At 45.0% G+C, this 144,179-nt stretch overlaps 3 protein-coding genes across 4 annotated transcripts; all 3 read right to left on the bottom strand.

The window, feature by feature from the left end:
* Positions 1 to 31,956: 31,956 nt before the first annotated feature.
* ACTA1 (actin alpha 1, skeletal muscle) lies at positions 31,957 to 33,566 on the bottom strand (the record flags this gene model as incomplete). 2 transcript variants are annotated; one of them, XM_079701492.1, is made up of 6 exons in its annotated part: positions 31,957 to 32,100; positions 32,200 to 32,381; positions 32,468 to 32,659; positions 32,761 to 32,922; positions 33,008 to 33,332; positions 33,438 to 33,566. In XM_079701492.1, the coding sequence occupies 6 exons, from the start codon at positions 33,564 to 33,566 to the stop codon at positions 31,957 to 31,959; spliced, it is 1,134 nt and encodes a 377-aa protein (XP_079557618.1). The 2 variants fall into 2 exon arrangements, with proteins under 2 accessions (XP_079557618.1, XP_079557619.1); XM_079701493.1 differs by having other exon boundaries at positions 33,008 to 33,203.
* A 7,848-nt stretch (positions 33,567 to 41,414) lies between these two features.
* NUP133 (nucleoporin 133) lies at positions 41,415 to 99,809 on the bottom strand (the record flags this gene model as incomplete). Its single annotated transcript, XM_079696657.1, has 26 exons — positions 41,415 to 42,072; positions 45,926 to 46,014; positions 47,309 to 47,373; positions 48,121 to 48,201; positions 49,741 to 49,859; positions 51,434 to 51,569; positions 64,403 to 64,561; positions 66,886 to 67,019; positions 67,659 to 67,910; positions 68,478 to 68,577; positions 69,150 to 69,272; positions 72,681 to 72,905; positions 75,309 to 75,403; positions 76,455 to 76,618; positions 80,858 to 80,949; positions 82,359 to 82,516; positions 83,595 to 83,742; positions 85,198 to 85,345; positions 88,830 to 88,900; positions 89,196 to 89,351; positions 90,921 to 91,091; positions 91,690 to 91,824; positions 93,516 to 93,623; positions 94,969 to 95,072; positions 97,859 to 97,977; positions 99,628 to 99,809. The coding sequence occupies 26 exons, from the start codon at positions 99,807 to 99,809 to the stop codon at positions 41,936 to 41,938; spliced, it is 3,471 nt and encodes a 1,156-aa protein (XP_079552783.1). The 3' UTR covers positions 41,415 to 41,935.
* A 7,229-nt stretch (positions 99,810 to 107,038) lies between these two features.
* Positions 107,039 to 139,928, bottom strand: ABCB10 (ATP binding cassette subfamily B member 10; the record flags this gene model as incomplete). The annotated part of the gene is made up of 14 exons (XM_079706418.1): positions 107,039 to 107,301; positions 108,451 to 108,696; positions 109,163 to 109,197; positions 110,972 to 111,015; positions 113,561 to 113,741; positions 115,132 to 115,211; positions 117,081 to 117,290; positions 118,500 to 118,595; positions 124,585 to 124,720; positions 125,718 to 125,864; positions 126,624 to 126,758; positions 130,451 to 130,653; positions 131,412 to 131,612; positions 139,433 to 139,928. The coding sequence occupies 13 exons, from the start codon at positions 139,926 to 139,928 to the stop codon at positions 108,465 to 108,467; spliced, it is 2,196 nt and encodes a 731-aa protein (XP_079562544.1). The 3' UTR covers positions 107,039 to 107,301; positions 108,451 to 108,464.
* Between the last annotated feature and the right edge of the window lie 4,251 nt (positions 139,929 to 144,179).

The following is a 144,179-nucleotide window of genomic DNA, read 5'->3' as shown; positions in this document are numbered from 1 at the left end:
GTAGCATAAAAAGGAAAGTGCAGGTTGATTTTGCTTTTCATTCCACACTCGTTTATTTGTGATGGAACACACATGTCCACTGGCATCACCTTACACCCTAAGGTCTAAGTTTGTTTGGCTGAGACCCATCCCCAACCCAACTATCAATCTTGGGGCCCATCAGAATAGAAGCCCCCAATGTCTGTGACCCCATTACCCTCCCCCACCCAGCCTCTGAGCATTTGGTGAATTCATCAGTAAAGTGTATTTTCTGAAGATTGGGGATAATGCAGAGGGCTCATTTTTTTCACTGGTCCCTTTCCCTCTATCTCTCCCTAGCCATCCCCATTCCGCCACCAAGCAAAGCAAGTACCTCTGGTCTTGTATCAGTTTGGGAATCACCTTCTGCGGTTTCATTATACCCTTGGGATTTCATTCTGTGGACACATGCTTCCAAAGAGAACTTTCCCTAAGAGAACTTTCAATGAATAACATCTCCTCCACCTGTGGCATTGGATAGCCTGTCTTGTTAAGTCTAAAGCTAGGATAAGATGACCCGAAATAGATCTTCACTTATTTCTCAGACTAAAAAGAAGATTCACTGACCAAGTCTAATTCTTCCTCACCACCTCTGTCCTCCCACCTTAAACACTAGGTTTCTGATAGGGAATCGGGACTAGAAGAAGAAAAAGTGCGAGTACAGGCTCCAGTGGGCCCCCAGCTGAGGCTGTTCTGTGGCCTTAAGGACAGATCCCAAGGTAGCCAAATGGACCTCTGGCCCTAGGGCCTTCCCAGACTCTGGCTACTGCTACCTGGGGCCATTTTTGTGGACATAGGTGTCTCTCGAAGTCACATCCAAAATGCACTAGACCAGGACCTTTGTGTGGAGGAGGAGGGCCTAGGAACACACTTTACCCCTCCTTCATCTATGCCCTAAAAGAGTGGTGGAGCCTGGAAACGGAGGCCGCCCTCCCCCACCCCAGCCTGCCAGCCACAGTGAGCACCAAGTAGATGCAAGCCTGCAGTCAGGGATGCACAAGGGTGTGGAAGACAAGGCTAGGGGACCAGGAATTCTCGGGCGGTGTTTGGCTTTCTCTAAAATAATATGGTGTATTCTTCCTCTGCAGGGAAACTCTGGAAGCAATTTTTTGCAAATGAATTCGAGGAAAAGAGCTTGACGGAGCACAGTTAGGCCTTCCACTTAGGATGACTTGCAAGGAAATAGGCCACCCACAATCTGTATCCATTAATAGCCCTCCATTTTCTTGGCCACAGAAGGAAGGCGCTCCCACGCGATGCGATACCATCATAACTTCCGGGAAGCATCTTTCTTTTTCAGCCCGGAATATTTGTTTTTTCCATTCTGGTTCGATTCTCTGCGGGGAATTCTGAAATGCACGAGACACACACACCGAGAACAACAAAGCCTGTGGAAAAAAAGGAGTTTCTGCATCTCAGGCAACACTTTCTCAACCTCCTTGTGGAGAATAGACACACCCTTCCCCCATGGAGAATAGACACACCCTTCCCCCAACACTTATCAACGTTTATGCCCCATCGCACACCCCCGCCCCAGTGCTTTAAAGGACGGCTCAAAAGCAGAGTGTTGACAGCCCTGAGCGACCCCTGCCCTGTGGCAAGCAGTTGGAACCTTGAGTCAGATGAATCTGGATCAGGGAGACATCTGACGACCAGCTCCCCGAGGGTGGGACTGGAAGGGGACTCATCTTGCATCCGTTGGAGTGAGATGCTCCCATAGTCTTTTTCTATCCCGACGTGTCCCACTGCCCTGTCTGCACCTCTGGGTTACTCACGCACAGGAGGGGAGAACGCTGGCCACCCTGGCTCCCGCGCGTGCCCGGAAAGCTCGAGCAAAGCGTAGGTGGTGCCCGCGAGGGGCCAAGGAGAGGATGCGCTCCGCTCCGAGGACGGAAACCGCGGGGAAGGGGCGGCAGGGAGCGCCGGCCGGCCAGGTGGGGGACACGATCGAAGGCGGGAGGCTGTGTGACCAGGGTGGGGCTGGGGGAGATGCCAGGAGCATCTCTGATTCAGCCTCCAGGTGTGCCAGGACCAGGCTAATCCCCAGCCCTCCTGGCTGTAACTTCAGCCCAAGTAAGAATGACCTTGGTAATTTTAACTGTTTATACACCCGCTCAATCACTTACCACCAGATTTTTTTTACTATTAGGACAACAAATTACACGCAACCCGCCTACAGGACATGCTGCCCGGGCCGGGTGCAGGGAAGTTCTGCCCCCTCCCCCTGCACCCAGGGATGGACAGATGGACAAGTGCTGAGGAGGTGGACGGTGACGTGGGTGGCTGGAAGGCTCAGATGAGGAGAGGGGAGGAGGATGGAGAGAGGCAACAAGAATCAAGTTTTGCCTCCAGCAGGGCTCAGAAATGTGTATCTGCAGAACTGGGACAAGCCACCTGGGGATGAAAGAGCAGGATGAAGCATCAATTACAGCCTCCCTTTGCACTGCCTGCTGACATGTGACAGAGGCCTGGGATTGTACTGCGCACTGGCCTCTAGCAGGATGCTGCCGCTCCCACTGTGGAGGGCTAGGAAGAGGGCCTGGAGAGGACCCCAAACCCCGGGCACCCTCTGGCGCTGGCCAGCCTCTGCATCTCTTCCCTGGTATATGAGTGGGGTGGGCTCAGTATTCTCTGAGACCATTCTAGCTTTAAAATTCTGTGATTCTGGGTCTAAGAGATTTAGTATCAATTGATGATTCACACTCAAAGCCTAGAGTTAATTGTAGGCTAGGTGATTCCTCCTAAAGAATCAAAGTGGCAGGTAAGTAAAACAATTCTTTACCCTCAAAGTTCAGCATTAGGCAACATTGCTAGCGGAAAATATTGTTTAAAGAAATCTGTCTCTGCAAAGCCAAATCAGATCAGAAGGGAATGAGAAGACAGTTGCCTCATCAGAGGGAGAGCAGCATGATGGGATGAAGGCCAGCCAGGCAGGACCCCGCCAGCCCCTGCCTTGCCAGTTTCTGGCTTGTGATAAATGCTCCATCAGTGTTTGTTGAATTAAATTGACATAAATGAAACATGCCAAGAGATTTTGCTAGTGCTTGTTAGAGATTGATAGTTATCCCCTTAAATCATTCCCCTTTCTTACATCTTTATAGAACTGCCACTTTTTTGAGTACATGGCCACTCAGAATAAAAATTACTTTGCTGTGTCACTCTTAAAGCAATACATTTTGACCAAGATTCGCCCAAGGAAATGTAAATAGCCGTATCACATGGCCGCCTCCAGGAGCTTTCCACAGAAGACAGCTAGGCATGTCTTTTGTTTTCCTCCTTCCCACTAGCCAGAATATGGGTGTGATGACTGGATCTGGGCAGCCACGTTAGACCAGGAAGTGATTATGTGAAATGAGACCATACACGGCAAGAGAAGAGTCCTGAGTACATGAGGACCTTGTGGAGTTGTGAAGCCACAACTCCAGTCCTGGACTGTCTATTCCCAGAATTTTATAAGAAAGAGAAATACTTTTCTATCTCATTCAAGTCACTGATATTTTGTCTCTCATGACAAACTGATGCATGATGCCTTTGGTGCCTAGAAGTCCCCAGTCGTGTTTACTGAATGAATAAATGCCACAGCAATAATGTTCACTATAGAAAATTAATAAAAATGAGGAAATATAGTCAAACTATTTTCCTATACGGATAAAAGAGAAAATTTAAGACACATTTGAGTCCTGCCTACAGCTAATAACCAATAATTGGATATTAGTTGGAGTGAAACAACTATTTTACTAAACACCAAAATACCTTACGCCGAGCTTCCCTAGGATCTGTGAGCTCAACCATGATAAAATGAAACACTATTTTTCCATGATCATGTTTACTTCTGTCTTGAGCCCCTATCTTCTCCCAAGAGCAAAAATAATCTTGGTATTTCCAGACAAACTCTATTAATGACTATGGAGCCATTTCAGGATTTAAGTTCAGATGTTTCTCCCCTGCTCTGCCCTAGGGATGGGTCAAGGCTCTGGGGGGCCCAGGTAAGTGCTGAAGTTGTGAGGAGACGGTGCTGGCCTCAGTCCATCTCTGCCCACCTAGCCCCTCTGGGTCCTCATTCCCACACCTCTGCATCCCCCGCAGCCTTGCTATGGTCCTGGATGCCAGATCCCCAGTTCTGTAAGTAGCTACACCCCCTCACCAGAACCACGAGGCTCCCCCAGCTCTCTCAGCACTTCTGGGACCTCCTGGAGTCTCAGGACCTTCCCCTGATCTACCCTGAGAACCATAGCCTTGGCCACGCACAGATCCTACTTAGATGATGCTCTGAGCCCTGGTCTACACTGGCCATTTCTTAGGGCACAGATCCCAGTGCTCAGGGGTCCTGCCAACTTATCAAGGGGTCATTATCATGGCTCATTCAGCCTGGGCGTGCCTGACACAGAGTTCCTTCTTGGAGACTCTCAGCATCAGTAGCCTTCCCTGCTATCCTACCCTCTGAAATTTGGAGAAACTCTCCTCCCTGTAGCCCAGAAAGGGCCTTCCTCCCCTTGCTCTGTGGTGGAGAGAATGGGCTGGTAGGTGTTCTTCCAGTTGTCATTTCCAGGTAAACATCATACACTCAGCTCTTCACTGTGATCTTTTTGATCCTCCCCCAAAGGCCAGGTTCTTGTCAGTTGAAATCCTTAGTTTTCAAGCCATTACCTTTGCTATGGTTTTCACAAGTCTATTTTATTTAGAGTCAAGGCTAAGATTTTGACTCCATTTTTTTTGTCTCTGGACTTAGCCTCTAATATTAAAAAGAAAGGCCACAGGGTAGACAGGAATACAAAAAGTAAAAATGATCAGTTAATATGTCAAAATATTTTCTTATGGGCTTCCCTGGTGGCGCAGTGGTTGAGAGTCCACCTGCCGATGCAGGGGATACGGGTTCGTGCCCCGGTCCGGGAAGATCCCACATGCCGCAGAGCGGCTGGGCCCATGAGCCATGGCCGCTGAGCCTGCGCGTCCGGAGCCTGTGCTCTGCAACGGGAGAGGCCACGACAGTGAGAGGCCCGCGTACCACAAAAAAAAAAAAAAAAAAAAATTTCTTACTACATTAAGATAAACAGATCTACTGTGTCTCAGAAAGTGTTCAGTGGGGAAGCAAAAAGAAAATAAAAACAAAAAAACAAAAAAAAAAACCCAAAGAATCACAAAGAAACCAAGCTCTCCTGGAGCTGTAAATTCTGTGGAACTGCCCTACCTGTGAACTTTTGGTGTCTATTCCTCTTTCAGTCAGTTTTCTATCACTTGCTGCTGAAAGTGTCCTAGCTAATACCAAGGCATTCTGTTGTGGATTTGCCTTTGAGGCTTTGTTTACACCATGGCACAATGTCCTCTTTAAGAGGACTCACAGGAGATAATTACCTCTGGCCTCACTTTTATGAATAATTGTGCTTCTGAGCAACTGGCTTGTTTTTCTCCTTGGATGTCATGAAGCACTATTGTAGCATGTGCCAGGGATTTGTTTTACTCAGGTATGGTAAGACATGCAGACATGGAAATATCTGTCATGAAGGAAAAAATTTTGTGTATCCACAAGTCCCTAGAAATAAGAGGCACGACCATACAGGGAAGTACCAGGGTCAGCCAGAAGACAGAGGGAGTAGGGAAAATTCAGCCAGGAGCCTTTATTCTGGTTTCGGCAAGCAAGGCAAGAAGAGGCAAGGGAAGCAGGTGTAATATTGGCTAATTTGATTTTGAGTAACTGAGTGAATAATCTCAGTGGGCTTTGGGGCATAGGAGCTGTCCCTAGGTGTCTGCTACCTGACCCTGGGTGATTAGGGCAGGGGGATGTGGCCCAGAGTGAGAGACCCATAGAGGAGGTAGTTGGGGTGTGGCATTGGTTGGTTTGCATTTGGAAGGTGCTTGAAGGCCAGCTGTTTACTACCTCCAGGAATTAGCCAGCCCTTGTAGGGGAGGCGGGGAGGGTCTTCACAAGGTCATCAAGACCCCAAGATGTCAAAGCATCAGAATAAAAAGGCATGATTACATCGTAAAGCAATTATACTCCAATAAAGATGTTAAAAAAAAAGGCACGAAAAACACAAACATATACCTTCTTGTATTTCCCTCTCTGTGTAAACTGCTACTAAGCTCAGAATTAAATTTATGGTTTATTTATACCTGCCTATAAATCTTACTCCTAGATTTATCTTAGCTTTCCACCCTCCATGGTCCAATTTCTCCACTTATTTGTTTTTATTTTATCTTTTATAATCTTGTATAAATTATCATAAACCTTTTCTGGAACAAGAAAGTGTACAAAAACAAACATAAAAACAATAAGAAAGCAAACAAACAGCATTTCAGCCTCCTGCAAGGATTTGCATACAAATCACTATGTGAATGAAAGCCTACAGCAATTTCACAAAAAGCAATCAGAACTCTACAAAACAATGCCCTGCAGCTCTTAAAAGAGGCTCTGCAGCTGGATGACAAACATGACCTACTACTGTCCTGGCCATGATAGGTATTTATTACACACTTAATTAAAACACCTCTGCCTTGGAATTTAGCATAAAGTTTGGGGTAAAGGAGGATTTCCTTTCTTGAAGAGCTCTCTGGAGAAATGGGAATGTGTTCCTTTCCTCTGGATACATTTCCCTTTTATAAGCAAGTAGAGGTCTTCGGGTTAATCCAGTTACACTTAAAACTGCCTCAAAAATAAGAACATTCTTTCCAAAGGAAAGCTCTTCTTTGGAGCACCTAACAGCTGGAGGCCTTGAAAGGACCCAGTCATAATGATTGGCAGGTGTTGGAAGCTTTCTTACCCGTTATCACCTGGACATGACCAACAGGCTCTTTAACAGCGACCGGGGCCACCTCGCACCTGAGGAAACAGGCTGGGGCGTCAGAGCCCTGCACCTGGAGAGGTGGAACCAGGATCAGAACCCAGGCATCTGTGCCTTTAACCACTAGGTAGCTGCCTGGGTACAAGGGACAGCTAGGACTGTTTTAGTTGAAAATGACAGAAGCCCAAATCAAACAAAGGTGGGAAGGAAGTAAATTCCCATTACTCAAGCAATGGGAATGGACGCGGGCATGACTGGGTCCTCAGACCCGATCCGAGCACCTCCACCTGTCTCTCTGTCTCCCAGCTCCCTCCCCGGGCGGGGTCCTAGCCGCACAGCACCGCCACCCCCATATGGCACGCCCCGGCCCCGCAGAAGCAGCCCCCACCCCCATCTCTGCACTCCACAGACCAATCTGGGCGACGACTGGACCATTTGGATTACGGGCTCATCCAGGACCAAATGTTGCTTCCAGCTGACCCCGGGTCAGGTGCCCGGTTCCGATTTGGCGGCGGGGTGGGGGTGGGGGTGCACCACAATGTGATTGACAGTGCAGGGCAGCATCGAGGGCCAGTCCCCAGGAGGACAGAAGGGTGTGGACAGACAGCTACCAGAAAGCACCCGCCAGTCTCAGCACCCGTCCTGCGCCTGCGCGGCGCGCGCAGCACTTCCGCCAGGTTTGCGCGCAGCAGTTCTTCTCCCCACAGAAAGGTCCACGCGGGGGATTGTCAGCGCTCAGGTCCTCTCACTGAGGCCGAACAGCAGGGACGGGACAGGTGCTCTGCTAGTGACCCCCTGCTATGGTAAGAAGACTTCAGTTACCGTGTAACGCAGGCGTGATACAGGCAGCTGCCACAGGACCATGGGGACCCTTAGAACCCCGGAGCTTTGACATTGAGCTAGAGACACACTGATGGGACGGCCCTCCCTCCGTCAGAGCTGACATGCCGCCTGCAGAGCTTCCTCTAGTGAGGGCAGCCTCCCGGGTCCAGGAGCCCCGATGGAAAGCAGACACACAGGTGGGGCGAGCACAGCCCTGGATTTGCAGGGCAGAGGTGGTTTCAGACACGTTGTGGCTGGTCCAGGGATCAGGCCATGGATCTCCATGTTTCTTTCCAAATACATGGATGCCTACAAATGGCCCTAGGTGATGGGGACTTGGTTCAAAGGTCACCAAACTCCTCCAGCAACATCTTGCCCACCTGCAGTCCCAGGGCTAACACTCTCTCAAGGAGATGAAGCTGAGCGCTGTCAATTGCATGGAATACACAGTGGGCTGAGAGAGGCAGCCCCGTGGAGTTTCCAGGCTTCCAGTGTGGCCGTTGCTGTCCCTTGAGCCTTGATGCCAGTTTCACCGTGAAGGAGGGTGCCAGCCCTGGGATGGAGCCATGGGAAAGCGGGCACTGGGGCTCTGGGGCCCCTTAGATGTTCCACATGGCTCTACAAAGAGCGACATGTATGGCTTTTCAAAACTGTGAGATCAAATTCATTGAGTCTGTCAAGGCAAGGTTCAGAGGCAAAAGTATTTCAGGATGAAAAAAATTTTTTTATTTGCAAAAAGGGCAAGGAAGCCAGACTTCAATAAGACCAGCTCATCCAATAAAAAAATCCAACAAGTATCTAATGTTATAAAACCGCACAAGATTGCATGTTTACATCTGTCTGTTCATGGTGGGAAAGGATCAGCTCCTCACACCCTGATGTTGTGCTACTGTCTCAGACATTAACCCCAAAGCCAGGATGACGTGGTCCCTGATGAGAGGCCAGGCTTACAGGAAATGCTCGAGATTTTGTTCTTTGGTGAGACCAAAACTAGACAGAGTGGCTGTATTATTTTTATTTTGTATGAAGGTACAAAGTGTTTTTTCTCCCTGACTGTGGGAAATGCGCTGCACACACAGTGGTAACAGGGCTGAATCAATTGCCGGTTTCCACACGATGAATCATTTGTTTACGTTTTTATCCGTTTTTCTCCTTATTACGGTATCATCAGTTGTAATCAAGATTACAAAGATGTAATCAAAGATGTAATCAGGGGCTTCCCTGGTGGCGCAGTGGTTGAGAATCTGCCTGCCAATGCAGGGGACACGGGTTCAAGCCCTGATCTGGGAGGATCCCACATGCCGCGGAGCAACTGGGCCCGTGAGCCACAACTACTGAGCCTGCGCTCCGCAACAAGAGAGGCCGCGATAGTGAGAGGCCCGCGCACCACGATGAAGAGTGGCCCCTGCTTGCCACAACTAGAGAAAGCCCTCACACAGAAACAAAGACCCAACATAGCCATAAATAAATAAATAAATAAAATTTTAAAAAGATGTAATCAAAGATGTAATCTTCAAAGATGTAATCAAAATCAGTATCACTCTTAAGAGTGATCAAGAAGTCCCTAGCTCCATGAGGAAAAGTGGCTTAAACAAACATGACAAGTGCCATGTCACATTGAAGAAGTTAGGAGACAAAGTAGGGCCAAGGTTGCTTAATTTTATTTCTTTCCTCTGTTTGCTTATTCCCTGAACATGCTCTGAGACACATGAATCATTACATCTGTTGATGTTGATGAAGCAGAATATCTTGAAATGTCATTATTCTCCGTACTTCCTCTCTATCCTGTGACTCTTTCATTATTAAAGAAGCTGCCGTTTGTTGCATCAGGAGAGGCCGAGTATCCTTGGCTTTGACTTCTAAGCTCAGATTTTTGGTTTTCTGTTTTTGTTTTTTTTGGCATATAGTTTTTTTTAAATTAATTTTTACTGGAGTATGGTTGATTTACAATGTTTTGTTAGCCTCTGCTGTACAGCAAAGTGAATCAGTTATACATACACATCTATCCACTCTTTTTAAGATTCTTTTCCCATATAGTCATTACAGAATATTGAGTAGAGTTCCCTGTGCTGTATGGTAGGTCCTTATTAGTTATCAGTTTTATATATAGTCGTGTGTATGTGTCAATCCCAATCTCCCAATTCATCCCTTCCCCCCTTTCCCTCTTGCTAATCACAAGATTGTTTTCTACATCTGTAACTCTATTTCTGTTTTGTAAATAAGTTCATTTGTACCACTTTTTTTATTTTTTATTTTTTTTCCCTTTGCTGCACGCGGGCCTCTCACCGCTGCGGCCTCTCCCACCGCGGAGCACAGGTTCCGGACATGCAGGCTCAGCGGCCATGGCTCCCGGGCCCAGCCGCTCCGCGGCACGCGGGATCCTCCCGGACTGGGGCACGAACCCACGTCCCCTGCACCGGCAGGCGGGCCCTCAACCACTGCGCCACCAGGGAAGCCCTGTACCACTTTTTTTAGATTCCACATATAAGTGATATCCTACACGATATTTGCCCCTATCTGTCTGACTTACTTCACTCAATATGACAATCTCTTGGTCCATCCATGTTGCTGCAGATGGCATTATTTCATTCTTTTTTATGGCTGAGTAATATTCCATTGTATATATGTAGCACATCTTCTGTATCCATTCATCTGTCGATGGACATCTAGGTTGCTTCCATGCCCTGGCTATTGTAAATAGTGCTGCAATGTACATGGGGATGCATGTATCTTTTTGAATTATAGTTTTCTCCAGATATATGCCCATGAGTGGGATTGCTGGATCACATGGTAACTCTATTTTTAGTTTTTTAAGGAACCTCCATACTGTTTTTCACAGTGGTTGCACAAATTTACATTCCTGCCAACAGTGTAGGAGGGTTCCCTTTTCTCCACACCCTCTCCAGCAGAAATTGCAGCTCTTGCCAAGATCTCACTGCAAGTCAGGAGGCCTCTGTCCCACTATCTACAGTCTGCATCATTATTCTCCCTGTCACGCCATGATTGTCTGCCATTCCTCTTCCCTCACCCAAGAGCAAGGGTGTCACAGACCTCTCCGGGCCCACAAAGCACTCTCAGCCCCACTCTACCAGACTCTAGAGGGAAGGAAATTTATCATCCCCAGTGACATGAGTTTTTCTTGCACATGAAATTCAAAACCAGACTCCAACCATAGATGTGTGACACACGCTGAGAATGTGTAAATACCTGCAAATCCACCACAGCTGCTCAAATTGAGGAGCCGCAAAATATGCTCAAAACTTGTAAACCCGCCCAGAAGCTGGAGTGTAGAGTCCTTACCAACTAATCAGAAAATCGGATGTGCTTTTCAGGCCCGTCACAAAAGGCCAAGTTTGCCCAGTGAGCATATGCCACACACGCTTCACAAAAAACAAACTTCAATTCACTAGTGAACAAAGAAAAACAAATGAAGTCAACAACCAAGGCCTTTTCTTCCCCATCAAACTTCTAAAGGAAAAATTGATGCTCCCCAGGGTCTGCTGTCCCCACACATCTCCCCTCCCCTTCCCTTCACTTTTTTATTAATTTCTTCTTTTTTTCTCCCCACAGCTTGCAGTTGGCACCTACCTATTTTGAGTCCTCATTTTCTTCCAGTCACAGAAATCACTTACTTGATTATAAAAATTATAAATGTGTGTGGTGATGGATGTTAACTAGACTTTTGTGGTGATCATTCTGTAATATATACAGTATCAAAACAGTATGTTGTACACCTGAAACGAATATGTTATATGTCAATTATATCTCAATTTTTAAAAAAAGAAGACACAGAACTTGGAAAAAAGTTTTTAATTTTGATGAAGTCTAATTTACCTATTTCTTTTGTGACTTGTGCCTTTGGTATGATATCTAAGAAACCATCACCTATTCCAAGGACACAAAAATTGATTGCCATGTTTCTTCTAAGATTTTTATAATTTTGACTTTTGCATTTAGATTTATGATTGATTTTGAGTTAATTTTGTGTAGGTATAAGGTAGGGGTCCAACTTCATTCTCTTGCATGTGGATATCCAGTAGTCTTGGCACTTCTGTTGAAAATCACTTGAGCATCCATCAATCAAGAAGTATACATGACGCAAGCTAATCCAGGTTGAGTTATAGGCTCCAGGGTGAGGCAAGTGATGCATCAACAAATACCTGCCTCACCACCACACTAGGCAAGGAGCCCAGCACCTAGACAGCCCAGACTTGCCATATTTCAAGTCTCAGAGACAAAGAAGCAGCTCTCAATTGTAAAATGAGAATAGGTTTAAGATGCTATATGACGTGCAGGTGCTGCTTTCTGAGCGCCGTCGTGAATGGCAGGGCGTGGGACGCGAACTCTGCTGGTTTCCATGTGGCGCATCTGTGACATGACTGGGGACCTCCATTTATGAAGGGTTCTGTCTGCAGGGAGCCCTCCCCAAAGGGACATATTTCTGGTTCAGCCTTAAACCAGCTACAAAGCACAGAGACTAGAGTGGGGTTGTTGCTTTAAGTCTTCCTCAATCTCATGGAAGTTTTAGTTCGTCTATTTCTGGAGAGGTTTAGAGAAAGAACATGGCACCCACATCCTCACAGACACATGTGCACAGAAATGTCACCCACCGTTCTGTGTGCCTGGCTCCGCGAAGCTGCCTTTCCCTTGAGACACTTTGTAATTTAGAAGGGAAAAGCAACGTGTGAAAATAAATCCTCGGGTGGCAGAGGGTCTATCTGTGGGGTATTGTTGTCATCCTGATATCCAGGAAATGAAGAGGCTCTAAATAGCAAAGGCACATAATTACTGCCTTCCAAAGAGAAGTCAGCAAGAACTTTAGAGAACGGAAAGCAAGTTTGCTGCCATCCGAGTAAGGTGGATGCATATAATAAATGTGCTTTTGATGTGGAGGCGGTGGGAACCCAACATAAACGTCAAGTCAAGTACCTAATACAGACCCCAAAGAAATCATCCCCCTTTACAACATGGTCTCCATCGCTTCTGTACAACCTGTGGTCCAGGCCAAGCAGGAAGTTAGCCCTAGAAAGGGCCATTTTTCATAAGACAGTTAGCTGTATTAGTTTCCTACCACTGCTGTAACAAATAACCCAAACCTAGTGGTTTAAACAGTACAAACTTACTGTCTGACATTTCTGGAGGCCAGAAGTCTGAAACGGGTGTCAGCAGGGCTGCATTCCTTCTGGAGGCCCTGGGGAGAGTGCGTTTCCTTGGAGGCTGCCTGTATTCCTTGGCTTCTGGTCCCCTTCTGCAACTGCATCACTGCCCCCATCACTTCTCCTTCCCTGACTCTGAATCTCTGCCTCCCTCCTATAAGGACTCCTGTGATTCCACTGGGCCCAGCCACATAATCCAGGATAAGCTTCCCATCTCTAGGTCCTTATCTTAGTCATATCTGTGATCTCTTTGGACATATAAGGTACCAGGGTCACAGGTTCTGGGGATTAGCACATGAACATCTCTGGGGGCTATTTATCCTCTGTACCACACCACTGTAGCCTTTTCTGCTTCTAAGGGAACTGGTAAGAGGTCCAGTTTGCCTGGCCTGCTCCTGTTTGAGGCAGGAGCAGAAGGGCACAGGGTCGTGCTCAGGTTCTTACTGGAGGGGATGCCTGTCTGACATGGGCAGGGCAGTGCTTTGGGGCATGTGCCCTCCCTTCCACGCCTGGCTGTGCCTCTCTGAAGGTGTCCTGAGAGCTTGCAGAGAGAGCAGCCTTGGACTTGGTCTGCAGGAAGCCCAGTCGTAACTGGCAGAATCACAGAGGTGTCACCGGCCAGCATCCCTATTAACAGGGTGGTTTCCTGTGCATCTTACTTTCTTCAGGAGACAGGAGAGATCCTCTTCGGGCAGGACAGATGTCTCCTCTTCCCTGCTGTCTCTCCCAGTGGCCAGTAGAGTGCTCGGTACATGGTGGGAGCCCAATAAATGCCTGTTACCTTGCCTTACGTGCCTCAGTCTTAAATCCTGCTTCTCTCCCCAGAGAGCACACGGTTCCCTGTGCGATCAGCACTGATGAGGCCCCAGGCCTGGCGAGCCCTCCGCAGGGCGCCCCTGCATGAGGTCTGAAGCAGAAGGCAGAGTTACGGTACTTCTCTGTTTTACTACAGTCACGTCTCTTAAGATGCTTGGTGCTTCCAGCCAAGATTCCTTTCCCTTTATTTTGGAAGCTTCCGAGATCTCTGAGCCCCCCGTGTCCCTCAGATGTGCCCTCTGCCCGGACTTAAAGAGCGAGACCTCAGGCCCAAGCTGTGCGAACTTTTTGTGCCCACACAGAGGAGGGGGCTGGCGACAAACCGGTCGTGTGGCTGGCGGCCGGTCACTGCCGACGTCCCCAAAGGTGAAGGCAGAGCTCAGCCGTGATGGCAAAGCCGGCCACCTTCAGACGGCCAGGCTTGTGCTGGGCAGGGGCCTGGCTGGGCTCCTTCTGCAGGAGTGAAGACCCTGTTTCTCAGGATCCTGTGGCCAAGGCAGCACCTTGTGGGCCCCTCCCCTTGGGCTCTAAAGACCCAGCCTACTGGGATTTATGGAGGCTCTCGTGATCCATCATTAACTCCGCTTTCAGTCCTTCTCCTTCCCAAAACAATGGAAGGCGGATCTGAAAATTCCAAGCGTCTCATCCTGCTGGGTCTTGCTGGTGACCAGCCCTCAGGAGCCACGCAGAGTCACCTAATTAGAACAGAAGACCGTCCTATCGCCCAGGAAATCACAAGGGTTTCAGGAGCCCTGTGTCAGGAACCAGGGGCAGAGACCAATATATATATTTTCTACCATCTTATGCAACCCGTAAGAGCTTCAGGTGTCAAATTCAGAAGGATATGAGTGACCAAATAAATAATATAGCCCTGGATTATAACCCAAAGTATAAAATAACTCTATTTATAAACCCATACTGATGAAAATTATGATTGAAGAAGTAAATAAATGGGTGAGAAGTGGCAGCTCATCCTTACAGAGGTTTCCAAACAATATATGGAGATACTCCCTCCTCCAGGGGGTGGGGCTTAATCCCCCTCCTTTAGGCTCTAAGCCTGGGCTCCAAAGCATACTGTAGGGAAAGTGAAATAGTCACTCAGATTGGAGAAACCTGGCAGACACCCCCTCAGCCACGTGCCCTCACATCAGCAGGGGGGTCATGCGGGTCCCCTCATGTGATATGAGGAGACGGGCACTTTACCTCTTAGTATTCTTTCCAAAAACCCAGAATCCCAGTCTGATCATGAGAAGAACACCAGGGAAACCCAAAATGAGGGACCTTCTACCAAATACCGGACCGGAACTCCTCAAAACTGTCAAAGTCACAAAAAACCAGCTAAGACTGAGAAACTCTCACAGACCAGAGGAGGCGAGCAGGATAGCCTAGTGCAACGTGGCTTCCGTGGGGCCCTGGAGCAGAAACAGGGCACCAGCGGGAGAACAGGAGAAACCCAGAGAAAGCCCGGAGTGCGGGTAACAGCCTCGCTCCAAGGCTGGCTCCCAAGGGTGACAACCCTCCCGGTTAACAGAAGGTCTACCAGTGGGGCAACTGGGGACGTGATGTATGGGAGTCTACATGCTCCCACGGCAACTTTTCTGCAAATCTAAAAATGTTCCAAAATAAAAGTTTGTTTCTGAAAAATCTCTAACTGAGGTTTTAAATAATATATCCTTAATGCATTCAACAAACACATGTATTGTGCTTACCCCATTCAGGACACTGTTCTCAGGGCAGCAGAAATATCAGCCTCTCCCTCTGACACAGTGGTGACCCCAGTGGTGAGCGTGGTGGCCCCAGCCGGCAGGCAGAAGGCAGAGGACACAAGAAGGTCCACGGCCTGGGCGCTGCAAGCCGGGGGACCAGAGCTCCTCCCCAAGGGTGGAGGGTCCACCAGCACTGCCACAGCCAAGAGGGCCTTCAGGAGCCCACCACGTCCTGATCTTGGAATGGAAGTGCAGGCAGGACTTCAGGGCTGGGGCAGAGAGAGCCCCTGGAGGTGACCGCAATGCCCCTTGTTTACAGATGCGGAAGATAAGGCCCGGAGGCACTGAGTCATGAGTGAGTGGGGAGAGCTCAGATGCCCTGGGGGCTCTGCCCACCTCTGCAGAGGAGGCTCCCCAGTGTGAGGTAGGACCTCTGTCCCCAGGAAGCGGGGCACCCAGGGCTGTGAGAGCACAGGTGAGATCGGCCTGCCAGGCTGCCCGCCTGGGAGGAGCTCCCTGTGAAGAAAGGCTGCAGCCCTTACCCTGAGCCGCCCACTGGGAAGGGGGTGTGGCCGAGGGTTCGGGCAAGGGGTCAGGGTGTGGCGCCCTCCACTTGGCCTGGCTTCTCCTGCAGCTCCTGCCTCAGGCCCGGCCTCCTGGCATCAGCCCCTCACCTGTGCACTCCAACCAGGGTCAGGAGTGATGGTGAGGGTCCAGAGCCCGCGGAGAATTCTGATGAGGCTTCTAAGAACCAGGCAAACTGAATTGAGTCAACATCTGAAGAAGATAAAACTTGAAGACGTTACTAGGAGCTGCCAGTCTATGTTATGGCTGCTTTTAAACATTTTGTTCGTGGATGTGATAAAATCAGATCTCTGAGAGTTTTAAGCCCAAGCCCCCCGGACACTGCATCTCTTTTCAGCCTTTGCTTAAACAATTCATTCTCTGCAGCTCAATGAGCTGAAGAAGCCTGGGAATAACGTTTGAAACAAAGGTTAATGAAGTTCTTTACCTGTAAAAAAATTATTTCATAATAATAATAGTCCAATCAAACCAGACCTGCTCACTAGGCTTGGCCTTGGCTCTGAGCCCCCAAGGCGGAGGGCAGGCGCCGAAGGCAGAGAGTGAGGGGCCTGTCACTCCCGTGCCCTCGGTGGCAAAGCTGCACAGCTTCTCCCCTTTCACAGTCATTGTCAAATAGTGTCTGGGCATTCCTCCTGCCTGGGGGTCGGGGGGCTCTGTGCCCTGGATGGGGACACCCCCCTCACCTTCAGGGCAGTGTGGTCCCAATCCCCCAAATTAACCCTCCTTGTAGAATCGTGGCATTAACCGCCCTAGTAAACACTCCCCCCATGTCACCAGGGAGAGAAAGCAGCGAAGCTCCGTCAGCCATGAACTAGGTTATAGAACAGAAAGGAGCCCCAGGGGTCGTGGGTGAGGGAAAGTGCAGGAGGGGACTGCCAAGCATCGTGGGCTCAAGGGCAGTTGGAAGGACAGCAAGGAAAGGCACTGAGGCACCTTTCCATTTTGCCAGCAGGAGCTGGCAGGCCTGCCATCTCAAGCAGGCCAAGGATCCCCAAACATAGTTCAAGTTCAGGAGCCAGTTCCCTTCACAGACTGGCTTGGGGCCCACTCTCTGAGGCTCACCCAGGGCTGCAGGAGTCCTGGGACCTAATAATACACACAAATCAGAATGCAGGCTGTAGGCCCTGACCATGCAAGGACAGGGGGAAAGCTGACGCCCCAGCCCGGCCCGCTGGCCTTGCCCTGAAGCAGCAGAGTGTCCAGCCCTGGAGCCAGGGCCCTGGCTGTGCCAGCAGCCCCTATATCCAGAGGATGAGCGTGCTGGGGGGAATGGCAGGCATGCGGCCCAGCTGTCACTGTGAGTCCAGCCCAGGAAGGCTGCTCTCCCCCCACTCCCTTCTTCCTGTCCCCAGGCTGCAGTCCAGACCCAGCGCTGGGAGCTCAGTCTGGACGATAATGAACCCGTGAGATGGCAAACCAGGTGCATAGGACGAGGGGAGGCCACTTAGAAGAGAGAAAAATAAAACACCTGCGAAGGGAGGTGGAGGGCTTTGTCCTCAAGGTGGATTCTGACCGAGGGGACGGGGGAGGGTCGTGCCCCCTGGGTCTTTCCCCAGGAAGGAGCCTAACTCCGTGTTTCCAGGGCTACCAAGGGTTCGCCCACCATCCCCCCCACGTCATTGCCCCGGGCATCCCGGGACGTGGGAGAAATAACCAGCTTCCTGACGCAACAGCAGCCTGGGATTTTATAATCACCTCTCAGCCTTGTCTTTCCAATCTGCAAAATGGGAAAACTTCTAGCTTCCCCTGGGGCCAGCTGCTCCTTGGCACAGGGCACCGTGGGGAAACCCCTGACCCCAGGTCGCGACAGGCAGAGACTCGCTGCTGGACCAGCGGCCCCACCAAGCTAGCCCCCGTGGGAGGAAAGACGTGGCTTTGGTGGCCACTTTACTGGGGAGCTTGGCCACCGCCCTCAAGGAGCACCTGAGATTAACAAGACCGAGGCCTGACACTTGAAGCCCTGGGAGAGGGTCCCAGCAGCTCAAGGCCCGCTGCCTTTCCCCTGGGGCCACGCCTTGCCCACTGCCCAGGTCCACAGACAGGCCAAGCATTCCAGATACCCGACAGGGAGACGGGACACACAGTGTGAGGGGAGCTGGGCGCCTGGTGCTCAGAGACGTGGGGAAGGGGGGATGCGGGGCAGGGCGGAGAGGACACTTGTGCGTCAGCCTGGGCCGCCCCGTGTGCGTCCCTCACGGGGTCTGGACACCCTTGTCTCCCCCTCGGGGCCCACCACGGCCGCTCTTGACTTTGAAGTTTGAGTGTACAGCTGAGCTTACTCACCCAGGGAGAAAGGGAGAAAACCACACTGGCCACTTGTCGCTGTCCCTCTGCTTCCTTCTAGGGTCAGGTGGAGTGTGTGAAGGCGAAGACAGATGCCTGCTCCGGAGTCCCCAAAAGGAGAGGCTGTGCCAGTGGTCGGGTGTCTGTTCCATGGGCGTGACCCTAGGGGCTCTGAGCTGCATGGGGTCAGGCTCAGCCTGGCCTGCCCCAGCCTGAGGGCACAGGCAGGCCCGGGCCCTGGGCCACCAGGCTCTCGCTTGGAATGTCAGAGGACAGACCAGAGAGACTCATGGCTCTCCTCCACCAGGCCCGGGAGCTGGGGGGGGTCTGCGGGGGGTGGGGAGGGCAGCACCCACCCCTCAGAGCAGGCAAGAAGGGTGTGTTGCTCCCAGCCCATCCCCTTCCTCCCAGCAAGGGTCAACCCTGACTCCCTCTTCTGGGAATCTAAATCCCCAGGATGGACACAGTCAACATTCACCCTGTGATGCAAACAAGGTGAATTCAGGAGCGGGGACCCAACATCAGCCTCTGATTCCATGCACCAAACAGCCAGGTGGTTGAAGGTACAGCAGCAGCTCAGAGGAGCAATGTTCTCTTGGAGATGACCTTGCTCGACATGCGGGCTGAGGCCCAGAGGGGCCCAAAGGCGCGGGGCAGAGCACCTCTGGCCCTTGACCCTGCCGGTGACCTCAGGAAGGCTCCTGCACCCTTCACAGACCAAGGGAGGGGGTGTATGCCGAGCTCCCCTCAAGACACAGCGAGAGGAAGAAGTAGCCCCGCTCTCGGCACTGCGGACACCAGTACCGAGCGTCTGAGATCCTGCAGCCCCGCAGGGCTGGGCTCGCTACCCCCTCGCACAGGGGGGAATTATGCTCAGAGACGCCGAGGGTTTGCAGGACGCGGCACCGCCGGGAGGAAGGCGGCTCCTCCGGCATCTGACTGCCCCGCCCGGGCTCCGGCCCGGGGTTCTGAGCGTCTGCTACCCGCCCGGTCGCGTGTCGCTGGGCCCATCGCGCCGCGGGGTGGCGCGTTTCACTGCCTATTAGCACAGCTTCCAGCCGCCCCGCAGCCACCCACGCCTTGCGCTCGCTGCCCAACCCAGGCTGTTGTCCTGGTGACTCCCGGCTCCGTCCCCAAGAGCCCTGACAGCCTGGCAGCTGTCACGGCCCGGGCACAGCAGCTCAGGGGAAAGGCGAAGATCTCCTCGCAGGAGAGACTAATTCCTGCCGAGACGACATGCTTCCCCGGCCCTCGCCCGCCGCCAGAGTCCCTCCGCCACTGGGAGGCCGATTCAACCAGCCAGCTGCCAGCGGCGCTGATGTAAAAATAGAGGTAGGCGGTGGGGGCTGGCACCCGACTCCCCGTGTGACCGGAAGGCCGGCAGACAGCTGCGGCTCCTCCCCTCCCCCTCCCCTCCCCCTCCTCCCCTCCCCCTCTCCATCCCGTCTCCTCCTCCCCTCCCCCTCCCTCCCCCTCCTCCCCTCTCCCTCCCTTCCCTGCCTTCCCTCTCCCTCCCCATCCCTTCCCCTCAGATGGGAGGGAAATAGCACAAACCTTCATTCTCCCGTGGTCTTTCTGGATTTTCTATAGAGAACATTCCAGTACCCGGCCAGCTCCAAGGTGGGAATGGAATGAGAGGAAGTGAGAGGCTGCAGCCCATGTCACACTACCGCCTCAGAGCCCAGGCTGCACCCCCTCAGGGCCAGGACTGCCCTGCCCCTCTCCTGCCTGGGACCACCAATCTGCCTGGTTGCCACACCAGCCGCAGCTCCCAAGCTCTGGATGCCCATTTCAGTGAGCATCCGCAGGTGAGTCAGAGACCTGAGAGGCATCCTGGAACCCCCTCCTGCCCCAGCAGGCAGCTTCACTCTCTCTCTCTCTGCTTAGAACAGTTCCATGGCTTTCCACCACTCTTAGAATAAAGAAAAAATATACACTCAGTGGTGAAGGGTCTTCAGGCTGGGTCTGCCTCCCCCTGCATCCTCTCTGCCCACCACCCTCCCCCATCCCCACCCCACCACACCCACCTTTCCACGGGCCACGAACCTCCAGCCTCCTCACTTCACCTGCTGCTGCCTACTCACCTGCAAAGTACCTCGACCGCCCTGGCTCAGGAGCCCACCCTCTTGGCTTCTTCTATACTGTCACACCCCACGCCTCTCTTGCAGCCCATGCTAAATGGACAGGCTTGCACTGTCGTTTGATGAATTCTGTTTCCCACTCTGCACTGAGGGCTCCCTGAGGCTGAGACCTGGACTCTTCGGCTGGCCTCCTTGTCTCCCAGCACAGTGCCTGAACATAGTAGGTGCCCAGTAAAAGTTTGTTGAGTAAATCAGCAAACTTATAGCTGCAGGTGTGCCAACGAGCAGGGCAAGAGTGACAGAGTTCTGGGTGCTTTTGGAAAATGAGTTAAAGGATAATCAAGACTAGGGACTTCCCTGGTGGCGCAGTGGTTAAGAAGCCACCTGCCAGTGCAGGAGACATGGGTTTGATCCCTGGTCCAAGAAGATCCCACATGCCGCGGAGCAACTAAGCCTGTGCGCCACAACTACAGAGCCTGCGCTCTAGAGCCCGCGAGCCACAACTACTGAAGCCTGCACCCTAGAGCCCGTGCTCTGCAACAAGAGAACCTACCGCAACGAGAAGCCGGCGCATCGCAACGAAGAGTAGCCCCCGCTTGCCGCAACTAGAGAAAAGGCCGCGCACAGCAACGAAGACCCAACGCAGCCAAAAAAAAAAAAAAAAAGCCTACACACTCCCAACGCAGGGGACCCAGGTTCGATCCCTGGTCAGGGAACTAGATCCCACATGCATGCCTCAACTGAGTTCGCATGCCGTGACTAAGGAGCCTGTGAGCTGCAACTAAGAACTGGTGCAACCAAATAAATAAATAAATATTTGTTTAAAAAAAAGAATAATCAAGACTAGATGTTGGATGTCTTGGCTTCTCCAGCTGAGGGAAGGTCGGCCCCACACCTGCGTCCCTGGATAACCAGGAAGACAGTGGAGAAAAAGGACATCTCCCTGGCTGTGAACCACAACCCTGTGTTCTCGTGTGGCTGGGAACAAATCTGTGCTTCAAATTGCCTGGATTGCCCTTTGGAAAAAATATGACCACCCAGTGCAAGGCTTGGACTGGGGTGCAGCAAGGGAAGTGCCCAGGGGAGCAGAGGCTTGAGGAAGGGCTGCTTGTGAGGGCTCCACCCTGTCCAGGCTGGACCACTGCGCTCGCTCTCATGTCAGTGAGAGACGCCCTGTAATTTCAGAGGTGCTGAGATCCCCAGCTTTCAAACTCCTGGCTTCCACCGCCAGGGCAGCGTAGGAAGAAATCACTACACAGCGTCTCCCAAGGGAGGCTCTGGGCATCCCTGGTGATCCCAGCACGCGGGCCTCCTGGAGCCTGGTTCTCCACCAGCCTGCTCTGTACCGGCACTAGAGGCCGGAGACAAAACTCAGAGGAAAACCTAGATTCCAGAGAACCTTCCAAAGACAGAGGGTAAGCATAGTAGCCATCCTTTTTAAGCATTTACTGGAGAAGTTCAAGTGCAGTCTAGTAATTCCATGTAGTGCCTCTTGTGTCTACAATAGAAGAGACGCTCGGTAAATGAGTGCTGATGAATGGACTGGGCGGGAGGGGGAGAGGAGGCAGAACTGTGGACACTCTGGCTTAGGAAGGGCAAAGTGTAAACAGAGCCTTCTCAGAGCTTCAGAGGGAACCTGGATGTGGAGAAACTCTTTAGAGCACTGGAGCCTCCCCTTCTCTTTGCTCATCCCCTTGTCCAGCATCCTGAGGGGCTTCACAACAGCCTCCCCTTCCTCTCCCAGGGGTCCTGAGCAGGAGAAGTGGGGGTGGGGGCGGGATCACAGACTGTCAGAGGAACAGGGACCACCTAGAGCAGGGCTTCCCCCGCCTGTTACCGATGGAAACCAACGTCCTCTGGGGAGCCAGGGCTGGAACCCAGAGATGCTCTCCCCAGTGCCATCTGCCCAGCTCACTCAGGATGCCTGTGGAGCTCAGACGGGAGAAATGAAAGGAGTTTAGTCCTTTCAGCGGGGGCCACCTTGGGATCACACTTGACACAGCCGTTCTCCGAACCTCCTCTCCATGTCCCCACCTCCCACCACCCGCGTGGCTGCAAATGGATCTGCCCAAGCTCATCTCTGCTGCTGGAAATACCATTCAGGGCTGAGGGCCTAGAGGGGCCTTTTCTTCTCTGTTTATTTATTTTTTCATTTTTCACTTAAGTATTTTAAATATTAACATAACACTTATATCTTGAAAATAATAAAGTTGAAAAGAATAATGAAGTATAAAAAAGGCAGAAAAAATCACCCATCATCCCCCCATACAGAAACCATCGTGGTGATTTATCACTTTGACCGAGTTGCTTTGTCTTTTTGCCCTTCATTTTTTCCCTGGTCCAATGGGTCCCTACTGACACAGGGCACATTAACATTGGGCTGAAGGGCTCCAGGAAGCTCTGTCTCCCAGCTGGTGCCCTGTTATCCTGGGGAATTTTCAGACCCAGTGTATTTTTAGGCCCAGGGAAAATATAACAGATTTAAAATAAGGCAACAGAATTTGGGGCAAAATTCCTTAAGCCCATTTATGAGATTTGAGCTGTGTTTCAAGCGTGGCTAAAGCCAGGCCTGCACCGTGAAAGATGTTGAGTTCTATTTTTAGGGAATATGACAGGCTGAGTTCTTGGAACAACATTCCTGTGGAAAACAACTAAAAAGCCAGGTCAAGTATTTTGAACATCTTACAAGCACCGAAGAGTTGACAAGATAGTAAAGAATTACCAGCAGGACAGTGATTCTAGAAACAGCTCTTGCCCTGAGAGTGTTTGTTTATCTCACTTACCTTGCACTTGGGGTTTAAAAGCTTTGCAAAGCTTGATGCCTCCCTCGTGAAGCTGGGACACTGAGGGTTACACCACGGGGAAGCGTGAAGGAAGCGTGAAGGAGTGAGCCAGGGGTAAGCCCTGCCCCACACCGACACTTGAGGATCAGACAGGCGAGTGGCCCTGGTACCAAGTGCATGGTAGTGGCATGGGGTGCAGATTACTGGGAAATTGTAAACTCAGGCTGAGTTCTCACATGCATTTGCAGTCCACCTCATCTGGGGGGACCAAGAGACCTCAAGCTGTGGATTTAGTTTACCATCATCTCAGATTAGTGGTATCCCAGGTGATCCCTGGCAGAAACAAATACAAGTCCTTTCCTGAGAGAGTCACCTTTATTCTGGGTTTCCAAGTGTCCCAGAAATAATTCTTCAAAGACAGTGAACGCGACACTGTCAAGTACACATGGAAAAAGGTAGTGTGAGTATGAACCGGAACAATAGGTAATAGAAAGAAACTCCAAGACTTTAGCCACTAGGATTAATAGATTCATTTTATTAAAAAACTACGCTTGCTCTTTTAAAGAAGTAAGAGACAAGCTAACGAATATCCACAGGAAGCAGAAAACTATAAAAATATGATCTAGTTAATTTGAAAATAAAATAATTTCTAAAATTTTCTAAAAGTTAAAAATTCAATACCAGAAATTTAAAACTGAGCAAAAGGGTTTAAAATAGATTAAGTAATTTAAAGAGAGAATTAGTAAATTGGAAGATCAATTGGAGGAGATTACCCACAATGCAATTCAGATAAACCCCCTAAAATGAAAAAAAAATTTTTTTTAATTTAAAAATTAAAAGAAAACTTTTTTAATGTAGAGGGTATCAGAAGTTCTGACATCTTATTTTTTTGCCTGCAATTTTTTCTTTTGATTAAAATGTATACAAAATGAAATGCACAAATATTAATTGTACAGTCACTGAATCTGACCTTTGTAACCCAATCCTATATCAAGATACAGAACATTTCCGTAATTCCAAAAAGTTCCCTCACGCCACTTCTCAGTATCCATCCCACTCCCAGAGACAACCATTGTTCGTATCTTTTTCTATACCATAGACTAGTTTTGCCTGTTCTAGAATATCATATAAATGGAATCTTACTGTATATATGTGTAAATTTTCTTTCACTCAGGGTATTTTTGAGATCCATTAAGTTGTATGTGCATTTGAAGTCTGTTCCTCTTTATTGCTGAATTGTATTCCATTATACAGCTGTACACAGTTTGGTTATCCATTTTTCTGCTGATGGACACCTGACCTGTTTCCAGTTTTTACTATTATCAATAAAGTTGCTATCAGAATTCTTGCATAAGTCCTTTTGTGACTATGTCTTTAATCTTAGTGGGTAAATTCCTAGGAATAAAATTATCAGGTATTAGAGCAGGTATATGTTTAGTTTTATAGGAAAATGTCAAATGTTTTCCAAAGTGGTTGTACCATTTTACATTCCTACTAAGAATATGAAAGTTCCAGTTGCTCCACATACTTGCCAATATTTGGTGTCAATCTTTTTAATTTTAGCCATAATAGTGGGTATATAATAGTATAAGATTGTTCTTTTATTTTGCATCTATCTGATGACTAAAAACTTTGAGCACTTTTTTCATGTGCTTGTTTTTTTTTTTTTCGATTGTGGTAAAAAAAATACATAACATTAAATTTAGCATTTTAAACATCTGTAAGTCTACAGTTCTATTGCATTATGTATATTTACATTGTTGTGCAACGATCACCACCATCCATCCACAGAAACTTTTCATCCCCCCAAACTGAAATTCAGTTCCCATTAAAAGCTAACTCCCCATCCCCGCCTCCTCCCAGCCCCTGACAATCACCCTTCTAGTTTTTCACTATGAATTTGACTCCTGTGAGTACCTCATATATGTGGAATCATACAGTATTTGTCCTTTTGTGACTGGCTTATTTCACTTAATATAATGTCTTCAGACTCATCCATGTTGTAGCATGGGTCAGAATCTCCTTCCTTTTTAAGAGTGAATAATATTCCATTGTACATATACACCACATTTTATCTATTCCTCCATTAATGGACACTTGGGCTGCTTCCACCTTTTGCCTATTGGGATAATCCTGCTATGAACATGGGTATGCAAATACCTCTTTGAGTCCCTGCTTTTATTTCTTTGGGGTATATACTCAGAAGTAGAATTGCCACATCATATGGTAATTCTACTTTTTAGGAATTGCTATAACATTTTTCCATAGTGGCTATACCATTTTACATTCTCACCAGCAATGCACAAGTGTTCTGGTTTCTCCATACTCTTGCCAATACTTGTTATTTTGTTTGTTTGTTTTTGACAAGAGCCATTGATTACATTGAGTATGATTGTATGCTTATTTTATTGGCCATTTATATATTCTTTTGTGAAGTGTCTATTCAAAATATTTTGCCCATTTTATTGCATTTTTGTCTGTTATTGAATTTTATAGGTTATTTTTATATAGGCTGGATACCAACCCTTTGTCAGATACATGTTTTGCAAATATTTTCTCTCAGTATGTGGCCTGATTATTCATTTTATTAGTGGTGTTCTTTGATGAGCAACTATTTTAAGCTTGGTGAAGCCCAATTTGTCAATTCCTCAGAATGAGAGGAGAGAAAAAATAGGATTGAAGGCAACGTTGGAAGAAACAAGGGCTGGTAATTTCCCAAATCTGTTGAAAGACAGCAATCCACATGTTCAAAAGCTTGTAAATCCCAAATGAGATAAGTAAAAAGAAACCTACAATTAGGTATGACATAGAGAAACTGCAGAATATCAAAGACAAAGAGAAAAAAAATTTTTTAAGCTGAAATGTGGGGAAATGGAAATGCAGATTTCCTCAAAGAAGGACTAGACTGACTGCTGACTTTTCAACAGCGACAATAGCACTTAGAGGGCAGAGAAATGCCATCTTCAATATGCCAAAAGAAATAACTGTTATCCAGGAATTCTTTATGAGAAAAAAGTGTCTTTCAAGAATTAGGGAGAAATAAGCACATAAGCAAACAAAAACTGAAAGATTTTGCAACCAGCAAACCATCACGAAAGGAAATTCTAAAGACTGTGCTTCAGGCATAAGGGAATAATCTCCCTTGGAAGGGACCCATAGGGAAGAAGAAATGAGCAGAGAAAATTGTTAATATACAAGAAAATCTAAGCTCTATAAGACAATTACAGTATTTTGAGGAGGTTAAAACCATGACTGATGTATGATAAATAGTAATATGTAGGGGTTTATAAAGATAGAATGAAAATATGTGATGAGTCAGGAGGAAAATAAATGGATTTTAACCCAAATATGCCAGTAATCACATTGAATATAAACGGACAAAGTGTCTCAATTAAAAGACAAAATTGTCAGGCTGGGAAAACTATTCAGCCTTATGCTGTTTACAAGAAATGTATATAAAATATAAGGGTACATCAAAATTGAAAATAAAAGAATAGAGTCAAGAGTTACAAGTTAAAGTCTTTCCTCTGCCACTTTTACTAATTTATAAACTAAGTTTATAAACTTAGGCAAGTCACTCAGTCTTGAGGCCTCACCATTATCATTTATGAAAGTAGAGTAATAATCCCTCTCCTAGCTACCTTATAAGATAAAATGAGCTAATGTATGTGAAAGTTCTTCATATAACATAAGACACAATATTAACATAAGAGATGCATGGACTATTAAAATGAATTGTTACTAATGGCCTCTTAGTTACTATAGTGGGTTAAATGTTGTCCCTATTGTGGGCTGAATTGTGTCACCACCAACCCAAATCATAGGTTGAAGTCCTAACCCCCAGGACCTCAGAAAGTGACTGTATTTGGAGACAGGGCCTTTACAGGAGTAATTAGAACAAAGTCTTTAGGGAGGGCCTTAATCCAACATGACTGTTGTCCTATAAGGAGGAATTTGGGCACAGACATGAAGAGAGGGAAGAGGACGTGCAGACACAGGGACAAGATGGCATCTGCAAGCCAAGGAGAGAGGCCTCAAGTGATGACAACCCTGCCTTGATTTTGGAGTTCTAGCCCCCAAAACTGTGGGAAAAAAAATTCCTGTTGTTTTAAGCCACCCAGTCTGTGGTAATTTGTTACAGGAACTTAATACAGGTCCCATGAAGGAAACTAGGAAAGATGGGTGAACAAGGATCCAGGGGTGCTACGGCCACCCTTGGCCCATGATGTAGAGAGACTTCTATTCCCGAGTCCATCTCCAGTGACCAGAACTCTCCACGTGGTGATAAGGTTTAGGAAACCCCAATGACTGTCACAGGAAAGGCAATCCTGATTTTACGGAAGCTCTGAGAACCACCAACATCACCTTTGCACATTTCAGTCTTTCACTCAATCACCACCCTCAGAAACTGTTCAGCATCAGTGCTACTGAACTCAGGTCCGGCTGCTCATCACTCGAAAGCTAATATTTGAGAGGTAAGTGTTGGTAGAAAGGAAAGTTTGCTTTATTCTGGAGGCTGGCAACCTGGGGAGAAGGTGGACTCATGTCCAAAGGTCAATTATCCCCTGCCAATCAAAGGGCAAGAGCTTTTAAAGGGGAGTTTCAGGGGTGAATAGGCAGAGGGAGGGGGCTACATGCAGCAACAGCACAGCCAGCTCTGACTGTCATCTTGAAATTGGTCATGGGGTGGTCTGATCAGTGTCAGCTTGATTGTTTTCAGTAGAGTGAGCCTTCAGTTCCAGGGTCAGTTTTTTCCCCTTTCTTTGAGGCCAGTTCTGGGAATTGTGGCAGCTTATGTCATGGCTACAATCTGGTCATCATGTAGTTAACTTCTTCCACCTGGTGGGAGTTTCAATACCTACAAGGTAGCTCACAGGATATGGCTCAGAATATTATCTATAACCCTTGGGGAGGAACTAAAATCCTTGACTTTGTTTAATGACTAAATAATTGTTATTTTTGTTTGATTGCTTTTCTTTGCTTCTGCATTTTCTCACTTCTCTGAATAAATTTATTCGTTGGCTAAAGTTTTTCTACAGACAACAGGCAGGCAGAGGACACAGAGGGGGGCGTTTCTGTTCTATGAAGACCCCTTAGGGTCCTGCTCCATTCCATCAGGATAAGCCATTAAGAAACTGACAAGCAGGGGCAGGGTCAATCAGAAGGCTCAGGGCTCCTGCACCCAGTGAAAGGGCCACCATTAACGAGGGGCCCCCATTCCTCATTCACGTCAGCTAACCTCCAGCTGCCTTTGCCGTCTGTGCCCCTTCTGGAAGGTGCAGCCCATGGCCTTCTGGGGGGAGTGGCTCTGGCTGTGGGTGACAAGGACGCAGGTGGACCCGGAGCCGTGGGACCCGCCATGCTGCCCACCTCACCAGTGCGCCATCACACCAGGTCTTCTCGGCTTCTCTCTGAGCTGAGGTCAGACACGGCACATCAGCTTGTGGGAGCTCCCCAAAAGGACTGTGACATAGTGACAGTGCAAAAGGGGGTGACTTCCAAGGACAGTGCGGGGCAGAGAGGAAATGTAAGCGACAGAAACGAGGCAAGAAGGAAAGGGAGGAAGGCAGGCAGGTGGGCTGGCCACATGAGTGCCCTCAGGGGCAGGGCTGGTCTGTGGCCCGAGCCCTTTCTGACTCCTGTTCTCAGGGCAGAGGCACTGCCAGGTGAGAGGCAGCAGTAGTCTGTGTCCCCAAGGCCAGGGGCGGGCAGGCCTTCTCCAGCACAATGATGGATGTTTCCCTGTAAGAATCTATTTCTGGAACCGTCCAGCCTCGTCAGAAGACAATGCTGTGCGGGAGGGAAGCCAGCCTGATGGTGGCGAGTGCAAAGCATCCATATACCCACAGCATCCGATATCCCAGCCAGCTCCTCCAACAGGCTTTGCGGTGATCGGAGTCAAGGCATAAGTGCCTGGTGATGGCGGGGGTCATGACAGTGAACTCCCAGGATGGGACCACATCTTAGCCTTCTCCGTACCCCTGGCACATAGTAGATGGGCAATAAAATATTTCATTAACCCCTTAGGGTTCTGCCAAATCTGGGGTGACAGTTCAGGGGACTAAACAGCTGGGAGGTACTCTGGTATTCCATGGTCTAATTCTAACTCCCAAAGGTTTAAATTATAAAGTCTAGGCTGTACCCCAATCCCAGATCCTTTTATTTTTCCCACTCAGCCTACTCCTTCTTTTTCATCCTGACACATCCTCTCTTCCCATTTTCTTGTTTGTCCCTTCTTCCATCAACTGGGCACTAGCAATATAGATTTGGTGTGAAAAAAAATTACGGCTATTTAATGAGCTTTTGAGACAATGAAATAACTGCAGTTAGATCCCTGATAAGACCTATGAGGTCTAAGGAAACACACCATAAGTGTTTGGTGGGGAAATTTTTTTTGTTGCTTTCAATTCTCTCACAGCTCCAAAAATTGACTCTCTGAGATGGCTTTTCAGTGGGAAATTAGCCATAACATTATTTCCTCTAGCGCCAAGTACACTGCTGTCACACAGGAGCTTCTCGCTTCTTCATACTGCAAACACACTTAGAGCTGCTGCGTGCTGTGCTCACCCAGCACAAACATGTGTATATCTCTATACACACTATATACACTCTATACACATGTGTGTGTGTGTTTATATATACACATAAAATTATATGTAATTATATAAAAATGTATATAATTATATACACATATAATTATACATTAATTATATATGCATATAATTATACATTAATTATATATACATAATATATAATATATATGTTATATATATATAATCTTTACTACAGCACACCAAAAATCTTCTTTCAGGCCTAATATAGGTAACACAATTTACCAAATACCTATAATCACAAGGAGAGCAGGAAAGATACAGAACACCAATGAAATGTGTGATGCTTGTTTCTTTTTAGAGAAGAACCAGAAAAGAAAAGGTCATCTGGAACACTTCCAGCGAAACCACACAATTCCTAATTTTTGCACATGTTTTCAGTAGAAGAACAACGTCAAAGCTGGGGCAGAAGGAAATGCTACAGATTATATTGAAAACTTTCCTCAGGCATTTGATGATTGTGACCACAGGAGAAATTGGTCATTACCTCCTTAAATATCTTACTTAAATCCTAATTAAGAGATCTGGGGTTTTGGTTAAAAAAGATTTAACATGCTGGTTAGCTGACTCATGTAATTCTGACATTTTTTTCCAGCTGTTGGCTACACGAATTATTCAGGCTGTGTGTGTGTTGTTTGCTCAAATATGCCTGTGTAAATGTACTATTATCCATAAAAGCTGGGTACCTCTGAAAGGCTAGAATTTAGCCCCTTTTTTTTTTTTGCGGTATGCGGGCCTCTCACTGTTGTGGCCTCTCCCTTTGCGGAGCACAGGCTCCGGACGCGCAGGCTCAGCGGCCATGGCTCACGGGCCCAGCCGCTCCACGGCATGTGGAATCTTCCCGGACCGGGGCACGAACCCATGTTCCCTGCATCGGCAGGTGGACTCTCAACCACTGCGCCACCAGGGAAGCCCTGGCCCATTTTAAACCTTTATCCATCCTGGGTGGATGGATAAATGCATGGTTTTCAGCGGATTTGGTATCGTATACTTGTTTTATTAAAATCTTAAGTTCTACTGAATGGTGATTCTCTTCATATCTGGATTTGGCAGTATTCCTACCTTGGAGGCTTCAATGATTTCAGAAGCTTCTCAATAGGCCATAACAGGAGGGAATAAACATATGGCAAAGTGGCATATAACACAGCTATGTTGTTAATTCTACTTATAAACTTATTTCTGAATGAGTGTATTACCTTCTTTGAGTCAGAATCTATTTCATTTAGGGACCACTTTTCCCGAAAGTCTTGACTGGGAAACACTAGGCTACTTTAAAATATGTAGATGCAGTGTTCTCTCATAGAAATGCAAACTGTTACTATGTTTTGTGCCTTTCAGGCACTGCGGGAGTGCAGTGGGGTTGCTCCTTCTCTCTTGCTTATCTCCTCTTCTTCAGCACCATCGGGGCTCCCTTCCCTGCAGGCATTTCCTTGCTGGCCGGCCCCCAGGGCCCTTCCCCGCCTAGGATGCGCTGTCCTTCTTTTGGAGCGTTCACTTGGTCCTTCCTCGCCCTCCTCCCACCTCAGCGCCGCTCCTCCCCCGCCCCACCCTGGAAAGGGCGCTCCTTTATGCCACCATTACCTGGTACGAAGCAAAGGACTTCCCAATCGGGAAGAGAAGTGGTGATCTTCCCTTACAAATGAACACAGCCCTTTCAGTTAGATCCCAGATTCCGGAGGGAACCCGGATTCTGTAAGGCCACGCCCACCGCGGGCGGAGCGGAAGTGCGCGCTGCGGGGAGGCCCCTGGGCCCAGCACCACGGTCAGCGCCCTGCCTGCGGCGTCCCTTGGCCACCCGCGCGCGGCCCCAGCGCCGCCGCCGACCCGAACGCAGCGCAGAGCCGGACACGCCCGAAGGTCGAGTGGGGCCCCGGCGCGCCTGCCAGTCTGGGGAACGGATCTGAGCCAGAGGGGAGAGCCGTGAGCAGGGGCAGACTTAACTTACGGTCTTGAAAGGCGTGCACTCGTTCGGAGTATTGTGCAAAGTGATGGAGGAAGATGGGGTCCCTCTTCCTCCCCGACCCCGGCCGCTCCCCGCCCCCGCAAATAAACACGACAGACAACTTTACGCAGCATAACAGAACGGCTGAGTTTAATGCTTCAAGTTTTCCATTTCCTTCCACAGGTCTTCGTTTTACAAATAACAAAATGAGGTAAATAAGTTAATGTATGTACACGTTATAAACAGTGTCGGTTTGCGGCGGCAGCAGCGCAGGTGATTGGAGGGCAGTTGCCGCGCGGTGGCTCGAGGTCAGCCGCCTGCGCCGCGAGCGGATTCGTCGTCCTGGGGAGAAGTCGCGGCTGTCGGTGAGGCGTCTAGAAGCATTTGCGGTGGACGATGGAGGGGCCGGCCTCGTCGTACTCCTGCTTGGTGATCCACATCTGCTGGAAGGTGGACAGCGAGGCCAGGATGGAGCCGCCGATCCACACGGAGTACTTGCGCTCGGGCGGGGCGATGATCTGCAAGACAGTGACAGTGACAGTCCGTCAGGGACGCGGCCGCGGCCCGGAGCCCCTCGCGGGCCGGGGAAGCGGGGCGTGTGGGGGGGCGCTGCCCACCTTGATCTTCATGGTGCTGGGGGCCAGCGCGGTGATCTCCTTCTGCATGCGGTCGGCGATGCCCGGGTACATGGTGGTGCCGCCCGACATGACGTTGTTGGCATACAGGTCCTTCCTGATGTCGATGTCGCACTTCATGATGCTGTTGTAGGTGGTCTCGTGAATGCCCGCCGACTCCATGCCTGGGGGCCACGGGGTGGAGCGTGAGCGGGCGGGCGGGGGACCCGGGGGGCGGGCGGGGGCCGAGGGGCGGGCGCTCGGGGCTCACCGATGAAAGAGGGCTGGAAGAGCGTCTCCGGGCAGCGGAAGCGCTCGTTGCCGATGGTGATGACCTGGCCGTCGGGCAGCTCGTAGCTCTTCTCCAAGGAGGAGGAGGAGGCGGCCGTGGCCATCTCGTTCTCGAAGTCCAGGGCCACGTAGCACAGCTTCTCCTTGATGTCGCGCACGATCTCGCGCTCGGCTGCGGGGGGCGGGGCGGGAGAGGAGCCCTCAGCGCGGAGCCCGGGGACCCGCGCGCCGCCCGCCTGCCCGCCCGCCCGGGGCGCCCGGGGCGCAGCGCACCTGTGGTCACGAAAGAGTAGCCGCGCTCGGTGAGGATCTTCATCAGGTAGTCGGTGAGGTCGCGGCCGGCCAGGTCCAGGCGCATGATGGCGTGCGGCAGCGCGTAGCCCTCATAGATGGGCACGTTGTGGGTGACGCCGTCGCCCGAGTCCAGCACGATGCCTGCGCGGGGGCGGGGCCGGGGGTGAGCGGCGGCTCAGTGCCCGGCGCTCGGGAAGGGGGGTGGGGGTGGCTCCCCGGCACTCACCGGTGGTACGGCCGGAGGCGTAGAGGGACAACACGGCCTGGATGGCCACGTACATGGCCGGCACGTTGAAGGTCTCAAACATGATCTGGGTCATCTTCTCGCGGTTGGCCTTGGGGTTGAGGGGGGCCTCGGTGAGCAGGGTGGGGTGCTCCTCGGGGGCCACGCGGAGCTCATTGTAGAAGGTGTGGTGCCAGATCTTCTCCATGTCGTCCCAGTTGGTGATGATGCCGTGCTCAATGGGGTACTTGAGGGTCAGGATACCCCTCTTGCTCTGCGCCTCGTCGCCCACGTAGGAGTCTTTCTGCCCCATACCCACCATAACGCCCTGCGGAGCGGAGACACCACACGCTCGTTACCGCGGCTCCGGGTGGCGCGGGGCTGGGCTGCGCGGGGACCCGGCCCGGCTCCCTCCGCGGACTGGCAGCCTGACCTGGTGGCGAGGGCGGCCCACGATGGACGGGAACACGGCCCTAGGGGCGTCGTCGCCGGCGAAGCCGGCTTTCACCAGGCCGGAACCATTGTCGCACACGAGGGCGGTGGTCTCGTCTTCGTCACACATGGTGTCTGGTTTCTGCAAGGTCGGGAAGGCCGTGGAGACGCTCGGCGTGTCAGGCGGAAGGCCCCGCCATCCTGAGCGCCCTCCCTCCCCCGGGGCCTATGGACACACTCAGCCCCCAGCCCGGCGCCGTCCCGAAGGGGAAGCAATCACCCGGGCCCGAACTTCGCTGCCGGGCCCTGCGCTGGGGGGAGACCACACCGAGCGTTTCTCCATCCGGGAACCCAGGGCACACTGTCCCCGAGGGTTCTCTTCCTTGGCTGCAGGCGCCGCCCTCTCTACACCTCCGGGGTCTCACCTAGGGGGTCAAGGTCCGCGAACCCTGCCCGTTGGGCGACTGTGAGGGTGAAAGGAGACGCCGTGGGAAGGGCTTGGGCGCTCCACCCGGGGACGAATGGCCTATTCCGGACCCCCACGACACACCAGACTCACAACCGAGGCGCCCTCGGGCCTCGGGCCGGGGAGTAGTGGCCCTTGCTGTCCTTTGGCTCGGTTGGGACGGAACTGCCCTGGGGACGACTAGAGCAAAACCTTTCATCTACTTGGGCACAAACTAAGTGTCAGGGAGAGCAGCCCGCGGGGCTGGGCATAAATTTGGAGAAGTTTCCAAAGGACGAAGGTTTCCTGTCTCTTCTTTAAAGCGCACGTGGCTCTGGGGTCGGAGGCGCCGCACTGAGGACGCACGGCTGGGACTGATATAGTGAGTCGGCCGGGCCCTACCCGGAGTTCTCCGGACTCCTTTCGGTGGTGCCCCGTCCCCCTGTCCCCACCCCGACCCCGCCTACCTCGGCGGGTGGCTACACCTGCTGCTCTCCGGCTCGGGCGCTGCGGTGGCCGCTCATCTCCCAGCTCAGGTTTTATATAGCCCTCGGGCGCTCCCCCCGCGCCGCCCCGCAGGAATGTCGCTTCCCTTCTCGAGCCATATTTGGGTGTCGGGCATTAGAGCCCCCTCCCCCAGCCGGTTCGCGGCCTGGGTCCCCGCCCGGGTCCCCCGCGCTGACCAAAGAAGGAGCGGCCTGGCCCAAGCCCAGGTAACGCGGGCCGGGCCGTATATGGAGCGTCTCCCCTCTGGTCGGTCCCTCCCGACCCCGCCCAGCTGCCCAGCGGGGGGCCTGGGGTGCGGCGAGGGTCACTTAGTGCGCGGCGTGCGCCAGCGCGCCTGCGCCCCGGGCTGCACCTGTCCGCCGCCGCCGCCGCCCTGCCCCGCCCCCCGGCCGCTGGGCGCGCACTGGGCCTCGGGGAGGTGCGCCCCGCCTTTCACCCCTTCTTCGGGTTCTTTGTTCAGACCCCCGAACCTCAAGTGCGGCTCCAGGGAGGAGGGAGCCGTGTTCAAGTGGTGGGCCCGAGAGGACCGGGGGAGCAGTCACACCCGTGTCCCGGGCAGGGGAGGCAGGGGACCCCTCCTGCCGGCTCCCCAGCGAACCTGGTCTCTCCCCCCACCCCGAGCTCCCCGAATCCAGAGGGCTGACCCGTCGGCCCCCACCCCCACCGGAGAGGGTCACCAGCGGCGGGCGGGCGCGCAGCTGTCGTGGCGCAGACAGCTAGCGGCGGGAGGCAAGGGCGGAGCGCCGGGGAGGAGGCGCGGGGCTCCGGCGGCTGTGGCAGCGCCGGGCGCAAAGCCAGGGCCCCTGGACCTGCCCGCCTCGGGGACGCGCGGCGCGCTCGGGGGCTTGTGAAGGCAGTGAATTTCAGGGCGTGACTGGCGCGCTCCGGGGTGCGGCGGGCCGCGCGGAGCGCCCTACCCCCCGCATCCTTGGCGGAGCTCACTGAGGGCCCCGCTCCTGGGGCCCAAAGGCAAAGGCCACAGCCCACGACCTGGAGGTGGGAACGGTGCGGTGTTCTTACTGGATGAAGCCGCGCCCGTCTCTCCTCCCGGTAAAGAGGACAAGGACGTCGCGCTCTAGGATGGGCAAAACGTTTTCCTTCTGCAAAGGCTCAACAAACTCATCGTTATATTTAGAGGGTGATGCCCAGCCAAGGCCGGCCGCTTCCCAATCCACCTTGTAGAGTCACCGGTCCAACAGAGCCTGCTGAAGCGGTTCTATTTATACCGCTGATATATGGGGATATGCCTAATTTTCTAGAAGGATTTGGACCTATCTACTTATGGTAAGGTGGAGTGGGGGTCAGAGGAGGTTACCCAGTTGGCGCTTCTCACCCCCACCCCCCCACCCCCCCACCCCCCGCTCCCGGATGAGAACAGTTCTAACCTTGCTGTGGAGGGCACAGGGAGAAACAATTTTCTGTGATGAACTCAGTGACATGCTTTAAGGGGTGCATCAGGGATGCGGTGTGAGCCAGGATGGAACCACTCATTTTTCTGATGCGTTGAAGTGTTCCCAAAATAGCCACCATTCACATTTGGTGGTGGCACTCAGCAGCCGGGACAGGTGTGGGTCCTCTTGAGGAGGGATATAGAAGTGTATGAAACCCTGCTCCGCAGCCCACATCATGGCAGCCCTTCCCCAAAATGGCCAAAGTCAATGACAAAATAAGGAGTTTGGTTGGTATGGGGCCTCGGTAGTGAGTATAATGCCACTGTGGCTTCATATTGTTTCTGAAATTACAGAATGAATGAATAATGGACAGAGCTACATTTCATTTTAGATACCGTGTGTCCTGCTGTGGCAGTGTGAAGTGGCGACACTAGAAAAAAAAAAAAGACAACAAAACTGGCAAATGCACTCTATGTACAGTGTAAGGGGAATAGCTTAAATTTTGGTCTTGAAGGTAGGAAGAAGTATGCTGTCATTTACTGAATACCTAAGAATTTGGTTGACATCCTAAAGGGGAAGGAGGTTGTATTTGCCAGAACTGTTGCTCAGTGCAACTCCTCTCCTATAGCGAGCTTTTCTAAGCTCAGGGTCTATTAGATTCAGACACACATGAAAAGCTATGAATCAAGCACTCACAAGCTAGAGGAAATCTGCTGGTACAGCAAACCTTGGGGAGGTGGGCTTGGGAACGCCAGCTGGGACGCCTGCGCGGGTTGAAATAGTACCCGAGGGCTACCACAGGGCGGCCGCAGGCCCATCCTGGTCCTGCTGAGCTCTCATTGGTTCATAAATGGCCTTGAGGAGCAGGTGGAAGGCCGTCTCCATACATGTACACTCTGGGGATCACCCCAGCACCCCACGCCTGAGTAAGTGGGTCACTGCCTACACAGCCTTTTGAGAGACACCCTGAGGAAAGGTCAGCCATGCAGGGTATGCTCGACATAGAGCTCCTGCTTCTAAGTTTTCGGGGGCAGCCTTAGCTCAATCCTCTGACAGGCCCTTCTGCTAGGGCCCAGCCACTGTGCTCACACCCAATCCAGCCGCATCCCCTCAGCTCCTCACATATCTGTGGTCCCCAATCTCAAGCAGTCTAAGCCTTCTACTGTGTTTCCTACCTATTTAGACACGAATCTGTAAAGTGCTTCACATGTTTTTGTGTTGTTCCATTAATCCTGTAACTGCCTGGAGGTACATGAGGCAGGTACTATTTGCACTAGCTTGAAAAAGAAGCAAACCAAGGCTCCATGAGCCAGACAGCACGTCCTGGGAAACACAGGGGCTTGAGAGACCCACCCTTCCCTAGGAGTGCTTGGGGCTGCTTTCTATGTCCCTTTAACCTCCTCCAACACTTGGTATGTTCTGGAACATAACAGATCCTCGAGGGATCTCTTCCAGTGAAGGGCCAAAGACATCTTAAATGAAGCCATGGCTCCATGTGCAGCCATCCTCTGTCATCTCAAAAAGAACAGGGAGGGGGGCTGCCTGGCAAGGCACAGTCAGAAGTGTTCCAGTGAGCAGGAAGGTAAAGGAAAAAACCAACTCACTGCCCTCCCAAGCCACACATCCAAAAATGTCCAGCTGACCGTGGCAGGCAGGAAGAGAGGACTTCGATCTTCTACTGGTTTTCTCAGACTGGGACTCACTCTGCTTTGGCATCTCTAAGGGACTAATGATTCCATCCCAGGCTGCCTTTGGCCTCCTCCCCCTCTCCTCCCCCTCCGCTCCCCTCGTCCCCACCCCAGCCCACCAGGCCAGCCATAATGAACTAGTTAAAAACGCCTGCACTTCGGTAAAGCACATCTGGGTGTACCCGCCCCTCTGATGGGCTATGTGGCCTGGGGCCGGTGGCTTCCAGAGACACTCAGCTGAGGATACCACCTACTCCTTAAGACTGATTTGAAGTTTGAAACTAGGTAAGTGCCTGGAACACAAGAAACAATAAATGGTACAGTACCTTTCTTCTAAGTGTTTGGAGGAGGTCAGAGGAGGGAGGTGAGCAAAGGACACTAAAAATCATTAGAACGGTTCACTGACCGCTTATCAACGTCATCACTAACTGAACAGGAAGAGTCGGTGTCATTTGAAATGTATCTGGAATGAACAAAGATTTTTGTACAAAGATTTATTCCAGTATTACGGTAAGAAAAAAAAACAAAGACAAAACCCCAACCCAACCCAACCCCAAACCATTAACCCAACTGTTTTTAAGACTGTTAAGAAGAGAGAGAGACCTGTTAAATTATGATCCAGCCATATGGTAAAGTGTCAGGGAGTCATTGAAAAAAATTGTACCTTGAAGAATACTGAAGACATGCATTCTTTTTTTTTTTTTTTTTTTTTTTTTTTTTGCGGTATGCGGGCCTCTCACTGCTGTGGCCTCTCCCGTTGCGGAGCACAGGCTCGGGACGCGCAGGCTCAGCAGCCATGGCTCACGGGCCCAGCCGCTCCGCGGCATGTGGGATCCTCCCGGACCGGGGCACGAACCCGTGTTCCCTGCATCGGCAGGCGGACTCTCAACCACTGTGCCACCAGGGAAGCCCGACATGCATTCTTGAAGGGGGAAAAGTTGGTTCTTAGGGGGTTAAAAAAAATCTTAGATATTACAATGATGCGTGGCTCTAAAGGCTGTGGTACATAAAAAGATATACAATATATTTGTGGTATTAAACTTTCAGAGGGGGTGAAGGGAGCAGAGTGATTAAAGAAAATTGTCTTAAGAAGTCTCCTTAGGGCTTCACTGGTGGCACAGTGGTTGAGAGTCCGCCTGCCGATGCAGGGGACACGGGTTCGTGCCCCGGTCCGGGAGGATCCCACATGCCGCAGAGCGGCTGGGCCCGTGAGCCATGGGCGCTGAGCCTGCGCATCCGGAGCCTGTGCTCCGCAATGGGAGAGGCTACAGCAGTAAGAGGTGCACGTACCGCCAAAAAAAAAAAAAAAAAAAAAAAAAAGAAGTCTCCTTAGGAGGAGTGATAATGAAAAGGAAGGTTGACAGATGAATGGATAAAGAAGATGTGGCACATATATACAATGGAATATTACTCAGCCATAAAAAGAAACAAAATTGAGTTATTTGTAGTGAGGTGGATGGACCTAGAGTCTGTCATACAGAGTGAGGTTAAGTCAAAGAGAAAAACAAATACCGTATGCTAACACATACATATGGAATCTAAGAAAAAAAAAAGGTTATAAAGAACCTAGGGACAGGACGGGAATAAAGATGCAGACCTACTAGAGAATGGACTTGAGGACACAGGGAGGGGGAAGGGTAAGCTGGGACGAAGTGAGAGAGTGGCGTGGACATATATATACGCTATCAAACGTAAAATAGATAGCTAGTGGGAAGCAGCTGCATAGCACAGGGAGATCAGCTCGGCGCTTTGTGACCACCTAGAGGGGTGGGATAGGGAGGGTGGGAGGCAGATGCAAGAGGGAAGAGATATGGGGACATATGTATATGTATAGCTGATTCACTTTGTTATACAGCAGAAACTAACACACCGTTGTAAAGCAATTATACTCCAATAAAGATGTTAAAAAAAAAGGTTGAGAAATACCAGATTAAAGATACAGAGAAATGCTCAAAATACCTCACATCAAAATAAGCAGGTTACAAAATGTAACACATGCACAGTCCAAATACTGATGCATGCACAATCTAGGATATATTTCAAAATGGTAACTGAAGTTATTTCTGGCTGTTGGGATTGCAGGGGCTTATTTTCCTCCACGCACTTCTTTTTTCTTAATAGGTTTCACATTTTCTACAGTACTTTTAAAATTTTAGAATTATACAAGATTATATCTAAAACATATACTTGGTATTTAATGAGTGAATTTTATGTAGGAATATAGAAAGCTGTTTTCTTTAGAAGCGTTCCTTGAATAAAGTCTACAGAAACAGGTAGGTGGGCTACACTAATACTTCCGTAGTTATTAGCCTCAAAATGCACACGTGCGTGGGGAGCGAGGCTGTGGTCACTTTGGCGTGGCTCTCCTTCAGGCCCAGTCACCTCGAGGAGTGTGCTTCACACCGATTCCCAACAGCCCCCTACACCTGGAGGGTGAAGCTGTGAGAAAAACACGATTCAGACCTCAAAGTAAAAAAAGCAGCACAACCCGATTTCTAAAAAGTTTTCTTCAGAAATGAAATCCCTAAAACAGAGGGCATCAGTCGCCTTCCACCTCACCAAGAATTCCAGCACTGTCTCTTGCTGTGATTCTCAAATTCTGTCTTAATCCTCAACACATCCACAAGTTCCTAAGACACAGCCACACACAAAGCCTGTTGCTCACGATCAAACCCCCAACCTTCCTGTTTGATTTAATTGGGGCCACAAGCTGTGACTTTTCAAGCAGCGTTCAAAGACAGGAGTGAAGAAAACCTTTTCCAAGTCAGTACACCTTCTCTTTCCTAGTAAACATGCTCACCTTTACAGCACCTTTACACTTTGTCATCGTCAACTACTCAGTTTATATAAAAATCAGTCATTCTTTAATGAAGAAGACCTCGTTGTGCAGTAAATTTTTTAAATTTAGAAGAAAAAATTACTCAATATCTTAGGCCTTAATTTCACTATTACTGTTAAAATAATATTTAAGAAACCCAACCATTTTGGAGCTACGGCTACCATCTCTAACAGGGATAGAAGAGAGCGCCTTTTTCTCCCTCAAAATGAGACAACTATCCATCCTGCTGTGAGAGCGGCAGCTTCACATCCTCGTGGTCCACGGGCCGGGGTCATCGTCAGACTGGCTTTCGCCACACGGGGATAACTGGCTTTGTGGCAGCACACGAAGGTGGCAGGGTCCTGTGTCCCTGTCACAGTATCACCTGACAGGATCCCACAGGTGAGAACCGTAGGGCCCTGTAAAACCAAAGTCTTCTAACACAAGAATTCAACCACTTCTTATGCCGTCTGACAAGTTCCTCTACCTAACTTCCCCTAGTGCCCTTCAGGATATCCCTAACTGCGACACACGCTGTCCCAACACTCGTGCTGCAGACAGAGGTGGGGCTGCCCATTTCCTTGCTTTAGTGGCTGCTGAGAGCAGCTCCTCCGTGAACCCATCCATCCACACATGCTCAGAGGCAGGGTCTGGAGCCTGCAGGGGAGAGCGCGCGAGAGCTGCACTTTGTGAAGCCGGGAACCGGACTCTCTTCACCATATTTAACTCCTGACCTTTTCAGCTGTTGGAGCAAGTTGTTTAGTGAGGATTCAACTGGACCAAAGCCTGAATATGCCAGCAACTCCGTCTTTATTTAAAGCCCGATAAAAACTCAGTGACAACACTGGTCAGGACAAACCTTTGAGAACAACTACTTTTCAGTTAAATCAGTTGCCACATTAAGAAAACCTATAAAGGTTTCTAGCATTACACACACCTTAGATTAGCTAGACAGACTGTGGTAAAGATGGAATTCAGTGTAAATCATCCTGAAAATGCATAAACCTGACTGAATCCCCATACTGACAGGTTATAACCTATTATATGGTAACCTATAGATTAGAAAGCCACATAAATATGTTTTATTCACCAAAATACTTTTATTAATACTCTTATTTATGTAGAAAAGTCTGACATTTTTCATGAATTAGGCCCACTTTGTCTTTTAGTTTCATAATAAGTTAGCAAGTTTTGACATTTATCCCACTAGATATTTTCCCCCAGACCTAACCAAAATAGATACCAAATATTCCAGACACTGTCCAGTACATAACATCCAGAGTCACAGAAATTTCAGAGACAACTTAGTGCAATCTTGCCATTTTTAGAGTTATAGAAGCTGAAGCCTAGAAGTGATCCATGCATACATGTAGCCAGAACCAGGACCCTGGATGGAGTGAGATAAAAAGGAAGGGTAGCAAGTATGAAAACCACAAACTTCAGATGGAAAAGAGGAAGAAAAAATGATCATGTAACCAAAAACTAAAACCACAGTCATACAACTATTTTGTAGTAGCTTCCAAATAAAGTATAAAAAATTCAGAAATACATGTTATAAAACTGTACAAACTTCTAGATGTTTAAGGTCTAAAATTTTTATAAGGACACACTCATACAAATTTTCAGGAACAATGACCATTTTTAGCAAAATCACATTTGTCCCTGGACATAGTATTCATAATTAGCTTTCAAAACAAACTCAAAGTAAGGATTGGACTTCAAACTTCCCAACTGGTCTGATTGCAGCAGGTCCTTCACCTCTGGCAGGTACTCACTGAGCTGAATGCCTATAAACACAAACACAGAACGTTTTTTTTTTTACATAACTCTCAAACGAATTGAGATGACTGATGATAAAAACACCTGTGCTTCTATTTAAAATATAACGTCACTCTGCTATTGGGAAATACTCTGTTCTAAATTCCTTCCCATCTGCCAAGCATACTCGCAGGCCTGAGAATATGACATTCCTTACTTAGCAGGGGCTGCGTGACTGTTCTTCACCCTAGTGGTCAAAACAGCCACTCTATTTAGTCTTTAATACAATCTGAAATACTTTCATTTTCTCCACAGCTTAAGCCATTCCTTCAGTGTGGAAGTTTTAAACTAATTATCACTTGAAAATAAGTATTTCAAGCCCAAGGAAACAGCTTTCTAAGCAGCTATATAGTGAGAGGTAGAAGGTATCAGTGAAAGATTGCTTATAATCCAGCTGTAAATTTTGAAAGACAGGAATCTGAATTATCAAGGAAGACAAGTTATACCATATCTTCTTAAAAGACTTTCAGACATTTATCTGTCCCCCAGATCAGAGATCCACTGTTTTGCTTGGATGAGTGGTATTCCCACACTCTAGAAATTCTTCACTGCAGAGGTGCTTATTTGAGAACCGTTTTTTAATGTTTTTTTCCTGGGGTGATTGGTCTGCTTAATTTTTTAAAAATTATTTTCTAGAGTCAACTTTGGTAATATGTATTTTCCTTGAAGTTTATCAACTTTATTTTGTATTTCAAGTTTATTTGTTTAAAAATTTTTTAAAAAAGAGAAGAAAAGTATTTCAAACAATATTCTCCTATTCAGGAAAATACTTTAGTAGAAACACTGCCGTGAAAGCTATCTACAGTGTCGCCAAACGTATTACAGTTTCTCTCTATGACTGGAGAGGGGGAAGAACCATGTCTTCGTCAGTCCTCTATTGAGCTGGAAAGCCAATGAGCATCTGTGTAGTCACAAAACAGTATGTACGATTTTTCTCATTTGACAAATAAAGAGAACTGGAGCAAACATTTTAAATTAATAAGGCAATATTTTATAGTTTGTTACATTATCGTAAGGTTCTCAAAATCAGATACTGTTTATTTTTAATACCATCTAAGTGCCTAGCACCATTTTTGATACTTAATTATTATATAATAAAAAATCTCATAATAAGTGTTATGAGACTAAATCTGCAATATTTATATATCAGTTATTACAAGTAACACACTTTCAATAGAGACTTTTTCTCTGTAAAACAGCATTACACTTGTGAAAATATCACATTAATTTCCTAAAGATTACTTCTTAAAAAAACCCATCTTATTTAACTTCTATTTTTATAATACATGCCTTCTGTTAGACATAATATTTGATGGTTTATTTTTCTTTAGAGCAGGAGTCAAAAAAACTCAAATGCCTGCAAAGCCCTGGCAGGTACCATGAGGAAGATGGCCTAGGGGTTTTGGTAAACTTAGGACCAGCGTCTCATTCAAAGTGGGCAGTGCACATCAGCTCCAGCTGACAGCTGCCAGGTAAATATTTCAGTCTGGTGTAGGCAAATCTTTTGATTTTTAAGACAAGTCAGAAAACAAGACTTTTGTAAGAACTCTTCTCAACTATTAAATGCCAGCGACTAATTAGGAAAAATGTTATACTCCATGCAATGACATGCATTCTTTTCTGTATGTATAATGTACTTTAATAACATGTAAAAACTGAAAAGCTCCAGGTGGGTAATTTAAATATATCTGCAGGCTGAATTCATTCCACAGGCTGAAGTAATTGTTGGGCTGCCCAAGTCTATGAAATACAATGTGAAGCTATCTATATCTACCTTCAGAATCTGCCCTTTAAAAACATTTACTCTTGTACATGGAAGCCATATTATTAAAAAGCTTCCAAAAATAAATGTCTTTGGCTTGGTTTTATAATATATATATAATATTATAAATGTATGTTATTATATATGTATTATATATTATATCATTACATATTATAATTTATATATAATAGTTTCCACTTGTTTTTGTCCTTTGGTCAAAATTTAATAATTCTTTTTGTAAAATTATAGGTTTCTATTTCTGTTTTCCATCTATGATTTATAATCTAAAAATAGCAAAAACTGAAAAGTGAACTTTAAATAGCACCAAATACTTAATTAGCCACAGTTCGGTTCAGTGGCACCTTTACAAGAGCTAACTTCATGGAAAGCATCAGATTTGGGTCCGAATGAATCTCTTCAACAGCACAGAGAAATCAACCATATCCAGTTATTTCTTCAATTCCAAATCTACAAAAGAGAAAGCCTAGTAGATATATTTTAACTCTGTCAGAATTTCAAGTATTTTTAAGCAAAAGATATTTTCTTTTGCTATACCCCTTCATTATTTTTTAATTTTTATTTTTTTGACAATGAAAAGGCTTAATTGCCTTTGTGTTATTTATTCATCTTTGAAAATAAAAGCATTCAGTAAATCTACTGTCAATGTGGGGTAGTCAAGTATTCATTTTTCATAAGTAAACATCCAGGTCAATGCTGAGGTCGACAGCTCTATCCAGAGTGAACTTCTGGCATGTAAACACCGAGAGTTCACTGCTCTTTTCACCTCAGCATATTGGTTGGTATGGTGAGCTCCACAGTGCTTCTGAGGCCCCTGTCATTTCGGTTAAACCAGTGATTCTCAAGCAGAGGACTGCAGAGTGGAATCTATTACAGAAGAACTGGGGCTATGAATCTGTAAAATAATTCCAGGCATTCAAAGAACAAATGTTTGTTGGGTGACTACTATGTACAAGGCACGCCGGGCATGTCTTATGTAGATTAAATAATGTGTCTTGCAGATATATGTACAGAAATTTCCGTATGTGTGTAAATGTCAGCATCATGAATAAAATCCACATCCATTTAGAAGGGCTGCTGAATTTACTGTGTTTTTTTGTCATTGTGTACTTTTTTCCAGCTGGTATTAAAGACAGTGTCTTTAAATCTGAAAAGATTGGTAAACACTAGGTTAGCCTATTTTGCACACTGCCTGGATTATCATCATATATTTTGATTTAATAATTCTACAACAAAAGAGCCACACTTGTCTTTATGTATAAAATGTGGAAAATTTCTCACCTCTAGTCTTTCTCCATGTATTAAGCTCCAGTTATATGAAAGTAAAAGTTAAGTACCCTCTAATTCATCTTCTCCCTTCATAATAAACATTTAACCATAAACGCTTCTTTACTTACTTGCACCTCGATCAGCAAATGGAATTTTGCTCACTTGTCTTAGGTACAAAACATATACAAAACATACTCCCTTCCTGTCTCCTTTTATTTTGTTCTTTTTTTGACGTGGACCATTCTTAAAGTCTTTATTGAATTTGTAACAATATTGCTTCTGTTTTATGTTTTGGTTTCTTGGCCCTGAAGCATGTGGGATATTAGCTCCCCAACCAGGGGTCGAACCCGCACCCCCTGCATTGGAAGACGAAGTCTTAATCACTGGACCGCCAGGGAAGCCCCTCATTTTATTCTTAAAACTAATTTTATAGTATTAATGTCCAAAATGGATTGATAAAACATTTTGTAGTTTGCTCTCAGGCGTGGTATGGCCAGTTCAGTACGGGATATACCAAAAAAAGTCATATTTTAGGTTTTCAATCTTCACAAGAGTTAAGTGGCCAAGCAGACGGCAACTCCACCATGACACAGCTCCCCAATGTGCAGGGGAGGAAAGAGCCCTCCCTTTATTTTAAACAAATTTCTCTAATTCTAAGTATGATACCGTTTAATTTTAACCCCCTGGCATTTGACACCTAGGCAAATTCCCATTATTATAAGATTCTAAACCTGACGAGTGACACTAATTTCCAACATGAACAAACCACTTACCATCTTTTAAAAGTTTCTGTAAGATTTTCACAAATATACTGTCTTTAGATACTTCAATTGGATCATCTTTACCATCTGAACTGGACCAGCTAGAAAACAAAATCACTGTGAGGAGAAAATGAAACTGTGGCCATAATCTGAAACAAATGACTTGTTTGCTATGGTGGATTTGTTTTGATGTTTGTAGGGGGTGAAGAATCTTGAGTTTTGTGATACTGTTGAAAACTATTTAAATAAAGGAGCTTTAAATGTTGGATATACCCAGAGTCTCTCTATTAGATATGAGATGCTATACTCAGGTAGCTATTCACCCAATATAACCAGCATGTATTTGATGTCAAAACCAAGTAGTGAGGTATCTTTCCCAAGAAAATTCTGTATGTAACAACCTAGTAACAACCCTAAAGTATGACCCTTCAGAGCACAGGCGATAGTTTAAAAATGTTGTATTCTGTTTCTCATAAAAGTAAAATGGCAACCAGTGTCTGGTGTAACCTAAAAAGTTTTCTTTATCTAGTTGAGATTATCTACTACTGAAATACAAATCCACAGAACCACTGCTTTGTAGTAATCAATGGCTATACCCCTCATGATACCTTGAAGTGTTTAATCAGGAAGCCAAGACAAGGTATTGCAGTCAAATGACACAATACATTTTTTATCACTGGGAAGGAGAATCCAACAGGTAGAGCTAGATGCTTCGGAGGATGACCTCCAAGACCAAATTTGACAACAATTTTAACTATCTGGGAGTGATTAGAGGAAGAAATGCTTTAGTAAAAATAGTTCCACTGCAATTTCTCAAAGCCACAGGAAAAAGGAAAACTGAGTAGAGAAGGCTTTTAGTACTCAAGTCATGCTCTCTTTAAAATTCTTTCCCTGGGAAAAATCCATCTCTACAGCTGATCATTCTGTCTCTCTTTGCCACTGAATCTTAATACCACAGTTCCAGTGGACAGAAATCCTCCTGTGCAGGGAGATTACAGTGAAAAAGACGTCGCAATAACTTAGAAGAGGGTACTGATTCTCAAACTGTACTAACTTCTTATTTAAAAAAAAAAAAATTTGTAGCCTCAAGTCTTTCTTGGCAGAACTGGCCCAACTTCTGTGAAAATAAGGAACATACACAATTCTGTGCAAACTGACAGTGTAAAATTTAAAATCAAAAGTAGAGAATTATTATACCAGTGGTCCCAAGTCCTTAAGCTATTCCTTAATTATTGAATTTAAAAAATTAGGATTGCTAATGAAACCATTAACATTTTTATAATGTACGTTACAATACAATTAGGTTACAAAACGATTTGATGTGTATGGTATCATAATCTTCCTAAAGAGTCCTTTTCCAAAACCATGTCTTATATTCACACTATGGGAACTTACTTATCTCTCTGAAGAGCTTTGCAAAGGATTTCCAGTTTTAGATCATTTATATTTACATCTTCCTCCTTCACAGCAAAACAAAAAAATCCTCATTAAGTCCTGATTTAAAAAAATACATGCTTAAATTTGAGTTATGTCAACTCCTAATTCTGCGTAAATATTATGCTTTAATTTATAATTTAAAAAAATTTCCCTTTCTTTGAGACGTTAATACTACTCAGAAGAGTAAAACTCTTAAGAACTTTGTGTGAATTTGTTTCCGATTATTCTGAGACAATCTGATTTTATCAAGAAGCTTGAGAGAGTCAAGATTTTAAACAGAGTACCATAAAAGCCAACATATTATTGTCTTTATAATCTACCAAATTACTTTCAATTGCAGGGCCGACTACTCACCCTATAGAATTATCATTATAATCTTTTTTTTCTAAGAAGGCTGAGAAACAGCTTCTCTTAGGGTGAATACTATGAAGAATAAATTGACAAGCAGCATATCAGTTTGAGAAACTAACAACGACTCAATAAATGAAAGAGAAAAAATACGTCAGGACCTTGAAAAGCAACATTTTTTATTTGTGCAGGGAAAAAGACACCTGGAAATGTGTGAGAATTATCAAGAGGTGAGACCTCTTGGCCGCTTTTCTAAAGAGCTGTATGTATTCCAACAGTTACGGGTAGCTGAACCAGAGTCTTTTATTTTATTTTTTTGAGAGTCTTTTAAAATTAAGACATTTTCAAGATGTACTCAATTCTACAGAAAACCATACACAAATTGTGATCCTTGCCTGAGATCATCAAGTGATTTTACTCACCTCATCAATATATTCAAGCAAGTCCAAAGCTTTCTTGAAATCATACTCGTTAGCTCTTCTGTTTTCTTCACAGATATATAGCTATGGCAAGTTAAAATAAGGTAGAGAATTATTTTAACTCTTCATATAACCAAGACTGGAGAGATTTACAGAGAAGTCATCACGTCTATAGGTATCTTTATAGCAAAGAACAGCAAAACGTTTGGAAATTATACTCCATCTACCTCACAGCAAACTGTCTTTTAAAACACACCTATGTTCATTCACAGTAACTAACTTGTATAACTTGGTATATATACTTTTAAAATGCCAGTAAATTTATATTCATAAGTTCAAGATAGTATACATTTCAGTACTCTTTCGAGCATACTCTGTAATAAACAGCTGCCCTTGCATTTTTAAAGCTGGCTATAATGCTTTTGAAATGTTGCCCTTTTAACAGTTTTAAAAATTGAGACCTATGAGAAAGCATGCAGTTGGTCTACAGTTTACTTAAGAGATAACAAAACACACCAATATGTTACCAATGGTTATCCCTGGTTGGTTAGATCACAGCTGACTATATGATCATAAATGTCCCATAATTTTATAGTCAGAAAAATGCTTGCCTTATTAACAGTATCAATTTGAATTTTTCCTATCTTCTTTTTCCAAAAACTACTTATAACATAAATTTCATTTAAAAATACTGCACATAATCCTTTAACAGCAAAGACAATACTCAAACCATTTCAGAAGAAAAGCTATCTACTTGTTGTCATTGTCTTACAACACTTGAAAACAATAGTTTATTTCACTGTTTCTGAACCTTTTTTCCCCACAATGTTAACATCCCTGAAATTGGAATGTAGTATTAAAATTGATTCAGTATCAAGGTGAAGTTGGACAACTTTTTCCTTCTTACCAATACATAAAATAATGGTGAGTCTTAGAGGCAACAGCCCCTTAGATTTTTAAATTAAATGTGCTCTATCAGGAGAGGCTGCTCTGAGCTCAATGATAGGAAATCTGTTACTAATAATGACTAAAATACTGAAGTTTTTGAATTGTCTGCTTTCTTAGTAACATAATTAGGGCAATTCAAGGTGATCCTTGACACTGCTTTTGCATGTGAAATGCTTTCTTGAAAGGAAAAGAGAGAAGCAGAATTAAGGCTATTAAGTGTGCACAGCAACAAAATTACCTTATCTGGGTTGCAGCCCCTAATCTAGCTATGTCCTCAGGAATGTGCTATGTTGCAGAGGAAAATGGTAACGATGGCACTTAGAGGCTATGCAAATTCAGTTCCTAAAACCATTTTTTTTGAAGAGCCTGAACTATGTCTCATGGTACATATCTGTCCTGTACTAGAAAAGCACAATGGAAGTAATTTCTTCTGGTCCCTGGATAAGCGTCTTGAGGAACAGGCAGAGAGCTATGGGGGCCAGAGGCTGACCCACTGCTTTCTGCTAACTGGCACCCTGCTCCTAAGCAGCTTCTGACACCTGACTCCAGGGGAAAGTGACCAGGAAAATAAGAAATGGAAAGATGACTACTCTGAGGAACTGTACTACGTGGTCCAGGAAACACTGAGGTTGTTTTGAGACTAAGAAATGGTGCAGGGATTTGAAAAGCACATACGCCAATGAGCTGTGGTGCAGTCAGCACCGGCATTGCACTGAGACGCAGCTGCTTCTCGCCCAGGAGCTGTTCAGGCAGGGTCTCCTGGTGCAGCAGAAAGCGCTCCTGCTCAGCCATTTCTAGGAGGCAACACAGAAGGAGGGGTGAACATTCACGTTTGCTCTGTCATAAACAAATCTGAATTTAAAAAGAAAAGGAACAGCTCTAAAGGTAATCCCATCACTATTTCAGTGATCCTAGAATGTTATTAATTCTGCTTATTCTTGATTCCTAATTATGTTACAAATATTCAGGGTTTGATCCAAGTCATATGGATTATCACAGGAACCAGAAATATTAGGAGGGGAGAGAAGAGCTAAGAAAACAAACCTACTGATTGAAGCAACTGTTGAGCAGATGGATTTCAGAAGCACAAGTCCCCCAAATCTGAGGTCTCTCAGTCCATTTTAAGGTTACTCTGTAAAGTACTACTTTTTACTTTACCAGAGTTTCTAGTATAATTTCATTCACTAAGGGAAGTGATCTACTTAAAAGCCACCACAAGTATATGCCAGCAAAAACACAAGCCAGAGGACTGTGCACCAGACCTATTACCCAGCAATGGTTATTTATCGCCATATGATAGGGTGACAGGGGCTTTTGATTTACATAAACTATCATTACCTGGCTTCACACACGAGAATGAGCTGGGCTGCAGGAAAAAAGGACAGAGAACTGTTTGCTAACAGCAGTTACAGCAAAATGGAGTGACTAAATCACAGATATGCTCATTCAAATACTGGCATCATTCCACGTGATCCCAAGCTTGTAAAAATTAAACAAAACTGTTTTGTGCAATTTCTATACCTAAGAAAACAGACTGGGAGGATTAAAAAAGTATTATCTCTAGGGCAGTGGGATTATAGACAATTTATTTTTTTGTTGTTGTTTTTTTCTATACTTTACTAATTTCCATAATTAAATTTGTATAACCAATAGAATGTTATCTCTTAAAAATCTACTCCCTTCAATTAGATACACTGTGATAATAGTCTGTAGGAAATTATTGAGACCTGAAAATATTCTCATTGTGCTAAGAAAGCAAAAGCTAAGAAGTGATCAAAATGCAAAGTGATGACCAGAAGTTGGGGGGGAACCAGAAATAATAAAGCCTTGTGTTAAGATATTTTGATTAACATGATCTAACTCTGGTGGCCAGGTTAAAATACAGCTCCCCTTTCAGACTACCAGCCAGCCTTGCAGAACATATACACACTTCTCTAGAACAAAAGGCACTATTAGCGTTTAAAAATAAAAGAATGAGGAAGAATCTCCCAAACCACCACCTACAGCAGACCACCACTACAGAATTACCACCACCTACAGCAAACCCACTGAGTAAACGTCAAGTTTCTTTGCAGTTTGTTCTTAGCATATGAGTCACTAGGGGTGTAATCAGAGTACTCTGTTCAAATCATTTGAATTTACTCTTTAGGAATTCTTATTTAAGGCACAAATTACTTTTCCATAAAAAGAGAATCCTAATTATGTAACTGAGTAATTGCCTGAGGACACTGAATAGAAAGCACTCCTCTCAAAGGAGATGGCTCCTGTTTCTAATGGACCCCATTAAATGATAACAAGAGCACATTCTAAGAATACATTGACAGTATGACTGATTTGTATGTCTTCTTGTTCAAATATTGCATTTTACCTTCAATTTTTCCTTGCAGTGTATCTTCTGAAAAGCCTGAAGCTAATGCAGCCAATTTACTCAAGCCAAGAAGGGTTTTTTTCTTTGCAAAGTAACGAGTTTCCATATTTGCCAAACCTAGAAGTGTTGCATGAGCCTACAATAAACAAAATATGAAAACTATGATAAAATCCTGGATACTAATTCAAGTTGCAATAAAGATTAAGTAAAACCCAAACTTGGTTCCCCCCCCCCAAGCTGTATCAATGAAATATCAGGTCACTGTTAGCAAGCCTAAATACAGATCAGTACCATACTTTGAGAGTAATTACACATAAAATATCAGCCACCCACACTAATTACTGGGAAAAGAGACATGTATAAAACATTTGCTCTCAGAAGCAAGAAGAACTACAATTCTGCAGCTCGCAGAATGAAAACCACATCCACAGAAAGATAGAGAAAATGAAAAGACAGAGGACTATGTCCCAGATGAAGCAACAAGATAAAACCCCAGAAAAACAACTAAATGAAGTGGAGATAGGCAACCTTCCAGAAAAAGAATTCAGAATAATGATAGTGAAGATGATCCAGGACCTTGGAAAAAGAATGGAGGCAAGGATCAAGAAGATGAGAGAAGTGTTTAACAAAGAACTAGAAGAGTTAAAGAACAAAAACAGAGATAAATACTACAATAACTGAAATGAAAAATACACTAGAAGGAATCAATAGCAGAGTAACTGAGGCAGCAGAACGGATAAGTGACCTGGAAGACAGAATGGTGGGAATCATTGCCATGGAACAGAATAAAGAAAAAAGAATGAAAAGAAATGAAGACAGCCTAACAGACCTCTGTGACAACATTAAACACACCGGGCTTCCCTGGTGGCGCAGTCGTTGAGAGTCCGCCTGCCAATGCAGGGGACACGGGTTTGTGCCCTGGTCCGGGAAGATTCCACATGCCGTGGAGTGGCTAGGCCCGTGAGCCATGGCCGCTGAGCCTGCACGTCTGGAGCCTGTGCTCCACAATGGGAGAGGCCACAACAGTGAGAGGCCAGTGTACTCCAACAAACAAACAAACAAACAAAAACATTAAACACACCAACATTCGCATTATAGGGGTCCCAGAAGAAGAGAGAGAAAAAGGACCAGAGAAAATATATGAAGAGATTATAGTCAAAAACTTCCCTAACAGGGGAAAGGAAATAGCCACCCAAGTCCAAGAAGTGCAGAGAGTCCCAGGCAGGATAAATCCAAGGAGAAACATACCGAGACACAGTAATCAAACTAACAAAAACTAAAGACAAAGAAAAATTATTAAAAGCAACAATGGAAAAATGACAAATAACATACAAGGGAACTCCCATAAGGCTAACAGCTGACTACTCAGCAGAAACTCTGCAAGCCAGAAGGGAGTGGTATGATATATTTAAAGTGATGAAAGGGAAGAACCTACAACCAAGAATACTCTACCCAGCAAGGACCTCATTCAGATTCGACGGAGAAATCACAAGTTTTACGGACAAGCAAAAGGTAAGAGAATTCAGCACCACCAGACCAGCACTACAACAAATGCTAAAGGAACTTCTCTAAGCAGAAAACACAAGAGAAGAAAAGGACCTACAAAAACAAACCCAAAACAATTCAGAAAATGGTAATAGGAACATACATATCAATAATTACCTTAAACGTGAATGGACTAAATGCTCCAACCAAAAGACACAGGCTTGCTGAATGGATACAAAAACAAGACCCATATATATGCTGTCTACAAAAGACCCACTTCAGACCTAGGGACACATACAGACTGAAAGTGAGGGGATGGAAAAAGATATTCCATGCAAATAGAAATCAAAAGAAAGGTGGAGTAGCTATACTCATATCAGATAAAATAGACTTTAAAATAAAGAATGTTACAAGAGACAAGGAAGGACACTACACAATGATCAAGGGATCAATCCAAGAAGAAGGTATAACAATTATAAATATACACGCACCCAACATAAGAGCACCTCAATACATAAGGCAACTGCTAACAGCTATAAAAGAGGAAATCAACAGTAACACAATAATAGTGGGGGACTTCAACACCTCACTTACGCCAATGGACAGATCATTCAAAATGAACATAAATAAGGAAGCAGAAGCTTTAAATGACACAATAGATCAGATAGATTTAATTGATATTTACAGGACATTCCATCCAAACACAGCAGATTACACTTTCTTCTCAAGTGCACACAGAACATTCTCCAAGATAGATCACATCTTGGGTCACAAATCAAGCCTCAGTAAATTTAAGGAAATTGAAATCATATCAAACATCTTTCCCAACCACAATGCTATGAGACTAGAAATCGATTACAGGGAAAAAAACGTAAAACACACAAACACATGGAGGCTAAACAATACATTACTAAATAACTAAGAGATTACTGAAGAAATCAAAGAGGAAATCGAAAAATACCTAGAGACAAATGACAACGAAAACACAATGACCCAAAACCTATGGGATGCAGTGAAAACAGTTCTAAGAGGGAAGTTTATAGCAATACAATCCTACCTCAAGAAACAAGAAAAATCTCAAATGAACAATCTAACCTTACACCTAAAGGAACTAGAGAAAGAAGAAGAAGAAAAAAAAGTTAGTAGAAGGAAAGAAATCATAAAGATCAGAGCAGAAATAAATGAAATAGAAACAAAGAAAACAATAGCAAAGATCAATAAAACTAAAAGTTGGTTCTTTGAGAAGATAAACAAAATTGATAAACCATTAGCCAGACTCATCAAGAAAAAGAGGGAGAGGACTCAAATCAATAAAATTAGAAATGGGAGGACTTCCGGGTAAGATGGCGGAAGAGTAAGACGCGGAGATTACCTTCCTCCCCACGGATACACCAGAAATACAGCTACACGTGGAACAACTCCTACAGAACACCTACTGAACGCTGGCAGAAGACCCCAGACCTCCCAAAAGGCAAGAAACTCCCCACATACCTGGGTAGGGCAAAGCGGAGAGATTCCCGCACAGAGGATCGGTGCCGAGCGGCACTCACCAGCCCGAGAGGCTTGTCTGCTCGCCCGCCGAGGCGGGCGGCGCTGGAAGCTGAGGCTCGGGCTTTGGTCAGAGCGCAGGGAGAGGACTGGGGCTGGCGGCGAGAACTTAGCCTGAAGGGGGCTAGTGTGCCACAGCTAGCCGGAAGGGAGTCCGGGAAAACTCTGGAGCTGCCGAAGAGGCAAGAGACTTTTTCTTCCCTCTTGGTTTCCTGGTGCGCGAGGAGAGGGGATTAAGAGCGCTGCTTAAAGGGGCTCCACAGACGGGCGCGAGTCGCGACTGAAAGCGCGGAGCCCAGTGACGGGCGTGGGACGCTGGGGCTGCTGCTGCCGCCGCCAAGAAGCCTGTGTGCGAGCGCAGGTCACTGTCCACACCGCCCTTCCGGGAGCCTGTTCAGCCCGCCACTGCCGGGGTCCCGGGATCCAGGGGCGGCTTCCCTGGGAGAACGCACGGCGCGCCTCGGACTGGTGCAACGTCACGCCGACCTCTGCCGCTGCAGGCTCGCCCCGCACTCCGTGCCCCTCCCTCCCGCCCGGCCTGAGTGAGCCAGAGTCCCCGAAGAGGCTGCTCTTTAACCCTGTCCTGTCTGAGCGAAGAACAGACGCCCTCCGGCGACCTACACGCAGAGGCGGGGCCAAATCCAAAGCTGAGACCCAGGAGCTGTGAGAACAAAGAAGAGAAAGGGAAATCTCTCCCAGCAGCCTCAGAAGCAGCGGATTAAAGCTCCATAATCAACTTGATGTACCCTGCATCTGTGGAATACATGAATAGACAACAAATCATCCCAAATTGAGGAGCCAGGAGTCAGTGCTGTGCCTCTGAGGTGGGAGAGCCAACCTCAGGACACTGGTCCACAAGAGACCCCCCAGCTCCACATAATATCAAACGGCGAAAATCTTCCAGAGATCTCCATCTCAACACCAGCACCCAGCTTCACTCAACGACCAGCAAGCTACAGTGCTGGACACCCTATGCCAAAAAACTAGCAAGACAGGAACACAACGCCACCCATTAGCAGAGAGGTGGCCTAAAATCATAAAAAGTCCACAGACACCCCAAAACACACCACCAGACGTGGACCTGCCCACCAGAAAGACAAGATCCAGCCTCATCCACCAGAACACAGGCACTAGTCCCCTCCACCAGGAAGCCTACACAACCCACTAAACCAACCTTAGCCACTGGGGACAGACACCAAAAACAACGGGAACTACGAACCTGCAGCTTGCAAAAAGGAGATCCCAAACACAGTAACATAAGCAAAATGAGAAGACAGAAAAACACACAGCAGGGGAAGGAGCAAGATAAAAACCCACCAGACCTAACAAATGAAGAGGTAATAGGCAGTCTACCTGAAAAAGAATTCAGAATAATGATGGTAAAGATGATCCAAGATTCTATTTCCCAGATGCAAAATCTTGGAAATAGAATAGACAAAATGCAAGAAACAGTTAACAAGGACCTAGAAGAACTAAAGATGAATCAAGCATCGATGAAAAACACAATAAATGAAATAAAAAATACTCTAGATGGGATCAATAGCAGGATAACTGAGGCAGAAGAACGGATAAGTGAGGTGGAAGATAAAATAGTGGAAATAACTACTGCAGAGCAAAAGAAGGAAAAAAGAATGAAAAGAACAGAGGACAGCCTCAGAGACCTCTGGGACAACATTAAACGCACCAACATTCGAATTATAGGGGTTCCAGAAGAAGAAGAGAAAAAGAAAGGGACTGAGAAAATATTTGAAGAGATTATAGTTGAAAACTTCCCTAATATGGGAAAAGAAATAGTTAATCAAGTCCAGGAGGCACAGAGAGTCCCATACAGAATAAATCCAAGGAGAAATACGCCAAGACACATATTAATCAAACTGTCAAAAATTAAACACAAAGAAATCATATTAAAAGCAGCAAGGGAAAAACAACAAATAACACACAAGGGAATCCCCATCAGGTTAACAGCTGATCTCTCAGCAGAAACTCTACAAGCCAGAAGGGAGTGGCAGGACATAATTAAAGTGATGAAGGAGAAAAACCTGCAACCAAGACTACTCTACCCAGCAAGGATCTCATTCAGATTTGATGGAGAAATTAAAACGTTTACAGACAAGCAAAAGCTGAGAGAGTTCAGCACCACCAAACCAGCTTTACAACAAATGCTAAAGGAACTTCTCTAGGCAAGAAACACAACAGAAGGAAAAGACCTACAATAACGAACCCAAAACAGTTAAGGAAATGGGAATAGGAACACACATATCAATAATTACCTTAAATGTAAATGGACTAAATGCTCCCACCAAAAGACACAGATTGGCTGAATGGATACAAAAACAAGACCCATATATATGCTGTCTACAAGAGACCCACTTCAGACCTAGAGACACATACAGACTGAAAGTAAGTGGATGGAAAAAGATATTCCATGCAAATGGAAACCAAAAGAAAGCTGGAGTAGCAATTCTCATATCAGACAAAATAGACTTTAAAATAAAGACTACTAGAAGAGACAAAGAAGGACACTACATAATGATCAAGGGGTCGATCCAAGAAGAAGATATAACAATTGTAAATATTTATGCACCCAACATAGGAGCACCTCAATACATAAGGCAAATACTAACAGCCATAAAAGGAGAAATCGACAGTAACACAATCATAGTAGGGGACTTTAACACCCCACTTTCACCAATGGACAGATCATCCAAAATGAAAATAAATAAGGAAACACAAGCTTTAAATGATACATTAAACAAGATGGACTTAATTGATATTTATAGGACATTCCATCCAAAAACAACAGAATACACATTTTTCTCAAGTGCTCATGGAACATTCTCCAGGATAGATCATATCTTGGGTCGCAAATCAAGCCTTGGTAAATTTAAGAAAATTGAAATTGTATCAAGTATCTTTTCCGACCACAATGCTATGAGACTAGATATCAATTACAGGAAAAGAGCTGTAAAAAATACAAGCACATGGAGGCTAAACAATACACTACTTAATAACGAAGTGATCACTGAAGAAATCAAAGAGGAAATTAAAAAATACCTAGAAACAAATGACAATGGGGACACGACGACCCAAAACCTATGGGATGCAGCAAAAGCAGTTCTGAGAGGGAAGTTTATAGCAATACAATCCCACCTTAAGAAACAGGAAACATCTCGAATAAACAACCTAACCTTGCACCTAAAGCAATTAGAGAAAGAAGAACAAAAACATCCCAAAGTTAGCAGAAGGAAAGAAATCATAAAAATCCGATCAGAAATAAATGAAAAAGAAATGAAGGAAACGATAGCAAAGATCAATAAAACTAAAAGCTGGTTCTTTGAGAAGATAAACAAAATTGATAAACCATTAGCCAGACTCATCAAGAAAAAAAAGGAGAAGACTCAAATCAATAGAATTAGAAATGAAAAAGGAGAAGTAACAACTGACACTGCAGAAATACAAAAGATCATGAGAGATTACTATAAGCAACTCTATGCCAATAAAATGGACAACCTGGAAGAAATGGACAAATTCTTAGAAATGCACAACCTGCCAAGACTGAATCAGGAAGAAATAGAAAATATGAACAGACCAATCACAAGCACTGAAATTGAAACTGTGATAAAAAATCTTCCAACAAACAAAAGCCCAGGACCAGATGGCTTCACAGGCGAATTCTATCAAGCATTTAGAGAAGAGCTAACACCTATCCTTCTCAAACTCTTCCAAAATATAGCAGAGGGAGGAACACTCCCAAACTCATTCTACGAGGCCACCATCACCTTGATACCAAAACCAGACAAGGATGTCACAAAGAAAGAAAACTACAGGCCAATATCACTGATGAACATAGATGCAAAAATCCTCAACAAAATACTAGCAAACAGAATCCAACAGCACATTAAAAGGATCATACACCATGATCAAGTGGGGTTTATTCCAGGAATGCAAGGATTCTTCAATATACGCAAATCAATCAACGTGATACACCATATTAACAAATTGAAGGAGAAAAACCATATGATCATCTCAATAGATGCAGAGAAAGCTTTCGACAAAATTCAACACCCATTTATGATAAAAACCCTGCAGAAAGTAGGCATAGAGGGAACTTTCCTCAACATAATAAAGGCCATATATGACAAACCCACAGCCAGCATCGTCCTCAATGGTGAAAAACTGAAACCATTTCCACTAAGGTCAGGAACAAGACAAGGTTGCCCACTCTCACCACTCTTATTCAACATAGTTTTGGAAGTTTTAACCACAGCAATCAGAGCAGAAAAGGAAATAAAAGGAATCCAAATCGGAAAAGAAGAAGTAAAGCTGTCACTGTTTGCAGATGACATGATATTATACATAGAGAATCCTAAAGATGCTACCAGAAAACTACTAGAGCTAATCAATGAATTTGGTAAAGTTGCAGGATACAAAATTAATGCACAGAAATCTCTGGCATTCCTATATACTAATGATGAAAAATCTGAAAGTGAAATCAAGGAAACACTCCCATTTACCATTGCAACAAAAAGAATAAAATATCTAGGAATAAACCTACCTAAGGAGACAAAAGACCTGTATGCAGAAAATTATACGACACTGATGAAAGAAATTAAAGATGATACAAATAGATGGAGAGATGTACCATGTTCTTGGATTGGAAGAATCAACATTGTGAAAATGACTCTACTACCCAAAGCAATCTACAGATTCAATGCAATCCCTATCAAACTACCACTGGCGTTTTTCACAGAACTAGAGCAAAAAATTTCACAATTTGTATGGAAACACAAAACACCCCGAATAGCCAAAGCAATCTTGAGAACGAAAAATGGAGCTGGAGGAATCAGGCTCCCTGACTTCGGACTATACTACAAAGCTACAGTAATCAAGACAGTATGGTACTGGCACAAAAACAGAAAGATAGATCAATGGAACAGGATAGAAAGCCCAGAGATAAACCCACGGACATATGGTCACCTTATCTTTGATAAAGGAGGCAGGAATGTACAGTGGAGAAAGGACAGTCTCTTCAATAAGTGGTGCTGGGAAAACTGGATAGGGACATGTAAAAGTATGAGATTAGATCACTCCCTAACACCATACACAAAAATAAGCTCAAAATGGATTAAAGACCTAAATGTAAGGCCAGACACTATCAAACTCTTAGAGGAAAACATAGGCAGAACACTCTATGACATCAATCACAGCAAGATCCTTTTTGACCCACCTCCTAGAGAAATGGAAATAAAGACAAAAATAAACACATGGGACCTAATGAAACTTAAAAGCTTTTGCACAGCAAAGGAAACCATAAACAAGACCAAAAGACAACCCTCAGAATGGGAGAAAATATTTGCAAATGAAGCAACTGACAAAGGATTAATCTCCAAAATTTATAAGCAGCTCATGCAGCTCAATAACAAAAAAACAAACAGCCCAATCCAAAAATGGGCAGAAGACCTAAATAGACATTTCTCCACAGAAGATATACAGACTGCCCACAAACACATGAAAGGATGCTCAACATCTTTACTCATTAGAGAAATGCAAATCAAAACTACAATGAGATATCATCTCACACCAGTCAGAATGGCCATCATCAAAAAATCTAGAAACAATAAATGCTGGAGAGGGTGTGGAAAAAAGGGAACCCTCTTGCACTGCTGGTGGGAATGTGAATTGGTACAGCCACTATGGAGAACGGTATGGAGGTTCCTTAAGAAACTACAAATAGAACTACCATATGACCCAGCAATCCCACTACTGGGCATATACCCTGAGAAAACCATAATTCAAAAAGAGACATGTACCAAAATGTTCATAGCAGCCCTATTTACAATAGCCCAAAGATGGAAACAACCTAAGTGTCCATCATCGGATGAATGGGTAAAGAAGATGTGGCACATATATACAATGGAATATTACTCAGCCATAAAAAGAAACGAAATTGAGCTATTTGTAATGAGGTGGATGGACCTAGAGTCTGTCATACAGAGTGAAGTAAGTCAGAAAGAGAAAGACAAATACTGTATGCTGACACATATATATGGAATTTAAGGGAAAAAAATGTCATGAAGAACCTAGGGGTAAAACAGGAATAAAGACACAGACCTACTAGAGAATGTACTTGAGGATATGGGGAGGGGGAAGGGTAAGCTGTGACAAAGTGAAAGAGCGGCATGGACATATATACACTACCAAACGTAAGGTAGATAGCTAGTGGGAAGCAGCCGCATAGCACAGGGAGATCAGCTCGGTGCTTTGTGACCGCCTGGAGGGGTGTGATAGGGAGGGTGGGAGGGAGACGCAAAAGGGAGGGGATATGGGAACATATGTATATGTATAACTGATTAAATTGTTATAAAGCAAAAAAAAAAAAAAAAGAAAGAAAAATACTAAAGAAAAAATAAATAAATAAATAAATAAAATTAGAAATGAAAAAGGAGAAGTTACAACAGACACTGCAGAAATACAAAGCATCCTAAGAGACTACTACAAGCAACGCTATGCCAATAAAAACAACAACCTGGAAGAAATGGACAAATGTTTAGAAAGGTATAAGCTTCCATTCTATTTCTTCCAGGAAGCAACAGAAAATAGGAACAGACCAATCACAAGTAATGAAATTGAAAGTATGATTAAAAATCTTCCAACAAACAAAAGTCCAGGACCAGATGGCTTCACAGGTGAATTCTACCAAACATTTAGAGATGAGCTAACGCCCATCCTTCTCAAACTCTTCCCAAAAATTGCAGAGGAAGGAACACTCCCAAACCCATTCTGTAAGGCCACCATCACCCTGATACCAAAACCAGACAAAGATACTACAAAACAAGAAAATTACAGACCAATATCACTGATGAATATAGGTGCAAAAATCCTCAAAAAAATACTAGCAAACAGAATCCAACAGCACATTAAAAGGATCATACACCATGACCAAGTGGCATTTATCCCAGGGATTCAAGGATTCTTCAATATATACAAATCAATCAGTGTGATACACCATATTAACAAATTGAAGAATAAAAACCATATGATCATCTCAGTAGATGCAGAAAAAGCTTTTGACAAAATTCAACATCCATTTATGATAAAAACTCTCCAGAAAGTGGGCATAGAGGGAATCTACCTCAACATAATAAAGGCCATATATGAGAAACCCACAGCAAACATCATTCTCAATGTGAAAAACTGAAAGCATTTCCTCTAAGATCAGGAACAAGACAAGGATGTCCACTCTAGCCACTGCTATTCAACATAGTTTTGAAAGTCCTAGCCACGGCAGTCAGAGAAAAAAAATAAAAGGAATACAAATTGGAAGAGAAGAAGTAAAACTGTCACTGTTTGCAGATGTCATGATACTATAAATAGAAAATCCTAAAGATGCCACCAGAAAACTACTAGAGCTCATCAATGAATTTGGTAAAGTTGCAGGATACAAAATTAACACACAGAAATCTCTTGCATTCCTATATGCTAAGTATGAAAGATCAGAAAGAGAAATTAAGGAAAGAATCCCACTGCAGCAAAAAGAATAAAACACCTAGGAATAAACCTACCTAGGGGGTAAAAGATCTATACTCAGAAAACTATAAGACACTGATGAAAGAAATCAAAGATGACACAAACAGATGGAGAGATATACATGTTCTTGGAGTGGAAGAATCAACATTGTGAAAATGACTACACTACCCAAAGCAATCTACAGATTCAGTGCAATCCCTATCAAATTATTAATGGTATTTTTGACAGAACTAGAACTAAAAATCTTAAAATTTGTATGGAGACACAGAAGAGCCCGAATAGCTAAAGCATTCTTGAGGAAAAAAAACGGAGCTGGAGGAATCAGACTCCCTGACTTCAGACTATACTACAAAGCTATGGTAATCAAGACAATATGGTACTGGCACAAAAACAGTAATATAGATCAATGGAACAGGATAGAAAGCCCAGAGATAAACCCATGCTCCTGTGGTCAACTAATCTATGACAAAGGAGACAAGGATATACAATGGAGAAAAGACAGTCTCTTCAGTAAGTGGTGCTGGGAAAACTGGATAGCTACATGCAAAGGAATGAAATTAGAACACTCCCTAACACCATACACAAAAATAAACTCAAAATGGATTGAAGACCTAAATGCAAGACCAGACACTATAAAACTCTTAGAGGAAAACATAGGAAGAACACTCTGACATAAATCACAGCAAGATCTTTTTTGACCCACCTCCTAGAGTAATGGAAATAAAAACAAAAATAAACAAATGGGACCTAGTGAAACTTAAAAGCTTTTGTACAGCAAAGGAAACTATAAACAAGACGAAAAGACAAGTGTCAGAATGGGAGAAAATATTTGCAAATGAATCAACGGACAGAGGATTAACCTCCAAAATATATAAACAGCTCATGCAGCTCAATATAAAAAAAAAAAACCTAATAAAAAATGGGCAGAAGACCTAAATAGACATTTTTCCAAAGAAGACATACAGATGGCCAACAGGCACATGAAAAGCTGCTCAACATCATTAACTAGAGAAATGCAAATCAAAGCTACAATGAGGTATCACCTCACACCGGTTAGAATGGGCATCATAAGAAAATCTAAACAATAAATGCTGGAGAGGGTGTGGAGAAAAGGCGACCCTCTTGCACTGTTGGTGGGAATGTAAATTGATACAGCCACTATCGAGAACAGTATGGAGGTTCCTTAAAAAACTAAAAATAGAACTACTATATGACCCAGCAATCCCGCTACTGGGCATATACCCAGAGAAAACCATAATTCAAAAAGACACATGCACCCCATTGTTCATTGCAGCACTATTTACAATAGCCACATCATGGAAGCACCCTAAATGTCCATCAACAGACAAATGGAAAAAAAAGATATGGTACCTATATACAATGGAATATTACTCAGCCATAAAAAGGAACCAAATTAGGTCTTTTGTAGAGACGTGGATGGACCTAGATATGGTCATACAGAGTGAAGTCAGAAAAACAAATATATTAATGCATATATGTGGAATCTAGAAAAATGGTACAGATGAACCGGTGTGCAAGGCAGAGACAGAGACACAGATGTAGAGAAGAAATGTATGGACACCACAGGGGGAAAGCGGTGGGTAGGGAGTGGGGGGTGGGATGAACTGGGAGATTAGGACTGACGTATATACACTAACATGGATAAAATAGATAACTAGTAAGAACCTGCTGTATAGCACAGGGAACTCCACTTTGCTGTAAAGTAGAAACTAACACAACGTTGTAAAACAACTATACCCCAATTAAAGAAAAAAAAGGGCTGTAACAGGAGCCTAGCCAAAAAAACCCCCCAAAACCCCAACATTTGCTCTCATGTCAATACCCTGTCAAGGACAAACTTTAATTCATGTACTCTTTTTACTGATAATTTGAACATTTTTATTACAAGAAAATACTCATTACAAAAAAAAGGCCAATAGGGCTTCCCTGGTGGCGCAGTGGTTGGGAGTCCGCCTGCCAATGCAGGGGACACGGGTTCGTGCCCCAGTCCGGGAGGATCCCACGTGCCGCAGAGCGGCTGGGCCCGTGAGCCATGGCCGCTGAGCCTGCGTGTCCGGAGCCTGTGCTCCGCAATGGGAGAGGCCACAACAGTGAGGCCCACGTACCGCAAAAAAAAAAGGCCAATAACTGCTAATTATGAAAGTTTTTGTGCTTTATTTTACTGTAATAACAGTCAAATCACAATAGTCTTCATTTTTTTTTTACTGAGGTATAACAAGTAATGGTAATACCATCATAAATGAAAAATACTTTTATCAAATAATGTGAGAGAATAGGATACACATTTTTAAAAAATCCATAAGTAGTATTTAACTACAAAAAACGAGACTAGTTAAAACTAAACAAAAAATTGCCTAAATCTGCTCCATATAACTGAATCCTTCTTACCTTTTCTAATTCTTGGCTGTTAATTTCATGTAACCAGCTGAGATGTTCATGAGCTTGCAAAAAATTGGCCAACTGTCCGTGCTGAGAAATAGGCTGAGATAATAATTTGCCTCGCTTTCCTTTCTCCAGATACCAACGGAAGAGAAAGTCTGAAAAATTCTATAAAGAACAAAGCCAAGAATTCAATAATATATAGTAATACAGTTTTTAAAAATACATTTCTGGGGCTTCCCTGGTGGCGCAGTGGTTGAGAGTCCACCTGCCGATGCAGGGGATGCGGGTTCATGCCCCGGTCTGAGAAGGTCCCACACGCTGCGAAGCGGCTGGGCCCGTGAGCCATGGCCGCTGAGCCTGCGCATCCGGAGCCTGTGCTCTGCAATGGGAGAGGCCACAGCAGTGAGAGGCCCACCTACCGCAAAAAAAAAAAATTCTGATAATAAAGTATTAAATTTCTCCCAAAGGTCTTAGACTCCAGAATAGAAATCCAGTTTTAAACACTCATTTCCTGCATTGTAGGGTCCTCAAATCACCTCATTTAACAAATGAGGACATTCAGATTCAGAAAGGGGATCTTGCTCAGGGTCATACAGATGTGCGCTGTCCAATAATATGGCAGTCACCGGTCACATGTAGCTGCTTAAACTTAATCTAAAATGTAAAATTCAGTTCCTCAGAGATGCCAGTCACATTTCAAGTACTTGAAGGCCATCTGTGGTCAGAGACTCCATTTGGGACAGCACATATGAGCAAGGTCTCCATTACCACAGAAAGTTCTACTGGACAGTACTGAGACACTATCCTTCCAGAATGAAAGATTCTCAGGGGCAGAACTGGGTGCCACATGTCCATGTGGGCTGGCAAAATAAATCAGAATCTAGAGAGGCACATCCAGTTTCCCCATAGGACGTTTGCTGGATGCTGGGGTGGTGTGAGAGGCTGGGCTGGAAAGGAAGACAAAAGTGTCCTGCAGTCTCACAGTACTTAAGAGATATTTCCACTAAAGGGGGAATTCTGCAAGGAACACACCAGCCCCATAAGACATCTGAAACCAGAAATGAATGAATTTAACGGAAGCTGCAGTCAAGCCCTGACCCACTTCTATTCTTGATGTATTGAGTGATCTGCCTCTCATCTTACCTGTCTCCCAGGGGAAAGAACAGCATTGATTTCCACCTTTATGGTTCTTTCATACACAATGTCCAAAATACAATTTAAAAAATTGCAAGGGACTTCCCTGGTGGTCCAGTGGGTAAGACTCCATGCTCCCAATGCAGGGGGCCCGGGTTCAATCCCTGGTCAGGGAACTAGATCCCACATGCATGCCACAACAAAGAGTCTGCATGCCACAACTAAAAAAAAAAAAGATCCTGCATACCGCAACGAAGATCCCATGTGCCTCAACTAAGACCCAGCACAGCCAAAATAAAAATAAATATTTTTTAAAAAAATTTTAAGACATAAGAAGCAGAAAAATATGAAAATGCAGGCAGCAGAAGCAGACCTAAGAATGATTATTTTGGAATCAGCACAAAAGGACTTAAAATAACTAGTAAACATATTAAAGAAAGTAAAAGGAACAAAGCACAAAAGGATGGAGAATAAGAATCCTTAAAAAGAATAAAAATTATGATGGGCACAAAGTACTTACTTCAGCACTATTGTGAAATACGAGATAAGCCATGTCCAGCAATCAGGTACTGATCAAATAAGTTACATCCAGTCCATGAAATACCATAACAACATTAAAAATGTGGTTGTGTAATATTTAATGATATGGACAAATGTCTGTTATGTATTAAGTGAAATAAGCAGTTAACAAAACATGTTTGGTAGAGTAAAAAGACTAGAAGAATACAAACCAAATGTTAAAAAGGGTTCTCTCTGGGTGGTAGAATTATGAACGATTTTTTAATCTTCTTTTTTGTTTATAGTGGTTTCCTGAATTTTATACAATGTTACCTTTATAGTAAGAAAAAAAATCAGTTTTTACATAAAGATCAACTGACTGAATAGACTGGCTTTAAGGAACAACTTAAATGTACCTGAATAGTGTCACAATGCGAACTTTAAAAAAAAATAGTAAGCGTAAAAAAAACGAAAACAGGAAGCATGTCAAAGAAGGAAAACAAGAATCTTAGGTGTACGGAAACCTGAGCTCTCTAAAAGTAGCATCCCATGCTCCCAAGATCTTCTACTCAAACTTTAGAACTCTAGCAATATCCGTATCCCTAAGTACTTTTAATTATAACTGAAAATGTAAGAATAGAAATAAAAGTCTTAACATATTTTTCAAAGGTCAAAGAATCCGTCAGTAATATTTACATATAAAGAACTGTCTACCTATTTACAAAGAAACATAATGTACAAATTAGTATCTGGTAATCTGCAAAAAGACTGTATCATCTTCCAAAAACCCCAAGTAAGATTTGAAATGGTAAAGCCTTCTTACAGGACCCACTGCCTACACCCCCAGGGTTCGTTACCTGATCAGCAAACTGTGTCATGTAGCGCTGCAGTCTTGTCTGGTTGTCAGTCTGCTCACACATTTGTACTAAGATATCAAAGTCACAGTATTTTTCTGCTAATGAAGCAGCCCATGGGTACTGGCCTAGTGTGACTATGGAAATGAGAACAGATGGAAAAAAATCCTGTTAGCGAAAACTTCATATGTAATAAAAAAAATTCCTTGAAATTTTACCTTTATTCATATTATATACTAAAAATAATTAATAGAAACCTTTCCAGTTATTGGCATTTAGTTTCATAATCCATATAAACTCATTAAAGATGTAAATTCAGTCCCTTGCTTCATCACTGCCCACCTAAGATGCTATTCCCTTCCTTCATGTAGCAAAACAAGCTACTTCTCTGAATCCTGGCTGTGACCGTCTCGTGTCCTCCTCTGAAGAGCCGTACCACCTCTCCACACCCTGGAACGACCCTTGTCTGCTCTACCCTGCAGTCTAGCTGTTCCTGTGAAGGTCTGAGATGGTAAGCAGTCTCCACATGCTGTTAATTTATTCATTTTTAAATCATCTTTAACACCATCTAGGACACTTGTTACCTGGTAAGTAATGACAACAAGGCTGAATAAATGAACACAGAAAGCTGTACATAGGAAAGCTCTGCTTTAAGCTCTGAGCTACAGCTGGGTTAACGACATTACACTGCATAACACATTGCGTGAATGATCTGGCTCCTGCATCCGTTCTGCAGACTCAAGACCCACAGCCCTCACTAAATATCAGGCACTTACGAAGCGGAGATAAGAGATCTGATCTTTTCTGCAGGTATTCCATTTCCAGATTGTTATATCTTTCTTGATCACTGGATCTGTCCACAGACTTGAGCTGAGAAACATAACCATCCAGGAAGCAATCAATCAGTGCTACCAGCTGCTCTGTCAGAATGTTTCGGAGGTTGCTGTCCGCCTGAGGATAAACCATTTTCAGGACAATCCCATGCTGGCGCACTATTGCTGTTCGGATGCCAGCAGGACCACTCGTTGCTGTAAAATCACAGAAAATAATATGACAAGTAAGGATTCTATAATGGCTACGGGAGAGACCAACTGCCTAAAAATTACATCCCGTCAGCCTTGATGGATGGAAAAAGAAATCTAATAGGAGGTCAGCTGATACTTCTCTATGTCCTGCTCAAACCCATCTTCTCTATGAGGACGGCCTCAGCAAAGCCAGGTAAACATGATTCTTCTTCCTTCTAAATTCCTTTAATGCTACTCCACTTACTTCCTTGTGTTAAATCAACAAAAAATACAGTCAGTACATCCAGGGCCTGCTGCTATGAATAACTATACGTACTCAAACCTCGTAGATGCGTGAGCACCAGTTTAAAAAAATGAGTTACAGAGAGATCTACAAATTATTCCAAGGCAATAAAGTGATTTTCATAAGAACTACTCATCTTGGAGATGGCACTTATGTTATTTTTCATTTCACTCACAAACTTGCACTAGGAGAACAATATGGCTTCCGAAAATAACAGACCATTAGAAATATATTTTGAACAACTGCTAATGAATCAGTATATTTGGGCTCAGTGCTTGCAATCTCACCTGTCCATGGAATATACTCAGGTTCTTTTTCTACTGGCTCTTCTCTTCTATACAAGGAGTTTCTGTTTTGTCGATAATGACTTGCAGCTTGCAGCATGTCCTGGAAAATGAAATGTGTTATCACATGCAGGAAGCAAGGGATCCCAGGATCTCTAAGATAATCTGAAACATCAAGTCTATTATTACAAAAAATTACTCGGCACAGACCTGTAGGACTACTTTTTGATTCTTTCTGCATTTGAAATTTGTTTTACTCTAGAGTTTAACTTCAGTTTTAGAAAACTATAGTAACCGAACTAGGAAGACCATTACTATAAAGTCCATGAGCTAAAATTAAATGAAACATTTTAATCAATAATATAAGTAGTGTGCTTTTGTGTAATTAAAAAGCAGACAGTTACAGTAACAATACCTTTGCAATGATATACATGTCCTTCTCCAAATAAAAGGTTTATTCTACCAAATAGAAACTTTTAACATGTACAAGGCAAACACTCAGATGTATATTAACTGACTGATAAAATGACTGAGGTTTTCCTAACTTTTTGGAATGAATGAATGGCTAAACCATTATGGATCACTGGTGATACAAAGTAGGAACATGGAGACCACTTCCTCCTCCATCCACAGCCTGGGCTTTGAGTTGCTGGTATCTTTAGCGTGCGTTCGTACCTTGAGAATACTGTTCACACTGATCGCTGCCTCTGCCCATTCAACTGGCTCCAAGGTCGTGTCCTTCAAGACTTGCTCCTCGCGCTCCAGTAAGCACTCCCAGATGCTATCTACCTGGGACACCTGAGGGAGGACAGAGACAGCACCTACTAGGAACAGAGACCATGCCGATGGGCCAAGATTCAGCTGCCTGGAATCGACTCAGCAGGCTTTCCTCACTAAGTCACACCCTTTGCTCAGTAGTCAAAGGGACAGTCAGTGATGAAAACAAATTTAAAAGCCAAGAAAAGTTAGAATCTCCTAACTTTTTTTTTTTTTTTTTTTGCTTTTACGCGGGCCCCTCACTGTTGTGGCCTCTCCCGTTGCGGAGCACGGGCTCCGGACGCGCAGGCTCAGCGGCCATGGCTCACGGACCCAGACGCTCCGCAGCATGTGGGATCCTCCCGGATCGGGGCACGAACCCGCGTCCCCTGCATCGGCAGGCGGACTCTCAACCACTGCGCCACCAGGGAAGCCCAGAATCTCCTAACTTTTAAAAGGTGGAGAGCCCAAATAACTGAGTCTGATAAATAAGCAAATTCTGGATTGGTAGCCGGTAGGTTTTTAATTTAAATATCAAGTAACTGAAATATTTATTATAGCTATGAGGGCTCAATGCCACCTTTAAATAGTACTAGGCTACAAATGATGTCACATAACAATGCGAGACCCCAAAGTAATGAATTAAACGAATGAACTAATGAATTAAAATAGTTATCCAACCAATGAACTTGCTAATTTCTTTCTTTGAAGAATTTCTTTTCTTTAGACATAATAGAAATGTTTGTAGAGCACCAGTAGCTACATAGAAACTAACTAAATAACTTGTAACTGTTCTATTTTTTGTCATTAACACATGAAGGTAACTGTGCAAAAATGTTAAGCACTGAAACACTTGTCTCCAGTTTCAGCCCACAGTTAAGCTTTTCTCCCTTTATTTATCAAGTGGATATTTACTTGGCATTTAGAGTTTGCATAGCATTGGACGCTCAGAGATAAGAAGAAATGGAAATTAGATTTGCTGCCCTCAAGGAGCTTACAAACTAGTTGAAGGAACAATTCATAAACACATACACAATGGAGCCCAAACAAAATCACTCTTCTTCCTTTATTATTTCTGATGTCAGTCAAAGGCATCCTAACAGCCCTAGCAAGAAACTTCTGGCACGTTGAATTTGTAAGAATTTTTTACACTGTTAATGTGAAAAAGATAATGAAAGCATATGTGATATAAAAGGCAGGAAATAATATAAAAGCAAATGAAATGCCAAGACACTTGCTAGACAGCCTTACCATGTGAGTTACATGTTCAATGGTTTCAAACATTGTTCATAAGCTGTACCAACACTGTTGAGGGCCTGTTCTGAAGCAGTTAACTCGTTTTATAGAGCTTCAGGAGGTGCGGGGGCTCCTTCCAGACTGGCAACAGGTGGAGGGTCAACCCTCAAGCAGAGTCTGTATTATTTTACCTTCTATCCAGGGCTGTGAGATCACATGTCCCCTACACAGCCCAGCAATCAGAGCCTGACTTGGGTTATCCAGCTCTTGTCTTAAAATGCATACCTGTTTGTAATGTAATTTACCACTCCCAAGTGGATGGACAGGTAAAAAGAAAAAAAAAAATTGATATATATTTTTTCGCTAAACACATGCATACCCTCTTCGGCTCTCTCTTTTTATTATGGTTATGCCATGTGGGAGGACCTTTAGAACTTCACCCAAAGGAAGCTTAAGACCAGTAAATGTAAAGAGAAATTAAGATAAATGGTGATGTAAACAGTCTTAAACATTACTATCTTCCATATGGAGCATTCTTTTGAGGAACCAATCACATTTTTAGTTGTTTTTTTTTTTTCTATCATATTCCTATGGTGCTACTCATGAATTATGTATCATCCAATTGATAATTTCCAGACCCTTTTTTTTTCCAGTTAATTGGGAAAATGTACTTATACTTAATTAACTAGTATGCTTTGCACTTTGATCCAAAAGCAGAAAAAGCAATCAGGCTCTTGCTCAACTCAATTTGTCATTAATAATTAAAAAAGAAAAACAAAAACTTTATCATGTAAAATTATGTATGAATAAAGACAAAAAAGGACACAAAAATGACAACAGTTTGGTTAGGTCATGAAATTTGAGGTGAATTGTCTTTCTTTTTTTTCATTCAGATTTCAGGTATACTTGATTAAAAAACAAAATAAAACAGAAAAGTGCTTTGCCTTACATTCCCTAGAAAAAAAGCCCAAATGTATAAAAATGAGGCCTTCTTCAAACTAAATACATTTATGGAGTCAACAGAACTGAACATAGTTTAGTGTCTTATTTTTGGTTGCAGTACATCAAATATTCAGAGTAGAAGAGACCCTTGGCACAGGCTGTTAGATGCTAGATGACAGCCAGACTGCACGAGGAAGGAGATAAAATTAGAGGCACCAAACAGAAAAGCTTCCCAAATGCAAAAAAACAATTCCAAATTCCACAGAGCTGGGGGAAGAGCTAGCACTGTTTCTAAACTCAGATAACGCCACAAAGGGAGAAGGAACAGCCCTAGTGAAGGACTATAAACTCCTGAAGCAACTGACTAGCACACCCAAAACAGCCTGCTGAACAGCGGCTCAAAGCCAGGGTCTGTGGTCTCAGCTGAGTCAACCGGCCCCTGGGTCTTGGCGTCAACACCTGTAAAGGGAGACGGGAAAGTCAGCCCTGCCTTTCATGAGGCTGTGAGGTGTCACTCAGGTACCAGAGCTGTGTGCTCTGACCAGTGTCCAGCTGCCACCAGCTGGCCAGCACCTTCATCTTTTCTCCCTCCCAAGTTAACAGCAGGTTTTTCTTTTCCTCTGAAAATAAATCTGACTTTAAAAGTGAGGTGTAGAGCAGGATCCCAGCAGGCAGCTGAGGACAGTTTAGTGAAGGGACTGTTTACAAAGATGTGGGTGGGAGTCAGGGGACCAAGGCGGGATGGTGCAGCCCCGGGCTAGCAAGATGGGGAGCTACGATTAGGTCCAGGCCTGAAGGGGCACTGGGACAGAGCAGTCACTGGATGGGTGGAGAGGGCGGCCTGAGAGGAGCCTGGTCTGACAGCAGGCACAGCAAACAGGTGGAAGCAGCAAGGAAGGAAGCTGGGGACGACAGCTCCAAGCTCTGACCTGATGGTGCTGCACCTTCATCAAAACAACAGAAGCCGGGGGACAGGGGAGCCCACCATGGAGATGCCCTCCAGGGCAGAGTCAAGACGTGGTGTGGAGAAACACAAGGAAAACATCCAGACGTGATAGGGAAGACTCTGTAGTCGTCTTTACAAGCCCTAACTTACAGGGAAAGCGATAAGTGAGTGATACTTTTGAGGGATAACTTACCCAGAAAACATGGAGTCCAATTTAAAACTTCAAGGACATCTTTTGTTCTCAAACCTTTACTCACCAGGGGCCCGTTCTGTAAATGGCACAGTGCTCCAGAGCCGCACTAAGGGGAGGACGGGCCTCATCTCACCTCTCTGAAGAAGACGTCTGCGGGGGTCAGGTTGCACGGGATGTCGCAGTCCCTCTTGTTTAGAGCCATCAGTATCGCTGTGTTCACGAGGTCGGAAAGCCTCGAGTGGTGGTTCTTGAGGACAATGGCAGCGGCCAGCTTCTCGGCGTGTTCACAGAGCAGCAGCCGTGTGGCCATCGGCAGCCCTCTCACTGGAAAAGTGCCGAGACGTCCAAACAAGCCGACCTTGTGACAAGACGAACACGTATTCTTAGAAAGCATTCACAGTAACATACAGGAGAACGCAGTCACATTTCCACCAGCAGCTCACTGGGTACAGAGATGCTGGCCCCATCCTCCCCCAGAAAGACCTCTGTCTATTGGTCTTTGGGGCTGTTCCTAACACACACACTGGGGCTGTTCCTAACACATACACACACTCTCTCTCTCTCTCTCTCTCTCTCTCTCTCTCTCTCTCTCTCTTCAGCCAGGGCCATTTACACCTGTAAGAAAGTACAGAGATTCCGGTTCTAAGATTAGGGTCAACTACTGTTGTCTCTACCTACCTTATTCCTCAAATTATTGTTTATGGTTATCAAAATCATAAAATTGTTTTTTCTAGCTACATTGATCAACTCCCCTAGACTCCAGACTTTCAGAACTAGAAACTCAGCAGCCTCCATCTTCCAGAACCCTAAAGCCGTGGGGAGGGTCGGGGGGTGGTCTCTGACCCTTTGCATCAGCTGCCACTGATTTGCTTGATGTCCGTTTCTGGCTTAAGGAGGAGAGTTTTATAGTCAGAATTATTTCCTTAGATACAAGTATCTAGTTGTACATTTTTCCTGATTATTAACATAAGTCTTTCAATGAAATAAGCTCTAAATATTAAAGGAAATATAAAGGCACAGGCAGACTGGGATTTTTAGACCTGGCTAGACATTCCCTTGCAACGGACGCTGCTGCCAACAGCTGTGTGACTCCACGAGGGTCTGAGGCCCAGGGAGACTGTACCAAGAGATGCCACAACGGCTCCAGCCCCATGGCTCCCCCCGCCTCGCCCCCCCTCCGATAACTTAGCGTCCCCGCAGTGTGGCATGTGAGGGCCACGGACTCCTCCCACCCCAGCCTTCTGCACACCCTTCTGCAACGTGACCTTGCCACCCCTCCCATCAAGAGGCACAATCAAGTTCCCAATCCCTTTTATCTGGCCTGGCCTTGTGACTTGCTTCGACCAAGTCGCTTTGGTGGAAGTGATAATATGTGACGTCTGAAGCCTACAGCTTCTAAGTTCATCCCCTTGAAGCGCCGCCTGGAGACCACAGGAGGCCAGTCCAGCCTAGAGGAGGATAAGACTAAGTGGGGGGAGAACCAAGAGGCCCCAGCGGACGGTAGCACCGACTGCCAGTCAGACGAGAGATGCCTGGGTGCCAGCTCAGCCCACCCCAAATGCAGTTCAAGGAGAGGGCCCAGGGGAAATCAGCAAAGAAACGCCCTGCTAACCCACAGTTGTTTTAACCCACCACATCCTGGGGTATTTGTTATGTATTAAGAGTTAACTGATAACACTTGACAATTACATCAGGAGAAAATATGTTTTTTCCCCATTGATCTGCAGCCCACCTAAAACACTAAGAAAAGACTCAATGAACAAATAAAGTTCTCTTGCCCAGACAGTAAGAGCAGACTGGAGCCAGACTGTGCACTAAAACTGAAGCAGAATGAGGTATTAGAAACAACCAAGGTATTTCTGGAATCCTCTAGAACCACACTGTCCATCCAATAAGGTAGCCACTATCCAGCAAAGTGGTGACTTTAAGTTAATTAAATTTAAACTGAGAAAACTTCAGTTCCTCAGCTGCAGCAGCAATTTCAAGTGCTCAGCAGCCACACATGACTGAGGCTGCCACACTGGGCGGCACAGCCACAGGGCAGTCCCATCTCCACAGAAGGTTCTATAGGCAGCACTGACTTCAGTCTCTTTAACAGGCAGGCATACTGATTCTGGGAAAAAGTATGCAAAAATGGATTTAAATTAATTCTTTTGGATTATGCCTGGGAGCCACAACTGATCAACAAGGTAAGGATGGGTGATTTTGTGTAACAACTCTGTCTAGCAGCAAAAACATTTTCTATTATTAGGCTCAATATAAATGGGAATTCCCTTACCCCTTAAAAAAAAAAGAATACTTTAAATGAGTATTTGATGCTAATGGTACCTCGAAATTACACATCCACATAGAAAAACCTGTCACTGCCTTCAGATTCTTCACTGTCTTTCTAATAATACAAAATCAACTCGGGAAAACCTAAGTTTTATATAAAAGCACACAGGAAATCCGAATGAAAAGCAGGGTATCATAGGATGTAACAAGAAAAGCTGAAATAACATTTCTGCTGAAATACACTATTTTTCTTCTTTTTATCCTATTTTCAATGCAGCTTTGCTTCTTGTAGTAACAGGCCTCCACACAGCCCTGGAATTATTTACTTAAGTCAGCAAAGAAAATGGACAACACTAGTCATGTCCCACCCAATGAAACACCTCAGAATTAGTGAGAAAGGGTCTCCCACTGTCCTGGAGAGAGCCACAAAGGGCACAGTAAAGCCAGGTGTCTGGCCATCCCTGTTCACAGCAACTGGGATGCTTACTTGGTGAATGAAGTCCATAAGGAAAGAATGGGCTTTCATCTTGTCTTCGAGCTGGTGGAGAATAATCAAAGATGTATTGCTGAACCCAGGTGCTTCTGGTGAAACACAATAACAAGACAAAAACATAATACACTGGCTTGACAGAAAGTACTGCTATTAGAAGTTAAGAAAAATCTATACAAAAGGAAAGTACTAACCTTTCAATGCAATTATTAATTACATTACCCAAGAGGTTAAAAATTTAGACGAAACTCTTGGGGGTTTGATACAATTCATACCATATTTATTCAAAACACAAATATGTTATTATTAGTTTAATCACTCATATCATTCTAAGCTTGACAGCTCAAAACAGTCAAAGAAAGAAGGTAAGCACTGATGTTTTCTTCCTAAGACTCTAATGAGAATTACTTGCCAGGCAGGAAATTAGGGAGAGAAAGGATGCTTGTGACAGTTCCATGGTCCTTGGGAACCCCCGAGTACCCCGATGCTGCGTGGAGGGTAAGAGGGACAGTCACCCAGGGCGAACAGGAGGACACATGCCCACTTCTACAGGCTGAGATCTGACCACTGCTGCTCTTAGAGAAGCATATAATTTCCATTAGCCAAATTCAGTAGTTATGCTAAAATTATCATTTAATTTGGGGCAAGTGTCAAATGCCTACCTATGCCACCAATTTCCTTTTAGAAACAAAATGCTGAGAAAGCTAAGTAGGGCTGATTAATCTGTTCAGACAGAACATGTAGGATTTGCTCCAATGTTTCCTCAGTTTCTATTCTACTGTGTAGACCTGTTCTGAGCCCTTTATGTATGTATGCATGTATGTATGTAAAATAGATGAGGTGGTTTTTTTTTTTTCTTTCTTATTTTGGCCATGACGCACAGCTTGTGGGATCTCAGTTCCCCGATCAGGGACTAAACCCGGGCCGTGGCAGTGAAAGCTCCGAATCCTAACCACTAAGGCCATCCAGAAGCTCCCTGTTCTGAGCCCTTTTAAAAATCTACTATAAGGAAAGTTACAACTTTTATAAAATACTGAATTAATATTAAATTGTTTCAGAAAATAAAAAATATGCACTGAGAAACGCTTGAACAAAAGAACCAGAATATTCTTCTCCATAACATTAAAATTAGGATGTTCTTACCCTCGGGGACAGACTCAGCCCACCGTGGATCAGAAGCGGGGTAGTCATCCACCAGGTCCACACTGATTTGGGTAACAGCTCTGTCTAGTTCACAATTGGAATCCAAATCAGAGTGAGAGGAAAACAGCTCATCAACTATCATTTGAGCATGACCTAAATCTTTTCTGAAATAAAATAAAAAAACAAAAGTATCAAAAGTAAAAGTATTAGGAGATATGGGGATATATGTATATGTATAGCTGATTCACTTTGTTACAAAGCAGAAACTAACACACCATTGTAAAACAATTATACCCCAATAAAGATGTTAAAAAAAAAAGTACAAGTATTAAACTCATCATGAAAAAGTTAATTGTGAAATTAAAAGTCCCATACGTTAGCCCAAAGTTTATTACTTCTAATAACATTCATTTAAAAGGGAGACAATTATGCATTCATTAATTCAACAAATATGTGTTGAACACTGATGATATGCAGGCTCTGGAGACATAACAATAAACAAAACATCAGAACACAGTCCTAAGACTTCACAAAGTATACAGTGGCATGAGGAGTCAGATGATTAAAGAAGCAGTTACACACACACACTAGACAGGGAAAGAACAGAGGCCACATAGCACACAGAGGGAAAACCAAAACCCCCAAGGGGCAGGGAACACTTCCTGGAGGAAGAGGTGCAGGGAGGTTGGGGTGAGTGTGGGAGGGGCACACAGTGGCGGAGAGAGCACAACGCACACCTCTAAGAAGTACGCCTGCATCCCAGCAGAGAACGGAACCCCTGGGGGAGAGATCACCCAGTGAGGAGAGAGGGAAGAAGGGTCCAAGGCAGAACTCTTAGAAACAAAGGACAGAGCACAGAAGGTCACGTAAAGCATGTGACGGAGTTTGAGCTTAGAAGGAAATGTCGCGATCTGTTCTATTTTTAAAAGATCATTCTAACTACGCTATGGAGATGAGGGATCAGACAGGAGGGAGAAAAATCCAGTGAGGAAGTTACTGCAGAAACCTATCCAGGCAAGAGGACGGGAGTTTCCACCAGCAGCAGCTGCAGGAGTGAAGGAGACAGGCAGACAGCTTTGAGAAAGAGACACAGGAGGGAAATTCTGGCCATCGGTTGGGTCCAATGTGTAAGGATGACTGAACAACTGACTGTGGCTGCTAGGACCTGCCACCGGAACAGGGGCTAGGAAAGAAAGAATAAGCTCTGGAGAAGACAAGCACAGTTTCACATGTGTTACAACTAGGTTCCTGTGGAACACACAACTGCTTCTGAACATTCTTCATTTGTATGTAATGGCCCAGAGCAAGGTAGGGCTGTGCTTCTTCAGCAAATGAAGCCAAGGAAGGAGGAAAGCTGGCGCAGGGAGTAGAAAGAGAAAAATATGGAAGACAATAACAAGTGGAGACAACGTTTCAGGCAGTTTAGCTGTAAACAGGAACAAACAGAAGAGGTGCTAGCTCAAAGGGGGACAACAACTCAAGGACTGGTCTTTTTTAAAAATGGTAGATTAAATATGATTAACAGCTGATGAGAAGAGGCCAGCACAAGGTCAAAGATGTAGAAGGGGAGTAACTGAGAGAGTATAGTCTCAAGGGAAACAGGACACAATGGCACTCAGAACAGGGAGACTGGCTTTAGGAAGAAGAACACCTCTCCCTACTCCCCAGGGAGGGAAAAGGGAAGAGGAGTCGGGATGCAGGTAAGTTTGTGGGCGCTAAGCACAGGGGGTTGTCCTCTGATGGCTTCTACTATCTCTGTGGAACGGGAGCCTGAGTCAGCTGCTTGGGGGGGAAAGGGCCAGAGAAATGGGAAGGTAGCGAGGTGAGGAAAGGGTTGAAATGGTCTCTGCAGAACAGGAGGCAGAGCTGACCAGAGAAACACAGAAACACTGCCACAAAGTGTTAAAGGCAAGGTTGAAGCCAGAAACCTAGTTATGCTAGAGGTCATGGGAATACAAAGTGGACCACAGCACAATCACTCAATAATGAACTATTTTAATCAAAAGACTAAGTTTCTTAAAACTCTCATGAACAAAAGATTTTATATCTATATTAAGTAAAATGAAAATCAAAATACTATAAAAATTAATTTCAAAGAAACCATGCTATAAAAATAGTAATATTACCTTAGCAAAAAACTGAATGGATAATAGTTTAGAGTTCTATCCACCAGCTTTAACCCCCTGAAAATAATTCTGGTTGTCACGGGTTGGGGGGAAGGATGCTACTGGCATCAAGTGGGAAGAGGCCAGAGATGCTGCTAAACACCCTACAGTGCACAGGACGGCCCCACAACAAAGACCTTCTGGCCTCAAATGTCACTAGTGAGAAGGCTGAGAAATGCTGCGTTAAAGATTCCATGATCCCATCTGTGAAGAGGCTAATTGTTTTAGACCGTTGGCTGACACCACCCCAGAAATGACTACTTGGTAACCTCAGGGTACTTTATGCTGAATGGGATAAGTGGAAGGCACAGCTGTGTTAGAAGCCCCACAACACCGGTCCTAAGGTTACTATGCTCTGAGCACTTGAGGTCAGGGGCCCCTTTTCGTACTTAATCATCTTCCCCAGTAAAACATTTAGAAATGACTATACTGGGTTGAATAGTGTTCCCCCAAATCCAAGTCCACCCAGAACCTCAGCATGTGACCTCACTTGGACATAAGGTTTTCGAAGATACGATCAGCTAAGTTTATAATGAGGTCATACTGGATTAGGGTGGGCCCTAAACCCAATGACTGGTGTCATTACAGGACACGTGAAGACAGATGCACAGGGAAGAAGGCCATATGCCAATAGAGACTGCTGGAGGGATGCGTATGTGGCCAAGGAAAGCCAGGAGCTAAGGGAGAGGCTAGCGAAGACCTTCCCCAGAGCCTTCAGAGGGTACACGGCCCTGCTGCCACCGTTCTTTTGCACGTCTGGCCTCCAGAACTGTGACAGAATGAATTTCTATTGTTTTAAGCCACCCAGTTTGTGGCAATTCACTACAGCAGGCACAGGAAACTAGTACAGTGACTCTATTACCATTTAAATGTTGAGATGCCACAAGTCTGACAGAACTGTTAATTAAAGGATAAATTTATACAAGATAAAATCAGAGTATTAATCCAAATCTTGGCAGTCAGACTGAACACCATGCAACAGAACAAGATTAAAAGAATACTATTTAAAAATAGAAACAAAACACTGGTGCCCTCTTCTGGACAGGAAATTAAGCTCAGTAGATCATCAGTATGATGGCACAGAATTTTCAAACTGTAAATGCACTGCAAAGTCTCAAGTGTGTCCCTTCTGTGAGAGGGAGCCTCCATGCACCAGACGCCACTAGGAGTGGAATTACGGGACCGTGAGCTGAGAGCGGCGAAAATGGAGGCAGTAAAGTCTGAATATTTCTTCAAAACAAAGATCTGCTAAACCCCAATTCCAGAGACATTAAGCAATCTGTCCAAAGTCTCACACAGCTAATCAGGGGCAGAGCAAGGGCTAGATCACAGTTTTCCCAAGTGTTCATTCCAATATAAATGGAAGGTACCAGATACAGAACATGCAGAACGTGTGTGCAGGACCAACTGAAATGACTGTATAGGGTCAGCAAGTGCGACAGAGTGAGTGCAGTTGTTTCCTCCACCCCGCGCACACCCTCCCGCGAGCGGCCTTCCACTGGGCCTCACCCCGGGACTCACTGGGGCCAATGGGATATTAGCAAATGTGACCAAGGAGAAACTCGAAGAGCACTTGTGCAGCGAGGCTTCCTCTCTTCCACTTCCAGAGCCCTGAGGTTTGTGAGCAGGCCAGGGCATCCTGCTAGAGGAAGAGATGCCACATGAGGCAGACAGAGCTGACCAGCCAGGGTCCCCAGATGGGAGCAAGTGTAACCAGACAGCTGGCTGCTGACCACAGACCATGCGCGAGCCCAGGCAGGACCAGGAAAACTGCCACTCCAGCACAGCCCCAAACAGCCAGACCCAGAGCCAGAAGCTGTATTAAATAAGCCACTGAGTTCTATGGTGATTTCTACACAGCAGAACTCAACCAACAGGCCAAGACTAATTCCTTTGTAGCAGCGATGATAACCCTTTGTATGCAACTTCACTGCCTTCACATTATACATAAAGCATGCTTGCAAGCTGCCTTCACGACCACCATTTCTAGTGGGACATTGTTTCCATCGAGTGGAGAGGCTGTGTTACACCAGGTTTCTCCCAGCCTAGCTAGAACCCTCCCACGGCTACCAAGTTCAGAACAAGAGTTTGTTAAAGTGCTAAAGCTCAGAAAAACATCTTCTCCTGGATGGCTTCACTCCTCCAACTCATTCCCACTAGTCAACAAATAAGCAGCATATGTCAGTAACATGTGTCCTTGGACATCAAAAGGGCAGTAATTTTAAAAACTTGTCATACCTGCAGTATTGCAGAAAAGCAGCTTTTAGCAATTTGGTTTTATCTTCCTGGGCAATAGTTTCATTCTTGGTAGAGGTATCAAAAACCACACTCTGTAAAATAACAAACTATAATTTAGAGGTGAAGGTGTAAGAATATTCTTAGTTATTGGACTAAACATTGGACCCACCTATGAAAGCAACAATATAGACACACAGCTGTTTGCCATACTCTCTATACCAACGGTTTATATATTGATACTTAAGACATTTATTGAAACAAGATAAAACACACCAAATGATCAACTAAAGTCCTACAGAAAATGTATATATAATTCAGGAATTATATTGTGAGTAAAATCATTTGCAGATTTCATCACAACACAACCTTCTTATAGGCCTACCTTTATACAACTCATCACAAAGTATATTTCTAAGCATAATGGTTGATTTCAATCTTAACATACAGCAGTATTATGAAAACCACATGATTACAAAAGAATAAAAGTAAAAAAAAAAAGTTACTTTCTGTTGAACCTGTATCCAATCATTTTCATTTTGAATTACACAGTCTATATATTTTACATACTATTCAAATGGAAATTACCCCAAACAGTGTTAATTTTTAGCCTCCTGTAAAAGAATGATAAAAATCTTTTTTACGGATCAGGGTATTTCAGAATTCAAGATGACAGGAAAAAAAAAAATGATGGTTTTTTTCCCCCACTCTCCCCTCAAAAATCATCCCAGAAGAAAAAGAAACACAACCACCACACATCTGCGGTTCCAACTGCAACACAAAGATGGAAAAGAAGAAGGAGCAGCAAGTGACAGAGCAGGGAGGAGGCCAGGCAACCCCGTGCAGTGCGGGGACAGGTCCTGAGGACAAGAAATCGGGCAGTTCCAGGCAGACAGCAGGCAAGAGGCTTCTCTAGAGACGTGACCCTCGGCCAAGCTTTACAGAAAGGCGCCTACGGAGCTGCTGGAGGGTGTGGGAAGATTAAGCCAGATATCAAAGAAAAGTAAGCAAATATGAAATTAGTCCACTCCAAGAATCGCACAAAGTTGTCCACTAAAGGAAATGTAATCAGCACGCTGCTTCACTCTGGACTATAAACAACATTCATATAGCCATTATAATGGAAAAAATGTATACTGGGATGATAAACGCAGAGAGAGAAATGTAGGTTGCCCCAAGTCCTCATCTTCCATAACAGGAGATCTACAGACAACGAGAATTAGTGAATGAGAGACAGCAATACAGGCATATTACTTAGAAATGTGGAGGAAAATACCAAAAAAAAACAGCTGAAGGACTTACAAGTAGTCGCTTCTGAATAAGAGGACAAAAGAGATGAGAGAGATAAAAGAACTAATGTCTTCATCACAACTCTTTTAAAAGTGTCTGACTTTTAAACATTTGTGGGAAACACCCTGATAAAAGTCGTTAAATCCTTCGCAAATCAGCTACACTTTAAATCAACTATACTTTAAAAAAAAAAAATCTTATGGAACCACATTACCTCATTGCTTGGTCCAGCAACTGAAGATGCCAGGGAATCTTCAAGGTCTTCTGCCAATGCGGACACATTTTCCCTTGAAGTAATTGACACCAAGCCACTGTTTCTAGAAAAAAGGATAGGAACGCCCCCACAGGAACCAGCTCCTAAAATACTATCTCCTAAGAGAAAGAAAAACACACGATCAGATAGACATAACCAAAAAGTACTTTCCTAAATCCACCTCCCAGCAGAAAATCCTGGTGATATCCTTTGCCGTGTTACTCCTACTCTGTAATCCCGCGTCAAAAGTCAAGGCTCCCCGCTGTCTGGAGTGGTAGGCTGTGTCCTTCACTGTGCCTTGCAAGAGTGGTGGGCACACAGCACCAAACGAGAAAATCATCCCTTCTGCAAGACTCAGAGTACAGCTTGCCAACCCTACCCTGACTTACTGAGTTAGCCAGTGAGGAAGGAAAAGGTTTAAGCTCTCTTGGAGTCTTAACAGCATCCCACTCACCCAGTCAAGGCTCTGGTGCTGGGACTAGAGAATCGAGGTTCCATCCTGCTGCCTCACATGGATTTTGCCCTTTGCCCCCTAAGATAAAGACCCTGATGACACTGTCTGCTTTTGGTGTTTTTCACTGTTGGCTGGCTCCCCCCATCACCCACACCTCCCCCCAATTCCAGCCCCCTTGCATGAGTCCAGCACCTGGGATTCTTCTTACCCAGGGGTCTGGACAAACATTTAAGAACATCAACTCAGAATAAGTCACTCTTACTGACCAAGAACAAGCAATTACTTCTGTTAGCATCAGTTCTTTTCTTCTTGGCCTCTTCTGGGAAAAACGTTACTATTTTTTTTTTTTTTTTTTTTTGCGGTACGCGGGCCTCTCACCGCTGTGGCCTCTCCCGTTGCGGAGCACAGGCTCCGGACGCACAGGCTCAGTGGCCATGGCTCATGGGCCTAGCCGCTCTGCGGCATGTGGGATCTTCCCAGACCGGGGCACGAACTCGTGTCCCCTGCATTGGCAGGTGGACTCTCAACCATTGTGCCACCAGGGAAGCCCAATGTTACTAATTTTTGCCCATAAATATATCAGTTTGGGAACTCTACCACCCTTCCAGTTTTTCAGCTACTGTAGGCGTGGTATTAAATGTCACAGGCATCATGCTTGAAGCAAAGTTTATGGAAAGAGAACAAAAACTGCTTAGAATGACTAATGAGTTCCCTAATCCTGTTTTCTAAAACCACTACCCTACCTTGTGTATTGAAGACGATTTTCTCCCGAGGAAGAGAAAACTTCCCAGTTCCTGTGGAGCACACGTAGACAGCACTTTCAGTATACAGATAGGCAGTCTGGTTTGAAAAGTTTGGGACCATCAACTGACATATAATCAAGTCTTCAGACTGAAAATTAAATTTAAGATTACATTTAATCAGAATTGAAACAAAAATACTTGTATGATTTTATAATTCACACTTTTGTACGCTCATAAAAATGATAAAATAATTCTTTGATTATCCTTGTGAAAACCTAAACACTACCCATCAGATGATTTACAAAACATGACAGAATAAGCTTATAAACATCAGTTAGAGAGACCATTTGCTGAGTTGCAAATAATTAGCAAAGTTTGAAACCATTTCCATGGTGATAAGATTTTAACTAAACGCCTGTAACAAATGTGAGGAAGAAAATAAAAGGATTAGTTCATTATTTATTTTTGAATTGACAAATTTATTTTATAAACGACCCCTGATAAATACTGTCTTTTTCTTCACTGTCCAGATATCAAGCACAAGAAAACTGAGTTAATTTGTTCATATATGAAATTAAAAATAGAAATAAGACCCAATTAAATCATAAAATTAGCGAAAGCTAAAAAGGATATTCCGTTTATTAAAAGAATTTTACAAACATAACATAAACATGGAATTTTTTAATTCTCAAATTGTCTTCTTTATACCCTTTCCCACTGTCTGAAAAATTTTAACACTGAGCATAGTTTTCTTGTATAATCAGAACACATAAGGTTTATTTCTGTTTGAAATAAAAGTCCAAATTAAAAGATTTCTTTACGGCACTCAGCTACACAAATCATATTAAGAGTGAGCGTTCAACAGAATTAGATACTATATAAGATTAAATGAATGAATTTACAGCAGTTAAGGCCTTTCCTCAAAAACATCATACTTATTCAACAATGTTCAATTGCTATTAAGAAGCTTAAAATTAGAGAGCTTGCCTTTTAATCGTTCACATGAACTTTGACAAGTATATAATGTGGTTACCTACAAATATAATCCACTTTGAGCAAAAACGGGATGTTTCTGTAGTATATAGGGCTCAAAACCAAAGCCCAGTTCATGTCAGGTTTCTTCCTTATTTTTCACTCTACAGCTCATCATCAGTGTTTTCCTTCTTCTCAGCGATACCGAAATGAAGACCCCTTCACAGAGCTACAGCAGGAGAAGCACGCTCCCCGCTGTCAGGGGCTCCCACTCTCACTTCTCTTTAGCTAAGGCTGAACAAAGGACTGAGTATGAGATGGCAAACAGAATGCAATGCCTAAAAACTAGCTATTTAAAGTGTATTTCCTGGCAGTCCAGTGGTTAGGACTCTGCACTTTCTCTGCTGAGGGCCCAAGTTCAATCTCTGGTCGGGGAACTAAAATCCCACAAGCTGCCAAAAATAATAATAACAAAAAATCAATAAAGAGATTAAAAAAAATAAAATAAATTGTACTTCCAAGCTCTGCAGATGAATTTCTCAAAGAATCTGACCCTGCAATGGTTAGGAAAAAAACTCAGCAAAGTGACTTACTGTCACTTTGTACTTTAACTTACAGATGGAAACCTTACCTGAAAAGGTGGGTTATACTGAGTGACTTCCACAGTCACTGCATCTGACATTTGGTAGCCGTTATCTTCTACTGTTACCAGCGAGTAATAGATGAGACAGGGCTTGTCCGCCAGGTGCCACGCCGCTGACAAAATCAGGAGCCCATCGCTAATCAGTGAGAAAGAAAGATCTATTGCCTCTTGGGAAAACAGTTCAGCAAGTCTTGAAGAGTTAAACACGCATTTCCCATATGACCTAGCAAGCCCAGTCCTAGGTATTTACCCAAGAGAAATAAAAACCTATCTTCACACAAAAACCTGTGTCCAAGTGTTTATAGTGGCTTTACTCCTGATTGCCTAAAACTGGAAACAACCCAACATCCTTCAACTGCTGAATAGATAAACAAATCCTGGTAAATCTATACAGTGAACTACTACTCAGCAGTAAAAAGGAAGAAACCACTGAATGAATATCAAATGCATTATGCTAAGTGAAAGAAGCCAGACTCAAAAGGCTTTATACCCTATGATTCCATTTATACTATAAGGACAGAAAATAACATCAATGGCTGCCAGCAGCTGCAAGTGGAGAGAGGGGTTGACAAAAGAGTACCAAGGAATTTTTGGAGTGATAGAACTGTTCTGTATCTTGATTGCGGTTCTAGTTAAGTGACTACGCGTTTGTCAAAACTCACCAAATTATACATTAGAAAGGGTGTAAGGTATTTTCTATATATAAATATAACTCAATAAATCTGACTTTAAAAAGACCAACAAATCATCAATTACAGGGATTGGCAAAGTGCAGCTCTCAGACTAAACTGAGCCCAGGGTGAGGTTTTGTAAATGAAGCTTTCCTGCCATGCAGCCATGCCACTTGTTATGTGTTGTCTATGGATGCTTTAATGCTACCACTGATAGAGTAAAAGAGCTGCAGTGAAGACCACATGGTACCCAAAGCCTGAAAATATAAAACAGTTTTGGACCCTTCACAGGAAAGGTTGCCAACCGCTGATCTAATCTGTTCTTTAAAGCTTACTTTTGTACAGAGGAAAAACATTTTGTTTTTAATTTTAATAACCAATCATAGAACTGCTGCTGTATATGTGAAAAATAAACCTTTCTCCATCTTAAAGTGTATATGGTCCTCTTAAGCCTATCAAAGTTGTTGCCCCTAACCAATTAAATGGCCTCTAATCTCAACCCTTCTAAAACATTTAGTAGCATTTTTAGCAACTCTCGTTCAAGTCTCAGAAATATTAACAGGGTGGCAAGCACCCTCTACTGACAACTAAAAATAATAAACCGAGCTAGTGGCTGGACAACATGCACTTCAAACCAAGCAGTCCTAACGCGCCTCTCATTTCCCTTCTCCACTGTTCTCTTCCTCTAGCTCCCCAGCCCTTATCACTTCTACCTGAATTCCCAAGAAGAATTCAAGGACACTGGCCCACATCTGAACATACTGGCAGTGACCTAAAGAGCTCCTGATGACACGTAAGAAGGAAGCGAGTGAGGCCACAGAGAATGCAGTCCTGAGAGCCGTCCTCCGTACCAGGTAGGGAGGGAGAGACGGCCACGCCCAGATGAGGCTCAACACTGAAGTCACTCCAAAGACTGGACTGCCGTGGGGTAATGGGTGCCCCCTGAGGCCCAGAGACACAGCTAACAGAGGATTCCTCAGGGAGTGGTGCTTGAACCAGTTTCATTTGACATCTTTATAAAAAAAATCTTCCTGATTAGAAAAACATGAAGCTATTTTAGGTAGTAAAGATGATAGGAAGATAACCAATTCTGCAAATCAGTAAAAATTTGACAGGGACTTCGCTGGTAGTCCAGTGCTAAAGAATCTGCCTTCCAATGCAGGGGACATGGGTTCGATCCCTGGTCGGAGAACTAAGATCCCACACGCCGCGGGGCAACTAAGCCCACGCGCTACAACTACTGAGCTCACGCACCTCAGCTAGAGAGCCTGCATGCCACAAACTACAGAGCCCACACACTCTGGAGCCTGTGCGCCACAACTAGAGAAGAGAAAACCCGCGTGCTACAACTAGAGAGAAGCACGTGTGCTTCAACAGAAGACCGCGTGCCTCAATGAAGATCCCACGTGCCGCAACCAAGACCCGGTGCAGCCAAAATAAATAAATAAATGAATAAACAAAAATTTTTTTAAAAATTGACAAATTTTTATGCGAGTATATACAGGGCAATACGTTTAGGATTTCAAAAAAATCCAGAATGAAGCTACCTGAGCTTTGCGTCAGTAATAATCTGGTAAAAGAACTCATGAGGCTATTCACTGCAAATAGCAGCTGAGGCTGCAGCTCTGGCCAAAAGGAGCAACCGACCAAGGAGGAGCAATAAGCATCAGGGAGACACACACGCTTCTTAAGCAGAAGAGACCCACCCAGACGTGGGACCATCTGCACGGATCGCTGGAACAAGAGTATTCAAAAGAGCGGTGACCGCTTCATTTGGAGCTATGGGGGGAGGGGGGCCCAGAAGGAGGATGAGAGCTGCATCTCACAGGCCCCACGAGAATCGAGCTGTGTCAGCATGACAGCACCGGGGGAGGCGCCCAGGGTCTGCCTCGGCACAGCCAGTCCGAAGCACGTTTCTCTGTTCTCAACCCATGTCTCCATTCTGAAAACTATACATGAGAAAACGTCAGCATCCCCGCATCCTACACCTACAGTGTGCTGTGTCCTGGCAGCAGTTCTAAATTTATGAAGGTCTGGTAAAGCTAAATGAAAACAAGATACACTGTATTTAATGAAACTGTTTTGGGAAATTAAATATATACTATTATTTTTACTTCTTTGATAGTTTACATATGCGGTTTTCAGAAACTATAAAGAAGGGTCCTGATAGTCTCAATAGCCCAAGAGAGAAAAATTAAACAGCACAACTTCAAGCCAAGAAACAAGTAGAATTTGTTCTACTAAACTAAATTACTCTAGAACACATAAAAATAGTCCTTAACTTCTGGTAAGTTGCGTTTTGAAAAATTACAAGTCGTAATTGCACTCATTATGAGCTCTGCCACAGAAGCCATATTACAAATGGTTTTTAAGTTCCATATGGCCTCTGGTATTAAAGCTAAACAATAACAAGGGATTAAGTAGCTTTATCAGACTAACCTGGGATCTTAAGCACCATTCAGAGCACCATTTCTAAGAGGAAATTCACTCCGAGTATAAACCATGACTGCGTTCTAACTTGTACCACCAGGACAAAACCTCACCCCATCCTTCCTTTATTCAATACAGCGACAAACACAGGCTAAAGCTCCTTCAGCAATAGAAAAAGGGCTGGAGAAGAGCGCCTGGCATCTCCACTGAGTCGGGAAAAATGACAGCATGGAGCACCCCCAGCAGCGGGGTAGGCAGCTCTTAGAGGCTCCGGCTGTGACAGCAGAACAGACGGACCCCTACCTAGGGCAGACAGCTAATGGAACGCACAGTGGAACGCTGACAACTGCCTGCATTTCTCAAGTGAATTAGCATCGATTTAGTTAAGACATAATAGTGTAAGATTAGCGTTAGAGGCATTCGAAAACCAGAGAGCAAGACTGCTCATCATTTTATAACAAACATCAGTTTGTTTTACCAAACAACTCCTATGTTCTTCACGACAAATTAACTGCTTACCAGTTTTGCTTCAAATCCAAGTACCGAATGTTGACCCCTTCTTTAATAGCTTCGTAGTTGCTTTCAGATCCCTACATGAAAGTATCAGTAATGTAAGCTCCTTGAGTTTAGGAATCATTTCTTTTCACCTTTATATCCCCAGCACAGTAAGTCAAACAGTTATTGAATGAATGTATGCATTTAAAAAGTTAAGTAAATCAGTGAGTTCCAATACTTCTAAAGATTGACTACTCCATTTCAGCTTATCTGATGGCTAAAACTTTGTGTATTACACTGAAGTGTGTTCTAATAAATACAACAACTAAAGGAACTAGCAATCTCACATAAATGAAAATTATAGAGATGAATTATAGAGATGTTCCTTACCCAGATAGCATCAATAATGTTTTCCTTCAGGACTCTATTTATATCCCAACTATGTGCTTGTTTTTCTGAAGAATCATCTAATTCCCATTTACTGATGTTTGAACTTGTCAAGCTATAAAAGCTTGATCGCTCTCTATCCCAAAGGACACTTGAAAGCTATATGGAGAGGAGAAAAAAGTTTATAGATTATTAAGTTCTAATGTTAATGAACTATTTTTCTGAAATCCAAAATTAGTACATTTTATAACTATTTGATTAGCAATCCTAGCAGAATTCTTCATTTAGGACTCAAAGGAAGGAGTGGTCCTGAAACAGACCTTGAGTAAGGAGGGTTTCCACAGGCACAAATATAAAGGCAGAAGGCCCAGGAGGAGCAGAGTCAGGAGGTGGGAAAGTCACAGGATCTTCAGAGAACAAGACAGTCCTGCTAAATTGGCATGCGGATTATAACCAGGAAAGCAGCAAAAATAAGGTTCACACACAGCACAGTCCTAAATGTGAGTTTGTAAACCTAATAAGCAAGGGAGATAGTCTCAATGGCTTGTGAGCACAAGAGCTGTGTTACAGGAGAAGGAATCTGGTAGGGCTGTGTGTAGTTCCACATGGGTATGTTACCTCGTCTTTCTTGCTTCTGAAGAACAGATGTGTTTTTTAAGTTGGGTATACAGGACTGTTGAGTGAAAACCCTAATTGTCTCCACTTCTCCTGTCACCATGACTCTAGCCACTAATGGGACTGGAGGGGCCAACAGTGAGTAAAGCGGACTGGTACCAAGAATTAGGGGAAATTAACCAAGAGTGCCTATTAGGGCCTTGCAATGGAAGTAGGAAGATGGGGATGGCAGTGAGACATGAAAGAAGCCAAACCTATAGAACCTGGTAAGGAGAGACACACACACACACACACACACATCAGGGTTTTATACCTGGGTCTCTGAAAAAAGTGACAGTGCCATTAGAAATAGGTCAAAAGAGAAATGAGGTTCGTAAGTCAACAGGAGAGAAGAGAATATGAGCAATTTGTTTCCAGACATGTTAAGTTTTAGGTTCAAAGACCAGTTAAGGAAGCAGATAATAATAGCAACCTGAAATTAGAGGGAACAGCATAGTTTAAAAAAAAAAGGTGTGCTCTCAATTCAAACAGACCTGGGCATGAATCTGCCGCTGAGTGGTTCTGTAACCTTGGACAATTTAGCCTCACTGAGGCCAGTTCCTCATCTACAAATTGGAGATGAAGCTCTCTACGTTACAGGTCATCTAATAATTACAGGAGGTGACAAACATGGAGCACCTAGCAGAGAGCAGATGCCCCCCACTCGTTAGTTCCCATCAGCCTCCCTTCACTATTCCAGAGACTGAGGCAGAAGCCCAGCAGACATAGATTTGAGTCATCCACACAGATAGCTGGAGTCACGGGGGTGGAGAACACACTTTTGGTTATGTCTAGAAAGCAAAATTAATCCTTAAACACGTTTAAAATTTTATATCATAGTTTTAGTTCAAAGAATGTACTTATAAGATAATCTGTGTGACTTAAGAATATTAACGTTACAGGGTATGAACTCATTTGACCATCATAATAAAAATGCTTCACTGAAAGATCAAAGCTTTCAGCTCATGTGCACCACTGTTCATACAGAGGCAATACCAACTTCATAGGAAATGGCCAACTTATCGATTTCACTAAGAAAGAAGCTCGTAAAACAAAGTTATTTTATCAACTTACTATGAGATCACTGCTAGGAGATAAAATTCCCAAAAGAGAAGAAACCTTCCGACCAATTCCTGAAAGCACACCTTGCCCTTGAGGCAGGATATGCTGATGAATTTTTCCTACACTTTCGGGTTTCAGGCGAATCAGCTGGCCTCCCGATGAGGATAAAATAAAACTTCCTCCCTGTGAACAAACATAGCAAAATTAGTTAAGACTAAGAAAAGAAAATTAACACAAATCACTTTGATACAGAAGGAAATCATCTGTACCTTAAAACAAATCTAAAAGAACAGTGTTATTTTATTAAAATCACTTACTTATGAATCCATTCACTTAATATTAATTCTACACAGAATAACTTTGTTACAGTTTTAACTGCATGTATTTTTTAATTCTGATTTTTAAGTTATAGGTTCAACATCATGCAGGTTCAACAAATCAAGTATCAGATTTTATTTCTTCAGTAAACTTGCAGAGTATATATTAGCAAACCATTCCTCCTACTGTCTAAGAGTTTCTAAGTCATTTTATGAAGATCTTTCTGACAGAAATGAATAACATCCGCTACTATGCACTACTGATATTTCAGAGTCCTATGAGAAGGGCTTCCCTCTAAGTGTTCAAATCTTAGATCCTGACATTCTTTTCTTGCCTCTTTTTGATTCTTCCCACCCCCTGACTGTATGATCTGCTCAAAACCCCCAATTTTTAGTCATTTAAATCCCACTTCCAAGCCAAATCACAGCTTTCCAATAAATACAAAAGAATATCTATCATATACCTGCACTGTTGTTAGGAAACTGTAAGTCTTATCACCTCCCAGATCTACGGACGTCTCTGTGTAGGTGTTTTCACTTGCAAGGCTTGGCCAATAGCGGATGGATCCTTCTCTGGTGGCAACCATGACAGCAACAGCCTCAAAACAAGACCATAATACTCAGCAACCACAATAAAAGAAGGAGCCCAAATCGGGAGTTTGCTGACACCGATATAAAGAAACCAGGGCAGTGTACTATTGATTGACAGAAATTAGAAATCAAAATTCCTTTTTTTCACATTTAAAAATTTCACATTAAAAAATTATCATACAGTAAAATTGACATTTTCCCCCTTTTGTTTTAGTTCTATGAATTTTTATACTCTAGTTTCTCTTCAGACCGCATAAAATCTTCTGCTTTTTACAGTTCTGTGAATTTTAAAACACGTGTGGACTCATGTAACTACCACCACAATAAGGATACAGTACAGTTCCATCTGCACCCAAAACTCCCTAACACTTTCCCTTTACTGTCACACCCTTCCCTATCCTAACCCCTGGCAATCACTGTTTCCATCATTATAGTTCTGTCTTTCCAAGAATGCCAAACAAATGAAATCAAATAGAATATAACCTTTTGACACTGGTTATATTTGACACTGAATATAACCTTTATCTCACTTAGAATGACGTCTTTGAGATTCATCCAGGTTGTTGTTGCATGTATCAGTAGCTCATACCTTTCTACGGCTGAGTAGTATTCCATCCTATGGATGAATCAGTTTGAAGGACATTCAGATTGTTTCTGCCGTTGGCTATCACAAATAAAGCTGCTATGACATTAGCGTACTGTTTGTGTGAACATAAGCATTACTTTCTCTAAAGTAAATAGCCAGGAATTAAATTGTTGGGTCATATGGCAAGGGTACTTTAACTTTATAAGAAGTGAAAATCAAGTGGCTGTACCACCAGCAGGTCCACCAGCAATGTATGAGGTTCCGGTTGCTCCACATCCTCGCCAGCACTTGGTAGTGTCAGTGCTTTTCATTTCAGCCACTGTAATAGGGGTGTAGTGGTATCTCACTTGTTTTATTTGCATTTTCCTAATGGCTAATGATATGAACACCTCTTCATGTGCTTATCTGACATCCTTATATCCTCTTTGGTAAAGTGTTCAAGTCCTATTTTAAATTGGGTTGTCTGTTTTCTTACTAAGCTTGGAGGGTTCACTTTATGTTCTACATACAAGTCCTTTGTTGGATATACGATGTATAATATTTCCTACCAGTCTGTAGTTCTCTCTTCATTTTCTTTTCAGTGCCTTCGGCAGAGCCAAGTTTTAAATTCTGATTAAGTCCAATTTATCTATTTTTTTTTTTATGAATCATGTTTTTGGTAATTTCTAAGAACTCTTCACCTAATCCCAGGTCATGATGATTTTTTTCCTGTTTTCTTCCAAAAGTTTTTAGTTTTACATTTTACATTTAGATCTATGATCCATTTTGGGTTCATCCTTACATAAAGAATGAGGTTTAGGAGGAATGCTTTTTTTTCCATAAAGACTAAAGACAGCCAATGATTCCAACACCAGTTACTGAAAAGACCATCCTTGATCCACTGAATTTCTTTTGTGCCTCTGTCAAAGATCAAAGGGCCACCCTTGAGTGAGTCTGTATCTCTACTCTCTATTCTGTTCCACTGCCCTGTGTGTCCATCTCTTTGCCGTTATCTCCCTGTCTTGATTCCTGTAGCTTTACAGCTACGTTTCAGAACTGGGCTGGATGATTCCTCCAACTTTAGAACTCCCTTATTTTAAAAAATGTACTTCAATAAGCATTTAAGTCACCTACCTGAGTAGAATATGCTTCACCTGAGGTAGCAGAGTAAGAGAGAGCCACCAAGTTGGCACTCCAGTGGAAATCAGTAGGTGGTAGCTGAAGTTCTTTGCAAACAGATAACTATAGAACAAATCCAAACAAAAAATCTTTCATGTCAAATCCAAATTTTTGAATATGCATCTGGCTTCACTATTTCCTTTCTCTGCGTATTTTAGATTCTAATTCATTGCTGGAAATACCATTCTACAAATACTCTCTCTTCTCATATCTTTTTTTTTTTTTTGCGGTACGCAGGCCTCTCACTGCTGTGACCTCTCCCGTTGCCGAGCACAGGCTCCGGACGCGCAGACTCAGCGGCCATGGCTCACGGGCCCAGCTGCTCCGTGGCATGTGGGATCTTCCCGGACCGGGGCACGAACCCGCGTCCCCTGCATCGGCAGGTGGACTCTCAACCACTGCACCACCAGGGAAGCCCTTCTCATATCTTTTTGATCAGGCTTTCATCATTTTCAGTAATTTTAAAACAAAATATTTTAAGAGATATTGAATCAGGAAAACTTAGCAGCTAGACCAGACCCTTAATATAAACTACTCCAATCTCTTCCAAGACCCAAAAGTCTATTGGTTGAAAGAAGTGTGTAGGCCTCCCATGGAATTTTCCCAGTCTAATCTTGATTTGTTTAATTGACATTTAAAATCTGCATGACCACAGAGTTAGTATTCCAAGTCACCTAGAAAACATTTCTTAGACTCAGCCAAGTATCAGCATTCCTCTGCTAACTCAGGATGCCCACCCCAGGCCCTCTCCCTCACCTATGCTCCTAAAACTACAAACACGTTTTTCTAGGCAGCAGCAGTACAGAGACCAATAGACGTGAAGAGTTTGGGTAAGTGGGAGCCCAAGTCCCAGTGGAACAATGGCCCAGTGAACACAAGTGGTACAGGAGAGTACGCCTGATATGGAGCAGAAAGAAAAAGAGGCTGCTGAGGGTACGGGAGTGGATGTACAAATGAAAACCCCTGTGTGAGAAGTTGACAATTGAAAGTTAAATTAGCGTTATAAAAACTGGTATCATTTTTTCCTATTTTATTATGCATCATTCAGTAGATTCAGTGAAATACATTCCTATCTTCTAAGAAACTCAGTTCATCAGCTTATGTGGATGGTTTTTAGTCTTAGACTTCATTAGACAGAGTGACTAGCATGACATTCATTAAAAATTTCCACGTCTCTAATTTTATTAAATGTAAATAAGATGGACCTTGCTTAAAATCATGATAAGGGGAGAAACTTTTTTGAAATGATATGCTCAGTATTTCATATTGCTATGAAAATTCAAATCTATAATGCTTGAGTAGATTCAGATTATGGTCCTCCAACAACTCTAAAAATTTAGGGTAAAAATTCAGAGCCAATTAGGAATCCTCTCCTCTCTCTCTTTCCAGCTCTCTAAAGAACCATTACCTTGGTAATAGGTGACAGAGCAATCTTCCAAATAATGAGTTTCTCTTTGCAGACCAGACAAGCCCATCCACCTTCATCTATGTGAACAGTCAGCTGATCGTCAACTGAAGAAAAAAAATGAGGTACGTAATTAATCTTAAAGTATGAATAAGAAAAACTTAAAATTTCCTCACACCAAAATCTTCTTCATTGCCACCATCTTCACCTAAAAAAGTAATCACCACACACAAACGAGGTTAACTCACAACAAAAAATACTCTTGAATAATTCAAGAGTTATTAATATCCATAACAAGAGATCCATTTAACTTTGACAACTACTTTTAGAAATATATCTAAAGGCAAAAAGTATATTTTGGGCCTAGGTTTAATATTTCTTAATTTTTGTTATAAACAGATATCTTACTTTTTATAATATTATATTTAGTAACATTCATAATTTTGATAAAGCAACACAAATAATAAACCTCATTAAATATATAAAATATTTCAAGGAAAAATCACGTTCCTTCAAAAGAACAAGATTTTCAAATAAGAGCTCTTTGAAAGTATGATAAATTACTTCATTATATGGTGACCTAAAGGGTTACATTCCGTATTAAGTGACAAAACTAAATTAGTATACAGTAGTCACTCCTTATCCTTGGTTTCCGTGGTATCAGTTACCCGTGGTCAACTGCGGTCCAAAATATTAAATGGAAAATTCCAGAAATAACACTTCTTAAGTTTGTGATGAAATCTTACACTGTCCCGATGTCCTGATGGGGAGGTGAATCGTTCCTTTGCCACCAGCCCATTAGCCACTTAGTAGTAGTGCAGGTTATCAGATTCACTGTTGCGGTATCGCGGTCCCTGTGTTGAAGTAACCCTATTTTACTTAAACATGGCCGAAAGCATAGAGAAGTGACACTGGCAACTTGGACATTCTCTTATTGTGCCTAATTTATAAATTACGCTTTATCACAGGTATGTACGTCCAGGAAAAAACACAGTATACACAAGGGCTGGTGCATCCCCTGGGGGTCCTGGAACATATGCCTGTGGATAAGGGGACTGCTCTATTGCTGTTGTACATGTTGGTGGTAAACCTGAGTAAATGTATTAGTGGCCCTAGAAATTTAATTAATGTGAGCTTTGCTCTTCGTTTAAAGTCAGGGTAGGGCTTCCCGGGTGGCGCAGTGGTTGAGAGTCCGCCTGCTGATGCAGGGGACGCGGGTTCATGCCCCGGTCCGGGAGGATCCCACATGACGCGGAGCGGCTGGGCCTGTGAGCCATGGCCGCTGAGCCTGCGCGTCCGGAGCCTGTGCTCCACAACAGGAGAGGCCGTGACAGTGAGAGGTCCACGTACCGCAAAAAAAAAAAAAAAAAAAAAGTCAGGGTAGAGGGGCAAAATAAAAGGCATCAATAATGTACAAGCTAAAATATCACATCATACCTAGGTTAAGGGTGGGCTTTTTGCTGAACTGGAGTATCTCCTCCGTATTTTCTTTTCCTGAAAGCACTACAGCAGCTCCAAATCCTCCACTGGTGAACCCTCAAGGACGCTAACACAGCACACCAACTGACTAGCACTTGGAAGTTTCCACGTGAGGACGAGTTCCTCTCAATTTTACACACTCTTCAATTCACACATCCTGATTTCTAGAGACTCTCTCCTCTGAGGCTGTGTACTATTTGTTATTAACATGATCTGGTGGCAGGAACTAGGAGTGTGTCAAAAGGTTTAAATGCAATTTAAGCTGAAATTTTTAGACGGGAAAAGAAAATATATATTTAAAACAGGAACAATGCATGACAGAGGTTCATGGAAGTTTAGTTGCCTGAAAATAACCGGACCTGTAGCTCCCATGGACTTACTGGCAAGATGTGCTGGTTCAAGTTGATGAGAAATATTCCTTCTTGTGGAACGGAGTACTTTAAACTTTTGTGACTGTCATTCACAGTATGACATACATTTTACATCATGATGCATTCATACACAATTTTAATAAAACAAAATGAGAAGCACTCTGATATTTTGCAATCTATTTTACTTCATTTTTTAAAAAAATGCTGGTCATGAACCACTAAACTGATTTCAGTCACTACCTGCAGTCTCAAAAACACTGTCCCAGGAAATCACAGGATGCTCTGAACTTTGCTCTTCTAGTCACCCCAACTCCTCATCCTTAGTGGTGTCTTTCTAAAGCTTGTGTTGGCTGCACCATCCACACTTCCACTCTAATTGCCTGCCAGGAGAATCTTCTAATGGTGCACCAAATTGATAACATAAATTTGTGCACACAGCCTCCAGGATACTACATAGGATCCAGAAATGGAGGTAAGACTTGATTCTACTGCATTATTAAAACCAATAATGTGAGGCAGTAGTTTTTTGGATTTTGTTTAAAAAGCTAAACTTCATACACTCAATCAACTTTTGAAATTGGACTAAGTTTTGCATATACAGTATGTACAACCATAAACACTTATTATTTTTTTCTTTTTTTTGCGGCACGCGGGCCTCTCACTGTTGTGGCCTCTCCCGTTGCGGGGCACAGGCTCCGGACGCGCAGGCTCAGCGGCCATGGCTCACAGGCCCAGCCGCTCTGCGGCACGTGGGATCCTCCCAGACTCGGGCACGAACCTGTGTCCCCTGCATCAGCAGGCGGACTCTCAACCACTGCGCCACCAGGGAAGCCCATAAACACTTATTTTGATTGCGCTAAAATGAACTCATTCTGCGTCCCAAATTTATCATATTACTTAATTACAATGAAAAACCAAATAAGTCACCTATTTCTCTCCACTGAAGTGAAGGTATACCAGAGAAAGCACAAATTTCAATCTCCATGCCAGACCTAGGCTTCATTTTGAATTGCTAACAGAGACAAATGGAAAATGATACCCACCTTCAGCCAGTGTTAAGGCTTCCATGACTTTAACAGGGAGAGAAGATCCAAATGTTTTCACATCATAGTTCACAGACTCAGTTATGGAGTGGTGTGGGAATATTCGTGTAGGTGTTCCTCTAAAGAAACGAGACCATATTATTGCACTCATAACTTAAAATTTTCCATTATTCATTATAATTTTTATGTATATATTTTCGTAATAAACAGAAAATCTCTGATAAACAAGAAGATGAAGTATAACAGTGAAAAAACTCTGGCTCATATATACTGTGTTATTAAATTTATTTTTCATTTAAAAAAAAGACTGACAGGATTTAGGAAAACTTGGCTTCAGACTTTCATGCTCTAGTAATTAGATGCATGATCTATTCACTTAAACTCTTTATAACTCTGCCTCCTTAGCTGTGAAATAAGAAGGCTGGACTAGATCAGTGTTTTTCAAATTATGGGTCATTTTGAGGGTCTCAATCAACATTTTTAAAAAACGAAATAGAATATAGAGTTTATCATACTCTGTGGCCAAAAAAGTTTTACAAACATTGGGTTAGATTATCTTTAAGCTCTCATCAGATACAGAATTATAAGAATCTACCAGATTTTGATTATACAATCAAAATCAAGAAATTAAATAGGGTCGTATCTGCTGCTACCTGGTCTTCGACAACAGATACAGCAGTAGAAATTATATTTCCTTCTCCCCTTCTTCTTAACATTCAGAAAACCAGTGTAAATTTATTAGTATAAAAGTTATCCTACCTCTTATCACAGGATTAAATGAGGAGATGCAGAGTGATTGAGAGCATTGTTTCTGACAAAGTATTATAACAAAGGTTTTTTCTTTCAATGATTACCGAAAGGTAAGAAGAAATTTTAAAAAAAAACAAAGTATGACTTTTATTCACTGACTTTCCTCAAAAGGAGTAGAAAACAATCACAAGATCACCATTTGAAGAGCACTTTACAAAACGCAAAAGGATACAAGGTATTCTTTAAAAATCATTTCTCCTTTAAAGTATTGCAAACTTCTATAGATAAATTTTAACTATAAGTTCAAGATCCAATATTACCGTCTTCTTGCACGGGAAAATTCATTTTTGATAGACGAATTCAAAAGAAACCACTCAAGACACATGTTAGCTTCTTCTAAAATTCTAGTTTAATTATGAAAGGGGAGATGCAGACCACGGTTTCACGAGTGACGTGAATTGGTGTGCCACGCTTTTATTTGGTAACAAAACTACTAGTCTTATCTCACTGCTTATGGAAAGCCTTTTCCCTATTAATTTAGCTACAAAGCTAACTTCTGTAGCTAAAATCCCTTTAATTATCCACCAGCGGATATTAAGGGCAGTTAGTATGTTAAGCACATATAATGATTTTCCAGGGTTTGAGGTCCTCACTCTCCATCACTTTACATCTGCATCGTGGCATTTCATATTGACTCCTCGCAGGCTCAGGTCAGGTATCGCAGACGAAGAGATCATTAGTGGTCTACACCAGATCACAGGGGTACTAAGAGTGAGGCGGGTAACCACGGATTCTAATCCAATGTGTTCTTCACCTCTACACAAAGGTAATTCCATTAAAAGTGCATGATGCGAAGACTCAATTGATGAATTAATCAAAGCGAGGCTGAAATAACACACAAGGATGCAAGGGTGACAGAGATCTCTTCTCCCAATACTCTGGCGTCCCGAGCCGTCTCCGGTTCCGGTGGCTTCTGGAGGCCTGTGAGTCGCCGAACCCAACCCGGGACGATCACTCACCGAGAGCTCAGCGAGCTACGACGGCCGGCCGGCGAGAAGAGCACCGGGGAGCTGACCGAAGACCCCAGGGCCAGACCCTTCCTGCTGGTCGCCCGGGGCGTGGAGCCCGGCCCGACTCCGCCCAGCGGGCCCCTTCGGGCCCCGGGCCCCGGGGTCCGCGGAGAGGAGACGGCCGGGAACATGACGCAAGGGAGAGGCTACAGAGAGCGCACGTTACGACCGTGGGGCTGAAGCTCGGCCAGCGCGCGAAGCTTGAACACCTGACGGGAGGGAGGGAGCGCGGTGAAGACGTCAAAGCGCAGCGCCAGGACGCGGGGCGCGCTGTGATGACGCCAAATCGCCACGCCGAGGCGCGGGGCGTGGTCGGGAAGGCAGGAGAAACCGGGAAGGAGGGGGCGCGGTGGTGACGTACAGGGTAGCGTCGAGCCACGGGGCGTGGTCAAGGTGGCGGCCCCTAGAAGGGGAGAGGGACCCTGTGCGCGTGGCCCCGTCCTGGAGCGGCTAGAATCCGGAATTTCCAGGGAAGTGAAGCAGGAAAAGCAGGTGCCCTTCTCCAGTCCGGCGGGTGGGGGTGGCCCTCCAGCAACTGGAACGCAAAGCCTTTGCACGCTGGTCCTTCCTGAGCCTCTGGGGAAATGAGTTCTTCCCTGGTCCAAGCTGAGAAGGGAGGAAAAGTGTTAAATCTGACACTGGTTTCACACTCAGTGTTTTAGATGTTATTCTTTAGGTTTGTCATTTCCCATTCACGTTGGTGACGCCACAAGTCCGTATCGCTAACCAGATCCTGCTCAAAAACCACAGGCTTCTGACAGCCGCCTAGTGGACGCTTTCACCTGGAAGTCCTGCAGACCCCTCACAATTTAATCGTTAAAAGCGGTTTCACGCTTTCATTAGGACCCCTATCTTATTACCACCTCTGCCCCATTTGGTAAAACTGGGCAGTTGGCCAAGGCAAAAGGAAGAGCTCTGGGCTTCCCTGGTGGCGCAGTGGTTGAGAGCCCGCCTGCCGATGCAGGGGACACGGGTTCGTGCCCCGGTCCGGGAAGATCTCACATGCCGCGGAGCGGCTGGGCCCGTGAGCCATGGCCGCTGAGCCTGCGCGTCCGGAGCCTGTGCTCCGCAACGGGAGAGGCCACAACAGTGAGAGGCCCGCGTACCGCTAAAAAAAAAAAAAAAAAGGAAGAGCTCTGTCCTAGGGTCATTCTTCACACTCTCCTCCACTGTGACACCTGGGACATTGTACTGAGCATCTGTAGTAGAAACCACATCTGCACTGCCTCTGCCCTGGTTCACGTGTTCACCTTTTCCCTCTTTTGTAGACTTTCGCCTCTTTTTTGAGTCTCCGTGCCTCTGTGTAGTCTTACAACACTGTCCTCCCACGCTGCCAGCTGATAAATGGAATATTGCCTGCCATATCAGTAAACAGAGGATGTCAGTCATCAGCGATTGCAGCCACAGCTGATGGTGAGCTGGTGAGCCTTGAGGAAACTCAGGATATTAAAACACAGGATGCTGGCCCCAGATAGCTGAGGTGCATATCAAAGGAATGATTTCGGTGAGCCCAGACTCTTGCATCTTCCCATACATAGAAAAGTACTAAATTCCATAACTTGACATACCTGATTTTCTTTAACAGTAATATTTTTACATTCAGACTACCTGCCCTTTGTTGCCAAACCTCTATATATCCTGGCTACCCCCCTCACCTCCTTGGAGCAGTTCTCTCAGGGTTAGTTGAGATGCTGCCTCCTGGGCTTGAAGTCCTAAAAATTTCTGCCAAATAAAACACAACTCTCAACTTTTTTTTTTTTTTTTTGCGGTACGCGGGCCTCTCACTGTTGTGGCCTCTCCCGTTGCAGAGCACAGGCTCCAGACGCGCAGGCTCAGCGGCCATGGCTCACGGGCCCAGCCGCTCCGCGGCATGTGGGATCTTCCCGGACCGGGGAATGAACCCGTGTCCCCTGCATCGGCAGGCGGACTCTCAACCACTGCGCCACCAGGGAAGCCCTCAACTTTTAGGTTGTGAATATATTTTTTTAATCAACACTGCTTAACGAACAGGAAAACCAGAAGCTGCTCTTGGGCTTTTAAATGCTCTGGCCGATCATTGCCCAAAGGTAATTTGCTAAGCTCCCTTGCAAGGTCCTTTGTGATTTAACTCTGGCTGGCTTTTCTGTCCCTAACCCACACCCCCCTCCATTGCCCTTGCACATGTTTCTTTTGCCTGAAATGCCTTCTCTCCCCCTTTGCCCACAAGTGTCTGCCTCTTACATCAAGTCTTACTTCAGTGCTGCCTTCTCGGTGCAGCCTTCCAAAGGACTAAGCATCCCTTTATCGTTTGCCCCCTGTGCTCCTATGTAGAGGCTATTTATAATATTTTTACACTGCATGATAGTTGTTTACATAACCGTCTCTCACTTAGCTCCTTTTGAATGCCTTAACAGCTGTTCCCTTTGTGCACACCATAACAGGTACATAGACTTTCATTAAATATTTGTTGAAATAAGGGAATGGTTAAGTAAACACTGGCATATGCATATGTGGGAGACCACAATGTGGATGTCAGGTGTTGGCATTTCCCCTGGGAAGCCATTCTTTTGTGCATATTATAGCATCAGGACAGTCATCTCAAAGGTTATATCGGCAAGCTGCTTTGCTCTTTCTTCCCCTAAGATTTATAACCCAACTTTGCACCTCATCTTTGAGTCTTATAGCTTTTATAGATCCGTGCATTCCCCTCTTGTTTCATTCTTACCAGGGGGATGAGAGTAGTCGTGGCTGGCTGGGTATTAGTGGGATAAATCTGTTCTTGGGCTTTGTGGGTATGGTTAGTGGTTTGTCCACCAGCCAGTTATAAAAGTTGCTATTTGCAGGGGCTGGAACGACTCGCCAGCACCTTTGTACTCAGAGGAACTTCCCTGGAGTCCAGATGTATGACTAAGGAAGGATGGCGAATAGACAGTCACTCATTCATTGTGGATTTATTGAGTACCCACCACGTGCCAGACTATGCGCTAAGTGCTGAGGTTTATAACTGTAAACAAAGCAGCCATGGGCCCTGCCCTCATGGAGTCACAGGCCAGTGAGAAGGACGGATACTGAACAAATGGACACACATTTATTTACGCAACTACAAGTTGAGATGTGTTCTATGAAAGAAAAGAGCAGGGTGTCTGACAGAGAATGACTGGGGTACCTGATTTTGGAAGAAGATCTACAAGGCCTCTGAGAGAAAAGGCCGTCTATGCTGAGATGTGCAGTCAGCCAGGCAAAGAAGAGGAGGAAGAGTGTTTGAAGCAGTGGATCCTCAGGCAAAGGTCCTGAAGCAGCAAAGAGCTTGGTGCATTCCAGGGACTTTAGACAAACCAACCAACAACAGTGAGTAAAAGTAGAGGAGACTGGAGAAATGAGGGCCCAGGAAGGGCCTTGTAAACTCTATCAAACAAGATCCCAAAGGAAATAGATAGCATCCTCAAGCTGGGTAGAGAGTTTAATAAAAGACTATTAGGGGGACTTCCCTGGTGGCGCAGTGGTTAAGAATCCGCCTGCCAATTTAGGGGACGCGGGTTCGAGCCCTGGTCCGGGAAGATCCCACATTGCTGCGGAGCAACTAAGCCCGTGCGCCACAACTACTGAGCCCTCATGCCACAACTACTGAAGCCTGAGTGCCTAGAGCCCATGCTCCACAACGAGAAGCCACCACAGTGAGTAGCCCATGCACTGCAATGAAGAATAGCCCCCGCTCGCCACAACTAGAGAAATCCCATGCACAGCAACAAAGACTCAATGCAGCCAAAAATAAAATAAATAAATAAAATTTAAAAAAAGGACTGTTAGGGATTGTGTAAATCCCTGAGGCTCCTAACAGCAGGTGTGGGCCAAGAAAGGAAGTAGTCATCAGAACCTGAGAAATAGGGCCACCTGCCAGAGCTGTGGCCTCGGGTCAGGAGATGCAGCCAACTCATGGCAACCCAGAAGGAAGGGGACTAGGAGTGTTCGTATTGTGACCTCAGTGCAGGGAGGCCAGGGTGTGAGGGAGGAGGACACTAGGACAGTCTGTGGAGGCCGGCCTCCTGGAGGATAGAGTGGAGAAGGCACGTGGAACAGAAGACAGCATGTACGCCTTGTGGCAGCCAAGGGCTTCTTTATCCCTCCCCGGTGCTGCCATTTCCCTGTTTATCTTTCTACCTCATTTAATCTAGTGCAGCCACTTACTCTAGAAATCCAGAAGGAAGGGTAGTGTAGTGCAGTGGCTCTCCAGCCTAAGTGGGCACCAGCACCACCTGGAGAGCTGGCTAAGCTACACGGCCGAGCCCCACCTCGGTGTCTGACTGGTTGGGCTGAGGCTTGAGAATCTGCATTTCTAACATTTGCATTCCCAAGTGTTATTGAGACAGCTGTCTTGGGTCATTTTGCTAACTACTGTGTAGTAACTGACAAGAGTGTATAGCCTCTGGAATTAAATGGGACTTGTTTCAGATCTCACCTCTGCTATCTACCATCTGTGTCACCTTTTTGAGCCTCTGATAAACTGCTAATAGTGCCCACTTGTGAGAATTAGAGAACAGAGACACCATTACATTTGTGGATGTCAAAAAACACAAAAAAATCTGAAGAAAAAATATTTATAATAAAATAGTAAACTTTAAAAAAAAATCAGTAAGAGAAAGTAAGCTACCCCCAATAGAAAAAAGTGGAAATGTATGAAGGGCATGAAGTAGCAGTAAATCAAAGACTAAAAATGACAAAAAACACATGAAAAGGTCTTAAACTTCGCTAGTAATTAAAGAAATGCAAGTTAAACCACCCATCAACATTGTTTGCCTGTTGAACTAGCAGGAATGTTTTAAAAAATGAAAATAGTTGATGTTGAAAAGGCTGTGGAGAAAGAGGCCCTACTGTATAGCCTCCTGGTGGGATTATGAATTAGTAGTCTTTTATGAGGACAATCTATCAAAAAGCCTTATAATTTGTATATGCTCTTTAAACTTGGCCATTTCACTTTTAGAAATTTGTCTGAAAAAAATCAAAGAAATCAAAACAAAGATATATAGGTAATGTTGTTTATGACAGCAAAGAATACAGCAAGTAAGATAAATGTCCAACAATAGATTTCTAGTATATTCACATTATAGAATGCTGTATGGTTAAAAAGAATACATGTGGATGTGTGTAATGAATACTTGCAGATATAGGAAGATATTATCAAATAAAAACAGTTTGTTGGGCTTCCCTGGTGGCGCGGTGGTTGAGAGTCCACCTGCCGATGCAGGGGACACGGGTTCATGCCCCGGTCCAGGAAGATCCCACATGCTGTGGAGCGGCTGGGCCCGTGAGCCATGACCACTGAGTCTGCGCGTCCGGAGCCTGTGCTCCGCAACGGGAGAGGCCACAACAGTGAGAGGCCCGCGTACCGGTTAAAAAAAAAAAAAAAAAAAGTTTGGTTAAAAATTAGTATGTCCTATATAAGCCCATTTTTGTTTCATTAAGATAAAAAGAAAAATACCCCACAAGTGCAGCATGTGTGTGTGTAAGATTCTCAGCCTAGGTGTGCCTCCCTCTGTCCAACCTTCCTAAAACTCAGCCCATTCTGTTAAGACCAAACTGACTGATGTGGGACTCGTCCCTGCAGTCAACAACAGGAAAGCAGCCAGGATTATTTCCTGCAGATGTGGTAGAACTATCAGAATTCCATTCTCAGCAGCACAGTAATTATGATCCTCTTCAAATGGAAAGGCAGGGGTACAATGAAGTACAATTTCCATCATGGAAATTATCCAGGCCCAGCCGTTTCCAAGGCCCCCATCTAGTGGCAATGGAACTTCTTGAGATAACTCTAAATTTCAGCATAGTTTAAACGTCCTTCAAGCAGTGAAGAATGTGTGGTGTTTTCCCCAGTGCTGGAGGCTGCAAACTTTTTCTGTCAAGGGCCAGAGAGGAAGAATCTCCAGCTTGTTGTCTGTTGCCCTGGGTATGGCTGTGTTCCAATAAAATTCTACTTATGGACACTGAAATTTGAATTTCATATACCTTTCATGTATTATGAATTTTTTTTAACCATTTAAAACTGTAAAAACCATCCTTAGCTTTGCAGGCCATGCAAAACAGGTAGCAGGTCACAGCTTGTGGACCCCTGTGCCAGCCTCATGAAGGAGGTGCAGCCAGCACCTAGCACAGGACCTAACAAAATAGAAGATGCTCCATAAATGTTTATTGAATGAGTTGAATGGAGATTACCAGCTAAGCTCCATGATGCCTCAGATCTAAAAACGTAGAAAAACAAACACCCTCAAACGAACATTTACAATGCAGTTTCCATATACTTCTTTCATTAATATACTTAATGTTTTACAACATTTACATTTGTTTTCATTTATTTTCTAACAGCTTTGGCACTTTTATGGAATAAAATGGATTTCCCTAAGTGGAGCCCTACTTTATAAAAGTACATATACAGGGTACGGCCTATAATGGTTTAATTTGTGATTATTTCCTGGGAACCAGTCAGGGCCAAGGTCAGAGACCTTGCACAGAGAGGAGCCTGGGAGAGCAGACAACAAAACACTAAGCTCACTGATGTGACATTTTATCTTCACATGGAGGCTTTCACGTGATTTAAACTTCTTTTTGCTTATCTTCTAGACCAGGGGTCCCCAGCCCCGGGCCACGGACCGCTACCAGTCCGTGGCCTGTTAGGAACCAGGCCGCACAGCAGGAGGTGAGCGGTGGGTGAGCGAGCGAAGCTTCATCTGTATTCACAGCCGCTCCCCATCGCTGGCATCACCACCTGAGCTCCACCTCCTGTCAGATCAGCGGCAGCATTAGATTCTCACAGGAGTGCGAACCCTACTGTGAACTGTGCATACAAGGGATCTAGGTGGCGCGCTCCTTATGAGAATTTAATGCCTGGTGATCTGAGGTGGAGCTGAGGTGGCGATGCTAGCGCTGGGGAGTGGCTGCAGATACAGATTATCCTTAGCAGAGGGGTTTGACTGCATAATAAATCAATTGCTTGCAGACTCATCAAAACCCTATCAGTGAGTGGCAAGTGACAATTAAGCTGCATCTGTAATAATAATAGAAATAAAGTGCACAATAAATGTAATGTGCTTGAATTTTAATCCATGATATAAAATGTTACCCAAGACACAATTAAACACCTTGTATAAGAAAATAAAATATAATGATCAAATTCAATTTTGTAAATATTTCTATGGCACAAAGATTTCCCTCAGATCCAACCTTGTGATTGTATTTGTTTGCTTTCTGAGAACTGTACCATAGTAGTAAACCATGAAGAAAACAAGTAAAGCTTGTTAAAATGACTGTCACAGATGTACTGTTTACTAATTCAAAGAACAGAGTTCATTCATTCACTGAATTCATTTTATTCATTAATAAATTCCCTTACGTAGAATGAAATGTAATACTCCATGCTTATCATGAAATAGTGGTTTCTTCCAGTATAATCAGGAAACTAATCAATACTTAGGACACGAGGAAACTTCCATTTTAATCACATCAACATTGTTACTTCTTAGGTTCTGGCATTATCAATGTAGAAAAGTACTTTTTCTTGAGGCAACAGCAAATTAATGGTGCTGATATGAAATACGACAAATCCAATGGCGTCAGCATTGCTTGAGGAATTTTCAGAAATTTAGGTGAATAAAACTATAACCACAAATAAAAGAAAGATGGTTAGTTATGTCCTCTTCTCAGAAGAGTGACAAGCTCTTAAGGTTTCTTGATCTTCTGCAGAATAGCAAGAACATATAAGCTTCCTTCAAATGTTTTAAGGTTGAACATCACAGTTACATTAATAATTTTGGAATTTAGCTTCATTGAATGAAATTTCAAAACGAAGTAACCGATAAAAGGCTGTAAAATTTGGCTAGGAATTATAAACTCTTAAAAGATAATTTTCAAGATACATGCCTCAGACAACATCAGTGTAAAATTCATTTTTACATCCTTCTTGATAATACCTGGCTTCCCAAATTCACAGAAACAAAAATGTAAATAATGAAATCAGAAGTTCTCATATTCAAAGGATGGGGCCTCTTCCCTTTCCACAGCTCATCAGGTTCTCATGTGCCAAAAATGTTGAAAATGCACACATCCAAACACAGTCTCAGCCCAGAGGAACACATGTCCCTGAACCTTCACACCTCTGAAGACAGAGGAGGTGGGGAACATACATGATCCCTCCTCCCATGTGACCTTAACTATTTCTCTCTGTGTGTGTGTGTATATATATATATACACATATATAGATAGATACATATATATATATAGATACACATATATATATATGTCAGGTTTGCTTTATGAGATTATCAGGATAAAATAAAGAGTTAGATTTTCACCTTCTATTATGCTACCTGGTAAAATGATACCCAAAGTAGGTAGAGTACTACCAAGAGATTACACAGTGATTGGTAAAGTGGCCTAAAACAATTAGGCTCTTTATTTATAATTCCCTTTTAAAAGTCATCATTTGACAATAGCTTCAATTTATAACAGCAGATGAAAGAAAGTGAGGTGCCAGGCTATATTAATCAAAATATTCCAAGATAAAAGTACAAAACCTGAAAATAACTTCAGTGAGCTAGACATTTAGAAAGTTACAATTATTAAAACTCTGAATAAAAAGGTCTTGAGAACAGGTCGATCTCAAAACAATATTTTACAATCTTTGGAAAAAATAGGCAGATTTCAAATAACCTGAAGTATGATTTACAGATTTCATACAGCCTGGGTTTAAAAAAATTTTTTTCCTGCAGTGCTGCTCTGCTTTAAAGTGTCTCCTATGAAGTTTACCAGTAATCGCTTCTTTATGCTGCAATGAAACTCTGTTTCTTCATTAACTTCCTGTACATCCCGTCTGGTTTCAAGAGCAGCTCTTCGTGTCTCCCACACTCGGTGACCTTCCCGTGGTCGAGGACAGCTACCATATTGGCGTTCTTGATGGTGGACAGGCGATGGGCAATGATGAACACCGTCCTTCCTTCCATCAGCCGATCCAGAGCTTGTTGAACGAGGTACTCGTTTTCCGCATCCAGCGCGCTACACAGGAGAGCCCACAGGGAAGCCAAGACGTCAGGGCCACGCACACTGTGCACGCGTGTATCTCCCGGTACACGTACACTGGCCCCTCATTAGCAGCCAATTTTCACTATGATCAAAACTGCAGCTTCTTGGGTCAACTATCTATATTTTATATCATAAAGTTACTATAAAAAAAAGAAGCTTTGGACCCTTGATCTCCATAGAACTACTGCCATGTAAGTTAAAAGCATTTTGCACAGTTGCTGATTGGTGGTCAGGGATTCATCACAAATATCTCAACTGGAACTAGAACCCTCAACTCATGACTCGGCCTGCTCACTGCCTCCCAACTGTCATGATTAATTCAGACCCCGTGACTTTAAAGTGTAACGCATTCTCAGCTGTATCACTTGAAGTACAGAATAAAAGTTTGTGATAGAGGAAGAATTTGGTTTAATCCAATTACACATTAAGATAGCCTCACCTGGTTGCTTCATCTAGGAGAAGAATTCTGGGATTCTGAACAAGGAAAAACATTAAAAGGAAAAGAAAACATAGTTTTATTAGAAAAACACAAACTCTCAGTAATAAAACGAAATAAAGTGCTGATACATGATACGACATGGATGATCCTTGAAAACATTCTGCTGAGCGAGAGGAACCAGACACACAAGTCCACCTCGTGTGCGATTCCACTTAGAGGAAATGTCCACAACAGGCACCTCTGCAGGGGCAGAGTCGTTACCTGGGACTGGGGTCAATGGGGAAATAGGCAGGGTGGTGTGCGGATGCTATTTTGGAGGTGACGAAAATGTTCTAAAATTGATTATGGTGATGGATGCACAACTCTGAATACGCTAACACTGAACTGTACGCTTTCCATGGGTGAACTGTAGAGTGTGTGAATTCTATCACAATTAAGCTGCTACAAAAGAAGAAAAACGAGCTCATAAGTGTCTGAGATAAGCTCATAAATGGAAGATTTAGAGATGATTTTAAACCATGATCACAGTGATCAATGAACCAGATATTCTTCATAGTGCAGTTTTAACCTGCTGCTGAATCAACTAACTGTATGAAGTGGGGCTCTTAAGTGAGTCAGATGGAGTGTAGACTCTCAAGGTCCTGCTTGTAGTTTAGCTAGGAGTAGTACACACAGAACTGAGAGACACATAAATTCTAGCTTTGTCTAGGAATCTATCCGTAAGAAATGAAAACACGCCCACACAAAAGCTTGTACACTATTCATTCGGAGCAGTGCTATTCACAACAGCCCTAAACCAGAAACAATCCAAAAGTTCATTAACATTTGGGTGATAAACAAATTGTGGTCTGTCCATACAAAGGAATGGAAAGGAATAAAGTACTGATATAGGCTACAACATGGAGGAACCTCAAAAACTATACTACTGAAAGAGGCTAGAAGCAGAAGACTGTATCTTGTCTGATTCCATTTATCTGAAATGTCCAGAAAGGCAAATCTAGACAAACAGAAAGTAGATGAGTGGCAGGCTGGGGCTGGGAAGGCAGAAGGTTCCAAAAGGGTATCAGGGTGATAGAAATGTTCTAAAATTGGTTTGTGTGATGGGTGCACAACTCAGTAAGTTTACTAAAAGTCACTGAAAAGTACATTTAAAACTGGTCAATTTTATGTAAATCATGCTTCAATAAAGCTGTTTTTTAAAAAAAATCACCTATAAATCTGAGGAGAATAGTTATGTAACAAAGGAGAAGGCCATCATTTCCTAAAAAATACAATGTCTATGACTTCCAGCTTTTCCCTCTCCTCTTAGGAGCCTTGTATTAAGTATTTCAAGTCTACTATTCAGTTTAGCAGGTGATTACAGATTATACAAGTAAGCATACTTGTATTATTTTGGTATTTTGATATAATCACTACTCCACCAGTTAGACTGCATGCTTCTTTAATTTTATTATTTTTTTGTACTGAAGTGCAGTTGATGTACCATGCTGTGCCAATCTCTGCTGCACAGCAAAGTGACTCAGTTACATGCATAGAGATGTTCTTGTCTTAAAATATTCTGTGTGCTTCTTGATGGAAGATCCGTGTGTTAAACTGTTCTCCCTCTGGCTCCTAATACTCAGGAAACACTGGCTAAATTTGGACCACAGGTACTCAGTGGAATTCCCAACTCATCTTTCACCAGAACTGTCAACCATATACCCACCGGCCCCTTCCCAAGAAAAAGGAAGAAGAAAAGTTGCACGTTACAAATCACAGGGTCCCTGATTAAGAACAATGCCAACCCCCGCCGAGAGGCTTCGGGCTTACCTTAAGCAGAGCACGGGCAATTGCAATTCGCTGTTTCTGCCCACCTGACAATGACAATATATACATTTTTAAATTGAAGGCCTTAACAAAAATTCTTGGTAATAGGCTTTTCTGATGAGCCATGTGGCAATTTGAAGGTAGTTTCTCCCAGTCATAGTTGAGATAGATGCGAGAACAGAAACCTACGTTTTAAATATTACAATGTTTCCTCATCTATCTCAAGATTAATAATAACAACAATGATTATCACGGCTAACACTGAGGAATTCCTACGTCCCAGGCATTTCCTGAATGCATTACATGTATTATTTCATTTCACCTCAAAAACAAGCCTTTGAAGTAGATCCTATAGTGATTCTCTTTTACAGGTGAAAAGCTGAGGCACAAATATCCTGAGAGAGGCCTCACAGCTAGTCAGTGGCAGAGCCGAGGTCTGAACAGTGGGGTGTGCTTTTAACCACACACGCGCCGCGCCCCCAAAGAGAGCGCCTCTTGTAGCAGGAAACAAACGGGAAACTCGAGAAAGTTAGGGGTTTCAGAGCAGTACGTGAGATGGACAGGAGCGAAAGGAGCTGGGACTGGTAACGCCATCGTCCGCCCAGAACACTACTCCCTACTTCCACTCTCACGCTGTTTTCTTTTTCCTGCCCCAGGGAACAACCGACACACGCGGTACTTTGTGCGTGTATGAAACTGGGGGCAACAGATAGACTATGCCATGCTAGCCAGCCCCCTTTGTAAAACTCAAATTCTACTAAACGCAAGGGGGCGGTGTGAGGGAAGGGGGAAGGGACAGACAGATGATACTTCCCCTCCTCATCCCTTGTTGCACCCCACCCTCTCCTTCCCCCCAGGGACGCTCTCCTAAGTTATAACTGGTGAAGTCTCAGAGCAGGACTCAACTCACTCCTCCCAACTTAGTTCACGTTAGGAAACTCAATTCCACTTTTGGTGACAAAAACATTCCTTTTTGGTTGATGTTACTGGCTGAACCTACTTATTATTTCATCCAGGACAAGTTAATCATTTAAACTGAAATGGGTGGTGCTGCTAAAAGCTGTCCTCAACCAGGCAACCCCACCCTCACGATGAGGGAAGGAGGAAAAACCCTTCCTTTCCCAATTCTCTGGTTGGTGGGGGTCTGAGTGCTCGGTGTGGGTCAGCAGAGCGGCCACCAAGGGCTCTGGACAGCTCTGAAAACCTCAGTGCCAATGAGCACACGGGGGGGGCCTACTGCTAGACACCCACCCTTCCTCCAGGGTAGACTGAAACCTTTGGTTATTTCATTGGAGATGGAGCTTGAGCATCCTGGTCAAAGGGAAGGACACGCAGCACCTGTTCCAAGGGAGCAGGTGCTGTGCTCATGGGACAGAGCACAGGTAGCTCCCAACCCTACCCCTCCACCTCGGTAATTTCACCACCAGCAGCTTACACTGGCGTCCTGCCCAAGGACACGTCTGTTCCAGCAACACAGTAGAGGTTCTACTCCCGGAACTTCTCCAATCTATCAAAACCCCCGGAACTTCCCCAATCTATCAAAACCCTGGAACTTCCCCAATCTATCAAAAAACATTTTTTCAGCTACTGCCTATCGTTTAAACAAATCATACACAACAAACTTAAAATGTTTTTGTGTTAAACTGTCTGCAGTCTAAGTTCAAGCAAACAGTTTAGCACTGGAAAGGACCCCTGCCTCAGTCCAGCCTGGCAGCCTTCACTCTGACATGGAGGCCTCCACACCCTGCTCGCACACATCCAGTGACAGAGCTCGTCGTGAAAGAAAGTACAGTTGAATATTTGTAATAAAAAAAAATGTGTTTCACCAAAGATTTACTCTTCTATTCATTGGTCCCACTTCTGCACTCAAAAGCAATAGAACTGTTTTCTCTTTTCCTCCTGGAGACACCGCCCCCAAAGGCGATCTGACCTGCAGGGTGAGCCGATACCCCGGGCCAGATGGTGCCACAGCCCTGCGAGCCCCCATTCGTCCAGGACGGGGCAGAGCGGACTCCACCTGGTCCAGGTCTGGACCAGGGCCTGTCTGTGCACAGCCTCACGCTGAGAATGCTTTTTATGTTTTAAAGGAGTCGTTAAAAAATAATAATAAGACTGTGACAGAGACCACATGTGATGCACAAACCTAAATCATCTACTCTCTGGTCCTTTACGGAAAAGTTTGTAAGTCCCGGGTCTACACGTAACCTACGAAGTGGGGAATAAGGAGCTCCTTCAGCTGCACATCTTCCCTGATTCAGTCTCTGCCTCCCTGGACAAATCATCCTGCTATCCGTGGTATCTGTCTTATTTTCTACAATTTTCAAGGATATCGAGTTGCAAAACGTATCTTTTCTGGGATGAGAGAAAGCTGCTGTGGCTGAGTACTACCCAGTGGGACACCAGTGTGAATCTGGAAACACCTCTGGGGTAGAAAGTGAAAGGAACTGGGGAGTTGTCCACATACAAAAGAGATGTGAGAAAACGAAAAACGTTAATTTCATAAACTCTAAGGACAAGAGCCTAATTAGAAAATAGCACTGCGACAGGAAGTGTTTAGAGAGTGTTTGCTGCAAAGGGGTAACAAAAAGGTACCTGAGAGGAGAACGCCCTTTTCTCCGACCACAGTGTTGAATCCTTGAGGGAAATGTCGGATGAAAGCAGCTGCATTGGCTACACCAGCCACTTTCTCTACCTGCTCGGCCGTCACCGAGGAAGGGTCGTCTGCACCATAGGCAATGTTCTCCGCAATTGAGCAAGAAAACAAAATTGGTTCCTACACATTGGAAATAAAACGTATTTATTGCAAATTGCAACAGTCTAGTAAATACAGTGTAGCTTAGTACAATACTTACAGCTAAGACACTAAACGGTTCCCAGAGAATATATACTATTTTTCTGGTTCATTCTCCATAAATATACCCCGTGGGCGATTAAAAAATTCATGCATTAGTACAAGCAGGACTGCCTTTATCACCTGTAGGTCCCCCACTGCAGGACATGGGGTCCCACAGTAGCCACCTGCAAGCATCCAGCACACAGCAGGCGCTCTGTAAACGCAAGTCCCCCTCCCCAAGGAGGACCCCGAGCCCGTCTGCATTCTCCATCTGCCTGCCTTCCAAGGGCAATGGGAGAATCCATTTCTATCTATCACTTTTTTTTAAAACTTTTTTTTATTTTATTAGTTTCTGCTTTATAACAAAGTGAATCAGTTATACATATACATCTGTTCCCATATCCCTTCCCTCTTGCGTCTCCCTCCCTCCCACCCTCCAGTCGGTCACAAAGCACCGAGCTGATCTCCTTGTGCTATGTGGCTGCTTCCCACTAGCTATCTACCTTACGTTTGGCAGTGTATATATGTCCATGCCTCTCTCTCTATCACTTTTTGAAATACACACAGAGCAGACAGGAACGTGGCATTTGGACAGAGCTATTCTGTGGAATAGTCCTAAAAAGCAAATGAACTCCCAGCTTCTTTCTCCCTCCCTAATAAGGCTGTGGCACTGCCTGCCGTTACCCTTGCCCCACCGAGCCAAGCCCCCCGTCACTGCCCCCCACCCAGTGGAGTGGTGCTGAGGGAAGGCTCATTAGAGGAAGAGGCTCAGGAGTGGGGGTGCTTGGGTTTGCCTGCTGTGCACGAAGCTTGGTGATAAAAATACCAATAGCTGTGTCAAAATTCCCCTGCACTGAGTGGTCCTGTGAAAACAGCCTCATCAAAGAGGCTGCATTACATCAAGGTTCTTGAAATCTGCAGCCTCTTTGCAAGGAGACCCTGGCTCTGGCCATAGCCTTTGCTTGCTTGTCTCTGAAACCCATTATGCAAAACAGAAGACTGGCTAGTAATGAAAATGAGAATTGAGGAAGAGCCAGAAGAAGCTAAAAAGTTTTATCTTTTTCTCCCCAATCTTCTAGACTATCTGCATTACAAAGTAATGCCAGTCCCCAGCTTCTGATAAAGTCAATGCTTCGAGTGGTTAAAATGTTTAAGGTTTTCAGGAAACAGCACTATTTACAAACCTAAACAACCTGCCCTGGACATGGGTTTAATACATCTAGAAAACTTCCATTCCTTTTCTTTTGAAAGGCTCAAGACCAAGAAAAAAGCAAATGACAAAAGCAATTTTAAAAGAAAATGTAATAAAAATGGAGCCCTCTCCTCCTACCTGACTCACTGTCCCAATCTTGGATCTCAGCCAGACTGGATTTAGCTGACGGATGTCACGGCCATCAAGACTGATCGTTCCTTGCAGAGAAGAAGGAAAAGAGTCACTGGGTGTCATGGGGCCCATGACTTACGTAAACACAGAAAGGCTCTGGTGTAAAAACTCCAGACTCAGTTTTTTAAAGATTAGATACTCAAAATCTCCAAACAGAATCTAAACCAATGTATTTTAGGGAATTTCAGAGCTAAAAGGGACTTTTCTGGATTGTCCACGCCTACTACCTCCCTGCAGTGGTTAGATGACTAAGCCCACCTAGCTCATCCACCCAGCTCGCCTTCCCGAGTAAGCACAGCTGGAGAGTCTGCCATCTGCAACTAACACTCCGTTTGACACGGTGGCAGAGTGCTTCAACAGTCAGACGTAACTCTGTGACCTCAGCTGACAGAATTACCTCTACACCTTGAGGGAACGCAATCATGCTTCCCGATTACAATGACGGCGACCAACACAAGAAATCCCATTCCTTCTCAGTTAGGTGTGTGGCATTATACAAGCCAGCTGTAAACTTTCATAAACCTACAAAAACCTGAGGTCTTGACTTAAAAAGTGTAAGTGTTCTATAGGCTATACAAGGCAGGAATGTAAGTGTAGTTGCTTTTCTCCTTAATTTATTCACTGTGATGAAGAAACTAGAGACTTAGTATTTTGACTTGATTTGCATCCCCCTCACTAGGATTTTTCTAAACTCAGAATTTTACAGCAAGTAGAGGGTAAACCAATGCAGTGATTCCAGAGGCAAACAGTGTAGTAATACCATTTTAATGCACTTGGTGGTTCTGTGGGTCAGGATCTGTGAGTCAGATAATTACCTGGCACATAACCAGCTCTCACACTGTTGTAACCAAAAAGGCCATAAGACATACTCTTTAAATTCATGGTTTTATTTTATACCGACAATTGTTGTCTTGCTGAGAAATACCATTCTTTTTTTTTTTTTAAATATTTGTTTATTTAATTTTATTTTGGTTGCGTTGGGTCTCAGTTGCGGCATGCACGTGGGATCTAGTTCCCTGACCAGGGATCGAACCTGGGCCCCCTGCACTGGGAGCGCAGAGTCTTAGCCACTGGACCACCAGGGAAGTCCCCATCATTGTTTTCTTAATCCAAAAACAGACTATCTTCTCCGAGCTCTGATACAAAGAAGGATATCAACTCTGTAACTGTGTGTGGTGATGGATGTTAACTCGACACGCTGAGGTGACCGTTTCACAGTATATACATGTATGGAATCATTATGCTCTCCAACACCTAAAACTAATATGTTGTATGTCAACTGTATATTTTAAAAAGATATGAAAAAGTAAAATAATGTGTTCTCTGCTCTGAAAACTGCTATAATCCAGTTAAAAATTAAAAAAAAAAAACCTGAATGAGAAAAATCCATAAGAAAATCTCTACTACCACAAGAAAGCTTCAACGGAGCAGCGGCCCAGAAGCAAATCAGTGACGGCCACGTGCCCTGTCTGCACACCAGCCCCAGGCAGGAGGACCGGAGGGCTGCAGGGAGAGCCCGGGCTCCTGCACAAGCCCAGGGCCGGCACAGAGTGGCACTTACTCATGGTGCTGCCGTGGCCGGTGGTGCTGAGCAGCCCCGAGGCACCTTCTTGGAGCCCCTCTCCCAGTGGAGGAAGCACCACACGGGAGACGAGGAGGTGGGGTTCAGGAAGTCACTCTGGACCTGAGTGGCGAACACAAGATATACAATGTGCCCGACGGGCCCTCTGTACTAGCTGCCATAGCCCGAAAAGTGAATCCTCTGTCTGGGATTTCCTTGCTGGGAACAAACCCTCTGCGTTCAGAACTCGCGCACTGCACGGCCCCTGCGTAATCTGACCCTCTCTGGGGGCTCAGGAGAGGCCTCCCGTCCTACAACGTGCTCAGCCACTCACCAGCGCTGGGGTCGTACAACCTCAGCAGGAGAGAAATCACTGTTGATTTGCCAGAACCACTTGGGCCAACCAGCGCTGTGATGGATCCTGCTGGGATAGAAAGGCTGAAATCCTGGAATATGGGAACCTCTGGGCGAGCTGGATAGGCGAAATGCACGTTCTTGAACTCCAAAGCGCCCTGGAAGCTCTTCTCGTTTAAAATGGCCCCCTCTGCAAGGGAAGATGGAGCTCCAATCACTCAGGGCAAAGCTCATGCTCACAGTGGAGCCCAGTGCCCGCCTGTCTGACTGCAGACGCGGCCCAGCATGGCGAGTCCTGGAGTCTGGGCTCTTCCCGGGCAAGTCGGGAGGCCTCCGACCAGCGCTTCCCTGAACCCGCTCTGCACGGGCAGTACAACCATATGCCCGCCACTTGGCTGGAGTCTCACAGCCCTGAGAGGTAGAAGTCCCCATCCCAGCCTTACTGACGGGACGCCAAAGTGAAGAGGAGCCAGCCTGGCCGTGCCAACCGAGCCGTGGATGGAGCTTCCAGCCCGGGAGCCATGCGGGCGAGCCCAGTGGCCTTCCCCCTGTATGCTGCCTCTGCGGTTCCCTTGTCTAGGGTTTACCTCACCTTCTCTAAATCAATGTTTTGAGAGGATGATGATGAACAGGCAAGTGCTGCACAACAGCCCCAGAGCTAGAGGGGGTCAGAGGTCTGCTCTGTCCTGTGTAACCTTGCTCCTGACTTGGGAGCAGGGGCTCAATCTCTCCCAGCCTGTCATAGTGGAGAATACCGGGCGTTCACTACTGACCTGGGGCCAACCGCCAGTACCTAGGGATCAGTGAGCAGCTGGCAGCGGTTGCCACTCACAGCCCCGTCCCCCGAGCCCTTGGCTGGCTGGCCCAGGCCGCACAGCTGCCCCGAGTGCCGGCTTCCCGGGAAGCAGCTGACTAAGGAGACAGCTCCAGCCAATTAGCACCAGCACCCTCCACCCCACCCCCGAAGCCAGGCATCTCAGAGGCTTTTATACGTGTGATCCCTCTTCCTGTCCTCCCTCCCCCTGCCCACACAAACGTCAAAAGCACCAAGGAAGACAAGTCTGGGCACTGGCCGGGCCCTTCCTATCTGCACCCCTGAGCTGCACTCACTTCCACCCTGCTGTCTGTGGCAGCAAATCGCCTGCAGGGAGGTAAACAGTGGCTGCCCACTTTGTGGTCAGTCCCCACGCCTCCAGGGATGCCCTGGGGCCCCGTGACAGCACCCAGCAGCTGTCCTTCCTCACCGCCCACCCCATTGATGGCCCTGTCCCTGCCATGTGCAAGGGACAGCATCCCGTTCACGTTCGTCCATCCCAAGGCAGGCAGGAAGCTGGTGTCACAGTCCGAAACCACATTTGTTTAATCCCAGCAAAGAGGAGCAAACCCATTTCAGACCCACCATTGAAAGGAAGCTCCGGTTCTCTCTCGAGGAGCTCCCAGAGGCGGCCCCCGGCACCCAGGCCCTTCATCAGCTCTGAGTAGAAGGAGCTCAGCCCTGAGGACGAGAAGCAAAGGCACACGTCTATCACGGGTACCAGCAAACAGCCCTCTGCTACTCCCGCCCCCCTGGGAACAGCGATCACAACCTGCTGTTAATACAGAATCTGATTTGAAGCAGCTACCTGGGAATCCATCAGAGTTCCCTCAGTCTCATACCCTTGTGTTCCTTCAGTTTCTCCTCCTCCAATTTCATTACTTCTAATAAGGATTTAATGTTTGGTCAGATCAGGGAATTTATAAATACATATAGGCATACTAATCAACCACTGAATTAAAATCACAATGTTACATAAAAGTCTACCTACTACCTACTCAAAAACATAGCAATATAAATAAAATATAATGCTTATCCCATACTTATAAGGAATTTAAGGTACCCCAATATTCATTTAAAAGACATATCCACATAATCAAACCCTCCTTTCAGACACTCAACAAATAAACTTTTACCAGGCTAAAAACTGAAAAGAAATTTGGCAATGTTAAATACTCCAACCTCTCCTTTTTTTTTTTTTTTTTTTTGCCGTACCCGGGCTTCTCACTGTTGTGGCCTCTCCCGTTGCGGAGCACAGGCTCCTGACGCGCAGGCTCAGTGGCCATGGCTCACGGGCCCAGCCGCTCCGCGGCATGTGGGATCCTCCTGGACTGGGGCACAAACCCGCGTCCCCTGCATCGGCAGGCGGACTCTCAACCACTGCGCCACCAGGGAAGCCCCAAACTTCTTCTTAAAGCCACCTTTGAACTATGATTTAATTAATGATTTAAACTCCAAGTACACTCCATGTCAACTGCCAGAACATATACTTGTAACACTTTCCCTCAGTAAGGATGCTGAAAAAATGCAATTCAAATATTCTGTCTAAGGTATACGGTTATTTATACAAGATACGGTGGATTAAAACCTTCAGGTTAAATTAAGAATGCATTGGTCAGAAACAGAGCCACATACATATAGTCAGTTGATCTTTGACAAATGAGCAAATGCAATTCAATGAAGAAAGGGTAGACTTTTCAACAAATGGTGCTGGAACAACCAGACATCCATGTGCAAAAAATGATTCAGGACACAGACCTTACCCCTTTCACAAAAATTAACTCAAAGTGGTCTAAACGTAAAACGCCAAACTAGAAAACTCTGAGAAGATAACATAAGAGAAAAACATATATGACCTTGTGTTCAGCAATGACTTTTTAAGTATCATATCAAAAGCACAATCCACAAAAGAAAAACTTAAGGAAGTTAGAGTTCATTAAAATTAAAAACTTCTGCTCTGTGAAAGACACTGTCAAGAGAATGAGAAGACGGGTCACAGTCTGGGAGAAATTATTTGAAAAAGACACATCGACAAAGGACTGGTATCCAAAATACAGTAGTTCCCCCTAATCCGCGGGGGATACGTTCCAAAACCCCCGTGGATGCCTGAAACCGTGGTGCCCCATATATACTACAGCTGACCCTTGAGCAACACAGGGGTTAGGGGCGCCAACCCCCTCGCATGTGAAAATCCATGTATAACTCTGTAGTAGGCCCTCTGTAACTGCATCCGTGGATTCTGTAGTACTACAGTACGTATCTATTGAAAAAAAATTCTGTATAAGTGGACCCTCACAGTTCAAACCCGTGTTGTTCAAGGGTCAACTCTATTTTTTTCCTACATACACATACTTAAGATAAAGTTTAATTTATAAAGAGTAACATTAATAGTAAAATAGAATTATAACAATATACTGTAACAAGTCATGTGAATGTGGTCTCTCTCAAAGTATCTTGTACAAATTAAATGCCTTTTCCATCTTAACTAAGCAGTGTGGTGTAACTTTTGCAGTCTGAGGTGCGACAGCAACACCAGCACAAATTTCTTTTTCCTTCTTCACAATTTCATGACCAGAAGACTCATTCTTACCATAGATCTCAGTAACCTCAGCATATGATTTTTTCTCTTTCTTTATGAAATCAAGAACTTTCACCCTTTCACTTAAAGGAAGCACTTCATGGCTTCTCTTTGGCATATCTGAATTGCCAGCATCACCACTCTTGCAATTTGGGGCCATTATTAAGTGAAACAAGGGTCACATCAATACAAGCACTGCAGTACTACACAATGCATCTGGTCACCGAGACGGCTACCAAAAGACTAACGGGTGGGATGCGCTGGACAAAGGGATGGCCCATGTCCCAGGCAGGACAGCATGAGATTTCATCACGCTACTCCGAATGGTGTGCAATTTAAAATTTATGACTTATTTCTGGAATTTTCCATTTAATATTTTCAGACTGCAGTTGACCACAAGTAACTGAAACTACAGAAAGTGAAACCGAGGATAAGGGGAGACTATTGTATACAAAGAATTCTTAAAACTCAACAATAAGAAAACAAACAGCCAATTAAAAAATGGACAAACAGACATCTCACCAAAGAAGATACACCCATGGCAAATAAATATATAAAAGGATACTCTGCATCAAATCACCAGGGAAAAAAGCAAATTATGACAACGAACCTATCAGAACAGCAAAAATCCAAAATTCTAACACCACCAAATGCTGGTGAGGATGTGGAGCAACAGGAACTCTTATTCAGGGCTGGTGGGAGTGCAAAATGGTGCAGCCACTTTGGAAGAATGTTTGGTGATTTCTTACAACACTAAACATACTGTTACCATATGCAATCTAGCAATCGTGCTCCTTTGTGTTTACCCAAAGGAGATGAAAACTTATATCCACACAAAAACCTGCACACAAATGTTTACAGCAGCTTTATTCATAACTGCCAAAACTTGGAAGCAACAAAGATGTCCTTTTAATGGATAAACTGCGGTCCATCCAGACAACATTAAAAAGAAAAGAGCTACTGAGCCATGAGAAGACATGGAGGGACCTTCAATGCCTACTACTAAGTGAAGGAAGCTAAGGTAAAAGGCTCCACACTGCATGATTTCAACAATACGACATCTGGAAAAGGCAAAACTGTGGAGACAGTAAAAAAATCAGTGGTTGCCAGGGGTTGGCGGGAAGGAAGGATGAATAGGCAGAGCACAGAGGATTTTTAGGGTAGTGACACTACTCTGTAGTGGATACATGCCATTATACATTTGTCCAGACCCACAGAATGTACACCACTACGAGTGACCCCCTAAGGTAGACTCTGGACTTAGGTAACGTGTCAGTGTATATTCATCGATTATAACAAATGCACCATCTGGTGGGGGATGCTGATAAATGGGGGAGTCTGTGCATGGGAGGTGGGGGGTCTATGGGACTCTCTGTACTTTCTGCTCAACTTTGTTGTGAACCTAAAACTGCTCCTTTTTTTTGGCTGCGTTGGGTCTTTGTTGCTGCACACAGGCTTTCTCTAGTTGCGGCGAGTGGGGGCTACTCTTGGTTGTGGTGCGCAGGCTTCTCATTGCGGTGGCTTCTCTTGTTGCAGAGCATGGGCTCTAGAGCTCAGGCTCAGTAGTTGTGGCACATAGGCTCAGTAGTTGTGGCTCACGGGCTCTAGAGCGCAGGCTCAGGAGTTGTGGCTCACGGGCTTAGTTGCTCCGTGGCATGTGGGATCTTCCCGGACCAGGGCTTGAACCCGTGTCCCCTGCACTGGCAGGCGGGTTCTTAACCACTGTGCCACCAGGGAAGCCCCTAAAACTGCTCTTTTAAGAAGTCTATTAATTGGAAGGAAGGAAGGAAGGAAGGAAGGAAGGAAGGAAGGGAGGGAAAGTCAAGGGAAAGAGTCGGAAGTAGTTCACAACATAGTAAAGAGTTTAGACTCTGGAAAACAGAAACAAAGACAAAATGGCCCTGGATAAACAAAATGTGGTCTATCCATACAATCGAATATTATTCAACCACAAAAAGGAATGAAGTACATGCTACAATGTGGGTGAACTTTGAAAACATGCGAAGGGAAAGAAGCCAAACACACAAGGCCACAAACTATATGATTCCATTCACGTGAAATATCTGGAATAAGTAAATACATACAGATAGGAAGCAAACTGGTTGCTAGGGGCTGGGGAGGGGGGTATAGACTGCTTGATGAGTATGGGCTTTTCTTCGAGGTGAGGAAAATATTTTGGAACTAAACAGAGGTAGTGGTTGCACAACACTGTGAATGTACTAAATGCCACTGAGCTGCACATTTAAAAATGATTATGTTTGTGTTACATGAATTTCACCTCAATAAAAATGTAAGAAAAAAAGATATTGGGTTCGATAGGAAGATGTAAGAGCTTTCTCTGGTATAAAATAAACAAGCATATTTTCCTTCAAATAGCACCTCTGACCCTCTCACAACAGAAAATAAATGTAGAATTTACTGTGGGTTTTTTTTCAGTAAAATCTATTGTAAGCAAGAACCAACATATAAAAATTCTGATTTATTTAATTAAAAAAACAGGATTTCTTGATTGCAGATTCATTACAGAATCACTCTAAATGGTGAGCTTCACAAAAACATTTAAAACCCAACTCAACCTGTAACAGGTCCCTACAGTCCTGCCCACACTTCACTCCTCTCTCCACCGCCAGATGGCAGGAACCATCAACCAGAGCTGTGTGGTGGCCTGTGGCTCAGGAGGCCAAGCCTCCCGAAATCTCAAGCACAGATAAAGCCTCAGCAGCACGTCTGTGACCAGGGGAGGTAACTGACTCCCAGGGGATGGGAACTGTGTTTCCAACCAATTTCTGTGCAAGACACAGCTATGAACTTGGGACAAAAGGTAGGGCAGCAGAACACCCCAAAACAGAGGTAGTGTCTATCAGGTCAAGTACTATGGAAAAAAGGAGGTGTCAGCAGAGGGACTAAGAAAGATCAAGACAAATGTGGCAGAAGACGCAAGATTGGGGCGGGGGCAGGAGGAAAGCTGACAGCGGTCAAGCGTGGACCGTGCACAGGAAGGCCACAGAGAGGGAAGGTAGCGGCAGACAAGTCCGCTCTGAGGTGGGACAGAAGGCTGAAAGGAACCCACCCACACGGGTGTGCAAGCCTACAGCCCGACAGGCCCAACCCAAGAGACGGAGAGAAAAGAGCAACACGGTCATCGCTCTGTCCTCCTGAACTGGCCCTCTCGCTTCCCAAGTCACTCAGCACCCGGAAGTGTCTTGATCAGGTTTGTCTTCAAGACCAGCCAGAGGAACTAAAATGCTATTTTTAAAGGGGTCTCTGGAAATCTCAGTCCAGAAAATATCCTCACTTGCTGACTGCAGATGTCTAAGGAAAAGCCTATACCTTTAACCAGTAGAAAACCCTGAAAACAACAAGAGTGTCGATTGAGGTGACCCCCATGGGATACCTGAGCTCCTTGAACCAGACTTCAATGTTTATCTAACCTTTCCATCTCTTTTCAAAGAGAAGAAGGAAAACAAAAAGCAGGAAATCATCTGCTCCCAGTTGGCTGGGGCCTCAGGAAAGCTACGGAGAAGAAAACCTCACAGACTCCATGGATCTTGCTTCCCTTCACTCAGTAGACAATGAAAGCTCATCTCTGACAGATTCTTGACAAAAGCAAGCAACTGTGCTTCATGTACTCTATCGTTTATATTTGTGATTGTTCACTAGTTTTGAACATGGCTGACTTTGTACAGAAAGAACTTTACTCCCCACCAGTGACTTGCCCATCATGGAAGCATCACCACCAGAGGACGGGGGTTCCTGTACATGCCTGTTCACACCACCCTTCCTCCCCAGCATCCATCCTACGGTGAAAGGGAACAGGCTGTCCTACATGCAGCTGGAAAGAGCTCCAGTGAGACCCGGAGCTCCACCAGCTACGGGGGGCCTCCAAAACCCTGGAAATTCCTGACCCCGGGGAGGATCCCACTTGTATCTTTGCTCTTTCTTTCAAAGTCAAGTTGGAGTAACATTCTAGGAGAGGTTTTTGCAGTTAGTTAATTGATGAGAGGTGGAGTAATGGGAAAGTTAAGTTTTCATTTCAGAAACTGTAACCCTATTTTTGATTTGTAATTCCCCAAGCCTATTTAAATTATGTACCTCCAATGCTTAATCCAACCCAGAAAGCATACATGAGGAAGGAAGAGAGTTCACCCACTGTCATGTGGGCACTACCCATCAGCAGTCCTCCTTTGTACAGGACAGAAAGCACGATCAGGTTCCCAGAGAGCCCGGTCTGTCAAGGGAAGAAAACACAGAGGTCAGGTGGGAACCACAGTCGCCAAATGCAAAAAGCATTCACATGGCCTATAATTCCCTTTATGCATTTCACCATCAAGCAAGATTTTTCCAAAATACTAAACAAGTTTTAATCTGAATTTAAAACTACTTTTGAAATATCACAATATTGAAGGAAATAATCTCATTAACACAGAAACCTGAACACTAAGCCACCTGTCAGATTCCTATTTTACTCAATCTAATCAATTTGCAAAGGAGAAGAATGATAGTAAGGAGGCCTTCCCTAACTGGAGGGAATCAGCACACTAGATGGTGATGGGCCGGGCAGGCCGCACTGAGAAGCTAGAGCCCTGCATCCACTCACCTGCCCTGACCTGAGTTAGGTGCATGGTCATGGTCGCTGTAAGCGCTGCCTCCTTGGGCCTCCCCATCCGTTAAGTCACGGCCGTTACTGAATCACCTCTAACATTCTTTCCAGTTTGAACATATTATGAATTTGCCATCATGGTGATTTTCTAGTTCAGTGTCCTACCCAAGTGCATTGTGGTCAACGTGATCAATTTTCTTATACTTCCTTCTTGAAATACACTGAGATTACTTTGGTTAATCCTCAGTGGGTCTCAAACTGCCTGCATCAGAATGACCTGGGGCTAAAACACAGATTGCCAGCCCCATCCCAAGAGTTCCCCATTCAGGACATCCAGAGTGGAGCTGAGAATCTGCGTGCCTAACCAGTTCCCAGGTGAAGCTGACATGCCTGGTCCGGACCACACTCTGAGGATCAGTGCCCAATCCCACACTGTCCTGGTCTCACCACCTTTCCTTTAATTACATTTACTTGTTTTCCTCCTCCTTCACAAAAATATTTTAAGGATGGTAATTCTTACTCTTGAGGGAGAAGTATTTTCTATGTATGGCAAGATTCACAGAATAAAAACCCCTCCCAATCCCAACGTCTACCCTTTTCACTCTTTCCAAAATGATCTACTTACTGCTCCAAAGAAACCAGCCCGAGCAAATGCCTCTTTCCTTGCTAACTGCATCACATGGTCCACTTTGCTGGTGTATTTCTCTATTTCAGTCATTTCTTTCCCAAAAGCTCGAACAGTTCTTATATTTCCAATACGTTCCTCAGCTAGCTGGGAGAAATAATACATATATTTCGAGGGAGGCAAAATTAAAATGTGGTTCTCATTTTTAAGATACTATCAACAGAAAGCTGCTCATGATATGCAACTAAGTCAAAAATAGATTTCAAAGCAGAGTATATGATAAACAATCCTGTTTTTGTAAACAAATATATATCTATACATAGACACATCATATATATAGGTAAATAGATAAATGGGAAGGTAGGTACATAGATAAAGAAATATATTTTACGTAGTGAAAAAGATAGATGAAAAGGATAGACTCCAAAATGTTAATAACATTCATTCTGAGAGCTAGAATTATGCATGTTATTTTTTCTCTTTATATTCTCAAAATTTTAGTTCCATAAATATGCATGGCTTTGTAACATGAAAATATAAGTTATTTTTAAGTTTTAAAAAAGACAATACTGGATAGCATTACAAAGCTACCTTTATTAATTAATGAAGGACAGAGTATCATCCAGAAACTATTTTCAGAATATAATTAGCTTTTTCGTCCTATAAGAAATAGTGACAGTAAGAAGTTCACACAATGTACAGTCAAGTGGGCTCAACGCTGAGGTGTGGGTAGTAATCTAGTCTAGAAGGCAGAGTAGTACTTTGTGTTGCTAAGATCCGGGGGGCTAGTGTAAGGAAAAGGAAGTACTTTTTTGAAAAGCTTCAGCACATCCCTTAGGGTCTGCCCACCGATACCCTGGCTCTGAGTTCATTCAAGTGGAGACCACACCAGGGAGGGGCCTTTACCTGAGTGGCTTGTGCCAGGGAGTCCTGAGTGACTTTGGTCAGTTTCCGTAGGTATCGGCCATAAAGCACAGCAAGGATGGATATTGGAGGCACCACACTCAAAACAAAAGTGGCCAGATTAGGGGAGACAAAAAACTGTCAAAAACAAAAGCCAAAAGGTATTGTGTTACACAGAGTAGCAGGACATTCTCACTGCCCACTCTGAGTGTGTGTGTGTTGAAATTAACAGGCAGGCTTAAAGGTGCTGTCTCAACATCGTACATCCGGTTTTGGTAGAACTTTTCAAACATTTTCAGTCTTCACAAAGCCCCATGAATATTCAGCCTGCCACACAGGAGTGACGCGACAGAGAGCTGCTGAAGCAAGGGTGGGGCTCTTTTACCCTCCACTGCTGCACCACTACTGGCACAGCGCAGGAGCAGGGCTGTGTAAATCAGCCCGCGCTGTTCCATGACAGAGAAGGGGGGCAGGACGCGAGCAGAGGAAGGAGGCCGCCTTCTGCTCCACGTTGGCCAGACCACACCAGGAGTTCTGCATTCAGGTCCAGATCAAGGGCTCTGAACAACCTGAGCAATATCTCACTGAAATGACTCAGGTGGCAGCAAGACCAAAAATACCCACATCATATGACAGAGTTGAAAGAACTCTTGGCAGGGGGTGTAACAACCAAGTTAGAGCTGTTTCCGCAGCTCAGAGGACTGGAATCTCAGTCGGATGCATCTAGACTCAACAAAAGGAGGAGTCTCCTAACAACTGGAGTTGCTCGAAGGGGAAGTAACACAGTGTGGTTTTCCCGTAGCCAACCCTGCAATTAGGTGATTGTATTTTAAATGGTACTAGCATCTCTTCAAAAAATTATTAATTATAAAATAGTATCATCAGTACAAGGCTCTCCTAAAATGCTGAGGAAAAGCTGCAGACTGAAATGTAAAGGACGAAGCACGCAATCATTCACTTATTTACTCATTGGTTGCCTAATGCCTTCATGCAGCGAACACTATTCTAGGCACCTGGGAGATAACTGACCCACGTGGAGCTTCCTCCAAGGGGACAGCAAAGGTGAGAGAAAGAGAGAGAAACCACAGGGTCACGTGGTCTTGGAAGAGCAAGTACACCGAGGCCCTGAGGCAGCAATGAGCTCAGCACCTTGATCTATGGGACGACCCACCCTGAGCAGACAAGCAGACGCTGGGATGGCAGTGGCCACAGGACACATGCAGGGGCAGCGAGGCACCCAGGCAGGTCTCAACACAGCACAGCCCAAGCAAGCCCTCTGCACGGGGGGCAGGAGCATCCCTCGGTACCCCCCAGGCCCTGGGGACGGGCTCAGAACCCTCCCTCCCTGTGCTCCGGTTCCACGCTTAGAAATAACCTTCTGAAGAATATCGCGGGGTGCTGTCATGCAAGGAGCGCTGGAGTATCAGAACACACTTCTTAATGGTGGGAGGAAGACCCCCAAACGTAAATTACCAAACTGGCAGTATGGTACAGACATCATTAGGTTCTTGGGAGCAGGCTTACCACAGTCGGGTCCAGGGAGCCCATGAGAAACAAAGCACACTTCTGTTCCTCCAGAGCTAAAGGCCAGGTCCCAGGGGATGCCCCCTTGTGAGGCCCTGCTATGAGCTGAGTGTTTGCGTCCCCCCAAAATTCATATGCTTTAAGCCTCCATGGGGCTGGACTTGGAGATGGAGCCTCTAAGGAAGGAGTTAAGGTAAAATGAGGTTATAAGGGCGGGGGCCCTGATCTGATAGGATTCGGGTCCTTAAGAGAGGAGACACCAGCGAGTCAGCTCTCTCCCCACAAGCATGGAGGAAAGGCCTTGTGAGCAGAGCACACAGCGAGAGCATGGCTGCCCACAAGCCAAGAGAAGGGGCCTCAGAATGAACCTACGTTGTCAGCACCTTGATCTGGGATTCCCAGACTCCAGAACCACGGGAAATAAACTTCTGTTGTTTGAGCCCCCAGATGTAGTACTCTGCTATGCAACTCAAGGTACTAAGGCTCCCTCCCTCTGATGAGTCACCTGCCCTACACTGGGACTCTCTTCACCTGCTACAGAAAGAGGTTCCCAGCTCTTCCTGAGCCCTAAACTATTAATATCTGGAAATGGTGCTTTAGTTCAGGAGGGCCCTTCTCCCAGAATTTTGCTTCTCTCTTGGCTGGGCATACATAAGATTTCAAAGCTGTCTTCCATTCTGTACATCAGATCTTACAGGCTCAACATATCCTTCTGCTCTGGACTGAATGCCCTGTGGGACACAGGACAGAAAACCAAGCTTTTCCACCTGTGAGAAAAGATCAGTTACCGTCCTCGTTCTAGGGGTCTAGAAGTGCACTAAGATGACAGCCTCTCACAGCTACTGAGCACCTGAAATGTGGCCAGTGTGCTGGGGAACTAAATCTTGCATTTTATTTAGTTTTAATTAAAATTTAAATTTAAAAACTGATATTCCATTTCTATTCAGTTATTGGTAAAGTTTTAAGTATGTCTGGGAATTTGGGTATGTTAATATACTTTTTCAACCACAAATTTTATGAAATCTAAATACAGATCAGGTATTCCCAATGAAAATTTAACATCCAGATTTAGATGTTCCATAAGTATAAAATACACACTATATTTTGGGGGCCTCCCTGGTGGCGTAGTGGTTAAGAATCCGCCTGTCAATGCAGGGAACAAGGGTCCAAGCCCTGGTCTGGGAAGATCCCACATGCCACGGAGCAGCTAAGCCCGTGTGCCACAACTACTGAGCCTGCGCTCTAGAGCCCACGAGCCACAAATGCTGAGCCCGCGAGCCACAACTACTGAAGCCCACACGCCTAGAGCCCATGCTCCACAACAAGAGAAGCCACTGCCATGAGAATCCCGTGCACCGCAACAAAGAGCAGCCCTCACTCGCCGCAACTACCCGCGCTAAGCAACTAAGACCCCAAAATTAAATAAATAAATAAATTTATAAAAGAAACACACTATATTTTGAAATCTTAATATGAAAAAATAATTTGAAATATCTAACAATTTTTATATTAAACACATGTTGAATTGATTTTTGTTTCTATTAATTATTAAGATTAATCTCATCTCACCTTTCTTTTCGTTGTTTTTTTTTTTTAATTTTTTTTGGCCAAGCCACGCAGCTTGTGAGATCTTAGTTCCAGTTCTGCGACCAGGGATTGAATCCGGGCCCACAGCAGTGAAAGCACCGAGTTTTAACCACTGGACCGCCAGGTAATTCCCTCTTTTTGCTTTTTAGAACGTGGCTACTAGAAAATGTAGGCACACGTGGCCTGCACTACATTCCTACTGGCCAGCCGCGAAGGTCTGAAGAGACCCCTGGTGTGAAGAAGGGAGCTGGGCTCAAGCCCCCAGCTAAGGTAGGGACACGGGCCTGGGTGGGGCAGACTCCCCTAAGGGAGGGCAGAGCTGCCTGCGTGCAGGAGGGGACCTGCTCCTGACAGGAGGAGAGGAAACGAGGCCTCCGTCCCATCCAGACGGCAGTGGCAGCTTCCTGACTTTGGGGATGGAACTGACACCCCTCCTCTGACCCACGCTCAGGACCCGAGGGCCCTCCCACCACCTTCACACGTTCTCGGAAAACTCAGGCAACAAGGTAATTTTTTCTAAATGCAACGGTCCGTTCTCCAGACAGGAATTCATTGCGGAGAAGTGAAGGCGCAGGTGCCACCAAGGAAGCAGCTGCTCCAGGTCCCCGCGGCCTCTGCGACAGCGATGAGAACAGCTCACCGGAGCGCACCTCACGCCTGAGAAGAGGGCGCGGGCCGAGCCCCGGCCGCAGGGCGCCCCAGCAGCCGGGCCGACATACCATCATGCCAATGCCAATGGAAGCCTGGGCTCCGGCCCTGAGCCCGTCCGAGAGGTTCTCGGTCACCGACCGCCCCAGCAGGGCCGCGTCCGAGGACAGGCGGTTGATCAGCTCTCCGGTGCGCGTCTTGTCAAAGAAAGCGACCTCCTGCCTCAGAACCGAGGAAAAGAGCGAAGCTCTCAATCTATTCACGATGCGCTGACCTGCAAGGCAAAGAGCACTGGCTTCGGCTTGGGCTCAGCCGCTAACACGCAGCCACGCGGCCCGAGGTCGGCGCCTCTCCTGAGCCGCAGCCCCGGAGGCCTGTCTGCGCCGGCTCAGGTGCGGTGGGAGCCCGGGCGCGCTGCCCGGCACGCGCTGGTGACCAGCACCGACCTCCTCTCGGTGCCCACAGCCCGAGGACAGGATATAGCGGTAACTGGAATGTGACCAAGAGACTTTTGTAAAGTATAACTTACAGAGAAGTTTTACGACGTTAACTCCTCAAAAGCTAATTTTGCTTCTCCTTCGCAATCCTTTCCTGGATTGAACTTCAAATGGCAAGAACTGGTTAATTATCTACAGAGTATTTCATCAGCTAAATGGCCAGCAACCGACTCGGAGTCGGGTGTCCCGGGCTCTAGCGTCACTGTGGTGTCACCGCCTACTAACAAGCAGGCCTCACAGTGACACCGACCACTATCGCCCGGCCCCGCCTGCAGGGGCGGCACAGCGCGGGGCACGTCCCGGCTTCTGCGGCCGCCTCACTCAAACCTCCCGGAAGGCACACAGGCGACTGCGCTGCAATTCACAGGAGAGGCGGGTTGAGCACAGAGCACGTGATCTACAACAATCCCCAGCCCGGTGTTGGCCCTGTCCCCCGCTTGGTGGAGGAAGAGAGGACAACATGGGGACCGGAGCACAGGGAACCCATGAGATCTGCCCCCCCACCCCACGTAGCCCAGGAGGTGGGTCGTGGCACCTGACGTCTGCATGAGGTAGACGCGGACAGCGTTGGCCGCGGCGCCGCACAGGAACACGCCGCCGAGCGCCAGGCAGAGGCGGGTCAGGCTGGAGCTGTAGTCCGCAGAGGGGTTTGTGTAAATGACGTCGATTATCTTCCCCAGAAAGAAGGGGGCGGACATGGTGATGACACTGGACACCGTCAGAAACCCAACTGCAGCTGGAAAACACAAGCAACTCTCCGGTTCATCAGTGCTTCGGCCAAGGGGCAGGGTGCTGAGTTCATCACGCTTCTTTCCCGAATAAACTTTTCAGAGCATGTGATGCTCTCAGATGCTGGGAGTCTCCTCCCTTTAGCTCCTGGACCCCTGACTAAAGGGAAGAACCGAGTAGGTTCTGGGGCCAGATCAGGCAGGATGACTGTAAGGGCCCTCACTGATCGTCCCCAAGTACCCAGACAAGACGGCTTTTGCTTTACCCTGGTCTGCTGCTCTCTTCTTCCCCAGGAGTAACTGACAGCTAACCACAAAAATTCGTTCTGGCCTCCCTCCCGAGATGGTATTTTTCCTACATTCGTGCTATACATTGTTATTCCCTGGCATCTAACTGTATCTTAGCTTGAAGATCAAACTATGCAGGTAAAGCTCTTGATTATGTCTAATATTTCAAAACACTTGAACCTTTGGAAAGCAGTTAATGGGCAGCCATTACACATGTGATACATTCCTTCTTAATATTATTGCTCTGGGAAATAAAGTACCAGAATATGAGCATGATAATAAAATATGTAAGAACACAACTGTTCACACTCCTTAAAAAAAAAAAGACACAGGGCACAGTATCTTTTCAGAAAAGAAAATATCAAGAAAATCCAATTAGGAACAACATGTATCAGATAACAACATTCCTAATAAGAGGAATGCAAATTTACGCTACAAAGATGTATCAGTTTTCATCTAATGATTGGCAAAGATCAAAGAGTTTGACAGCACGGTGTTGGTAAAGCTGTGAGAAAAGAAGCATTTACACTGTTAGTGGGTGTGCAAACTGCTAAGGTTGCAATGGCAGAGCGATGTGATCTTATCAATCAAAACGTAAATGCACATTCCCTTTCATCCACCAATTCTGTCTCTAAGATTCTAACTTACAGATATGCTCCCATATGTGTATGCAAAACATGTACACTCAAGGGTGTTCATTATGACATTGCTTATACCAGCAAAAGATTCAAAATATCCTAAACGTTCATTAATGGAGAAAAGTTAAATCAATTATGGAGCATTTATTTTATATATATTATGCAGTCGTTAAAGAGAACGAGGTGAGTCTATAGGAAGCGACATGAAGCCATCCACCAAGATACACTGTTAGTGAAAAAGGCCAGGACACAGATGTTAACATCCGTTGGACTTTTTTGCTTGTTGGTTTTCAAGTTCATGAATGCACAGAATATCTCCAGGAGAGTAACAAGAAACAAGTAACAGAGATTCCTTCTGAAGAGTGGCATCGAGTGACTGGGGCAGGGCACGTGCCACTGTGCACCTTCTGACTTTGGTCCCGCTTGGGGCCCAGCTAGCGCCATCACAGGAGAATCAACGGCGAGAACCCCAAGTGGACACAATGTGGGTTGAACCCTGGGGAATGGGGGCTCCCAACACCCTGCAAACAGCTTCTCTGTGTCTTGCCTGATGCTCACACTTCAGTGAAAGGCTTTACTTTCACGAAACCTTAATAAAAAGAGTAGAGAGCGAACTCAGTGTAAACCAGTTGTTCAGTTGGCAAACAGAGCTCCAGGAGGAACGTGAGCCTGACTTAAGTCGGGAACATTGCACACACTCTCTCCCCTCAAGGAGGCCTGCTCTGCAGCCCTATCTGTTAACACAGACCCACACACAGCAGCCTCGCCCTCCGTTCTCCTCCGAGCGCTTCCCAACGCTTCACTTGTCTACTGTCTCTCTCCAGTAGGATAAAAGATTTGTCTGTTTTGTTCACTGTTATATCCCCACTGCCTACAGGGACAGGTATATAGGAAAAGCTCAATAAATATTTGTTGGATGAATGAACAAATAAACTGAACTTTGGCAAAGGAGCCATGAAAGCGTACCAGAGTTTGACAACAGCCTAAAGAGAATCGTAAGATCTGGTGGCTCAGGAAGTCCATGTGGCAATGACTTCTTTACCGGAGCCAGAAAGCCCATGTGACTGGCTGAAAACCCCTTTATCACAACCGAACTGCATAATGTGAACCTGGCCAAGGGCCATTTCCTTCTGCTTTAAGACCCGGGGTCTTGTTTCAAAACGGCGCTCAGAGGGACTGGAACCCCGAAGGGTGTAGGAGGCAAGTGTAGCTCGGGTTCTGCAGGGCACGGCCACGGCAAACGGGCTGCTCCAGAAGGCAGTGGCCTGGCGAGCGGGGGGTTAACCCGAAAGGCCTGTTTCATCCCTCATCAGCAGCCAGCTTCTCTGGTCTGTTTCTTCCCTTTGGCAAATACTTCCGTAAGTGTTATGTATGCAGAGTGCCATCAAGGTCCATCTCTCCCTCCCGCTTCTAGTTTTCAAACTCAAAGTTACAATTCCAAAATAAGAACCTGTATATCATGGACACACACTAGTTCCTACACAGTAACGATAATGATTACAAAGGGAAAGGAATTTGGCTGAATCAAAAGTCGTTCCAGGATCTCCCCTCTTTCCTTTTAATTAAAAAAACAAAGAACGATTGACAGCTTGTCTTTATTGCCATTTGCCTCTTTCTTCTACAAGTTGAATGTATATAAAAGTTAAAATTTTTTTTCAGCGTTGGATTACGTGGATTCCTGTTAATTAAGGTTTTACTACATAGCACCGTCTCACACATTCATGAATCATGTAGATTTGCGCCACAACTATCATCTCTGATTCCTCCCCAAACCTGACAAGCCAAGTATACCATAATCCTTCTAGAAACTCTTCTCCACCTTTTCTCCATGGTTAAGCATCTTGCTTGCTCCTATCCTTGCTTGACGGGACCCAAGCAACTGTTATCTGTCTCTTGACAGGTATCTTCAAGTATCTTTCCGTTACCCTCACTCTACTGCATCACAGCATTCAAAGAATGAGAAATCTCCTCCAAAAGAAAGGGGATGGAAAACCTGAAACGGAGGCTGTTGGGAGAAGGGCTGTGGCTGGTAGACAGCTCCTGGATGGACAGGTCTGGGGGGCGGAGGAGGCTCTCAAGCATGTCTATCACCACTGGATACGGGACAGATCTTTTAATGACTCGTCTGCTCGCTTTGCTGGGCAGGTGCAGCCACCCCCATGTCACTCAAGTACTAAGGCACCAACCACCCACCACTCTCTGAAGCATGTGATATGCACTCTCTCCAACAACGCTTTTATCACCCCCATTTTTTTTTCCAGAGAAGAAACTCAAGCACAGAGAGGTGAGGGAGCTTGCCCAAGGTCACCCAGTTCATACACTGCAGAACCACATTCTGAGACAAAGCTTGTCTCCTTCATCTTCTCACATTCCAAGCCAAGAACACAGCAGGGGTCTCGCCTGGGGGTGAGAGCAGGCAGGGAGCAGAAAGGCTGCAGGATAAAGCTGGAACAGGGGCTCTGGTGCAGAGAAGTACTGAGAAATAAAGTGGAGGCATACTAGGCTCTGAGTTCTAAAGTAGAACAGGGACTCTGCAGCAAGGCAGGCCTAAAAGGGCCTCGGGCTGGGGAGTGAGACAGTCAGATTTGCATTTTACATGATCCACTCTGACAGCAGCAGAGTGAAAAGAAAGGACCTGAGGCTCCCCTGATCCAGGTGAGAGGGGAACTGGGGTGAAACGGGGAGGGGCAGAGGGGATACGGACGGTGACAAGGACTGCAGATATTTTTAAGAACTAGATTCTACAGGATCTGAGAATTTCAGATTTGGGAAGCATGTTGGGAAGGTCAGTTCTGAAGTTGGGACTGACAGGGTCAGTGCCCTAGTTCTGCCATCTAGCTGTTTGACCTTGAGTGGGTCACTCAAACTCTCTGTGCCTCAGTTTCTTCATCTGTCAAATAGCAATAAAAAGAACCCCTCCCTCACAGAAATGTTGTGAGGAGAAATTACACACACACACACACACACACGTAAAGCCTCTGGCCCAGTGCCCAGTATCTAGTTAACAGTAAGTATCTGCTATTATCTATATTACAGCTGTCACCGCAAGGCATCAGGAATGACCCATGTCCCTGCAGGTAGCTCCACTCTCTGACGGGAGGGACAGAGGAGGAAAGGAGCTTTCTGTGTCTACAGGGAACAAAGCAGTAGAGGCCCGGTGCAGGTTGGAGGCTGAGGTGAAGGAGCCTGGCACCTAGCTAAGCTGGTCTGGGCAGGAGCTGAAGGGGGCTGACAGCCAGCAGGAAGTGGAGGGTGAGGAAGCCTCACAGGCTTGTGGAGTGACCTGGAGAACAAAGGTCTGGGCAAGGCCAGAGCATCGGGGCTGCCTGTGACGCGGTGCTCCTGTCCAGCAGACACGCGACAGGCGCCGCCCACAGACCTTAAAATCTTCCAGCTGCTACATTTAAAAGAAACTGGTAAAATTAATTTTAATACCATATTTTATTTGATCCAATATATCCAAAATATTAATCAACATGCGATGAACATTAAAAAGTAAAGAAAGTTCACTTTTTTTTTTTCCATACGAAGTTCTTTCAAAATCTGGTGTGTATTTCCGTCTTGAATCAACTCCGACTAGCACATTTCGCAGCACAGATACAGAATGTTCATGTTTTCTCTGCAACGTGGTACTTCCGCAGGGCTTTCTGGAGCGGTCTCCACTGCGGAGGCTCAGCCTCACTGCCCCACCAGTGCTGTCCTTGTCAGACCCTCTGTGCCGACTTGGGCTGCAGGAAACATGCTTCGCCCTCTCCTTGCTTACCGCACCCACTGGTTTCACCACTCTGTTCATTTTGGTCACATCACGGTCTATCTCCATAAAATGTAACTACAAATGCAGCAAAAGCTCCTGGCGGGTGTCAGGTTCTGAGAACTGTCCTCTTCTCAAACCACACAAGCCCTTATCAGCGTTTAAGTGAACACCCTGGGGGTGGAGGGCTGGACGTGCACCTGCCACATCTGGCCAGGGACCTGCCTGCAAAGCGTGAGCAAGACAAGCTCCTCTGCACCGGGCCCGCCGCACAGAGACCCTCCATCGGCATCTCACGGCCCCCTCCTAACTCCCAACTCCACGCACGGCGCAGCCCGCCTCTAACTCCCTGGGAGCCCCAGCAGCCACTTCTATCTGCCAGGCCCAGCAGGACGGCTCTGACCAGTTACCTCTTATCCCATCAGCCCACAGGGGCTCCGCAGTGAGCTCCTCCATCTTTTAAGACTCCTGTGACCAAGGTGATAAGATGAAGAACTATCAGTGAAAAAAGACTGCAGAGCAACCTTGTAGGCCACAGCTGTTGGAAGATATCTGCAAATTCCTACATAAAGTGAGACACAGGGAGGAGGGGCCGCGGAGAGCATCGAGGACTGTGGTTCCTTTAGAAGAGAAATGGAAATGACTGTTCTCAGCAGATACCTATAAACATTTCAAATGGCGGACCCTGTTTAAAGTTTCTGACACAAATCACTTAAGATCAAAGTTTTCTGGTCACACAGTTCAGGTAGCATGCTCACCAAACTACTGAACACAGATGAAAACACTGTTATTCAAATGCACAGCTGAATTTTTGAAAAAGGATTTTTGTATTCTTTTTCCTAAAAATTAACAAATTAACATTGGAATTCTTTCTCTTCAACTCAGCTTTTTTTGGCCTCTTGATTTAAAAGTACACACACACACTCACACCCTTGCTCTTTATTTCCAGTTGCAAAGAGGTGTGCCGACTTCTGAGGCTGCTCTTACAACGACAAGTTACAAATTAACGGTGACCCCCTCAACGTTCTCTCAATCTTTCAAATGCCAACATCCAGAGGGGCTGCAATATATTACATATAATAACTTCTGAGGAAACCGTACGTCCTAATAAGGCGCTTTCATCATATTAAATACAATAGGTATTTACTATCTGCTTAAAAGGTGGGAAAAAATTAACGTACCAACCCCAGACTTATTTCCTCAAATTATACATTCACAATGATTCAATGCAGCAGATCTAAATAGCTCCCCTTCTTAAAATAAAAAGAGATACAGCTCTTCTCCTGTTTAAGGCTGTCTTCTCAGCATGCTAGCAGGCAGGACACGTGGGACAGGGCAGGAGGGTACAGGGGTGGTGATCACAGGAGAGGCAGGGCTGGGCCACCCACTGTGGCCAGCATGTGCGGGTGCCACAGGGCCCGACACCTAAAAACCTTCTTGACATCTAAAATTTCAGAAACAAAACAAAACTGGATTTCCTTACGCTTACTTTTAGTTACATACGGGAATGATGGACACACCCCTCAGTGCTCAGGGTTTCTAAACTCAGGCCTCCCTCTGGGCCTGGTTGGACTATCACTTATTCCTTCTTTGAAGGCTCCGAGCCCCGCTCTGTACCACACACACAGGCTAAGGACTAGACACAGAAAGATGAGGCAGACACAGCCCCTTTCCCAAGCAGCTCACAGGCCAGTGAGAGCTCCTAGCCTCAAAATTTTCTTTTAAAAGAGGAAAAAGGAAAAAAACTTTATTTCCATCAAAACACACGCACAACCAACTGAGCGATGAGATAGTTCTCTTTATACCTCAGTAATACCAAGAACCCCCCTAAACTGTAACAGTCAGTGAGAGGTATAAATGTTCCCACTCTACTGCCCTCCTCCTCGGCACCAACCTGCCCTACATCACAAATAGCTCTCTAGGACTATCCTTCCTAAAGCAATGGACTTGTAACAAAAAAAGGTGGGATTCTCACCTCTTTCAAGCCTAAGAACCTCACAAGCCCTCTTTGCAAGCCCTCATGACATGTGCAGTTTTATCTCCAGTCACATATCTTTTCATCAATATTTCTCCCCCACTAAGCTGCAAGCCCCAGCAGGAGCGGGAACCATGCTTCTTCCTGCTCATCAGTGGAACCCAAGGGCCTAGCACACAATGAGACTCAATATTTATTAAAGAAACGAAGACTTGGAGAAGTCTCAAAACCTTTGAGATCTTACAAGGCCCTTGCATTTAAACATTTCTTCATTTATGGCTAAAATGAGAAGCTATACAAAAATCTGTTTATCTGGATTTTGTTTCTAAAAATATATATATATTTTTTTTTTCGGTACTCGGTCCTCTTACTGCTGTGGCCTCTCCCGTTGCGGAGCACAGGCTCCGGACGCGCAGGTTCAGCGGCCATGGCTCACGGGCCCAGCCGGACCGGGGCACGAACCCGTGTCCCCTGCATCGGCAGGCGGACTCTCAACCACTGCGCCACCAGGGAAGCCCTAAAAATATTCATTTTGACTTCTTTTTAAAAATTACTTAATTATGATTTAGTTGGGTTATGATTCACAGTTTCTCAACACTTCTGGAGTTTACAGATCACTGATCATGACCAGTGTTGACTCTTCTAAAAAGAACTTAGTAACTTCCTGCCTACCACCCAGGAGACAAAAGCAGAGGACAAACCTGAAAAGTTTATGCTGTTTTGCTTCACAGAGTAAAAATATTGTTGGCTGCTTAATAAACTTGCCTGAAGCACGCACATATGACAACATAGGTTTATTTGGGGCTAGGATTAATTTTACAAAGATACGGGAAAAAAACCCAGGTCATTCTGAGAACGCCAGCAAAGTAAAAACGGAACAGACCCGAACATTTCAACACTGAGATGCCGCCCCACTTGTATAATATGTATCAAGATAAGAAAACAAACATTAGCTCTGGGAGCAGATTCCCGGCGGGCCTGCCGGCTCCACACCGCTACAGCAGGCGCGCTCGGTCCGTACTCCAGGTGGGGACGCCCAGGTAGAGGCACCCCGTCCTCCTCACCGTTTCCAGTGGCCCCAGGTCCCCCTGCCGCCCCCGCAGTGCCTCTCTCGGCGGCCCCGGACCTCGCGTGTGTAAGGTCGCGGTGACCGAGGGGAGGGGACGGGGGCCCTACCTGCCAGCCTCCGGCGCTCGGGCTGCGCCAGCCTTAGGAGCTTCTGGGCCTCCGAGCGCCCGGCAGCCACGGGCCGCTGCAGCGGGTTGTGTCCGGGGGTCGCCGCGGCCGCAGGCAAGGCCGGCTCCCGCAGCCAAGCCTCGCCCCCAGCCCGCGCGAACGCCGCTGGGCCGCCGGGGAGCGCGGCGCGCGGGAGCCGCGGGACGCCGGGCCCGGCGAGCGCCCCGCACCTGGAGGGCCCGGAGGGCCGCGCCCACAGGGCCAGGAGCCGCGCCAGGCCCGCGCCGCCGGCGGGGCTGCCGGGACCCCCGCCCGGGCAGCGGCCCGCCCGGCACCGCGGGCCTCGCGCGGCTTCGCCACCCTCGAGGAGCGCTGGCCCCGCGTCCCCAAGCCGCGCCGGCGCCAGGAGCGTCGGCGGCGGCCGGGTCCCGGGGGCGCGGGCGGCTAGGCCCCGCCTCAGGAGCAGCCGCAGCGGCCAGGCCGGGGGGCCACGCATGGCGCCGCGTCCGGACCTTGCGCCTCGGTCCGCAGCCTCTCCTGTGCCCGCCGCCGCCGCTAGCCGGCTTGGACCACCGCCCCGGCGCCCGCCCCATCCCGGCCCGCGCGGCCCCGCCCCGGGGCGGCGAGCCCGGCCCCGACCACCCCGGGCGCCCCGGCCCGCAGCGCCCCCCACCGGGCGGCCCAGCGACTGGCGCGCCGCCGGAGCCGCGGTGGCTGAGGCTGAAGAAAGCGCCGTGCGCCGCTGCGCCTGCTCTCTGCCGCGCGGGGAGCAGTTTCGCCCTCCTCTGCCCCTCCGGAAGAACCTGGGAGGGGCGCGGGCCCTTTCTCACGCCCGCGCACGGCGGAGCGCGCAGGCGCGATCACACGGGCCCGGCGCCTGAAAGAGGCGGGCGGGTAGTGCGCTGCGGCAGTGCGCAGGCCTGGGGACCGCGGGACGGGCTTGGCGGTGAGTGAAACTTGGGTCTCGGAGAGGGAAGGGGTCATCTCATAACGTGGACAGACGTGCGGAAGCGGACGTGGTCCGGGCGCGCCGGCCGCTCCGAGTAAGGCCAGGCAGAACGCTCAGTGTTTTAATACCCGAGCGCGGAAAGGCGGAGGGGAGTGTCTAAACCCACCGGGACGCGGAGACTTCACGGCAGGGCGTCTGGACCGCGGAGCCTGGTCCTTATCTAAGAGTCCTGGTTCGGGAAGGTGGATAGCTTTTTGTTGACTCGTCACTATTTTATAGTCCGGGACTCGGGTGAGGCCAGTGAGAGGCAATTGCCTCAGCTGCAGTATTTATGGATTCGAAAAAAAAAGTCAATAATCAAGATAAGTATTTTAGTTAAAAATTTTTTAAAGGCCAAAATTAATGCAAAAAAACCCATAATGAACAATATATCAAAATTTCAAATGCAGGATCTGCCCCCGCACTTGTACGAGCCCACCTCTCTCTCCTCACCCTGATCCCAGCCCTGGGAGCTTTATTTCCAACATCAAGCAGTTAGCAGCTTTGTTTGCCAATTTGTTTGTTTGTTTAATTTTTTTGCGTTAAAATACCGTTTATCTTGATTACTGGGGCTATTTAGGGTTCCCCTAAATTTTGGCCCTAGGAGAGTGCCTCACTTACCTCCCCCTACTTGGGGCCCTGGTAGATAAGGAATGTAGGATTTTTGAGGAGAAGTACCCATAATGGAAAGATAATGCGGGATTAAATCGCACTCTAAATGCCCCTGTGAAGACAGCAGGAAGCATGCCATCCTCTAAATTCCAACCTCTGAGACCAGGGGGGCATGGAGTCCCCCCAGGTTACCTTAGGTCAGCCTCTCCCTGGTGTCTACATTCTAGAATGCAAGCTGTGATTGAAGCTGACGCTGCTGATTTATGAGTAGGTATGTCCTACTGGGAAAGATTTTGTTAGGTGACTTCTGCAAACAAGGGAGATACAGTGCCTCATACCCCACATCATGTCAGAGAATGACCTTCTCCCAGTTGGAGAGAAAGTGACAGTTGTAACTCACATCTAATCTTCCTCTTCTTTTCTGTTTCCTACTTTCCAGAAAACTGCTGCTGCTGCTGCTGCTCACTGGGGAAAGCAGGACTGGCCTTTGCTTTCTGCCTTCCCTGGAATGAAGTCCGCCAGGCCTTTTCAGCCAGCAATCTCTGGGGCCTGGAGTCAAAAGAAAAATACCTGAAGTGTAGCTGATGAAAAAACCAAAACTCTCTGTGTTGCTTGCATTTCTAACAATTAGTCAGTTGATAATCTGAAAATTATCCCTGACAAAACTGTCATGCTTAAAAAAAACAAAACAAAACCCCCCCACCCACCTATCATATGATATTCAAGGCAAGAAATTTTTTATTTACTAGCAAAGAATCTAAAGAAAGCGTCCATGGCTCTTTAAAAAAAAAATACAATGGGGGAATGGAGCAGGGAATAATAATTGGCTGAAGGCTCATCTGGACTTATATAGTCATCACACCAAAAAAAAAAAAAAAAAAGTGTGGCCTGCTCTAAATATATATATTAAATATATATTGGCAATTTTATATATATATATATATATATATATGTATGTATATATATTCCCATTTTAAAATAAGGATAACTTCTCACTGCCTTTTTAGAAGTTAGGATAAAATTCCTTGGCCACTGAAAAGGGCAAGAAATGCTCTAAGGTGAGTTTGGGAAAGAAGGAAAAAAACCACTTAGATGTGAGTGGATTAGTAGTACAAAATTTCTCAGGAAAGCAAGGAAAGGCTGCACATTAATTCTGAGACAACAAGCAGAAGTTCAGATGCTACCCACAGCGAGACAGAAAGGGCTCTCGGCAGAGGGGTGATTGAACCAAGTAGTAAAATCTGGCCCTTGGTGAATAGATGCTTAATAGGTTAGGCAGCCAATAGGTGTCGAATTCAGAAAGGATGTCTTTTGGCTGAAACTTGAGATCAGTTGAGACTACTTCAGGAACAGCTCCATGTGTGGGTCCTTGTCGCTCTCAAAGGACGACAAGGTGGACAACAGGAGGGGGGGCCCACTCGGAGCATAATAGCATGGGAAGCAGACAGAAGTCTCCCCGGCCTGCAGTCTGATCTGTGATCTAACGGGGGATCATTTGACCCTTCTTAGTTCATTTCTTTTTCTCTGCAGCTTGCAGCTTGTCCTGTCAGGGACAGGGTGGCAGGGTGATGGCTGAAGGTGGAGCATGCAGTTCAGTGAATCACAAACGAAAGGACTAGGATCTACGTGGGGCAGAAGTGCTTTGTAAGTTCCTCTGAAATTAAGCTTTTGGTAAGTCATCCACACTGTGTGCTTACAGCAAATGCCGATATGGCTCAGGCAGGCTGAATGCAATGTATGTAGAAGATGTCAGCCTCTTTGGCTTTCACCTTGTCTCTCTCACCTTCTTCCAGAAGATTCTAGAGAAAGGTTGTTATGGGTTAAATTGTGTCCCTCCAAAAAAAGTATGTTGAAATCCTAAACCCCAGTACTTCAGAATGGGATCTTACTTGGAAATAGAGTTATTGCAGATATAGTTCAGATGAGGTCATTTTGGAGATGGAGTAGGGTGTCCTTATAAGAAGGTGGCCATGTGAAGACAGAGACACACGGGGAAAATGCCACATGGTGACAAAGGCAGAGATGGCAGTTATACAGCTGCAAGCCAAGGAACACCAAAGATGGCCAACAAATCAGCAGAAACTGCCAATAGGCAAGGAGTGATTCTCCTACAAGTGTCAAAGGGAGCATGGCCCTCCAAAACCTTGATTTCAGAATTCTACCCTCTAGAACCATGAGACAATAAATTTGTTTTAAGCCACCAGTTTGTTTTTGTTTTATTAAGGTACCTCTAGGAAAGTAGTACAAAGGTCAGTATCTCGTCTGATACTGCAACACATGCTCACTATTTGTCCACTTACTCATGTTTGGCCAAAAAAGCAACTGAGTTATTCAGGCTACTTTATTTATTTATTTTTAAAAAATATTTATCTATTTATTTATTTGGTTGCACTGGGTCTTAGTAGTGGCATGTGGGCTCTTTAGTTGTGGCATGCAAACTCTTAGTTGCGGCATGCATGTGGGATCTAGTTCCCTAACAATGGATGGAACCCGGGCCGCCCTGCATTGGGAGAACAGAGTCCTAACGACTGTGCCACCAGGGAAGTCCCTATTCAGGCTACTTTAAATAGTCAGTTTGCAGATCTCAACTGGTACAATGCTTAAGTTTATTTTACCAAAAAGTATGTTCAGCAGCTGTCCAGATTTCAGGCTACACAAAGAACCTTGCATGATCTAATGAAATGTAGCTCGGGACTGTTCCACAAAAGACAGCATAAATGAAACTAGACGGTGCACCTGATTCTATGCTCTTTATAACATTTAGGTATGGTATTTTTTCTTATGTTAAGAGGCTGAGGTTGTACCCAGATATACTATTAAAAATTTAAATGCATATATCCTTTGATCCTGCAAACGCCCCCAGGATTTTAAAAAATAGACTTTATTTTCCTAGAGCAGTTTTATGTTCACAGCAAAATTGAGTGGAAAGTACAGAGAGTTCCCATGGACCCCTTTTTCCCACACACAGCACAGCCCCCAAACCACCACACCCCCACCAGACGGGACATTTGTTACAATGGATGAACCTACAGTGATGCATCATCATCACTCAGAGTCCATAAAATACATTAGGGTTCGCTCTTGCTGCTGTACATGCTATGGATTTTAACAAGTGTATAATGACATGTATCCACCGTAATAGTATCA

The sequence above is a fragment of the Hyperoodon ampullatus genome (genome assembly GCF_949752795.1).
Source record: "Hyperoodon ampullatus genome assembly, chromosome: 1".
Taxonomy (NCBI): domain Eukaryota; kingdom Metazoa; phylum Chordata; class Mammalia; order Artiodactyla; family Ziphiidae; genus Hyperoodon; species Hyperoodon ampullatus.
This window is presented reverse-complemented; position numbering and strand designations above follow the sequence as displayed.